The sequence below is a fragment of the Miscanthus floridulus genome, chromosome 19 (assembly GCF_019320115.1).
Source record: "Miscanthus floridulus cultivar M001 chromosome 19, ASM1932011v1, whole genome shotgun sequence".
NCBI classification, from domain to species: Eukaryota; Viridiplantae; Streptophyta; class Magnoliopsida; order Poales; family Poaceae; genus Miscanthus; species Miscanthus floridulus.
Window position 1 is genome coordinate 113,480,374 of NC_089598.1, and position 144,179 is coordinate 113,624,552.

Sequence of the window (144,179 nt, forward strand, 5' to 3'; positions counted from 1 at the left end):
TAATTAATTCGTCATTAGCACATGTTTACTGTAGCACCACGTTATAAAATCCTTGGCACAGGGAAAGTATAGAGCTGAAAACAAACACTATACTGGCTTTATTTCTTTCTGCCAGGGCCCAGCGGCCAGGCCCCTATGAAAGTAATAAAATACTGCTAAAAACACGAGGATACGGCCGAGACTGTCGCCCAGGCCGCGGTCACGTGAAGGCCCATTGGCTCCCCATGGGCTATGGGGCCCACAGTCAGAGACCAATACCAAAGCAACACCGGTAATGCTTTGCTACTACTACCTCTCTCATCCATTCGGGTACCCACTGATATCAGGACCCACAAAATTTAGAGGCCCCACATGTCAGTGTAACCGTCGCCTGCCCTTTCCGCCCATCGTCTTCCCCAGTAAAGACGGGACGGTCCCGATACCCGACGGATATTTGATCCATCAGTGAACGAGGATGGAATCATATTTTTACCTGTGGATATCTAAATGGACAAGAATTCATTTTCGATGGGTATAACGGGTACGGAAACGTTCCCTATTTACCCGTCTCCGTTATCCGTTGGAAAACTCGACTATTTGAGCTGTCATGCGAGTATTAGGCCCAAAAAAGCTCAACATATGTATTTTGGTCCAAATCTGAACAATCATATATAGTTTATGTGCTCTAGGAACCCTAGTTCAATTTTTCCTCACCATTTCCGTCAGCAACACAAGCACGTCTGTCTCACAAGCGCTCGTGCCCCTCGCTTCCTCAATTCGGTCTCTCTGCCACCTTTGCTCGTCCTCCTCGCAACCTCGCTCCTTCCCCTCGGCATCTCCGAGACTCCGATACTTATATCAGGACGAAGAAGAAACGTCTCCTATTGTAAAGCTGCGACCTCAAATGTCCTTGTTTATCGAGTATGTAGTACCCGTCGGGTATCTGTTACCCGACCAATATCCAACAGATATAGAAATGATTAAAAATCTATATCCACGACAATTAACGAGAACGGAAACCAAATGAATTCTCCGTAGCCGGAGAAGGTTCCGACGATAGGCCGACGGGTACATTCCGTTGCCATCCTTATTCCCCAGCCGGCCGTTCCAATCCGTTCCCCCCGGTTATTCTATTCACTCCCACTCCTCGCGCTCCCACCCGCACCGCACCTCCCGCTGCCGCCAGACCAACACCGCACTCCACCGCCACAGTCCCCGTCCCCCGGTCGCTGTCGTTCGTCAGCGGCGCCTTCGCGTCCCCAGCACGGTACCCTAGCATCAGCGCACAGCCCTCGCTACAAGGCACCGCGGCCATGGCGCCCCCACCGGCATCGCTCTCCGCGCCCAACGCCCTCTCCCTGCTCGCGCCCGCTACCGCGACCGCTAGAGTCTCCTCCGGGAGGTGGAACAGACTCTCCGTCTCCGTCTCCGTCGCGGCCCGGCCCGTGACCCGGGTGGTGTCTGTCGCTCTCGCGCCCGCGGCGGCGGCGGTGACGGCGCAGAGGAGGCTGGTCGCGGCGGCGGCGGCGACGGAGATGGCGCCCGCGGCGAGTGGGGAGGAAGGGAGCAAGCCGTTCGTGGAGGAGATGCGGGCGGTCGCGATGAAGCTCCACACCAAGGACCAGGCCCGCGAGGGGGAGAAGGAGCCCGAGGCGCCTCCCGTTGCCAAGTGGGAGCCCTCCGTCGAGGGCTACCTCCGATTCCTCGTCGACAGCAAGCTCGTCTTCCAGACGCTCGAAGACATCGTCGAACGCGCCGCCGTCCCGTGGTGTGAGTGATCCGCTTTACTTTCCCTTCCCTGTTTGTCTTGATTGGTGGAAAAAGGTGCGGCTCTTACGCGATCCCTGGAAGTGGATGGCGCCTGTTGTGCTTCGCGTGCCTCTATTGAACCGGTGAAATTTGATTGGTTCGTTGCCAGAAAAAATACTCCTTGTCTACTTTGTTTTTTTTGTAAGAAAAAATAAGAATACAATAGCCCATTGATTAATAATAAATCGATTTTCTATGCATGAAAAGTAAAAAATAATGATGGTAAAATTTCCAGAGTAATTTCGCTATGACTTTTATTTATTTTTTATTAAACTGAAGGTTCAATGTCTGTTGGGGACTTGGGGTAGCAGTGTCTGGGTAGCTTCACGAGGGGATGCACCTGTACTGTTTTGGGTGGTTTTATTTCTCTTTTCGGCTATGAATTTGAGTGTTGGAAAAAGAGTTTGGCCCAACCATCGATGTAATAGAAAGTCGCAAAAATAAAAACATCCATGTAATAGGTAGAGAATGACTTTTAAGCACATGGATGGTTGCATATTCTTGCAAGGAAGAAGTTAGCTTTGCTTGAACTCAACTAATAATGACTTGTTGTTTTCTCCCTTCTGTGAAGATTAAGTTGCTTTGTATTAGATCAAGAACTGTTTAATAAGTATAGAGAGCTTTACTTGAAGTTAGAAACTATTTCCTCCAAGCACAAATAAGTCCATCTAGGTTTGTCCTAAGTCAAACTTGTTTAACTTTGACCGTTAGTATCTTAAATTGTACATAGATCGACTATGCGAGATTAATATATTATGGAAGTGTTTCCCAAAATGAATGTTATAATATCAATCTTGTGTTTTCAATCTATATAAGATTTGAAATATTGATGGTTGAAATATTGATGGCCAAAGTTGAAGAAGATTGACTTAGGACAAACCTAATGGACTTATATTAGTATGGTGAGTGCTATTTCATTTGAATTCCAGTGTGCTATTTTGTATATGTAAACTGGACATAAAAATCTCTATCTTTGTGACATTGTTATTTATTGCTGAACTTGTTCCTCTTTCTGGTTCATCTAATTTGGTCAATGTATGGATCAACTTGCTCAAAAGAATAATAGTCTGATCTATCCTTTATTTCTGTTTGGTGGTTTTCTGTATCGTTGTAATATTTATATCTAGATAGGTACCTCCTCTCTGTTGCATTAACAAAACAACCGCAACTGTTAGACGTTAATTTAAAGGCCTTCCTACTTTGTTATGATATATGAAGTCAAAGTTCTAATCACCACTTGAATTTGAAATATTTTGTGTTACAAGGGTATAATCTGCAAAAACCATTACCCCAAGCGCTTGCAAAAAAGGTTGTTTTGTTGTATTAATTGTTTTGGAGTTCAGTTTGTGATATGGTTGCATATTGTTGCACCACGGCCATAGCAGGTCCCAAGCCCTGGTAAAGGAGGAGGGTTGTGATAGGCGTGGCGAGCCAACGTTAAATCTAGCCATTCTAATGGAGATGAAACCCAAAAGATTCACGTGCCTGAACCTTGATGGCTTCTGCTGGGTTTCAACTCTAGCCTACCCCAACTTGTTTGGGACTTAAAGGCTTTGTTGTTGTTGTTGTTGTACTGTTGTACCACGGCCTCCAATATGAACTCATTTAAAGGATTAATGTGATTAAACACTCATGTAGGAAAAATGGTTGTAGTCTGTGGTGTACTTATAGTTGCATTTGCCCTCTTAACATGGTTTATCTGTAAGTAAAGCATAAGAGATAATGGTAGTGTCATACGAGTATTCTATTCCAATTTCTCACTGCCCCGGCAACCTTGCTCTTGTTAGATCTAGAAACTAGAATGGCTGATGTTTCTTTATACCTATTGGTAGTTTGGTACACATATTACCATATGCTGTTGTGTTTGCATGTGTTCTTGGGTTAGCTCTTCATTATAGATTGGCTTGTAAGACACAGCAATCTCTTTTTATTGATTTGTGTGCGTTGTTAGAAAACAAAAATGTTTACCAAAGAAACACATGAAAGGGTGCAATCAAATGATATGAACCTTTAACTGCTGCTAATATTGTTTCTCTGTGGACAAGTCAATTGACTTCGACAAATGAAAGGGCTCACAAACTTCCATACTTTTTGTGCAAATGTAATCTCATACTCCATTCTAAATAATAAGATGTTTTGGCTTTTCTAGATACGTAGCTTTTGCTATGCAGTTAGATATACACTATGTCTTAGATATATAGTAAAAACAAATGTATCAAGAAAAGCCGGAACGTCGTATAATTTGGAACGGAGGGTGTAGTAGTTAATGGGCAATTGCTTCGTCAAGATTTGCAAAGATGCTCCTTGTTGACATTCTAGTGGTGTGTGTTTCAGACGCAGAGTTCCGGAATACTGGGCTGGAGAGATCAGAGGCACTCAAAAAGGATCTGGAATGGTTCAGGCAACAGGGCCACACAATTCCAGAACCATCGGACCCTGGCACCACATACTCTTCTCTACTGGAAGAGCTGTCTGAGAAGGACCCCCAGGCATTTATCTGCCATTTCTATAACGTGTACTTTGCTCATACTGCTGGAGGCCGAATGATTGGCAAAAAGGTGAACCGCTCCACCCCCTCTTCTGAGAAAATGACAAATACTGAGTATATGACATCATGTCAAAACATTATTTTGGCATACATAATTTACACCGCATTGACGTATTCAGGATATTTTGTGTGTCTGATGTCATCAATCAAATCCCAAAGCATGCTTATGCATTTTCTATTGAACATGATTCCTCGCGTTCTTTTTTCTTTGTCAATAGTACAGTGCAATTCCGGTTAGGAATATGACTCCGTGTTTTTTTTTCCATTGCTGATGTGGGCAGATTAGAAGTCTGAAACTACTTGTTCCTCCGTTATCTTGTAGTATCATTTAACAGAGTATCATGTGCTCCTGGTATCTTAGGTTTCTGAGAAGATTCTGAACAAGAAAGAGCTGGAGTTCTACAAGTGGGAGGGCAATCTCTCCCAGCTGCTGCAGAACGTCCGCAACAAGCTTAACGAAGTTGCTTCAGTAAGTCCCTGGAGGCCTGGACTGCCTCTTTTCTCCCGGCCCAGTGCGAGGACCAAAGCTTTTTAACTAAATGGCAAATTCTGTTCCATGTACTGGTTCCGCAGAGCTGGTCTCGGGAGGAGAAGGACCACTGCCTGGAGGAGACGGAGAAGTCGTTCGCCTACTCAGGAGGCCTCCTCCGCCATATATTCACCTGATCTGACAATTGTTGGCTGATCCAGTCGCAAACGCTGTAAATACATAATCCTTGACTGTTAAAACTTCATTACTGGTGAGGGGGAGCTCCTCCCCCAGGTACGATTTACCTGCAATCAAGTTACCAAGTGTTAAATAAACCTCCCATTCATCGCTGGTGTTCGGTGAATGCTGAGTGCTGCCGCGGTGCCTCTGACTGAAGGTATCTGTTTTCTGTGGTGGAATCGGATGGCACGGCACCATGGCCGTGGATACGGCGGATGGCGCTGCCACTACGCACAGCTGCCGCTGCGATGTGCGAATTGCGATGCGATATATTGTGGATGGCCCCACAAATCTGTAGGTCGTTTCAAGACAAATAGAATCGGTCGTCCCAGTACCGCCAATGCCAAGAGTTCTGCCAATCAACATGCGTAGCCGTAGTGTATGGGTGTATCCGTTTCGCAGCGTGCGTGCGTGAGTACCATGTCCCAAATAATTTCGGAATACCCCATCCATTGGATGGTACTTGATCCGTGCCGATTCATTTCATGCGCGTGCTTGCACTCTGTACTCGTGACAGCACGCCCCTGCCCGCGCGGGCTTTTCATGGGCCCATGTTGCCCAGACGTCACCCGCGCCGTGTGCAAGCGCGGGACCGCTCACGCCTCCACCCGCTTCTAACTGGATTTTACGTGCAACACTCTAATCTACAGATAACGTACGTATGAAGAGAGATGAAACATTTAAAACATACGTAAACGCTTGAAAACCATTCCAAACATACTTAACATCTAGATAAAACACATGTAATATGTATGTGAAACATATGCAACATCCAGATAGACACATTTGCAATATACGTCTAAAAAACAGATGAAACATTGGAGATAGACGCTTGCAACATGTGTACAACCATTACAACATATGTAATATCCCGATCTACTTTTGTAACATATCTCTAAAACATCTGAAACATTTAAAATATACGCTTGCAACATGCATTGTATCCCGGTACGACCCCCTACTATTGTCTGCATCGGAACGCGCATCCATAGCACGAGATGAGATCAGAGGGCTTCTGTGCCAAGACCTGACACTTCTTACGCTGGCGGCGCCTGTCGGCGTCATCGGGTGTGAGCACGCGCGCGGCGGCCTCAGGTGGCCAACTCGTGACTGAGGAAGCAGTCCCCACGCATGGATGCAGCGGCGAAGGGAGGTCCCGTGGAGAGGAAGGATGGCGCCAGGAAGGCGTCCGAGCACGGCGCAGCGGTCGTTGTGAACCACACCGGAATCCGCGACGGTGCAGGCGAGTTGAGGTCACGTCTCTAGGGTGGAGGTCACGTCTGGACGAGTGGACTTTTTTTATAAATTTTTAGAGTGGAGTTGTTGAGGGCAAGAACACCCTAGGTAGAGCATTTCCAAAATAATTTTTGAGGTATATGCATCGTAGGCCCTTGAACTTGTCGCGTAGTGCCACTTAGGCCCACAAAGTCTCAAATCGTACTTCTGGCACCCTAATGTTGTTTAAGTATGCCACTTAGGTCCATAACTCATCAGATCAAGGTTTTTGCCGACGTGGCGTCCACAGAGCACACGTGAGCTGCGGGCGTGCAAATAAGCAGAGAGGCCCCCAGTTCTTTTCTGCACGCAGCTCGGGCAGCCATCCGCGCCGGCGCAGCCGCACGCCGAGACCAGCTGCAGGGCCGAGACCAGCAGCTCGCCGAAGAGGCGCTCCACCTACGCCGCCAGGCCGATGCCGCCGGGGTGCTTGTCGTACAGCAGCAGGACCCCGGGCGCCCTGTCACCACCATCACCTGGAGCTCCACTCCCGCACGCGGCGGTGACGGCGCACCGTGCCCCGAGGTCGGAGGCGGCGCACATCATGCGCAGCGGCAGGACGCTGAGCAGCGCGTGCGACGCCGCATGCACGCCGCCATCGAACCCCAGCCTGGGCGATGATGATGATGATGCTGTTTCATCACCGGTAGTTCCATCGCCATGGCCGTCGTCTTGGAGGATGTTGATCTCGGTGACGTCATGAACTCTGGTGTAGTACTTGAGACCAGCTGCTGCTCGGCAGTATGCCGTCCTTGTCGACAGATCCAGCTGCTCGACCAAGTAGCTGACGCCCTGGTGCATGTACATGGCGCCTTTGTGCACCAGGAAGAAAGCCTTGCTCTCCTCGATCTCCTCCAGCACCCGGTAGCCCTGCTTGTCCACCACCTTGTACCTATCATGCTCGATCGCTCGTATGCTCACCGCACGGGCATGGTTCCTGTTAGGCCCGATGTACTTCCACACGCCTGACTGATCGGAACTGTTCGTGTTCGTGTTCGTCAGGTGACCCTGATCTCTTAGGGTCACCATGGCACCATCCATGCCGGGACCAAAGTCCCTAGCATCGTGCTTCGGGTACAGCGACTTCTAGAAAGCGGCGCAGGCGAGGTGCTGCCCTAGGACCTTGCAGTTGCGAGAGTCGACGTGGCAGTGCTCCACCGGCTTGCCGAACAGCTTGTGCGGGAAGCTCATGAAGTACTGGTCCAGCGCGTCGTCGAGGCCGACATAGATGGCGATGGACGGCTTCGACCTCCGCCCGGAATGCCTGCCATGTTGCCACAGGCTCGCCATGCTCTCGGGGAACCCGAGGTGCAGCGCTGCGTCGATGCCGCCGACGTCGATCCCGAGCTCGAGAGCGTTCGTCGCCGTCATGCCGCGGAGCGTCCCGCCGAAGAGGCCGGCCTCGATCCTCCTCCGGTCCTCGGCGACGTACTCGCCGCGGTACACGTAGATGGTGTCCACGAGCTCCGCCGAGGTCTCCTCGAGGATCTCGCGTGCGCGCGCCAGCACGGCCTCGCAGAGCTTCCTTGTCTTGCAGAAGGCGATGCATCGGAGCCCGTGCTGGACCATCTCGTCGAAGAGGTGGGAGACCTCCTGCGCTGCGCTCGGGGCACCTCCCTTGCCTTGACACCGATGGGTTCCACAGGAGGAAGTGCTTGGGCCCGCAAGGGCTGCCGTCGTTCTGCACGAGCTCGATGTCGTCAGCATCCAGGCCAGCAAGCTCCGTGACGTGCTCCCGGGGGTTCGCCAGTGTCGCCATGCAGGATATGAAGGTCGGGTGGCTCCCGTAGACATCCGCACACACGCGCTTTAGCCGCCGGAGGATGAGCACAGTGTGGCAGCCGAAGGCGCCCCTGTAGGAGTGAGCCTCATCGATGACGACGTACTCGAGGTTGGCGAGCTTGGCGTCTAGGAGGAGCTTGGAGGTGAAGGGGATGAGGGAGACGAACTCGCCCCGGGCGAGTGAGAGGTTGGCGAGCTTGACGTCCAGGAGGAGCTTGCCGCCGAGGAGGAAGAGGTGGAAGGCCGGGGCAGCCTACGCGGGCGGGAAGCAGACACGCAGCGCTGCCTTGAGGTCCCGCACGGAGGCCGTGGCGGGCAGGCACACAGACGTAGCGCGCCCGTCGAGCGCGCGCACGGGGAGGACCACCGAGCATTGCTGCACCGCCATTACTGACGCCTACGTATGTCTGACGACGAATCGAGAGGGAAATGGAGGATATGAAAAGAACTGGGGGGCCTCTCTGCTTATTTGCACGTCCCAAACTAGGCTCACGCGTAGCTCACATGCGCTCTGTGGACGCCACGTCGGCAAAAACCTTGATATGATGAGTTATGGACCTAAGTGGCATACTTAAACAACATTAAGGTGCTAAAAGTATGATTTGAAAGTTTGTAGACCTAAGTAGCACCACGCGACAAGTTCAAGGACCTAAGATGCATATACCTCATAATTTTTTTCGGCCTGCTCGGAAGAGCTAGCTGAAGCAGCGCTGCGGGCTGCGGCTGTTGCTGCTGCACTCCCCTCTTAGGGTGTATTTAGTTCCTCCCAAATTCCCAACTTTGACACTATGCAAAAAGAAAATTCCCCATCACATCAAATTTGCGGTACAGTATAGTGTAGCTACAGCCTTCCTGGCGGCGCCGATTCTACCGAACTAAACAAGGGCTTACACGTACTACTGTTCAATTAGTAGTATTGAAAAACGGAATCGGACTTGCGTACTTTGTCTTGTTCCATGCTAAGGTTCAGAAACCTCCAGATATATCACGTTAGTTTGGCTCTTGCTATCGTCCCGGTGGCCTTATTTGTTTACTATTTAATCCTTTTTCGAAGAAAATTTATATTAGATTCCTTGAGAGACTTAAACTCATCTTTAGACCCTGGGGTTGGCGCCATGAGTCCTGACGTCGAGGTAACACGTCTCGGCGCCACAAATCTTGACGTCGAGGTGCCTGGCCGAGATTTGGCGCTGACGTGACCGGTACCTCGGCGTCATAATACATGGCGCCGAGCTCAGCGCCAAGATCTGTGGCACTGAGCATGGACGTCTACAGGACGATGGGACGTGACGAGTACGGCCGCTGCTGTACACTGCCTCGCTGTTGTGCTGTGCACTGGCTCGCTGCTGTGATATGCAATGGCTCACTGTAGTACTAGCTACTAAAAGCCACTGTAGACACAACCACACATGCATGCATACACCCACGCAGCTAGTTAGCACTAGCAGCGCCACTACTGCGATTAGTCGACTGTTGTCCACTGCTGCTGCAATCGTGCGCCTCCCATTCTCTCTCTGTCGGTCAAGCGTGGCCAGGCGAAAAGCAAAGCTGGCCAATATGCGGTCGACAGCACACACCCTGCGGCCCCCGACGCATGCACGCGCTCCTGTCCTGCGCGGCTCTCCCTCTCTCGCAGAGTGCAAGCCACTATTTCTCACAAAGTCAAAGGAGCAGCAGCATGCAAGCGGGCCCACGGCTATTCCAGGCGCTCTCTCACAAGAAGAAAACGGAGCAGGCAGCACCTCCCAACCGCTCGTGGTACATAAGAAAATTCAAAAATTTCAAGACTGATTTGTTTTTTTACGAAAAAGATAATTCACTTTTTTTTACTCCCTGCCGGTGCCTACACCTACACGTCTCCTTTTTTTCTTGTTTGGGCCTACCCAGCCCGGAGCTGACAGCACGACGCAGCTTTGCGATTAATGATGTTTTCTTCGTCCCAAGCGGCCTGGGCACTGTAGCAAGAGGCCATGCTGTGCACTTTTTTAGGCACTGTAGTATATGTGCTCCTTTATATAAATTCGATCAAACATTAGAAAAATAGCTTAAATCAACTATAGAAATTAATTTATTTAGGGACAGAAGGAATATTATAAATTTGTGCATAGATTTAGATACATACTCCTACTCGTACAACTACTTAAAACTGCTTATCTTTGCACGGTTTATCTCTATTCATTTTGCTAACACAAGAACCATAAAAACAATATGTACTCTCCATTCAGCTATATTCTCTCCGTACTGAAATGCAAGGCCTACAGGTATTTTAAAATTCAAAATTTATTTTCTTTGACTAACAATTAGAACGCACTACTCCAATGCCAATGCAAACGCCTAGCAGCTGCTAAACGGCAATGTGAAGCAACATGGCATCCTTTCAACAATCAATGCTTAATTAGAATAGTTTATTTTGTAAGTAAGCAGAGCAAGCAGTAGCTAAATATGGAGGTTATCTCTTCTCTGCACTGCACCTGTGAGTGCTCTGCTCTCTGGTCCCAGCAGAGCAAGCAGTACCCTGCTCTCACCTCATCACATTTTCCTCCTGCTATGTCTGTCTAGCTTTTGTCCACTCCTCTAGGAGGACTAGAAGAGTACAGTACCCTTCTGTGATGAGTTGAGCTGCTGCTGCTTGGAGGAGCGTGCAACGTGCGGCCTTATGTGTGTGCGCGACGACCGGACGATGGATAGATGATGGGACGGGACGGCGGCAGAGCGAGAAGCTAGCGCTATCAGACTGAGAGGCGCAGCAGAGAGATTGTGGGGCCCACTTGGCCGCACGATTTGAAGCCGGTACCTCGGCGTCAAGATCGGTGGCGCCGAGCTCAGCGTCACGTGTTTTGGCGCTGAGATACCGGCCACGTAGGATTTTCTCCTGTGCACGGCTAGGTACCTCGGCACCAAGATCTGTGGCGCCGAGACATGTTACCTCGGCGCCAGGACTCATGGCGTCGACCCTTAGAGTCCAAAGATGAGTTTAAGTTTGTCAGAGGGTAAAATATAAATTTTATTAAAAAAAGAGTTAAATAATAAAAAATTAGGTCCCGATGGTCAGTACGTGCGTACATACCAAAATGAGGTACTGCATCAGGTACGACGTGATGACAAAACTGAGGAGAGCCGCATCTCCGCCGGAGGCCGTCCTTCGGGCCTCGGTATCTAACCTCGGTCCCGTAAGATCCGACGGGAACGGGTCGCGTCCGTGTATTTTAGGGAGAAAATTTTGTATTTGTCCTAAAAATAATGCTACTTTCTTATATGATATCGAAACTAAAAATCTTTCCTATATATCCTGAACTCGAGTTTTTCTTTCCTATTTGACACTTCCGTTAGTTTGGGTTGTTAACGGTGTCAAGTCCTTTATGAAAAGTCCATTTTACCCCTAGAGTTTTTTACTAGTTCAGGCATTTCATGGTTAATACTGCTATCTTTTATGAAACATTGCAGTTTAAGATAAAAATATTCATAAAAGATAGCAATATTAACCATGGAATGCCAGGATTAGTAAAAAACTTTAGGGGTAAAATGGACTTTTCACATAGGACTTGACACCGTTAACAACCCAAACTGACGGAAGTGTCAAATAGGAAAGAAAAATTCGAGTTCAGAACATATAGGAAAGATGTCAAATAAGAAAGGAGCATTATTTTTAGGGTCAAATAAAAAAAAAATTTCTCTATTTTAGGACCCTCAGCTCTCAGTTCGTGTCGTCCCTCCCAACTTCCGCATGTTACATATTTTCCACTTGTTCTTGGCTTCTGTCTTACCGACCAGCTAGCCACCGGCAGGCGGCGGCAGCCTTGGGTTGGTCTTCTGCCATTGTTCGTTGTTGTTGTTGCTGCTGCTGCCATCAATGGAGGTGGTGAACAGGTACGTCGCCACCCGGCACCACATCGAGGGCGCCCCGACGGAGGCCGATTTCGAGGTGAAGGAGGAGACGGCGAGGTGGGCGCCGGACTCCGGCGAGGTGCTCGTCAGGAACCTGTACCTGTCCATCGACCCGTACCAGCTCAACCGCATGAAGCGGAGCAGCGCGTCGCACCTCGCCGTCGACAGCATCCTGCCCGGCCAGGTAAGCAACCAGCTAAAGCGACGACGAGTCGTCGCCAGGTCTCCGTCCCGCTCTGCTCTCCATCAATCCGTGCGCCTGACGAGAAGAGTCTGCTTCTATTCTATCTCCGTCTCCGGCCGTGAAGAGGATCGCGGCGTACGCGGGCGGCGAGGTGGTGGCGTCGGCGTGCGAGGAGTACAAGGCGGGCGACGTGGTGGCCGGCGTGCTCGGGTGGGAGGACTACACGCTGTTCAAGCCGTCCCCGGCCGTGCTCATGTCCAAGGTCGCCGACTCCGCCGCCGCCGCCGACGACGCGGGCTTCCCCCTGTCCCACCACATCAGCGTGCTGGGCACCAGCGGCATGACCGCGTACGGCGGCCTCTTCGAGGTGGGCAAGCCCGTGAAGGGCGAGAAGGTGTTCGTGTCGGCGGCGTCGGGCTCCGTCGGCAGCCTCGTCGGCCAGTTCGCCAAGATCGCCGGCTGCTACGTCGTCGGGTGCGCCGGGACCAAAGCCAAGGTACTGCCCTCCATCTCCAGCACGCCACAAATGTTTCTGTGGTGCCCTGAGCCACGCGTGTCACTGTCAGCCAGTGTTTAGCCACACATGCAAATGGCCCACTGGCCCAAGTTTTTGAAAAGCACGAGCCACCGTTCAATTTTGAAATCAGCTGGTTATATGAAACTGGATGAATTCACAGGTTGATCTGCTAAAAGACAAGCTGGGATTCGACGATGCTTTCAACTACAAAGAGGAACCTGACCTGAAATCAGCTCTGAAGAGGTCAGTGCAGCCACTGTCCGATCGTGCTCGTCGCCATCTGAGCCATCTGCTCTGCAGGGCAGGCTGACCTGACACAGAGCATGCATTTTGTTCAGGTACTTCCCCGACGGCATCGACGTCTACTTCGAGAACGTGGGCGGCGAGATGCTGGAGGCGGCGCTGGCCAACATGAACACCTACGGCCGGGTGGCGCTCAGCGGTGTCATCGCCGAGTACACGGGCGGCGGGCGGCGCGCGGTGCCGGACCTGCTGGACGTGATCTACAAGCGCATCACCATCCGGGGCTTCTTCGCCTGGGACTTCCTGCCCAAGTTCGCCGAGTTCAACGCCATCATCGCCGACTGGATCAGGGAGGGCAAGGTCAAGGTGGTCGAGGACGTGTCCGACGGGCTCGAGAGCGTCCCGTCGGCGTTCGCCGCGCTGTTCCGCGGCCAGAACGTTGGTAAGAAGCTCGTTAAGCTGGCGTAGAAAGAACCGTCCATGGAGCATCCTGTCATGCCGGTGATTCATCAGTACCCTAGAAATTGGAGTGGCTTTGTTAATTTAACTGAAATGGAATGCAGTGGGGTGTGAAGTGAAATGCGGTGGCTTTGTTAATTTAATAACTGAAAAAAAGAGAATGAGCATAACTGGCAAGAACATAAATCTGCAACGGCATTCCAGTCAGTATATTGTTCTGGCTGCTTGCTTGCGACGTTGCCTCCAGCGGGAGCACAAAGCGGGTGGGCTCGGGCGACCCCGTCGCTGGCGGGGCAACCAAGTCCGTGTGGGCGGCCTAGATTTTGCCGCCGTTCTTCGCTGTCAGGCTAGCCTTACAACAGAATCCATAACCAACTGGTTAATTTTCCTCTGTTCTCTCGTAATCTGGTTTATGCATCACGTACTAATGCCGAAACGGATTCGATGTCCACTTCCCTTCTGCTACTTTGGAGCCGTTGTGTCTCCGTTCGTCTTTGGAGAAGGACATTCGGAATTGGACGCCTCTGATGTCGATTCGGAGTTCCGACCTGCTGGAATCGCCCCCATAAAAGGCGAGGCCGCCGGGCACGCCCTGCTCCACCAAACCAGAGCATCAGCGATCGCACCGATCAGCTAAGAAACAAACCTTCAGGCGGCACTCGACGCACCAGCAGCCATGGGACGCCGCACGTCGGAGCTGCTGGCTCTGTTGGTGATCTCGCTGTCCCTGCTGCTACTGCTGCCCTCTGCCGCGGCCGCCACGGCCACAGCGAAGGCCATCGACGCAAGCAAAGCCCAGCGTCTGGAGCTGCCCGACTCTCTGGTGGTCGGTCCAGAGAGCGTCGCGTTCGACCGGCGCGGCGCCGGGCCCTACGTCAGCGTCGCCGACGGGCGCGTCCTCCGGTGGGGCGGCAACGGCAACGGCTCCGGCTCTGGCTGGACGACGTACACGTACAGCCCGAGCTACAGGAAGAACAACTGCGCGACGCCGTCGGAGCTCCCGCCCGTGGCCACCGAGAGCTCGTGCGGGCGGCCACTGGGCCTGCGGTTCCACCGGCGTTCCGGCACGCTCTACGTCGCCGACGCGTACATGGGGCTGATGCGGGTGGGTCCGGGCGGCAGGGAGTCGACGGTGGTGGCGACGGAGGCCGACGGAGAGCCGCTGCGCTTCACCAACGGGGTGGGCGTGGACCAGCGCACCGGCGAGGTGTACTTCACCGACAGCAGCAGCACGTACCGGCGGTCGCAGCACCAGATGGTGACGGCCACGGGGGACTCCACAGGGCGCATCATGAGGTACGACCCGCGGACGGGCCAGGTGACGGTGCTCCAGTCCGGCGTGACGTACCCGAACGGCGTCGCCGTCAGCGCCGACGGGACCCACCTCGTCGTCGCGCTCACGGGCCCGTGCAAGCTGCTGAGGTACTGGCTCCCAGGGCCCAAGGCCGGCACGTCCGAGACGCTCGCTGACCTGCCGGAGTACCCGGACAACGTCAGGCCCGACGGGAAGTCAGGGTACTGGTAGCGCTGCACCGGGAGAAGAACGAGTTCCCGTTCGGCGTGAACTCGCACCTGGTCGCTGTTCGGATTGGCGCCGACGGCGAGACGCTGCAGTAGACGAAAGTGTTAGATTATCTCTTCCAATTGGTGCAACGGTTAACTAGGCTCTTCGATCCGCGTTTTATCAGGGACGTCTAATCGTTTTATGGTTGATGGGTCTTCATCGCACAACGCTGTAAAAGAAAGGTAGGGGCCGGATGAAAGAACCTGATGTCTACGAGGTGAATAGCTTATAAAAAATTTCTACAACAACACTTAGCAAACCGGTTAGACAAATATGAATCGAAACGAGTGTTGCGCTAGCATACTAAAAATACAAGCCACCTACCACAATTCTAGTTTATATAGTCTCTATCCACACATTGGCTATGTCACTACACTAAGTTAGTGTGCTCTCAAAGACTAATTAAAGAGTCAAACTGACTAAACTAACAAGCTCTTATGACTAGCTACACTGAAAAAGCTTGACAACTAGTTTATGGTAACGTAAAAAGAGAGAGCAAGATGGTTGTACCGCCGAGTCGAGGAATGAATCAATCAATCATAAGAATGAATACCAATGAAGACCAATCACCTTGGAATCAAAGGATAATACAATGATTTTTTACTGAGGTTCACTTGCTTGTCAACAAGCTAGTCCTCGTTGTGGCGATTCACTTACTTGGAGATTCACGCGCTAATTGGCATCACACACCAAACCCTTAATAGGGTGCCGCACAACCAACACAAGATGAGGATCACACAAGCCACTAGAGTACCTTTTAGCTCTCCACCGGGGAAAGGTCAAGAACCCCTCACAATCACCACGATCAGAGCCAGAGACAATCACCAACCTCCGCTCGACGATCCTCTCTACTCCAAGCCGTCTAGGTGGCGGAAACTACCAAGAGTAACAAGAGAATCCCGCAGCAAAACACGAACACCAAGTACCTCTAGATGCAAACACTCAAGCAATGTACTTGGATTCACTTCCAATTTCACAAAGATGATGAATCAATGATGGAGATAAGTGGGAGGGCTTTGGCTAAGTTTAAAATGTTGCTATATCAATGCAAATGGCCAAAAGAGAGAGTTTGAGCCGGCCATGGGGCATAACTAGAGAGCCCCCCACGAATAGAGCCATTGGCTCCTCTGTTCACTGAGAAATCAGGGCGATCGAATGCGCCGGTCGGATTGACCGGACGTAGGATCACAGCGTTCGGTCTTCAGATTTTTGCCATGTGTCCCCTGCTTCAAATATTGATCATCTGATTTCAACGGTCAATAGTGTACTTAAGTTGTGACCGGACGCACCACTGCGCCAAGACCGGACGCGCCACTGCCTAAGTCCGATCGTTTGTAGAGAGCTCCCCGAGCCTCTATTTTGCGACCGAACGTGTCCGCTCATGCACGACCGGACGTAGACCAGCCAGAGTCCGGTCGTTTCCAGAGAGGTTCCAGAACCGGTTTTTCGTGACTGGACGCGTCTGGTCACTCAATCTTTTCTCTGTGCGCACCACGTCTGTAGGACCGAACATTGAATAGTGTTCAGCCAGAGTCCGGTCATCAAAAATGAGACAACACCACTGATCCACTACTGACTGAACGTTGCTCCCCTGAGTCCGGTCACCACGTGATCAGCGTTCAATCACTGTTTTTCAGTGACTATCATCTTCTTCATTTCACCAACTTCTCCACCCTTGCTCAAATGTGCCAACCACAAAGTGTATCATCTTGTGCATATGTATTAGCATATTTTCATAAATGTTTTCAAGGGTGTTAGCACTCCACTAGATCCTAAATGCATATGCAATGAGTTAGAGAATCTAGTGGCATTTTGATAACCGTATTTCAATACGAGTTTCACGTCTCTTAATAGTATGATTATCGATCCTAAATGTGATCAAACTCACTAAGTGTCTCGATCATCAAAAAGAAAAAGCTCCTATCAAGTTTCACCTTTGCCTTAAGCTTTTTGTTTTTTTCTTACTTCTTTTCCAAGTCTAAGCACTTGATCATCACCAAGGCATCACCATTATCAAGTCATGATTTTCATTTGCTTCACCACTTAGAGTAATGCTACCTATCTCATAATCACTTTGATAAACTAGGTTAGCACTTAGGGTTTCATCAATTCACCAAAACTAAACTAAAGCTTTCAATCTCCCTCTTTTTGTTAATTGATGACAACCCTTACATAAAAATATGAATTGAAATTTAATTGAATCCATGTTGCTTGCCCAAACATATTTACCATGTGTAAAAGGATATGGACAAGTTTCATGAACCTCAAATAGTAGCAATTGCTCCCCCTACATATGTGCTAAGAGTTTGGATTGTCGCTTGCACATATGCTTAGATAGGAAATATAGGAGACACTGTCTACCAAATGATGCTAAGGTATAAGATATGGACCTCTGAAGCGTGATACCAATCAGAGTGCACCAATATACCATCCTTAGTACAATAAGTAACTAGATATACACAAGAACTAGAATACCCCATGAGATCAACATTAGAAGTAAGGATCTAGTTTTTATAATGTGAGCATGAGTCTAGTTACTTAACCTATACATGCTAGTTTTTCATTTCATTATTCAAACCTACAACTAGCATACACCACATAAGTATGGATATTGAAATTTAAAACTTGTGCCATGCAAGCAAACTTATGAAAATGCACATTTAAATGCATCCACCAAGTTTATGATCTTGCTCCCCCTACTTGTGTGCTTAAAATTTTAATTGATCCTCTTCATTTGTTATATCTCTCCCCCTATGTCAAATTCTCCCCATATCACTTATATCTTTGTTTATCTCCCCCCTTTGTTGTCTTTTCACTATCTTTGTACATTATTTCTCCTCCTTTGTCATCAATGACCACAAAGGTTAAAATATAGATAGGTTGAGATTATCAATGTTAATCAATGGGGTGAGGATCATTTTTTCAAATTTGGTTAAATCTATAATACTTACCAAAGATATTTTACTCGGTTTGATCCAAGGATAAGCTTCTTCACACCTCCAAACATAGCTTATCTTGTACCATGTTGAGTCAAACACTTGTAGCTCACTGTTGGGTTTATAAACCTGGGGTCCCTCATGGCTCGGCTTCCCAGCAAAGGCTCAGCCCAACAGGCGACGTTGCGAACGACGCGCAACTCCTAGGCCGCCCAAATACCTAAACGACAGGCCAGAAGGGCGATCCAATCTCCAACCGAAAGGCCTCACTAAGGAGGAACAACGCTCGCTTTCGACTCCGGCCCGCCTCTCCAACTAGAAGGCCTGGCCAAACACCGCTTCCGACTCCGACCTACGTCTTCGACCGGAGATACACCGAACCCCTACTTATAGCTCTTCTCCGACTGACGCAGTCGAAGCCGACTAGGACCAACCGACCAGGGACGCCCGCTCGGCAAGGACTAGGAAATGGACAAAGCAAGTAAGGCAGGGCACTCAAGTCGACTGCAATATCGAGGACCGTACCCTATACACCTGCAGGACAGTAACCGACAGGACATGTTAGAAGGGTGCCCTGCAACCTTACAGGCATGCCAGAACCTAAGCAGTGTTGTGGGCGCCAACATTTGCCCTACAGTGTTGTGGGCGCCATCAACTCCCATACCAGACAAATGCAGTAAGGCTCCCCCCACATGCCTCTGGGCATCAACAGTGTTATGGATGCCATCATTTACCATACATGGTGAATACGGTAAAGCCTCCCACATGCGTCTAACAACAACTGTGTTATGGGCACCTACCATCATCTTGTATCTGATGGCATGAGCAACAAGACTTAATAGCATACGTACTCTCTCTCTCTTGCTTGTAAGGCCATCCCCTTCATCTATAAAAGGGGATGCACTCTCTCCCAATAGGGGGATCCATCAGTTCACTCACACACAACAACAGAACCACTAGGTTCAAACCTTAAGCACACGCTCAAACACTCAGCACACGTAGGAGCTCCCGTCACTCTTGGCCCTTTAGACTAGAGTCCGACTGGACCTCTGGACCTCTTGCATCCCCATCTTACTCCCTCTCGTTTGTAACCCTACAGCAAACTTCAAGCACCTGGGCCCAGGAATAAAGTCACTGATTGACTTAAATTGGACGTAGGGCACATTGCCTGAACTAGTATAAACCTTGTGTCATTGAGTGCTAGGCCACATCCGATCACAACATACAACAAAACTGCAAATATTTATGTGTTGGTCACTTTCTGCACCGACAGTTGGCGTCGTCCGTGGGGAAGATGTTGTACGTTCACACTTTTTGGTCATCGGATGGCACACTTTTCTACCACTTTTGCCATGGCGGGCTCAAGCGATACGACTCGCTTTGGCTCACTGGAGTTTCCCGCACTCCCACCTATTGGGATGTGGGTTCCACCTATCTTCGAGCTATTCCAGGCCTTCCTCTTTAGAAGCCTAGACTTCATCGCTGACCGGCTCGGCATACTACACCTCCGCGAGGAGGCACTCGTCCTGGCGCCCATCGAAGGGGCGTCCTCCTTCGGTTTTGGGACACCCGACGACTTCAACGATGAGGCACATGCGCTTCATTTCGAGCAAACGCTCTGCTCAAACCCCGCTATGAGTAATGTACATGCTGTTATTTACTCGCTATTTACTATCTTCCATCGATTATCCAGAGGGACTGCGTTTTCCACACCGCAAACACCATACAACCGGTTCGCCTATGGCCTCGTGTCCCCCATGGACACATACGCTCGGGGGCTCTGAAGGATACTGGCGCTGCCCCCTCTCACATCCAAATTCATGGGAATGGCGAGCTATACTCCCACCACTTTCCACGAGCTCCTAGATGAGAAGGTTGAGAGTGATGGCTCCAGCATCGGTGACATGGCACCTAGCCACCATCCGTCCTAGGAGTGCGCTATGGCGAACGCTCTAGGAGAGCCGCCAGTGGTAGTGGAGTCCTTGTAGACTCACACCCCTCTAGACCCTCATGCGAGGGCCCTCGTGCTTGCACAAGAGCATGGCAAGGAGCTACAATAATGGCGGCAGAACCAACCACCACCTGCGCTGGTGCGCTCGGCACACCATGCTGCATCCCATGCGCGTAACCCGATGAGCGGCGCCCGAGGTACGATCCCCCATAGTTTGCTCAGGCTGGTCAGAACATTGCCGCCGTGGCAATGCTTCTATGCGGCCTTCCCGAGCCGAATGACTCCTAGGAATAGGTGATCCACCAGAACCTCTGAGCACTGGTGAAAACCACCGCCGCTCAATATGTGGAGAGCTCTGCATCGCGACACCGACTCATGGCCCCTCTCCCCACCAGGAGAGTGGGGATGCACTAGACGAATCACTCCATCCGCTCACCGCTACAGCCGTCGAGCATGGCACAGGAGGCCATAGCTACGCCTCAGCCTGACCTAGCGCCCGCTCCACACCGGCCGCCTATACACGAGCGACTTGGGCCGAACTAAGACGCTTGTAGTATCATTAGCAACCGGCGTTGGGCCTAGCATGATGATGACATCCATAGGGCGGCCATGAGGGTAGGCAACACAGACCCTGGCCAAACCATCACAGAGATCGGTGAAACACACCCTAGGCATGGTCACCGACCAGACGATCGGAGTCGCAACTTGGATGGCCTGGGACCACGGGCCTTTGGCCGACACATCTAGAGAGCAGCGTTCCCACAGCGCTTCCGACCGCCCACCAAAATCACCAAGTACACTGGGAAGACAAACCCTGGTATATGGCTCAAAGATTTATGGCTCGCCTATCGAGTCAGAGGGGTGGATGATGACCATTTCATCATTCAATATATTCCCATCTGTGTGGGGGAACATGTTTGGGCATGGCTTGAATTCCTCCTGCATGACAGCATCCGTGACTGGGTGGACCTCAAGAGGATCTTTGTTGGAAATTTCTAGAGGACGTATGTCAGCCCTAGTAACTCCTAGGACCTCAAGAGCGGCCAGCAGGAGCCCAGCGAGTCCCTGTGAGATTACATTCGCAGGTTCTCCCAATGATGCAACTCCCTCCCTGATGTCATCAACATGGACTTCATCAACACATTCCTCGTTGGGACAACCTGCAAGTCCCTGATCTAGAAGCTTGGCTGCCTAAAGCCCTGTACCACCCGCGACCTACTCGATGTCGCCACGAACCATGCCTCTGGTGAGGAGGCAGTCAAAGAGGTCTTCAACGGAGGTTAGGACAAAGGCAAGGCCAAGCGCGAGGATTAGGACGAGGGCCGCTCCACGCAGAGGGGTAAAAAGAACAAGGAAGATCGGCGTTGACCAGCTAGCTCCGCGTTGGTTGCCGTGGCTGATCACATGGGCAAGCAGCCCTAGCCGGGCCTCCCTGACCACTTCAACAAGCTCATGGAGAGCCCATGCACCAACCACGCCTACCCCATTAAACACCTCTACAAGAACTATGAGCTCCTCAAGCGCTTTCTACGATAGGCCGGCGGGCCAAAAGAAGGAAAAGGCAAGGAGGCAGCAGCCAAGAAAGGAGGCATGGTGGACAAGGATCCGAATGACTAAAGATCCCTATACGGCGACCAAGGTGATTCAATTGGGCGCCTACCGACTAAAGGACAACAATGGCGATGTTCTCACCAACACTTGGAACATCGAACAGTTACGCCATTTCTTCCCTTAAAAATTTAGTCTTACCATCTTTTCACTTAACATTAGCTCCTATAAAGCACCCTGGCCCTAACACTTTTCGCCTAGATCGCTCAAGGGCTCCATGGGGGTGCGATGCCACCTCTCTTTTTACTATCATATAATAAAAACATTTTCCCGAATGAAAGGGTAGTCCGTTCCTTTAATTACCTTACGTAACTTTGCTTTAAATATTCCAACCGATCGCACCCTGCCTCTACCTATGGTTACCAGCAGCTGAGCCTCATGAGACACACTTGAGCTCTTAAGGTTGCAGCTTACGGGATGAACGAGCAGGTGCGAAAAAGAAAGAATAAAAAACAAAGTTATGCTAAGGTAAAAATAAGGAACAGACGGGACAAGCTTCTCCGAACGAAGTAGTTCCATCACAAAAACAAATTTGTTGTATTCATGAATACAAAAAAACACTTTACATAGGGGGCTCCCTCATGACATTATCTTTTACATTTGCTAAAGTATTTCTACTCTAAAACTTCTACTGTGGCTCCCTGGCGGCATCGGCTATCGGTGAAGGTAGGGTCTGCTCGCTCTCTGGCTGGACGATGTTTTGGCTCGGTCGGAGGAGGGGCGATGTTCGCCCCTGACCTGGGTTCCACTCCATCTGCCAGCTGGGTGATGTCCTCCTGGCACATGCCTTCAGTCGCTTTCACACGGCGGGCATCCATCACCCACTGTGTGGAGACTTGCTCGGCCACCAACTGTGCGCATGGCAGTAAGCTCTCCCCAAGCGAGTGGATGTCCTTCACGCTCTAGCCATCGACGTACCCGCTGTAGATGATGGCAAAGTCTAGGTCTAGATGGTGCATCACCACCGAGGTCAGCACCCCCGACGTCCCGTAGAACATCCCATCGGTGATGAGGGCCCAAACCTCATCTGGTACCTCCGCCAGCTAGATGGCGGGTGCGCTGGTACTTGGCGCCGATGCGAAGACCTCCAAGATGATGAGCTGGGCAACATTGCATATCTAGTCAAGTTCCCCCTTGAGAGCACGTCACTCTTCAAGGGATGTGGTCAGCGCCTTCGCATTCTAGCCAATTGTCACCTTGGCCATCTCTAGGTCCCGCTTCAACGACTCCACCTTTCTGCCCAGCTCTGGAAGAAGGACGACAAGCTTAGAAGCAGGCTAAAGGAAAAAACAAAGACACCAAAAGAAAAAAGGGTACATACTAAGGTGGGTGTTCTAAAGGATGGAGAATCGCTCCTCCTACTGAGTCACCTGCTCGTGCAACTGGGAGTTCAACTCCTCAGTCCCAAGTGCCTGGCTCCAGAGCACGAGCACTTCCTGGTCAGCCTCCGACTGGGCCTTTTGCTCCATCTCTAGGGTCTCTAGGGTACTTTGGAGTGCCACCTCAGTCTTTGCCAAGGACTTCTGCAATGCTACCTCGGTCTCCACCTAGCAGACCTTCGCCGCCTCAAGCCCCCACTCGACGGAGGTCGCTAGCTCTGTCGTGAATAGCTCCTCCGCCAGCACCTTGGTCACCTCTGCTACTCGGTCTTGGGACTCATAGTGGGTGGACTCTAGCTCATGCTCGAGCTTGGCAACCCATGCATGCTCCATCCAGAGGAAACAAGACTTATGGCTTGACATCTCCTTTAGACCCTGCAAAAACAAGAAGCAAGCGTGCTGAGGCAACCGATAAAAGACCAAGAGTCAAGGACGAGCGTAGAAAAAATCACCTCTATGACATGGGGTAGGTCGACTGTGATCACCTGCTAGATGGACTTGACCCATTCCAGGGCCTGCTCTAGCTTCACCCTGGTTTGGGCGAGATCGGACTCCATCGCAAGTCCTCTTCCCCCAAGCACATCCTAGAGCTGACACTCCTACTCATCTCGAAGGATGAACCAAACCTTCCTCAGGTCCTTAGGGTAGGGCCACACCTGGTCGATGGCCCCCAGTTCGCTAGATGGCCTAGCTAACAACCGAACCACCACCAGCTCCTATGACAATGCCGGTGGCTCCACCTTGTCACATACTTTGTCATCGGAGGGGATCTCCACCACCTCGATTTCACAGGCCACTGGTAGATGTTCTGGCTCTGGCCTAGCCACACCTCCCCCTAGCACCTCTAGCTTTGACCGGGAGGGTGAGCCATGCGGCCCTCTGCTGGCGAGGCAGGGAGCCCGGTCTCCCTCTATTCTTCCACCGTAGCTAGAGTAGGAGGGGCCATAAGGGTCACCTCTGACGTGGCCTCCGCCATCATCATCGGGATTGCCGCCAACACCATCGCTACTGCTACCACCATACTGGCGACCGACCCAAGGGGCACCACCCCTAGAAGAGAAGGACCCACCACTTCTGCCATGCTCTCCCTGCCACTCGTCATGGCGTGGTGCAAGGTGGGCCTCCACTCCTCCCATACAGAAGTTGGGGCGACGCTCGGTCCCGTCAGCATCTGGCCGCTGTAGAAAAGAACAGGTCAGTTGCACTCCCAAAAACTCAAAAACAAGTGCATACCGTGATAGAAGCGGCAAGGCTCTAAAACCTCGACCCACCGGCAACAGGCCCACTAGACAAGGACCACTCCTGATCCATGACCCATGCCCCCTCACTTCGACCGAGGGAGGAGTCGACCCGACTGGCTCCCGCTTGGCCCGTGCGTCGCCACGTCTGTCGGCTCGAGGCACGCTGGTCGAAGCAGCTTGCGAGACGTCCCCTAGTTGCGGGTCTCACGCTGATGCCGGCCCCAAAGATGTGTGGGTGCGAGCCAGCTCCTTCGACCGTTGGGCCACCAACACCTCCGAAGTGCGTGGTGACCGCATCCGCTTTGCCTCCAATTCGCCAACGGCGTATGAGCTCGTGGCGCGCTTCCTCAGCATAGGAACATCGTCGCGCCTCTCCACCTCCCGCTCACCACCGGCAGACGCGGCCACAGGCTTGCGACGCTCCACCAAGGTCGCAACGACCTCCTAGCCCCTCTTGTCCTCGGAGAAGATCACGTCATCACCCATCTCCGTGGGATCCTCCGACTCATGCTCTGACTCGACGTCGCTCCTATTTTTCTCAGCCCGCACACGGTGGGCGATCTCCATCTCCTTCTCATGCTTCCATCGAGCCTTCTCGGCTTTCTTCTTCTTTCTCTCAATCGTTGCCTCCTTTAGGGTGGCCTGCCAGGCCACGCCCTCTGGCCCCTTTAGAAGATGTGACCGGGACTTGTAAACTTTGAGCCCCTATGAAACAGACGACTTGAAGTCAAGATACAGGAGAGCAAAAGAGGAAAAGAACACGAAAGTAAAGAGAGGGGAGCATACCAGATTGGACTGCTTTGCCGCATTGAGAGCTCTAGGCTTTCCATCAAGGGTCTCTTTAGGCCTTAGCTACAGCACCCAATCAAGATGACTCCAGACCTTGTCATCCGCCAACTCCTTCGGCGATGCCCGGTCAGGGTCCATTGGGCCGTTGTACATCCACATTGGCCACATCCTCTCCACCAGTGGAGCAACCCAACGGCGGAAGAAGGTGTGGAACACCCACACCCCATTAAGGCCATGCCGCACTAGCTTCTGGAGCTCCATCCTAATGATCTCTAGCTTCTTCTGCCGACTAGTGGGGCCCAACAACTAGCTCTCCTGCCTCTCTGGCCTCCTACCGATAAAAAGCTAGAACGATGCCTCCACTGGGTTCCTAATATAGAACCATTCCCTGTGCCACCCCCGATTAGAATTGCAGGGGCTATACATGAGGTATGAGCCCGACGCGCTTGGTTTCTTCTGCAGCGCGAAGCCCACCACCGGCATGACCCTAAGCGAGTTCCCCTCCAACAATGCTCACCTAGAGAACATTTGTTGGAAGAAATCCACGTGCGGCTCCATCCTGAGGAAGGCCTTGCACATGGTGATAAATCCGACGATGTGCAGCACCCCAGTCGGATTGAGGTGCTACAGCTCTAGGCCCCATTCATTGAGGAGACTGCATAGGAACCAGTACGTAGGCTATCCTAACCTATGCTCATGGAAGGCAAGGAAGGAGACAACCTTGCTGTCCCAAGGTCGTAGGAAATCCTCCCCATAGGAGCCCTCTAGTGCGCCACCTCCTTCGGTGGTAGAACCCCCTTCTCGGCAAAGGCGTCTAGCACTGACTCCCTCACAATGGATGACCTCCAGCTAGACATTTTGCTCTAGATTCGCAAATGGATCTATGAGTTTTCTCCTCTCCCTAGCTCTCCCCTTTTCTCTCCTAGGAACCGCCGTAGCACTCAGATGCTCTTGGCGAGAAGAAGAGGCGGCAGATGAGGAATAGGTGAAGGAATAGGGTGAAAGCCCTCTCTCTTCCCCTATTTAAAGAAGAAACAGAGCAGTTGAGGAAAGGTGAAAGGATTGGGGCAAAAAACACCTCTCCCTTCCCCATTCAATGCGGATGGAATATGATAGGACGTGGCCTGAACCAATGGGATGCACCCTGCCTGATGGAACGATGCCTGGTCAGATAGAACATGGCCTGGGTATGGCCCACCACTATCGCACGTTGGGTGAGAGAAACAAGGTGCAACTATGCGCGGGTGGCCCTCTGCCTTCCCTAGTGGGACTTGGAAGGGCCCAACTACAGAATCTACGCCTAGGGGAGACCAATAGGCTTCCTGAGTTGATCGGACGGCTTAGGTGAATGCTGCGAGATAGGTAAGGAGCAAAGGGACACCCCATGTGGGCCATGCTGACTCCATCATGAACGACGAGCGCAGATCCCGGTCGGACATTTCTGATTGGAGCTCCTCAAACCTCGTCACTCGAGTCATAAAGGTAACATTGCCGACCCCACTCTTTTTTTATATGATCATTCATTCATCTGCTATCATTCATACATTCGTGCAATACATTCATGCATTCATCTATGCACGCATTCATTCATTCCATACATCCAGAGCATTGCATATGCAGTTAAATGCATCCCAATGCTATGTGTTGTGTCATGAAGCGGTAGTTGCCTCATTCAACATGAGCAATGACTGACCGGGGTTTGAAGGCCTTCCCACAAAGGGCTCAAGGCCACCTCATGTCAAACAGAGCTAGGGGAGAAAGCACAGATGAGCCCCGAGCGGCCCTCGCCTAGTCTGCCCTAAAGCAACTAGGGTCATCTCAACCTTCTCATTTGATCCTAACCTCTAGCCATGCCAACAAAATCTCCATCGAGGGGAGGCCAGCGGGCCACTTGGGTCGGTCTCTGGAATGACATAGGCATCTATTGGGTTGTGCGTTAAGGAGCAGTGGAGTGCCACATAAGGGCTATGCTGACACCATCATGAACAACGGACCTAGAATTCACTCAAACGTGCCTATTAGCGAGCTCACCGAGCGCGTCACTCGAGCCATCAAGGCAAGCGACGTTAGCTCAGCCCCTCCGGTTGTGAGAAATCGTGGATGGGGTCACACACAAAACTGAACCCACCCCTACCAAGCCCAATAGGGCTCAGCGGCTTAAGACACCCAATGCCTTGGCTGCGCCTAGGTCCGTGACTTCGACTTGCCTGATCCCTTAGTGTGCTCGACACCTAGATCCATGACTTGACTCGCCCGATCCCTCGCCACGCTCAACACCTAGATCTGTGACTTCGACTCGCCCAATCCATCCGTGCACCCGACATCTGGATCCATGACTCTGATTTGCCCAATCCCTTGGCTGCACGCCTAGGTCTATGAGTCTGTCTCACCCAATCCCTTGACTATCCATCGGCTACGCCCAACGCTTCAGCTATGCTTGGGTCCACAACCCTGACTCGTCTGATCCCACGGTGCGCCCGATGCTTGATCCATGACTCTGACTCGCTAGATCCCACAGCGCACCCGATGCCTAGATCCGTGAGTCCATCTCATCTGATCCCTTGGTGCGCCCGATGCCTTGGTTAGCGACTCTGATTTGCCCAAACCCTCGGCACGCTCGATGCCTAGATCCATGACTCCAACTCACTCGATACCTTGGCATGCCTGACGCCTGGATCCGTGACTCCAACTTGCTTGATCCCTCGATGTGCCCAATGCCTAGATCCATGACTCTGATTCACTCGATCCCTCGGCTGCACGCCTAGGTCCATGAGTTCATCTTGCCCAATCCCTCTACTATCCATCGGCTACACCAATGCCTCGGCTACGCCTAGGTTTGTGACTCTGACTCGCCCGATCCTATGGCATGCCCGATGCTTGATCCGCAACTCCTACTCGCCCGATCCCATGGCACACCCGACGCCTAGATCCATGAGTCTATCTCATCTGATCCCTTGGCGCACTCGATGCCTTGGTTAGCAACTTCGACTCACCCGATCCCTAGATCCATGACTCAGATTCGCCTAAACCCTCGGCACGCCCGATGCCTCGGTAGACAAAACCCCATCTCACCTAGTCCCTCGGCCATGACCAAACGCCTAGGACCATGCTCCTAGAAATGATGGGTCAGGAACTAGAAAAGGGAGGCTATGCCCGCCAAAGTGCACACACTCACGCCTGCTGCAAAACCGCTTAGGCGATTCTGCCTGAATCACCTGGGGGCTTGGGGGCTATACCTGTAGGTGTGCTCGCGTGCACCCACTAACAAAACAAAAAATCCTCCCGCTAGCAACATGAAAAAACCCCCAGATGATTCAACCCAAATCACCCGGGAGCTACACCCACCTTCAAGACAAACCCCCCAGACGATTCTCCCCGAATCACCTAGGGGCTCGAGGGCTCCTGTCGGGTTCATAAACCTAGGGTCCCTCATGGACCGGCTTCCCAGCAAAGGCTTAGCCCAGCAGGCGATGTTACGAATGAGGCACAACTCCTGGGCCGGCCCAAATACCAAAATGATAGTACAGAAGGGCGATCCAATCTCCAATTGGAAGGCCTCGCTATGGAGGAACATTGCTCGCTTATGACTCTGGCCCACCTCTCTGACCGGAAGGCCTGGCCAAACACCGATTCTGACTCTGACCCATGTCTCTGACCGGGGATGCACCCCCATTTTATTCCCTCTTGTTTGTAACCCCACAGCAAACTTTGAGCACCTGGGCTCAGGAATAGAGTCACCAACCGACTCAAACTAGACATAGGGCATGTTGCCTGAACCAGTATAAACCCTGTGTCATTGAGTGCTAGGCCACATCCAATCACAACGTACAACAAAACTGGAAATATTTATATGTTGGTCACTTTCTGTACCAACACTCATTTTCTAGATCAAACACTAGGTTTACATGCCCACAAACATGTCATATGCTACCACTTGACCAATTTAAGCATAGAAGCAATAGTGGTACCTATCTCATAATCAAGTCATGATCTTCATTTGCTTTTTTTCCAAGTCCAAGCACTTGATCATCACCAAGGCATCACCATCATCAAGTCATGATCTTCATTTGCTTCACCACTTGGAGTAGTGCTACCTATCTCATAATCACTTTCATAAACTAGGTTAGCACTTAGGTTTCATCAATTCACCAAAACCAAACTAGAGCTTTCAATCTCCCCCTTTTTGTTAATTGATGACAACCCTTACATAAAGATATGAATTAAAATTTAATTGAATCCATGTTGCTTTCCCAAACATATTTACCATGTGTAAAAGGATATGGACAAGTTTCATGAACCTCAAATAGTAGCAATTGCTCCACCTACATATGTGCTAAGAGTTTGGATTGTCGCTTGCACATATGCTTAGATAAGAAATATAGGAGACAGTGTCTACCAAATGATGCTAAGGTATAAGACATGGACCTCTGAAGTGTGATACCATTCGGAGTGCACCAATATACCATCCTTAGCACAATGAGTAACTAGACATACACAAGAACTAGAATACCTCATGAGATCAACATTAGAAGCAATGGTCTAGTTTTCATAATGTGAGCATGAGTCTAGTTACTTAACCTATGCATGCTAGTTTTTCATTTCATCATTCCAACCTACAACTAGCATACACCACACAAGCATGGATATTAAAATTTAAAACTTGTGCCAGGCAAGCAAACATATGAAATGCACATTCAAATGCATCCACCATGTTTATGAGCTTGCTCCCCCCTACTTGTGTGCTCAAAATTTTAATTGATCTCCTTCCTTTGTCATATCTCTCCCCCTATGTCAAATTCTCCCCCTATCACTTATATCTTTGTTTCTCTCCCCCCTTTGTTGTCTTTTCACTATCTTTGTACAATATTTCTCCCCCTTTGTCAGTAATGACCACAAAGGTTAAAATGTAGATAGGTTGAGATTATCAATGTCAATCATTGGGGTGAGGATCATTTCCTCAAATTTGGTTCAATCTATAATACTTGTTAAAGATATTTAACTCGGTTTGATCCAAGGACAAGCTTCTCCACACCTACAAATATGGGTTATCTTGTACCATGTTGAGTTAAACAGTTGTAGCTCATTTTCTAGATCAAACACTAGGTTTACAAGACCACAAACATGTCATATGCTACCACTAGACCAATTTAAGCACAGAAGCAATAGTGGTACCATACAAACATCAAAATAATTTGATTTTCATGAATGAGTCTATCAAAATAGTTTGAAAGATGTCTAGATGCACTAAACATGTCCTTTGCAAGGATCTATGCCATGCCAATCAACTTTTACCTTAGATTGCTCAAAGGAGAGGCATGTCATATGAGTGGGGGTGCATCAACACATATTTAAGAAATTCAATATGTTCAACTCATTCCTTAGCTTGCAAAATCTTTTCTCGTCTAATGGCTTGGTGAATATATCAGCAAGTTGATCTTCGGTGCCCATACTCTCAATGCAAATGTCCCCTTTTTGTTGGTGGTCTCTTATGAAATGATGGCGGACATCAATGTGCTTTGTTTTTGCATGTTGAACTGGATTGTTGGTTAACTTGATTGCACTTATTGTCACACAGCAATGGCACTTTCTTGAATTTGATTCCAAAGTCATTCAAGGTGGACTTCATCTAAAGTATGTGTGCACAACAACTACCGGCGGATATGTATTTGGCTTCGGCGGTTGATAATGCAACACTATTTTGATTCTTTGATGACCATGAAACAAGTGATCTTCCCAACAATTGACATGTGCTTGAGGTGCTCTTCCTTTCAACCTTGCATCCTGCATAATCTGAGTTGGAGTAACCAACTAGCTCAAACTTTGCTCCTTTAGGATACCATAAACCAACATTTTGTGTATGGTTCAAGTACCTCAATATTCTCTTTGTGGCCTTCAAATGACTTTCTTTTGGTAAGGCTTGAAATCTTGCATACATGCATACACTAAACATGACATCCGGCCTTGATGAGGTCACATAGAGTATGCTTCCAATCATAGACCGATATAATTTTTGATCCACCATATTGCCACTTGCATCACTATCCAAGTTGCCATTTGTTCCCATTGGTGTACTAATGGCTTTGCTATCACTCATGCCAATCTTCTTGATCATGTCCTTGATATACTTGCCTTGACTCATAAATGTAGCATTCTTCAATTGCTTAATTTGAAGACCAAGGAAGTAACTTAACTCTCCAATCATGGACATCTCAAACTCATTAGCCATCATCTTTCCAAATTCTTCACAATAGTCTTGATCGGTTGATCCAAATATGATGTCATCAACATAGATTTACAACATGAATAAATCTTTTCTAATCTTCTTGATGAAAAGAGTGGTGTCAACCTTGCCCATCATGAACCCTTTAGAGAGTAGAAAGTCCCTCAATCTCTCATATCATGCTCTAGGTGCTTGCTTTAAGCCATACAATACGTTCTCAACTTGTACACTTGGTCGGGGTTCTTGTCATCTTCAAAACCAGGAGGTTGCTCAATATATACTTCTTAATTGATGCAACCATTGAGAAATGCACTCTTGACATCCATTTGATAGAGTTTGATGATGTTGTGGGCACAAGCATAGGCTAGCAAGATTCTAATTGCTTCCAATCTAGCAACCGGGGCATATGTTTCTCCAAAGTGAAGACCTTCAACTTGTGTATATCCTTGTGCTACCAATCTTGCTTTATTCCTTACTACTATCCCATCTTGATCTTGCTTGTTTCTAAAGGCCCATTTGATTTCAATCACATTGTGTCCCTTTGGTCTCTCTACTAATTCCCATACTTGATTTCTTGTGAAGTTATTCAATTCTTCATGCATAGCATTTACCCAATCAACATACTTCAATGCTTCATTTATCTTATTTGGTTCAATGGATGACACAAATGAGAAATGCTCACAAAATGAAGCCAATCTTGATCTAGTTTGCACACCTCTTGAAATATCACCAATGATAGTGTCCAATAGATGATTCTTTGCAATATTGGTTGGTTGAAGTATTGAAACTTGATTTCTTGCACTTGCTTGATCATTGGGTTGAGATGATGCACTAGCCACTTGATCTTGTTCATAATCATGAGAACCACTTGTACTAGCTTGATTTGTATCATCTTGCACATTTGAGTTAGAGAGCACTTGCACTTGATCATATTCATCATCATTCACTTGCCTAGGCCTCAATTCACCAACATCCATGTTCTTCATGGCATTTGAAAGTTGAATGCCTCTAACATCTTCCATGTTCTTATTCTCTTCTTGTGTACCCTTGGTTTCATCAAATTCAACATCATGAACTTCCTCAAGAGTATCACTATCCAAATTTCAAACTCTATATGCTTTGCTTGTAGTGGAATAACCAAATAGAAATCCTTCATCCCATTTCTTGTCAAACTTGCCCAATCTAGTGCCTTTCTTCAAGATATAGCATTTGCAACCAAAGACCTAAAAATATGCAATGTTAGGCTTTCTACCATTTAAGAGCTCATATGGTGTCTTCTCTTTTAATGGGTGACAATAGAGGCCATTACTACAATAGCAAGCCGTATTGATAATTTCAGCCCAAAAAGATTGACTCAAATTGTACTCACTAAGCATAGACCTTGCCATATCAATGAGTGTTCTATTCTTTCTCTCAACAAGGCTATTAGATTGTGGAGTGTACTTGGTCGAGAATTGATGTCTAATTCTAAATTCATCATACAACTCATCAATTCTAGTGTTTTTAAACTCACTACCATTGTTACTTCTAACTCTCTTGATGGTTGTTTTAAATTCATTATGAAAGCCCTTGACAAATGATTTAAATGTTGCAAATACATCACTTTTGTCCACTAGAAAGAATACCCAAGTGTATCTAGTATAATCACCCACTATCACAAAGCCATATTTGTTTCCACCGATGCTAGTGTATTGCGTTGGCCCAAACAAATCCATGTGCAATAACTCAAATGCTTTACTAGTGCTCATCATGCTTTTCTTAGGATGGGTGTTTCCAACTTGTTTTCTGGCTTGACAAGAGGTACAAAGCTTATCCTTCTCAAACACAATATCTTTCAAGCCTCTAACCAAGTCATGCTTAACCAATCTATTCAATTGTTTCATTCCAACATGACCAAGCCTTCTATGCCATAACCAACCCATGCTAGACTTAGTGAACAAACATGTAGATAATTTAGCTTCACTAGCATTGAAATCAACCAAGTATAGATTCTCATATCTAAAGCCTTTGAAGATCAAGTTAGAGCCATCTACACTTATGATCTCTACATCATCTACCCCAAATATGCATTTGAATCCGAGATCACACAATTGAGCCATGGATAGCAAATTGAAGTTCAAGCTCTCTATAAGTAACATATTGGAATTGCTTATGTCATTGGATATTGCAATCTTACCAAGTCCTTTGACCTTGCCTTTACCATTATAACCAAATGTGATACTATCATAACCATCATTGCCATTGGTGTTGATTGAGTTGAACATTCTTGCATCACCGATCATATGTTGAGTGCACCCACTATCAAGAACCCAATGCCTTCCTCTATCTTTGTAATTGACCTACAAAAGAAGATCAATTCTTTTTAGGTACCCAAACTTGCTTGGGTCCTTGAAGGTTAGTGACCAAGCTCTTTGGCACCCAAATGGCTTTCTTCTTTGAGCCCATCCATGGTATACCAATGAACTTAGCTTTCACACCATTTGTACCCTTAGTAAGCACATAGAAATAATTAATCTTAATTGATGATACATTAGCATTTTTGCTCTTGTTCTTGCATTCATGCTCTTTATGACCAACTTGCTTGCAACTAGTGCAAAACCGACCATTGTTCTTCACAAAACTAGTTTTGTGAGGAACAAAGGCCGCCTTACCTTTCTTGGGGGTATAGCCCAGTCCCTCTTTGTAGAAAGAAGCTCTTTGGCTACCCAAGCACATAAGCAAGCGGTTCTCACCACCATAGGCCTTAGCCAAGATGTGAGTGAGCTTATTTACCTCCTTCTTGAGGGTCTCATTCTCAACCATTAGTGAGGCATCACAAGTGAAACCATCACTACTAGATGAGGTGGAAGCAAAAGTGCTACAAGAAGGGTTAGTGGGAGCAACAATGATAGTCTTATGAAATGATTCATCAATTATATCACAAGTTAAGCCTACATCACATGTCTTAATATGCTTCTTCTTATTTTGCTCATCAAGCAAAGAGAAATGAGCTTTTTTAAGCTTCTTGTGAGCCTTGCCAAGTTTCTTATGGGCTTCCTCTAGCCTCTCATGAGATGCATTGAGCTCATCAAAGACTTACTTAAGGGCTTTTATTTCCTTATGCAAACTTTTGCATTCCCTTCTCTTAATGCCAAAGTGTTCTTTAGCATCATCTAGCATGTCAAGTAGTTCATCCTTAGTTGGTTCATCATCATCACTATCACTTTCATTTTTATTTTTATTATCATGTTCCTCATCACTTCCATCATCACAAGTTTGTACCTTAGTGGCCTTAGCCATGAAGCATGATGGAGTGTCGAAGAGAGAAGGCTTCTCATTGATAGCAATACTTGCAAGTGCCTTCTTCTTGGTGGTCTTGTCATCATCACTATCATCATCATCATCATCACTTGAGGAAGCATCACTATCCCAAGTGACCACTTATGAACCACCCTTCTTCTTCTTCTTGAAGGTCATCTTGTCCTTCTTCTCTTTCTTTTCCTTCTTGTCCTTCTTCTTGTTCTTCTTGTCATCATCTTTGTCACTATTGTATGGGCATTGAGCAACAAGATGATCCTTGCTTCCATAATTGAAGCACCTTCTTGACTCTTCCTTGTTCTTAGATGAAGACTTCTTTCTTCTAGTATGGTAGCCCTTCTTCATCATGAACTTGCCAAATCTCTTGACAAACAAAGCCATCTTCTCATCATCCATCTCATCAAAGCTCAAGTCTTCATCTTCACTTAATGATTCTTGCTTTGCCTTGCCCTTAGATGATGTGGCCTTGAATGCCATACTCTTCTTTTTGTCATTCTTCTTGTTGTAACACCCTAAAATTTGCTCATTTTGAAATAGAGATAAATCGATTTAATTGTTAATTTTTGTGCTCATGAGAATATAGGAAAATCATAATTTTCATTAAGTTAAAATTTATTATAAGGTTTAGAAACATGTTGGTGCAAACATGCTACTGCATATTTATTTTTATGATGCTTGGGTTTATCAAATTTTAAAAGAATTTGAATTGAAATTGAAATTGGGTTTGAAAATGTGTTTAAGAAAATAGAAAAAAAATTATTTATTCCTTTCCTTCCCTTGGGCCGGTCTAGCAACCACGAGTCCGCGCCGTCCTTCTCTCCGTGGCCCAGCAATGCGCCATCCTCTCTCCGCTAGGTCTCGCTGATCGGTGGGCCCCACATGTCAGCGTTATATTCAACAACCTTGAATCGTACCCGTGTCGGACTCTACCGTCGACTCCACGCCGCTCACGCCTCCTCCCTTGCCTTGCGCCCCAAGCTGCTCCTAGCCATAATTACCGGGTGCCCACGGCTGTACCTTCGGTTCAACCATCAACACATCTTCATGACCGGCACTGCTCACGCCTAGTGTTGATTAGGGGAGTACTCATCTACACCGTCGATACCCATCCAGTCCGAGCTGCCATCGTCCGTCTCCATGGTCGTCTATGAGTACTTCAGTCGTTTGCGCCATGCCCCATCACCTGTTTTTTGTCCGTGTTCTGCTGCTTATCTAAAGTGTCTCCTATCCTTTGCCTTTTGTGCCATGTTCCACTTTGCATGCTAGGCAGCAAGCTACCTCGTTCGAGCTGGTCTCATAGATCTGCAAGTCAAGATTCAGTAAGCCAGCATGTTACGACAAATCCGATCATCTGGCGCCATGTTCCTCTATGCCAGCGTGGAGTAATAATCAGAATCCACCAAGAACCACAACCGTGAGTGCATGATCTCTTCCTTTCTAATCAATTCACTGTTCCTTATTAGAAGAAAGTATCCATCACCTCTGTTATGTCTACAGCTTTAATCCTGCTGTTGTAGCTCTATTTCTACCCATTTTAGGTTGTGTTAGAATCACGATAACATAGTATGTGTGATAGTGTGGACGTTTAATATGTCGCATATTTTATTTAAATTTAAATATTAACTTGATTAAGGTTCATGTGTAACTAGCTTTCTAAATTAATTAAAAGCAATGTAGGGTTTTCACGTTGGCCTTTTGTAAATGAATATTAAATAGATTAATAAACTTAAATATGTTCTTATTATAATTTGTTTAGCTTAAACATGATCATATAAAACAGGTTTTTAGTTATTTATAGTTTTGGCATTAGATTTATTTAGGCTATAACTTTGTCGTTTCAACTCCGATTTGACCCATTCAACTTGCGTTAGGTTCATAATTTTATAATCTACATGTTCATACTACTGTTAGATATGTTTTCAACTTTTAAAACTTGAGGTTAGATTTAAGCTATTATTTTATTAAAGAAAATCTTGTTTAAATTATATCTTCTATGTTTTAACTCCGTTTTAGTCCATTCAAGTTACGCTAGATTCATAGCGACGAGATCTATGCATTAGTAACCATGGTTACCATGTCACTATTTCTAGAATTTCATGGTTTAAATTCTAATTTGAATAATAATTATGCAACTGGGTTTTATAAATAAAATATGATTTGTTTTACTTTAGTATTATAATTCAAACTTAAATTTGACTTAAATTATATTATCTATAAAATATCTTATATATGTTTTTATATAATTAAAACACATGAAGCTAATAGTTTTATGAGTAGATCTCTCGGTAGTTATATCTTTTCAACCGTAGCTCCAATTAGAGTACTTCTTGCGACTGTGTGATCGTAGCGATGCGTAGAATCGTGTTTCAAACTCTTTTACTTATTTTTCTATGATTGGTGTACTATTCTAATTTAGATCTATTGTTTGCTTCATGTATGGTTGTATGGATGCTTGTGTGGTGCTTTATGATTTCATCCAGTCGGTGAGATATACGTGGTGATCAAGAAGAAGAAGAAGAAGAAGAACGTTGAAGATTAAAGCTTACCGAAGGATCGGTGTTTTAAGGCAAGTATAGCATGGGATCTTTCTTGTTACCTATTCACCTTTAATCATTTAATTCATACTGCATGTGTCTACCTTGGCTACCATTAAGGATTTCCTAGTACTTTGTTACCTTGTACCTTAATTCCTAAGGGTTATTGCATTGTGTAGTATGATGCTAGTGCTCAACTAAAGCCATGATCTTGTAACTTGACTAATGGAATATGCAATAAACATTAAAAGATGCTTTTTAGCAACATGGAACAAGAGGACTAGAGCATTAGGCTATTTTATAGTGCTCTAGATTTCTCTTCCTAAGGACTTATCTGTAAGTGATCATCTGGGACTTATAGTACAACTGTAAGGGCTATATGGCTCTGGCTTTAGATCAGTATGAGGACCTTTTCTAGCTTGTTAGTGGTTACCTTTATGGTGCAAGAGGGGTGTATTTTCGGTTGGATATAGTGCAGCCTCTGTCTGTTAGTGTATAGGCTGCGCGTTATTGTGCTAGTTGGAAGGGGAACTCTACATTCGCAGGCCACAGAAACCGAGCGGCCCTAACTTGTTAGACAAACCTTTGAAAGGCTTCATAGTGGGTCAAGAGGCTGATCACCTTGGGTGAAAAGGTAAATCATGACTCAAAGTGAAAGTGTACAACCTCTATAGAGTGTAAAACTAGTATGTCAGCCAAGCTCACGATCACGAGCGGCCTTGGAATATTTATGGAATAGATGATGAACATAGATGATATTGATGATGAAAATGCTCACTAATGGTTGTTGTTTATGCTATTCATTATTCATGTTTACCTGATCATGTGTTTATGGGCTTGTGATAAACTTGTTGCCACCCAATTGCTAAAAGATGACTCATTAAAAGTTAATCGCAGTTAAACCAATGTCAGCCTTTTGAGCCTCATGAACCCCATGTTATATTTATTGAGTACGACATGTACTTACGCTTGCTTTACTTTTCAAATATTTGGATAAAAATCCCGGATGGGTATCAGATTGCTAGAGTTTGGAGGAATTAGGCTTGTGATCAACCGGTCAGTTGTTCCTGTGGAACTGGAGTCTTCACCTAAAGATCAGAGTTGTCTTTTTATTGTTTGCTATCTAAGGTTATGTTCTCTATATTAAGTTCGTTATATATTGAGCATTGTCTATTGATATTACCCTTATTTGTAGCTATATGTGAGATTTGACTTCCTAGGCTCACATATGGTGTGTATCTGGTTTTGTTCTTAAAACCAGGTGCTACAAAGTGGTATCAGAGCAATGCTGGCTATAAGATGCAAGCCTAGTAGAAACTGGTCATTCTAAGGTTTAGAAGTTGCTACAAAAACCCTTGTTCTATAAATCTTGACATTTTCTTCTCTACTGTATATCTATCCTTGATGTTTATCTCCTCCTTGGTGCTTATTTTGAAGTGCTTGTTCTTATCTTCACCCCTTGATTTGATATGCTTTTAGAACTGTCCCTCATCCCCTTCTTGCGTAATCTAAAGATGAGTCTTAGGATTGTTACCCTTAGTCCAAAAAGGACGATAGTATCGTAAGTTGAGTCAATGATTGTGTTGTGCATCTTTATTGCTTTCTTGAATTGTCATTATGTTTATGCTTAAACTGGATCTTTGTAATGATTGCAATGATCTTGTTGGGTGTTCCCATAATTTCATTTAGTTTATAGGCCCAAGGTATAAGGACTAGTGCAATAAATAGTTGGGTTATGGTTTTCTTCTGTTTCCTCTATCCTGTCTTTTAAGAGCAGTATGCACTCTTCGGCTTATAACTCTAATTTTGGATGATCATAAATCATGAGAAAATTCTGGACAATAGTAGACTTCAATATCTTTCTTTGAGCAAAAGGATCACCTTGATAGCTATTTTGGTTATGGAGATACGAAAATCACAAGGCAATGCATCTGTGTTGTTTAGAACCTGAAATAGTTTCCCTTGTGCACTATTTTCTACTACCTAAACTATAGAATTTGGAAAAGTGTTCTATAAATAAGTTGTGGAGAATTTTATAAGATTTCCAAAGGTATAAGCTACAACTTCATTGGATTAACATAATGAGAGTTACAGTTGTTTTACTGCACTGCTATTTTTCTGCTCGTGAGGAATTTCAGATTTCTTGTCCTTGACCATATACAAGAGTACCATCGGGATGTCAGAATGACTTCATACTAGTTATTTCATCTAAAATAATGTGCAAGATATGCTTGGTGTCATCTAGTTTATCTTTTCTTAAGGGGGGTAGCCAAGTTGAAGAATTTACAAGATGAAGTATCCTACGTTCTAGTTTGCACAGCGGAAGCGTGGTGGTACCCAAGGATGTGAGAGAAACTTAGAGTTTTAATGAGGTTTGATTAAAGGTTCAACGAAGGTTTATCCAAGATCATCAAGATTTTGGTAGAGCTACTGGAGAAGTTTTTAAGTTAGTTTGGATCAAGAGACCTCAGCTAAGTGTCTAAAGGAGTCCAAGAAAAGGTTGAAGTAAAACCTATGTATTAGCTTTGTTAGATTAGGACAAGAGCTTCATATCTACAATGATGCACCTTGTCAAGTTGTGGAATGTGCTCTTATACAAGGAGAAAAGTAGTAGCTTGTTCATTAAGTTAACTAAGGAAGCATGAGTTGGACTACCTAACATGTTATCTAGAGTTATCTATTGTGAAGCATGGAAGTAATATCTTCTTGGAAGAAAAAAAAGACATAAAGGAGGGTCACAAGAATATACATGACATCTTCAATCAAGTTGGTCTTGAGCTTGTGATATCCTCGTTGGAACGATATTGATTATGACTTGGAAAAGTGCTATCACCTAGAGAAGAAGAAGTCATAGCTGATGCCCTTAGCAACGGAGAATCATGCTAAGAAGGTTTAGGTGACACCAAGGACTTAGAATTGTATTCCAAGTTTGAGCAACTTGACTGGAATCATTAATGTTTTAAAGGTTGGTAGTAGAATTTCCTTCTGACCAAGGGATTCGTCAGGCTCCGTTGGAAGGTAAATATCTGAAGAAAGATAATTGATATTATGGACTAAAAAGGAAAGGTGGCCTAGTGATTGGAGTTACCAGAGTATTGTTGGAGTATCTATCAAAATCTTGGAATCAGTTTGGTAAGTTACTTGGAGTAAGGTCAACAGGTATGCAAAGTAAAGTGGGGTCCTTAACAAAAAGACGGAGCTACACAAGGAAGTAAAGAAGAATCCAAAGACAGAGTGTTCCCATCTCCTAGTTGACATCTTCTGAATCTCGTGGACGAGATTCATCTTAAGGGGGGTAGAATTGTAACACCCTAAAATTTGCTCCTTTTGAAATAGAGATAAATTGATTTAATTATTAATTTTTGTGCTCAAGAGAATATAGGAAAATCATAATTTTCATTAAGTTAAAATTTATTATAAGGTTTAGAAACATGTTGGTGCATACATGCTGCTGCATATTTATTTTTATGATGCTTGGGTTTATCAAATTTTAAAAGAATTTGAATTTAAATTGAAATTGGGTTTGAAAATGTGTTTAAGAAAATAGAAAAAAATTATGTATTCCTTTCCTTCCCTTGGGCCGGTCCAACAACCTTGAGTCTACGTTGTCCTTCTCTTCACGACACAGCAATGCACCGTCCTCTCTCCACTTGGTCTCGTTGACCGGTGGGCCCTACATGTCAGTGTTATATTTAACAACCTTGAATCATACCTGTGTCAGACTCCGCCATCAAGTCTATGGCACTCACGCCTCCTCCCTTGCCTTGCACCCCAAGCTACTCCTGGCCATAAATACTAGGTGCCCGCGGCCATACCTCCGGTCCAACCATCAACACATCTTCATGACCGGTACTGCTGACGCGTAGTGTTGATTAGGGGAGTACTCATCTACACCATAAATGCCCATCCAGTCCGAGCTGCCATTGTCTGTCTCCATGGTCATCGGTGAGTACTTCAGTCATTTGCGCCATGCCCCATCACCTGTTATCTGTCTATGTTCTGCTGCTAATCTGAAGCATCTCCTATCCTTTGCCTTTTGTGCCATGTTCCACTTCGCATGCTATCCAGCAAGCTACCTTGTTCGAGCTGGTCTAGCAAATCTGCAAGTCAAGATTTAGTAAGCCAGCATGTACCTTGATTTCTATGGGTTATTGCATTGGGTAGTATGATGCTAGTGCTCAACTAAAGCCATGATCTTGTAACTTGACTAATGGAATATGCAATAAACATTAAAAGATGCTTTTTAGCAACACGGAACAAGTGGGCTAGAGCATTGGGCTATTTTATTGTGCTCTAGATTCCTCTCCCTAAGGACTTATCTGTAAGTGATCATCCGGGACTTATAGTACAACTATGAGGGCTATATGGCTCTGGCTTTAGCTCAGTATGAGGACCTTTTCTAGCTTGTTAGTGGTTACCTTTATGGCACAAGAGGGGTGTGTTCTAGGTTGGGTATAGTGTGTCCTCTGTCCATCAGTGTATAGGTTGCGCGTTATTGTGCCTGTTGGCAGGGGAGCTCTATATTCGTAGGCCATATAAACCTAGAGGCCCTAATTTGTTAGACGAACCTTTGAAAGGCTTCATAGTGAACTCTACCAACCTTCCTTGGTAGTGGGTCAAGAGGCTGATCACCTTGGGTGAAAGGGTAAATCACGACTCACACTGAAAGTGTACAACCTCTGTAGAGTATAAAACTAGTATATCAGCCATGCTCACGGTCACGAGCGGACTTGGAACATTTATGGAATAGATGATGAACACAGATGATATTGATGATGAAAATGCTCACTAATGGTTACTGTTTATGCTATTCATTATTCATGTTTACCTGATCATGTGTTTATGGGCTTGTGACAAACTTGTTGCCACCCAATTGCTAAAAGATGACTCATTAAAAGCTAATCGCGGTTAAACCAGTGTCAGCCTTTTGAGCCTCATGAACCCTATGTTATATTTGTTGAGTACGACATGTACTTATGCTTGCTTTACTTTTCAAATATTTGGATAAAAATCCTAGATGGGTACCAGATTGCTAGAGTTTGGAGGAATTAGGCTTGTGATCAACCAATCAGTTGTCCCTGTGGAACTAGAATCTTCACCCAAAGATCAAAGTTGTCTTTCCACTGTTTGCTATCTAAGGTTATGTTCTCTATATTAAGTACATTATATATGGAGCATTGTCTATTGATATTACCCTTATTTATAGCTATATGTGAATTTGACTTCCTGGGCTCACATATGGTGTGTATCTGGTTTTGTTCTTAAAATTGGGTGCTATACTTGTCATCTTTCTTCTCCCTCTTTTCTTCCTTCTCATCATCATCTCTATAAGCATCATCGGTCATGATATCTCCCAAGATTTGGTTTGGTGTCATTGTGTCCAAACCGGTCCTCACAAGCAATGTGACCAACATGCCAAATCTTGCGGGTAAGCATTTTAAGAACTTATGAGAGAAGTCCTTGTCCTCCACCTTCTCACCAAGTGCTTTGAGATCATTGACAAGCACTTCCATCCGATGGAACATGTCTGACACACTCTCATCTTCCTTCATCTTGAAGCTAGCAAATTTCTCCTTGAGAATGTATGCCTTTGCACCCTTCATTGCCTTGGTGCCCTCGAATGATTCTTCCAACTTCTTCTAAGCCTCATGAGCCATCTCAATGTTCTTGATTTGCTCAAATGTTCTCTCATTAATTGCATCATGAATGGCACTTAGAGCAATATCATTATTTTGGAGAAACACTTCTTCGGCCACGGTGGGATTCTCTAGATCGGCAATCTCAATTTTGGTTTCTATCACCTTCCACACCCTTCTATTGATTGACTTGATATGTGTGGTCATCTTTGACTTCCAATATGGATAATTTATGCCATCAAATTAGGGTGGCTTCTTGGTATTATTGATTTGAGCCATTTTTACACTGAAGGTTGTTAAACCTCAAATCACGGTGACCACAACTCCAATACCACTTGGAAGATCCTAATGGCTAGAGGGGGGGTGAATAGCCTATAAAAAATTTCTACAACACTTAGCATACCAGTTAGACAAATATGAGGCGAAGCGGGTGTTGCCCTAGCCTACTAAAAACGCAAGACACCTACCACAATTCTAGTTTATATAGTCTCTATCCACACAATGGCTATGTCACTACACTAAGTTAGTGTTCTCTCAAAGGCTAACTAAAGAGTCACACTAACCAAACTAACAAGCTCTCATGACTAGCTACACTAAAAAGCTCGATAACTAGTTTGTGGTAATGTAAACAGAGAGAGCAAGATGGTTATACCGTTGAGTCAAGGAATGAACCAATCAATCATAAGAATGAATACCAATGAAGACCAATCACCTTAGAATCAAATGACGACACAATGATTTTTTACCGAGGTTCACTTGCTTGCCGGCAAGCTAGTCCTTGTTGTGGCGATTCACTCACTTGAAGGTTCACATGCTAATTGGCATCATACACCAAACCCTTTATAGGGTGCCACACAACCAACACAAGATGAGGATCACACAAGCCATGAGTAATTTACTAGAGTACCTGTGGGCTCTTCTCCAGGGAAAGGTCAAGAACCCATCACAATCACCATGATCAGAGTCGGAGACAATCACCAACCTTTGCTCAATGATCCTCGCTGCTCCAATCCATCTAGGTGGTGGCAACCACCAAGAGTAACAAGAGAATCTTGCAATGAAACATGAACACCAAGTGCCTTTAGATGCAAACACTCAAGCAATGCACTTGGATTCACTCCCAATCTCACAAAGATGATGAATCAATGATGGAGATGAGTGGGAGGGCTTTGGCTAAGCTCATAAGGTTGTTATATCAATGCAAATGGCTAAGAAAGAGAGCTTGAGCCAGCCATGGGCCTTAAATAGAGAGCCCCCATGAATAGAGTCGTTGGCTCCTCTATTCATTGAGAAATCAGGGCGACCAAACGCGCCGGTCAGATTGACCGAACACAGGATCCCAACATCTAGTCCTCAGATTTTTGCCACATGTCCCTTGCTTCAAATGTTGATCACCCGATTTCAATGGTCAATAGTGCACTTAAGTTGTGACCGGACGCACCACTACGCTAAGACCGGACGCGCCACCGCCTGAGTTTGGTCGTTTCTAGAGAGCTCCCTGAGCCTCTATTTTGTGACCGGATGTGTCCGCTCCTGCACGACCGAACGCAAACCAGCCAGAGTCCGGTCGTTTCCAGAGAGGTTCTAGAACCAGTTTTTTTGCGACTGGATGCATCCGATCATGCCTGACTGGACTCACCCAACGTCCGGTCACTCAACCTTTTCTCTATGCGCCGCCATGTTAGCAGGACCAAACATTGAATAGTGTTCAACTAGAGTCTGGTCATCAAAAACGAGACAGCACCACTGATCCACTACTTACCGAACGCTGCTCCTCCCGAGTCTGGTCACCACGTGACCAGCGTTTGGTCACTATTTTTCATTGACTGTCATCTCCTTCATTTCACCAACTTCTCCACCCTTGCTTAAATGTGCCAACCACCAAGTGTACCACCTTGTGCACATGTGTTAGCATATTTTCACAAATGTTTTCAAGGGTGTTAGCACTCCACTAGATCCTAAATGCATATGCAATGAGTTAGAGAATCTAGTGGCACTTTGATTACCGCATTTCAATACGAGTTTCACCCTTCTTAATAGTACGGCTATCAATCCTAAATGTGATCACACTCACTAAGTGTCTCGATCACCAAAAAGAAAAACTCCTATCAAGTTTCACCTTTGCCTTGAGTTTTTTGTTTTTCTCTTACTTCTTTTCCAAGTCCAAGCACTTGATCATCACCATGGCATCACCATCATCAAGTTATGATCTTCATTTGCTTCACCACTTGGAGTAGTGCTACCTATCTCATAATCACATTGATAAACTACGTTAGCACTTAGGGTTTTATCAATTCACCAAAACCAAACTAGAGCTTTCAATCTCCCCCTTTTTGTTAATTGATGACAACCCTTACATAAAGATATGAATTGAAATTTAATTGAATCCATGTTGCTTTCCCAAACATATTTACCATGTGTAAAAGGATATGGACAAGTTTCATGAACCACAAATAGTAGCAATTGCTCCCCCTACATATGTGCTAAGAGTTTGGATTGTCTCTTGCACATATGCTTAGATAAGAAATATAGGAGACAATGTCTACCAAATGATGCTAAGGTATAAGACATGGACCTCTGAAGCGTGATACCAATCGGAGTGCACCAATACACCATCCTTAGCACAATGAGTAACTAGACATACACAAGAACTAGAATACCCCATGAGATCAACATTAGAAGCAATGGTCTAGTTTTCATAATATGAGCATGAGTCTAGTTACTTAACCTATGCATGCTAGTTTTTCATTTCATCATTCCAACCTACAACTAGCATACACCACACAAGCATGGATATTGAAATTTAAAACTTGTGCCAGGCAAACAAACATATGAAATGCACATTCAAATGCATCCACCAAGTTTATGAACTTGCTCCCCCCTACTTGTGTGCTCAAAATTTTAATTGATCTCCTTCCTTTGTCATATCTCTCCCCCTATGTCAAATTCTCCCCCTATCACTTATATCTTTGTTTCTCTCCCCCCTTTGTTGTCTTTTCACTATCTTTGTATACTATTTCTCCCCCTTTGTCATCAAAGACCACAAAGGTTAAAATGTAGATAGGTTGAGATTATCAATGTCAATCAATGGGGTGAGGATCATTTCCTCAAATTTGGTTCAATCTATAATACTTGTCAAAGATATTTAACTCAGTTTGATCTAAGGACAAGCTTCTTCACACCTCCAAATATGGGTTATCTTGTACCATGTTGAGTTAAACACTTGTAGCTCATTTTCTAGATCAAACACTAGGTTTACAAGCCCACAAACATGTCATATGCTACCACTAGACCAATTTAAGCACAGAAGCAATAGTGGTACCATACAAACATCAAAATAATTTGATTTTCATGAATGAGTCTATCAAAATAATTTGAAAGATGTCTAGATGCACTAAACATGTCCTTTGCAAGGATCTATGCTATGCTAATCATCTTTTACCTTGGATTGCTCAAAGGAGAGGCATGTCATATGAGTGGGGGTGCATCAACACATATTTAAGAAATCCAATATGTTCAACTCAATCCTTAGCTTGCAAAACCTTTTCTCGTCTAATGGCTTGGTGAATATATCGGCAAGTTGATCTTCGGTGCCCACACTCTCAATGCAAATGTCCCCTTTTTATTGGTGGTCTCTTATGAAATGATGGCGGATATCAATGTGCTTTGTTTTTGCATGTTGAACTAGATTGTTGGTTAACTTGATTGCACTCATTGTCACACAGCAATGGCACTTTCTTGAATTTGATTCCAAAGTCATTCAAGGTGGACTTCATCTAAAGTATGTGTGCACAACAACTACCGGTGGATATGTATTTGGCTTCGGCGGTTGATAATGCAATACTATTTTGATTCTTTGATGACCATGAAACAAGTGATCTTCCCAACAATTGACATGTGCTTGAGGTGCTCTTCCTTTCAACCTTGCATCCTGCATAATCTGAGTCGGAGTAACCAACTAGCTCAAACTTTGCTCCTTTAGGATACCACAAACCAACATTTTGTGTATGGTTCAAGTACCTCAATATTCTCTTTGTGGCCTTCAAATGACTTTCTCTTGGTATGGCTTGAAATCTTGCATACATGCATACACTAAACATGACATCCGGCCTTGATGAGGTCACATAGAGTATGCTTCCAATCATAGACCGATATAATTTTTGATCCACCATATTGCCACTTGCATCACTATCCAAGTTGCCATTTGTTCCCATTGGTGTACTAATGGCTTTGCTATCACTCATGCCAATCTTCTTGATCATGTCCTTGATATACTTGCCTTGACTCATAAATGTAGCATTCTTCAATTGCTTAATTTGAAGACCAAGGAAGTAACTTAACTCTCCAATCATAGACATCTCAAACTCATTAGCCATCATCTTTCCAAATTCTTCACAATAGTCTTGATCGGTTGATCCAAATATGATGTCATCAACATAGATTTACAACACGAATAAATCTTTTCTAATCTTCTTGATGAAAAGAGTGGTGTCAACCTTGCCCATCATGAACCCTTTAGAGAGTAGAAAGTCCCTCAATCTCTCATATCATGCTCTAGGTGCTTGCTTTAAGCCATACAATACGTTCTCAACTTGTACACTTGGTCGGGGTTCTTGTCATCTTCAAAACCAGGAGGTTGCTCAACATATACTTCTTAATTGATGCAACCATTGAGAAATGCACTCTTGACATCCATTTGATAGAGTTTGATGATGTTGTGGGCACAAGCATAGGCTAGCAAGATTCTAATTGCTTCCAATCTAGCAACCGGGGCATATGTTTCTCCAAAGTGAAGACCTTCAACTTGTGTATATCCTTGTGCTACCAATCTTGCTTTATTCCTTACTACTATCCCATCTTGATCTTGCTTGTTTCTAAAGGCCCATTTGATTTCAATCACATTGTGTCCCTTTGGTCTCTCTACTAATTCCCATACTTGATTTCTTGTGAAGTTATTCAATTCTTCATGCATAGCATTTACCCAATCAACATACTTCAATGCTTCATTTATCTTATTTGGTTCAATGGATGACACAAATGAGAAATGCTTACAAAATGAAGTCAATCTTGATCTAGTTTGCACACCTCTTGAAATATCACCAATGATAGTGTCCAATAGATGATTCTTTGCAATATTGGTTGGTTGAAGTATTGAAACTTGATTTCTTGCACTTGCTTGATCATTGGGTTGAGATGATGCACTAGCCACTTGATCTTGTTCATAATCATGAGAACCACTTGTACTAGCTTGATTTGTATCATCTTGCACATTTGAGTTAGAGAGCACTTGCACTTGATCATATTCATCATCATTCACTTGCCTAGGCCTCAATTCACCAACATCTATGTTCTTCATGGCATTTGAAAGTTGAATGCCTCTAACATCTTACACGTTCTTATTCTCTTCTTGTGAACCCTTGGTTTCATCAAATTCAACATCATGAACTTCCTCAAGAGTACCACTATCGAAATTCCAAACTCTATATGCTTTGCTTATAGTGGAATAACCAAGTAGAAATCCTTCATCACATTTTTTGTTAAACTTGCCTAATCTAGTGCCTTTCTTCAAGATATAGCATTTGCAACCAAAGACCTGAAAATATGCAATGTTAGGCTTTCTACCATTCAAGAGTTCATATGGTGTCTTCTCTTTCAATGGTGACAATAGAGGCGGTTGCTACAATAGCAAGCCATGTTGATAGCTTTGGCCCAAAAAGATTGACTCACATTGTACTCACTAAGCATAGACCTTGCCACATCAATGAGTGTTCTATTCTTCCTCTCAACAAGGCCATTAGATTATGGAGTGTACTTAGTCGAGAATTGATGTCTAATTCTAAATTCATCACACAACTCATCAATTCTAGTGTTCTTGAACTCACTACCATTGTCACTTCTAACTCTCTTGATGGTTGTTTCAAATTCATTGTAAATGCCCTTGACAAATGATTTAAATGTTGCAAACACATCACTTTTGTCCACAAGAAAGAATACCCAAGTGTATCTAGTATAATCATCCACTGTCACAAAGCCATATTTATTTCCACTGATGCTAGTGTATTGTGTTGGCCCAAACAAATTCATGTGCAATAACTCAAATGCTTTACTAGTGCTCATCATGCTTTTCTTAGGATGGGTGTTTTCAACTTGTTTACCGGCTTGACAAGAGCTACAAAGCTTATCCTTCTTAAACACAACATCTTTCAAGCCTCTAACCAAGTCATGCTTAACCAATCTATTCATTTATTTCATTCCAACATGACCAAGCCATACTAGGAAGATGAACAGTAACCCAAATCCTAACCCTAACCCTATCCCTAGATCGGACCAGCTCTGAGAAGAATAGAAGAAAATCCAATACAGAGAGAAGAAGGCAAAAGGGGAAGGGCTTAGGAGGTGTCTTGAGGCTTCCCTCACCGGCCACCACTCACCGGAGTACTCCAGGAAGGGCTCCACGCCACACTAGGGCACCACCGCTAGGCCACTCGATGGCAGCATGCTCACCCGCTGGGGAGCGCGCGCGCCGATGAGGTGGCCGACGATGGTGCCATCATCCTCCGCTTCGGGCTCTCACCGGTGGCCGCTGCGCTCGTTCTCTTATGGGGCTAACAGAGAGAGAAGGGGAGAGCAAATGGCTACGATTCGGGGGTGAGCGGCACCGTCGCGCCGTTTTGTTCTGCCAAAACACGGGCTCAGCCGTTGATCTCCATCGAACGGGGCAGAAGCAGCGGGCCAGAGGCTGGCCTAGGTGGGTGCGAGCGGGAGGGTGGCTTTGCTAGCCTAGGCCCATGTTGCGGCCTAGGAAGGCGCAGTGCGCATGCAAGCATGGTGGGCCGGGCTGAAAGCAGTCTGGGAAAAGAAACAGTAAAGAATTGAGTCAATTTTTTCCTTTTCTTTTTCTAGTAAAATGGTTAATTCCTAGAAAATGATTAATGACTCAAGAAAATTAGCAAAGAGAATTTTTCCTATGGGTAAAATTCACACAATTAAGTTAATGTTTCTGCTACAATGTTAAAGTTTATTATCTTTTAATTAAATTTGAACCAATGTGAGAATTTAATTTGAAGAGCAGTTGAATTTTATTCAGTAAATTATAATATTGTTATTTTTCTGACCAACGTTGATAATAGCAATATTATAATGTTTATTCATAAGTTTTCCATGCATTAATTCTATTTCTGCCCAACGGTGATGTAGAATTAGTGTATAAGAATGTTGTATGTTTTAATTTTGACCAATGTTAAATTAAAGCATGGAATTATGATGTCATATTTTCTCACTATCTCTAACGGTGTTTTTTTAGGACTCAACTCAATGGCCTTTATCTCGCACATACCACCTCTTGAAGGGAGCAACTATAGGGTATGGTGAGAGAAGTATGAACTAGCACTTGTGCTGTCTGAAAATGACCTAGCGCTTACCTCCTCGAGTCCGACTGAGCTAGTGGACTCGGTGAGGGGAGATAATGAGACTGATGTTGATTTCACTGCTCAACAGTGAGATCATGCAGAAGTGCAGATGAAGTAAGATCTCAAACGTAAGAAATGGGACATTTCAAACCACAAGTGCTTGATAGTGGCTAAGTCCACAATTTTAGATGCAATAAGAGGGTCTATTCCAGATTGTGACACCACCATAGAGTATCTTAAGAAGGTGGTGAGTCAGTTCATTGGCTCTTCAATGGCTTATGCTAGTACTTTGATCAAGAAATTGTTCAATGAGAAATATACTGGTGGTGATATCAGAGAGCACATACTGAAGATGAGCAACACAACTTCAAAGCTAAAGCCAATGGATTTGGGGCTTAAGGATGAGTTCTTATTCATTTGGTTTTTGCTTCCTTGCCAAAGGAATATGAAACCTTTGTTGTTAATTACAACATGTAGCCCGATAAGTGGGATATAGAGAAGCTCAACGCAATATGTGTTCTAGAAGAGGAGAGGCTGAAATCCTTATAGGGTGACTCTTCTAACCTTGTGAAGGATAACAAAAAGAACTTCAACAAGAATGCCAAACCTCATGGGAAAGCCCCTTAGAATGACCACCATCAGAAGAACAACAATGCTCAAGTTGAAAAGGATCAGTGTAAATGGTGCAAGAAGCATGGACATTACCAGAGGCACTGTCTAGACTTCTTAAAGAGCCTTCTTAAGAGAGGTGAGGATTTCATTACATTCATAGATGAATCCTTGTATTTAAGTTATGCAAAATCTACTTGGTAGATTAATTCAGGTATAACTGTTCATGTTGCAAATTCATTATAGAGATTCCGTACGAGGAGAACCCTACAAAGAGGAGAAAGAAGGATTAAAGTAGTTGGAGTTGAAGCTAAAGTTGAAGTCATTGGAGATCTCTCTCTAGAATTAGATGATGGATTTAGACTTCAGCTTTTAGATATTCTTTATGTACCCTCTTTGCATAGAAACTTGATAAGTGTCTTACGACTTGACAATGATGGTTATGATTGTCATTTTGGTAATAGCAAATGTCGGTTTGTGTATAATAATAAGTGTGTTGGTCTTGCCTTTTGACAAGACAAGCTTTATTTATTATCACTTTCTAAGAATGTGAATGTTGTGGGCACTAAGAACGAGAATGTTTCCTCGTCTATGAATGCAATAAATAAGCAGAAGAGAGTGCATGATGTATGTTCAAAATTATGGCACTGTCGTTTAGGCCATATTTTGAGGGGAAGAATAGAGCGATTAATTAAAAAATCAATTCTTTCGCCTTTAGAATTTTTAGATTTAGAACAATGCATAGATTGCATAAAAGGAAAGTACGTTAAGAAAATAAAGAAAGATGCCAAACGAAGCGTAGGAATTTTAGAAATAGTTTACACAGACATCTGTGGTCCTTTTCCTATGAAGAGTGTGGATGGTTATGATTCATTTATAACATTCATAGATGATTATTCTCGTTTTGGCTATATTTATCCAATTAAGGAAAGATCGGAAGCATTGAATAAATTTAAAATATTTAAGACTGAAGTAGAAAATCAGCACAACTTAAAGATTAAGGTAGTAAGATCTGATCGTGAGGTAGAGTACTACGGTCGACACACCCCATATGGCCAAGTTCCTAGACCTTTTTCAAGGTTCTTACAGGAAAATGGCATAGTTGTCTAGTATTCTACATCGGGTGAGCCTCAGCAGAATGGAGTAGTTGAAAGGCACAACATACCTTAATGGATATGGTGAGAAGCATGATAAGTTACTCTACCCTACCGATAAGTTTATGGATGGAGGCATTAAAACCCGCCATTCATATTCTTAATCGAGTGCCAAGCTAGTCGGTGCCCAAAACACCATATGAGTTGTGGGCAAGAAAGGAACCCTCACTTAACTATTTATGTGTGTGGGGTTGTTCAGCTGAGGCAAAAGTTTTTAACCCAAACATAGGGAAGCTAGACTCCAAGACAGTCAGTTGCCATTTCATTGGCTATCTAGAAAAATCAAAAGGTTATCGCTTCTATTGTCCTCACAGACAAACAAAGTTTGTAGAAACAATGAGGATGATATGATCAGGGGGAGCATGGCAGCATGAGAAATTAGTTTTGAAAAGAAGCAGGTATACATGCCCACTCCTATGGTTTAGGAGCCATTCTTCATGCTACATGTTGTTACTGTACCAACAGTGCAAGACACTGTAGTAACAACACCTATTGTTAGTTCTCCCATGGCAACAATGAATGAACATGAGGAACCTGTCCTTTAGGATCCCCTAGAATCTATTGTCACACATGAGGGAGAGCAACAACAGCCTCATATAGAATAAGCGTCATCTAACGAGGCCCCTAGAAGGTCTCAAAGAGTCAGGAGATCAACCATTTATGATGACTACGAAGTTTATGAATGTGAGGAATTTCAAATGGAGGGTGATCCCACCTCATTTGAAGAAGCCATGAGAAACGCTCACTCATTCAAGTGGCTTGAGGCCATGGAAGATGAAATGAAATCAATGAAAACCAACGGTGTTTGGGACTTAGAAACAATTCCTAAAGAAGCCAAGATAGTAGGTTGTAAATGGGTCTACAAAACCAAACATGACTCCAAAGGGAATATAGAAAGATTCAAAGCGCGACTTGTGGTGAAAGGCTTCACGCAAAGAGAAGGTATCGATTATAATGAGACATTTTCTCTAGACTCATGTAAAGATTCTTTTAGAATCATAATGGCTCTTGTAGCACATTATGATTTAGAATTACATCAGATGGATGTAAAGATGACGTTCCTAAATGGGGATCTAGAGGAAAATGTTTACATGGCACAACCGAAAGGTTTTGTTGTGGAAGGAAAAGAACATGTGGGATGCCACCTGAAGAAATCCATTTACGGATTAAAACAAGCTTCAAGACAGTGGTATTTGAAGTTTGATAGTACAATAAGAAATTTTGGGTTTCAAGAAAATATAGATGACAATTGCGTTTATGCAAAGTTCAAGAATGGGAAATATATTTTCCTAGTCATGTATGTGGATGACATCTTGCTCGCTAGCAGTGATGTTAATCTACTACTAGAAACAAAGAAGTTCTTATCCTTGAAGTTTGATATGAAAGATCTTGGTGAAGTTTTGTTCGTCCAAGGAATAGAAATTCACCGAGATAGAGAAAAGGGGGCTTTAGGATTATTACAAAAGGCATACTTAGAAAAAGTTCTAAAGAAATACAGTATGCAAAATTATAAGTCTTCACCTACTCCCATAGTCAAGGGCGATAGATATAGAGAATTTCTATGTCTCAGGAACTAATATGAGATCGATCAAATGAAAGTGGTTCCATATAGTTCAGCTATCGGAAGTTTATAGTATGCTCAAGTGTGTACTCACCCTAACTTAGCTTTTGTTACCAGGTTACTTGGAAGATATCAAAGTAATCCAAGAATCGAACACTGAAAATTAGTAAAGAAAGTTTTGCGTTACCTGCAAGGTACGAAGGGTCTCATGCTAATGTACTATTTACACCAGACTTTGGAAGAAGGATTGCAGGAACTAAAAAGCTCCCAAGATCATATCATTAAGGAATCGATTGCATAAAGGTCGGTATCAGCTAATTTGAATGCAGCACTAAAATTGGCTCTCTTCAGATAGCGCCAGCATATTACTATGATAGCTACAATCGGCGCTAGGAAAAACATGTTGGACTCTACAAAAAGGAAAAGATTAGGGTCCAAGTTATCTTAAATTAGGAATGTTTTCTCTTAGGCCAAAAATTATAATGAGTCATGCTTAAATAGGATTCGTGTTTAGGCCCCGAGTATAAATATTGGACCCCAGTTATTGTAAAGACACACAATCAATCAAATACAAGTTACTTACTTTTTTGGCTCTGGCCACCCCTTAGGAGTAGGAGTAGAGTAGATCTCAGCGAGTTCTTCAGTGAGCAGGGCTGCATTGGTCCGGCCGACCTCCAGCTTGTCTGTAAGTACCGTCATGGCTTACACTTTTGTTCGTATGGCTGCATCGATCAGGCTGACCTCCACTATGACTCTAGTATAAGTTAGTTATTGACTCTTGTCTAGTTCAAGTATGGCTACATCGATCCGGTCAACTTCCACTCCTCGAACTAGATTAAGGTCAAGTTATCGGGTCTATCTAAGGGTGGCGTCCTTCGGATAGATTCATTAAGTTACAAATATTGCTTATTGCTTTCATTATTTATTTAATTACAGCAATATCACTTTGCCCGATTGGGATTGATCTAGATTGGCTTTATATCCTGTTTAACTCATCATTTATTAATCTAAACTAATCTAATCTGCACCATAAACGATGAATTATGTTTTATCAGCTGATTTGTGTCAATCTTGATCGTGCATAGTGTGCGATTAAGGCATGCTGGGTCCTGAATAGATCTATCGGCTAACGAAAACCGTTCCATGGCCCGTTATCATGGCCTGTGTGATTCTATCTCACACCCCACTATTAGCACCATAGAGCGGGGATCGTTATTTGGTAGATCTGTTCCTGATAGGGCACGACTTTAATTGTGCGTTATGCCTGAATCGGCTGTTTTAGCCGATATCGAGTGTTTTCACATATACAGTTCACGCCACGAGACCGTTGAAGTAAGGGTAGATTGAAAGATATGTTAGCTCCATGATCTTATTATTGTATTATGGCCTGCATGATTCTGCCTCATGCCCCACTGATATTAATAATAAGTTAGGGTCCTCGAATTTATTGTTGTTTCTATGGCCTACATGATTCTACCTCATGCCCCACTGGTCATAGTGATAGATGAGATCTAATATGTCCATTAGATTTATCTCTATTAAACGGATAAATGATGATGAGCTATTTCAAAATCTTTTATATAAAAAGGGATTCGGTTATTTACAGTCATTGGCTTAGCATAAATTGATTAGTGTTGACATCCTACTGCCATTGACTAATATTCGTCTAAACAATGATATTCATCCTGAATGATAACCGATTTTTCTTCTACAATTCCATGAGCTTTAACTGATGTATTCTTATGAATATGCTAGAATCGGCTATTTAGTCGATCTCCTTCCACATCGGCTCTCAGAGCGACATATTCAGAACTGTCTGGGCACAGATCAGCATGTTCCACCTTAAATTACTGATAAACTTTCTCTCCTTATCAATTGTAGGGTCAAATTAACTGGGACGTCTCGAGAGGAGTACATAGGATCGATCATCCCTACATTGAAGCCAAGCGGATCTCTAGCTCCATTGAGCAGACCCTTCTGGCTTGCTCGTGTGCCTAGGAAAGAGATGAATTTTTGTGCCGACACACGTTCTAGCACGCCTGGTGGGACACCAAAATCGTCATGGTGGCTTACAACAACAACGACATCCTTATGGTACCTTATGAAGACCTACCTAATGAAGATAAAGATGTCATCAGCAAAGCTATAGAAGAATTTTAGAATAAGTGTTTATTGTTCTACACCAAAACATGTGATAATATAATTGTTCAGAAATATCCACTACCAAGAGTTCTATTGCATGGGTAGACAGATGCAGATGAGATTAAAGACAGGTGTTTCTTCACAGAAGCTATAAACAAATCTGTTCATGATGCCATATCAAACTATAATGAAATCTTCTTGAACACATTCCACAACACCATGAAAGAGGTGTTTCATGGGTTTCTAGTTGATCAGGTTGGATCGGCTTATTACAACATTCTACATCCGTTGACTCAAGAGACTAATCAAACTAGTACTAGCCATCAAGAAGCAGCATTAGCTGGTAATGATGATGTCCAGGTAGTTCAGAGCTCATTTGAGTGAGTTCAAGGCGCTACTACAAATAAGATACAATATAATCCTGGATCGTTAGTACAGCATGTGCAACAGCCAACGAGGCAAGGTCAGAACTAGATGATTAATTTTGGCACATCAGGCCACATACCGTTGTTGGCTCAAAAAAATAGCACCATTAATTCAAAGGATCCGTAGAGATATAGATCCTAATGTCTATAACCAAAGACTTCAAGTAGCAAACTAGTAGAGGATCCAACAGATAGAGATTCCACAAGGATGTCATTATGGCATATATTACAATACCATTCACATGATTTTGAATCTAGGGTACCAAGGTACCCAGAATTTTGATCCACAAATGGGTCAGCAGGTGCAGAGAAATCCAAATTTAAATGCTGATGAGTTGTTGCTGAGAGTGACCAAGATGATGAAGAATTAGTTCGGTCTGAAGCCAAAAGGGCTGACCTTCTTGTACAAACGCCCATATCCAGAATGGTATAATTTGGTCGCTCTTCCTTCAAATTACAGGCTCCCAGAGTTTACCAAGTTTACTAGCTAAGATAGCACAAGCACAATAGAACATGTCGGTCGATATCTTACACAATTGGGCGAGGCATCCGTTGAAGAGGCCCATCGAGTTTGTTTCTTCTCCCTATCACTATTAGGGCCAGCCTTCACTTGGTTTTCATCACTACCAGACAACTCCATTGCCAATTGGGCTGACCTAGAAAAGAAATTTCATACATATTTTATATTGGGACTAGAGAAAAGAAGATTACCGATTTGACAGCTATAAGGCAGAAAACTAATGAATCGGCACTAACTTTCTTCAGAGGTTTTGAGAGACTAGAAATTTGTGCTTCTCATTAAACTTGGCTGATGATTAGCTAGCTGCTTTGGTCATTCAAGGAATGCTGTCAACATAGAGAGAAAAGCTGCTAGGATAAGAGTTTGACAACTTGGGTCAATTGGCTCAACAAGTGGCAGCACTCAATAGCCAATTCTAGAGTATACATAGAGATACATGATTCCCAAAAAGTACCACAATGGTTGAAGCTTATAACCCATATTCAATCGATGATAGCTATGAAGACGATGAAGAAGAAGAGGTTGTCATAGCTGAATGGAATTGGGGCAAAAAGACAGTAATAGTGCTAAATCCTTGGGGAAGAGGAGACAAGGAGAGCTATGACTTTGACGTCACAAAATCAGACAAGGTCTTTGATTTCTTGCTTGAGAAGGAACAGATCAAGTTGCCCGATAATCATGTTATGTTGCCCCCTGATCAGTTGAAAAATAAGAAGTTCTGCAAGTTTTACAATGCTACATCTCATTCTACTAATGAATATAGAGTTTTTTGGCAACATATACAGAGGGTTATTCAGCATGGAATGCTCAAATTTGATACGTCTTGGAAGATAAAAGTTGATGATAATCTTTTCCTAGGAGATCAAAACATGGTTGATGCTACGCTGCTCAAAGGAAAGACTAAGGTCCTAACATCAACCAAATCCAGAGAAATTGGAACAGTCGATCCCGAGATGCAAATATCAGCTGACAAATACAGAGAAATTAAAAGACGTCGCGACAAGCAAAAGAGCCGATATGAACATGGAGAAATATCAAAAGATGGGGCGACAAAGCTGTAGGTTACATCTCGAATTTTGTTGAACAAATGGCAGCGGCAGAAGGAAAAGGATTATCAGCATTGGTGAGAACAGCAAGAATATCAGCATCAACAGAAAAAAGGAGAGGTATGAAAGAAAGCAAGTTGAATCATATTGGAATTGTCCTTTTTAGACATTGCTGGAACGAAGGTTTGAAATTGCCTACTAGAAATAACTGTCTAGGGTGCAGTGAATAATATTGGGAGTTTAGGAAATCTCAAGCCAACCACCGGTTTATCCATACTCAAGATGCGTATCATCGTAATAACATGGATCGGCGCTTAAAAATAAAAGTGTTCATGATCGGCTTGGAAAATGAGTTGTTGATCAAAACTGGGCTGATTATGAAGAAGAAAGTAATAAAGAAGGATGTGTTTGGTAGGAAGGCCAATGGTGTCCAAGAGGTCTGACAAGAAGTCAGAAATGAAGGGTGCAATGCCTAAAAAATAGAGAGTTGGAACATGCTCAAGCATCTGGTAGACCTCAAGTATGGCGTGCTAAGCAAACAGCCGATAGGAGGCAACCATCGACTAGTATTCAAATGGCTTTTCTGTTGCCATCAAAGTTCAGAGCTCCAGCAGACCAAGAAGTTTACTTAGATTTTGATGAATCAGAGTATGAGGAGAAAGTTGCCAAGTTAACAATTATACAATAGGCAATATTTGATAAACTAGTCAAGCATCGACACTTAAAGGCTTTATATGTAAAAGGTTTTGTTGATGGGAAGCCAATGAACAAGATGTTGGCGGACGGTGGTGCTTCTGTCAATCTCATGCCTTACACCACTTTTTGTAAACTTGGCAAGGGACCAGGAGATCTAATTGAGACCAACGTGATGCTTAAGGACTTTGGGGGTAATGCGTTTAAGACCTGGGGGGGCAATGAACATTGAACTAACAATCGGGTGTAAGACTCTGCTCACCACGTTCTTCGTCATCGATGGAAAAGGGTCATACAGTTTACTCCTTGGTCATCACTGGATTTATGCAAACTGTTGTGTGCCATCGACCATGCATCTGTGTTTGATTCAATGGCACAGAGATGATGTCGAGGTGGTTCTCGCTGATGGGTCCGTAAGTATAGCAACAGTCGATCCGACGTATTGGGAGCTAGAAGACTTTGAGTATTTTTCTAGCAAATTATGGGAAGGAGGCTTCATTAAGGTCAGTAATGAAGGCCAATAGCCGGTCTAAGCAATCGGCTTTGAGAGTTTGTTTTAGTGGATAGTCGTAGCTTCACGTTGGCCATTGGATTTAGGAAGAATAAGCATTGGTCCTAGAAATAGGCTTTGGCCAACGTATGTGAGCGCTAAGTCAAATCATGAGTGAAATTCAGAGTTGACAGATCTATTGAAGGAAGTTTTGTTTCACTTAATAAGAAGCCTGGTCTAGACCGATCAATTGTTAAACATCAGTTGCCAATCAAACCTGGATATCGACCGTTTAAACAAGCTCTAAGGAGATTCAACCCAAACGTGCTTGATGATAGCAAAAAGGAGACTGAAAGGTTATTGGAAGCAAAGTTTATCCGATCGTGCTGATATGCAGAGTGGATATCGAATGTTGTCCCTGTGTATGAGAAGAATGGAAAATTAAGAGTTTGCATCGATTTTAGAGATCTGAACAAGGCCACACCCATGGATGGTTATCTGATGCCGATGGCTGATATGTTGGTAGATGCAGCAGTCGAGCACAAGGTTATTAGCTTCATGGACGGCAATGCAGGATATAACCAAATTTTCATGGCTGAGGAAGACATAGCAAAGACCGCTTTCAGGTGCCCTGGTGCAATTGGTTTATTTGAGTGGGTTGTGATGACCTTTGGTCTAAAGAATGCTGGTGCAACTTAGCAGAGGGCAATGAATTATATTTTTCATAAATTGATCGGTAGGATTGTTGAAATCTACATTGATGATGTGATGATAAAATACAAGGGGTACAAGGAACATCTAGCTAATTTGCGGGAGACTCTAGAATGCACAAGAAAACATGGTCTAAAGATGAATCCTAATAAGTGTGTCTTTGGAGTATCAGCTGGACAATTCTTGGGTTTCATGGTCCACGATAGAGGAATCAAAGTTGGTCAAAAAAGCATAAAAGCAATTGATGAAGCAGTACCCCTGACTACTAAAATAGAGTTACAGTCTCTGCTTGGTAAGATTAATTTTATCAGAAGATTCATTTCAAATTTGTCGGAAAGAGTTCTGTCATTTTCTCCCTTGTTGAAGTTGAAAAATAATCAAGAATTTAAGTGGGGTGACATACAACAAAAGGCATTTGAGGAGATAAGAGAATATATAAAATGTCCACATGTGCTAGTCCCTCCTCAATAAGGTAAGCCTTTTAAGTTGTACATATTAGCTGATGACAAAATAATTGGATTGGCCTTGATGCAAGAGTTTAAAGGAAAAGAGCGAGTCATTTTCTATCTGAGTAGAAGACTCCTAGATCTAGAGATAAGATATTCTCCCACCAAAAAATTATGCTTGTGCTTATATTTCTCTTGCACTAAGTTATGACACTACTTATTATCAGCTGAATGTACGGTTGTTTCCAAGGCTGATGTGATTAAACACATGTTATCAATGCCAATACTAAATGGGAGAGTGGGAAAGTGGATTCTCGCGTTATCAGAATTTGACTTGAAGTACGAATCGGCTAAAGCAGTCAAAGGACAAGTAATGGCTGATTTTGTCACCCAGCATCATAAGCCAAGCATTGGTTATATAGAGCTAGTACCTTAGACGTTATTCTTTGATGGATCATCATGCAAGCAAGGTGGTGGTATTGGTATTGTCATTATTTTGCCTCGGGGGCAAGTTTTGAGTTTGCTCTTCCAACTGAACCAATGATTATCAACAACCAAGCGGAATATGAGGCTATTCTTAAAGACTTTAGCTTCTTCATGAAGTAAAAGCCGAAGCAATTGAAATATTTAGATATTCACAGTTAATTATTAATCAATTGATCGGCCTATATGAGTGCAAATAAGATACTTTGAGAGGATACTATGATGAGTGCCAAAAACTGCTCGAGGAATTTCTTCATGTCTCTTTTCAATATATTCCAAGAGCACAGAATCAAGAGGCTAATCGTTTAGCTCAAAGTATGTCAGGTTATCGAGTGTTTCAAGAAGTCTTGAGTAGTGAAACCTCGAATGATGATTGGAGAGTTGAAATAGCCGATTACCTTAGGAATCCATCACAGAAAGTTGCTAGAAAGCTAAGATATAAATCGACTAAGTATGTGTTACTGGATGATTAGCTATATTACAAAATAGTCGATGGGGTGTTGCTCAAATGCTTAAATCAAGAGGAAGCTAAGGTGTTGATGGGTGAAGTGCATGAAGGGATATGTGGGGCTCATCAATCGGCTTATAAGATAAAATGGGTTATTCACAGAACTGGATATTTTTGGCCAACAATATTGGAAGACTATTTTGAATATTATAAGGGGTGCCAGGACTGCCAACATTTTGGTAATGTCCAGAAATTGCCAGCATCAGCCATGAATCCGATAATCAAACCATGGTCATTTCAAGGTTGGGGAATTAATTTAATTGGCCAAATTTTTCAGCCCTCAAGTAAAGGACATAAGTTCATATTGGTAGCAACGGATTACTTCACTAAGTGGGTTGAGGTAATTCCTTTGAAGACGGTAACCTCAAAGAATATGGTTGATTTTATCAAAGAGCATATTGTGTATCGTTTTAGGATTCCTCAAACTATCGCTATCGATCAAGGGACAATGTTCACATAAGAAGAGTTCAGAGATTTTTCTGCCAGCATAGGAATCAAGCTACTAAATTCTTCTCCTTACTATGCTTAGGCTAATGGCCAGGCAAAGGCATCCAATCATATTATAATTAAGTTGATCAAGAAAAAGATTGAGGAGCATCCAAGGAAGTGGCATTCAACGCTTAATGAGGCACTATGGGCACATAGAATGGCCTATCATGGATCAATTAAAATGTCACCCTATGAACTTGTGTATGGCCATAATACGGTCCTTCCTTGGGAAGTTCAGGCTGGATCAAGGTGTGTTATATTGCAAAATGATTTGTCAGCCGAAGTCTACAAGAATCTTATGATAGACGACTTAGAGGACTTGAGTTGCCATCGGCTGTGCGCTCTTGAGAATATCAAAGCTAATAAACTATGGGTTGCAAAATATTACAATAAAAAGGTCAAGAGCAAGCAATTTTTTGAAGGAGACTTGGTCTGGAAAGTGAAATTACCGATCAGGTCAAGAGACAGCAAGTACAGCAAATGGTCACCTAATTGGGAAGGACCTTATCGGATTAAGCGTTGTGCGCCTGGCAATGCTTATATTTTGGAAATGCTAAGAGGAGAGGAAGAATTTGGCAGAGCAATCAATGGGAAATATCTAAAGAAATATTATCCTAGCGTTTGGATCAATACTTGATAACTGATTTGTTCGGTCATCAGATCTAATGGCCGATACCAGAAGGGTATCGCCTCTAGTACAAAAAATAAACCTAAAAGGGTAGAAGCCGGTACGATATGTATCGCCTATAAGAGCAAAGCAAACACGGATAGATTGATGCATGGAATATGAAGTACGAAGCAAAAGAAAAATCTTTTAAAACAAAGGAATTGTTTGTCGATACTGTCTATTACAAGTTATAGTCTGGAAAACACTTTGTTTATTATATCATTGGCCTAGGAAGTAAGGGCTATAGAATTGGCGACGCCGAAGAAATCCTCGACCAGGCGCTCATGATCACCAGGGTGTGCCGCGGTTGGAAAACCATGGGAAAGAAACCAAAGCTTGTGGCCAGAATGGGCTTGCACAGCAGCCAACGCCATGGCAACACCATGATGAACGCCATGCATAGCGACCTCTCTAACACGGTTTGGGATGTCGTGCAGGCGAACCACCAGGACGGTGCCTTTGGCGTTGACGAATCCCGTCACGTACTCTATAGCCGATCGGAGGCTTTCCAGCTAAGCTGACAAGTCTAAAAAGATTCAAAGGAAAGATGATCAGGATCTTGAAGATAAAATTGAGAGGAGACAAAAGTTATGATAGACATCTCACCCGCGATTCTAGCCTCGGCCTTGGCCAACCTATCCTCCACCGAATCGTCCTCGGGATGCGATCAGCATCGGACCATGGTCAGAGCCGATTCTACGAGGGAGAGACAATCGATGAGATTCTGGCTATGCCTATCGATGGAGGCGAGCAGGTCGTCATTGTCGATCCGCCTCCTTGAATGCAGGGGAGCTACGCGGCGAGCTATTGATGAAGAGAACCCCTAAGGCTGAAAGGAGTTGGCCCTATGCCCTGAGGCAATGAGGTGATCACGAGTTGCACCCTCCTAGTGATGAAGGCACTAGCGTAACGACGCACCTCCATTGAGGACCCCCTCAGCAGACCTCTTGCTATTCTCCATGATCTCACACCTATGGGAAAGCAGAAATCACATTAAAGACACAAAAGGTTTGAGACAAAGCAGGTTGTTTTTCGATCCACAGTCGTGGCCCATATATATAGCCTGGTGAGGTGAGAAGATAGATTTCACCGGGGTTATGGAATTAAAGTCAAATACGCAAATAGATCGACACTCCGAAAATTCAGGGGACAGATAACGAAGAGATAACAAATTCAGACTTATTGCTTCCTGTGATCATAAAATATCATGGGATGGATATGAAAGGTTTACATTGACCAACGATCAACCCACCAGGGCTTCTTTGGATTGAAGGGAGTCCGGATCCCCATAAGGCCAAAGGTCATCATAAACCGAGTCACATCGGCCCGTTGAAAAATTATGCTAGGAGAAGGGGAAAAGCCGCCTGCTTAACAGATGCCCAGCTGATTTCTTGGTGACTAGGAAACTGTGGGAAAGAAGTATGTGGCTTTCCCGATGGGCATTTGATGGAGCGAACAAGGGAAAGGTGTCCACACATTTTAGCCCTTGCAAACACTAGAACAGCTCTGCGAGCATGGAGAGAAGACTCAGGTGATATCACAAGAATTCTTCTAACCGCAGTAGCAGATCCTCTTGCTCGACAAGGTGCTAAGATGAGCAACACAATCACCCTATGTACAAGCATTCTTCTAACCACTCATGATCCTCATAGCAAGGAATTAGACCATGGAGGGTCCGGTGGAGTCAGAGGCACTCAAGGAAGCAGATAGAAGAGAAACATAGTTGAATTATTAAATTGCTCTCGCCAGAGTCAGATAGACGTTTTATAGTCAGCCTAGAAAGATGGATCCAAGCGCCCGTGAAGCAATGATGCTCTCGTAAAAGTTTTAAAGCATGGGCTTATAAGCTGACATAGACGGTGATAAACAGTAGACCCCAGATCAAGATTCTCTACCCGTGACTGCAGGACCTATCGGGGGTACAGACGTGATAATTTTGGAATAAAATTACTTTAATCCCAAAATTGGGGGCATGTGTTTACACCAGAATTTAGAAGAAGGATTGTAGGAACTCAAAAACTCCCAAGATCATATCATCAAGGAATCGATTGCATAAAGGTCAGTGTCAGCTGATTCGAATGCAGCATTGAAATTGACTCTCTTCAGATAGCGCCAGCAGATAACTATGATAGCTACAATCAGCGCTAGGAAAAACATGTTGGACTCTACAAAAAGGAAAAGATTAGGGTCCAAGTTATCTTAAATTAGGAATATTTTCTCTTAGGCCAAAAATTATAATGAGTCATGCTTAAATAGGATTCGTGTTTAGGCCCCGGGTATAAATATTAGACCCCAGCTATTGTAAAGATACACAATCAATCAAATATAAGTTACTTTTTTGGCTCCGGCCACCCCTTAGGTGTAGGAGTAGAGTAGATCTCAGCGAGTTCTTCAACGAGTAGGGCTGCATCAGTTCGATCGACCTCCGGCTTGTCTATAAGCACCATCATGGCTTATACTTCTGTTCATACGGCTGCATCGATCCGGTCGACCTCCACTATGACTCTGGTATAAGTTAGTTATTGACTCTTGTCTAGTTCAAGTACGGCTACATCGATCCGATCGACCTTCACTGCTCGAACTAGATTAAGGTCAAGTTATCGGCTCTATCTAAGGGTGGCGTCCTTTGGATAGATTCATTAAGTTACAGATATTGCTTATTGCTTTCATTATTTATTTAATTACAGCAATATCACTTTGCCTGATTGGGATTGATCTAGATCGGCTTTATATCCTATTTAACCCATCGTTTATTAATCTAAACTGATCTAATCTGCACCTTAAACGATAAGTTATGTTTTATCGGCCGATTTGTATCAATCTTGATCATGCATAGTGTGCGATTAAGGCATGCTGGGTCCTGAATAGATCTATCTACTAATGAAAACCGTTCCATGGCCTGTTATCATGGCCTGTGTGATTCTGTCTCACACCCCACTGTTAGCACCGTAGAGCGGGGATTGTTATTTGGTAGATCTGTTCCTGATAGGGCACGACTTTAATTGTGTGCTATGCCTGAATCGGTTGTTTTAGCCGATATCGAGTGTTTTCACATATACAGTTCACGCCACGAGACCGTTGAAGTAAGGGTAGGTTGAAAGATATGTTAGCCCCATGATCTTATTATTGTATTATGGCCTACATGATTCTGCCTCATGCCCCACTGATATTAGTAATAAGTTAGGGTCGTCGAATTTATTGTTGTTTCTACGGCCTACATGATTCTGTCTCATGCCCCACTGGTCATAGTGATAGATGAGATCTAATATGTCTATTAGATTTATCTCTATTAAACGGTTAAATGATGATGAGCTGTTTTAAAATCTTTTATATAAAAAGGGATTTGGTTACTTGTAGTCATTGGCTTAGCATAAACCGATTAGTGTTGACATCCTATCATCGTTGACTAATATTCGTCTAAATAATAATATTCATCCTGAATGATAACCAATTTTTCTTTCACAATTCCATGAGTTTTAACTAATTTATTCTTATGAATGTGCTGGAATCGGCTATTTAGTCGATCTCCTTCCACATTGGCTCTCAGAGCCACATATTCGGAACTGTCTGGGCACAAACCGACATGTTCCATCTTAAATTACTAATAAACTTTCCCTCCTTGTCAATTATAGGGTCAAATTGACTGGCACGTCTCGGGAGGCGTACGCAGGATCGATCATCCCTGTGTTGAAGCCAGACGGATCTCCAGCTCCATCGAGCAGACTCTTCCGGCTTGCTTGTGTGCCTCGGCACGAGACGAATTTTCGTGCCTGACACGTACACAAGATCTGATTCCCTGCACATAGAGGGGTATACAGATTCTGATTATGCGGGAGATGACAGAAAATCCACGTCAGGATACATATTCACTCTCGCAGGAGGAGCTATATCGTGGAAAAGCTCAAAGCAAACCGTCACTACATCGTCCACAATGTATACCGAGTTTGTAGCATATTATGAGGCCATAGGGCAGGTGAATTGGCTGAAGAAATTCATGCCCGGATTGAAAGTGGTAGAGACATACATAAACCACTCAAGTTATACTGCGATAATAATCCAGCAGTATGTTATGCTCACAACAATAAGTCAAGTGGTGCTGTCAAACACATTGACATAAAGTATTATGTTGTAAGACAAAGTCCGAGATCATATAATTAGTCTTGAGTATATAAGAACAGAAAATATGCTTGTGGATCCACTTACAAAAGGCTTACCACCCAGCGCGTTCAGAGAACACTTAGCCGACATGGGTTTAAGGGAAAGCTTATGATTCCTAAACAATAAGGGCCTAGTTGAGAATTTGTTTCAAAACAGAGAGGTGCATTGTAGCTGTTTAATCTAATGGCAACTGACCATGATGATGAGGCACGCTCTATGCACTGATCCGTGATGGAATGGGAACAAGATAAAGTAAGTAAGTTAAGTTTAAGTCATAAGATGAGATCAAGGGGGGATGTTAGATTGATCTCTTTCAATTGGCTCAACGACCAATTGGGCCCTTGGATCCGTGCCCTGATCGGGGGCGTCCAACCGCTCCATGGTTGGTGAGCCTCCATCGCACAGCGTCATAAAAGAGAGGTGAGGGCTGGGGCACAAGGCACGAGATTCACCTGAGCCGCCAGACGCTGGGTGGTAAGCTTTCCCTACAGTCCCTAAACCCTAGCCGATCTAGAGAGGGGGCGTTGCCAGCGACGGGAAGCTCCGCCGCCTCTGCACCGCCGCCACCGTGATAGCGTCTTCACCGCCAGGCTTCACCGCGCCACCAACAAGCGACTCCATGGCCAGCTCGTCTTCTACGAAGGCGGCCGATGATTTACACCTCCGCAACCCCTCTCTTTCTCACTCTATCTCTAAATCCCGTACTAGTTCATGTTCTAGGACTTGCTATTTATCCTAAATATTATTATACATGCTAGATCTATGGCTAGATGATCACGTAAAACTCTATCAGAAAGGCCCCAGGAACGTCAGGCCCACTGAACTGGTGGAAAGAAAAGGCGGCAAAATATATATGGGGTCTGTAGAGCTGTTGTATGTTGGCATTCTTAGCCCTTAGATTAGAGGTACCTAGCTTATTACTGAGATATATTCAATATTCTGGATGTATTAGACATGGTTGTATTCGAATTTGGTGTTGGCATTTTTGTAAACATGGTAGTTCTGTTATAAAATTTTAAGTGAATATAATGCTCTTGTTCATGAATTAACCAACCGATGTTCATGCTGCTCGCTTCAATGCTTGCAGCCTTGCACACACCGATGTTCCTTTGTATGTCTCTCTCTCTCCACTCATGTGCTGTATCCAAATGTTCCACTAGGAACTTTACTATATTTACAGGTGACATGAGAAAACTCACTTCAAACGATCCAGACTCCAAACAGCAATGCAAATACAGATATTCAAATTGCAACAGCATTTCTAACTCTCTCTCAACCGAAACTGTACAGCAGAGCCGCACGGGCGTACCAGATGCAGGTAAGAAAACAGGACGAGCATTTTGCTATATATACTCATCAAAGGATGTACCCAGTGCAGAGCTCCAGCTCTGTGCGGGGTCTGGAGAAGGGTGTTAGTGGCAAGCCTTACCCTCGCCTGTGCAATGCGAGGTGACCGCGACGAAGAGGAAAAGAAATAAATGAATACATGTGTGCAATCAAATGTATCAGTTTGCCCAGAAATATCCACTAGTCAATACAACGAAGTCTCACACGCTACCAGTTGGTTATACCAGGGTGCCATGGCTTCCAAACAAAGAATGGACTACCTTGCACAACCCGCAGCACAGAGATGTCAAAAATTCCAACATTATTGATGGTTGGGGGCTGATATAATCATCTAACATAACCTAATGAGCTACTAGTTCTGTATAATCTCCGCCTGCTACATCCGTGGTCTCCTGCTGTACGGTAACTCAACTCAAGCGGTTGTCTATAAGAGCACCTATCCACGCGTACATGATGCTATGTGCTGCTGCTTCAGCTAGTAGGCATTCCTAGCAAATGGCCCAATGCCCTCAAATTTGGCCGTGTAACTGCCCCAGAATCGTCTTACTGGGAGTTTCACAAGCAATGCTTGTCATCAAAACCTTCTTGTGTGAGCAAGCCTGTGACAAGTTTCTTTAATCTGTCCACACCAGGCCCTGGGCGGAGATCTTGCACACGCTCAACAGTGAAGGGTTTCCCTTTCTCAGTTGTATTCAGTACATCTGTCCATCCACCAGGCACAAATCCATCAGGTTGGCGGCCCAATAGTTCCTGGTCAATCTTGTCCAGCACAGGATCTTCCCTTCCAAACTTCCTTGCAAAGGGTGCATTACTGTTAACCATACCATCAAAGTCAGCAAGTGTGAGATAATGAGGATGTTGCTTTGGTGGGTTGTCCCAAGAAATGAAATGTAGATCATGGTTAACTGTGGTGTTGCGGAACTCCGGGACATTGCAGATGACTGTGTGGAAGTAACCCTCTGGTGAAGAAAGAAAATTGGCGTAATACATCAAGACTGTCCTTGGGAGATTGTCCCATCCCCATATGCAGTATTCAATAAACTGATGGGTAAGCATCATCCATGCCGAGCCTGAAAATTGTGCAATGCAAGCATTCATATTCCACAGGTGCAAAGTGAGGAAACATATATAGCGTGAACAAAATTGGGCAGGAAATGTCAATTAATATACTAAATTGCCAAGGACCAGAAAATATCACTAAAAGCATAGCGTCAAAGACTATAACATGATATTTTCATGAATAGAAAGTAGCACACAGATCAACACTAATGGCTTCTGCGACCAAGCATAAATTAATGCCAACACTCTGTAAAATATTTCATGTTAATTCATTTATTTTGTATTCAATAAACTGTGAAATCAGAGGGGATGGAAATAATAACTTTAGATGATGAAAACAAGGAAAGCTAGGATGTCACTTTCACCATTCACAAGCTGGTGCTTGCCAGGTGGTAAATGGAAGTGCTATCTCAAAGCATCCAATCTGATGTGCCTTCCGCATGATGCTTACCCTCACTAAAGTTATGTTGATACACAGCAATAACCTAAACTATTGCTGTATCTTTTGTTCTCTCATAACTTTTTAAGGATCCATACCTACTTCCCAAATCAGTGACCCAGAAATCATGATATTTAGCATCTCTTGGAGTATTGAAGTCCCATATATGTCTTAATAATATTAAAAGGAAAAATGCAGAAAAAACATTTGAATATTTTTAGACAACTTGTATCTGCAAATACATAAGCGATCTGATATCGATTGCTGGGTGGGCCATATCTGAGCAACCAATTGAGCCATATTTGAATCAAAGTTAAATCCATTTTCTTTATTCAGATACAGAAACTTTTCAAGGTACCATACCAAGAAAAACAAGAAGACTAATTGGCTTCAATATTAATAATAGCCTATGTTCTTGCCTTCTTGGTTTCTTTAAGCAAAATTGGTGTTTCAACAAATTTGAGACCAAATCGATATGTCCTTGGACAGCTAAAATGAAGCTATCTAGTGCTATCTGAACTGCTACTCTGCTAGTCAGCTGCAATTTTTTTCCTGCTTGGAGATATGTTAATGGGAGTGTTTTATGATTTTCTAGATGATTTCTTTCTAGCAAATCATCTGATGCTAAATTGCTAACAAGCCATTCTGGTAGTGGCGTAGTGCAGAGATAGTCCATACAAAAGAATATTGATTGCCCACAAATTAGTAGGTAATAGGCACACACTAGCAATTCAAGACCATATTCCTAAATCAAGATTGGTCCATCAAAACAATCAAACTTCTCACACCTGGCATTAATTCCCAACAGGCAGATTGATCAAATACAGGTAACACTATCTCCTGACGGAAGAACTGACATCATGGTTCATGCTCAACCAAACTTAGTCTTAACACAGAGGTGAGGAAAGAAAAATGAAGTGTTTGCTTTCTGGTATCAAGCATTGACAACAGTGGCAAAGAAAGGCTGTTAGTTGCAGAGTCCAGGAAAAACAGACATGTAAATAGCAACCAACACTGCAAGTAATTAGTATGTGAAATACAGTGAAGAATGATATATGTTGATGTATTTACCAGTGAAGAGCTTGAACGCAGTTGGGACACTCCTTTTCTCTGTTATCCAGAAAACGTCAGACTTCTGCAGGCTGTATAGCCCAGGGTCGATGATCACTGGCTTCGCCCTCTGGTACCTACAGAGACACATATTTAGCAGCTGCAGAACTCGTGGGAACAGATAACAGAACTTTCAGACAGACTGTAAACTTACTCCTTCCATCCGATGTCACTGGTATGCTCAATGAAGTTAAGCTGCCTGGGCAACTCGGAGAGCACATGCAACAGATCTGCCAATAGATAGACAAATCAGACAAACAAAGAGACATGTTGATCACAACAAAAATGTTTGCACCATGAACAAGTAGAGGAATCCATAATAATAGTAGTAAATCGAAAGGGAAGAAGCAAAACAAGATTGCAATCAAGAGAGAGGAGAGAGAGAGAGAGGCGACTCAGTGAGACGCTCTATTTAAAGAAAGAAATACGCCCCAAGATTGACTTCCCCCTGATACCACCTAGAAGCGGCAAAAGTAATCAAATCTTACCAAATTCCCAGACCAATTGGGAAAAAACATGTCATAAACTAATCTGACCCCATTCCCCAATTGGCAGCTCCAAGCCCGCGTATAAAATCGCATGTTTGGCAAACACTTGCGGCCAGGCACTGTAGGCCAAGTTTCAAATCCCCAGCCAGACACTGTATCCTCCAGTGAGTGACCCAAACTTGGAAATGATTTCGCCCAAATCGGCACGCAAAGATCGCGCCTTTGGAAGCACCAAAAGATTCCGATCAAAGGTCACGTCTTCCCGCGACGGATAGATCCAATCACGGAACTGGGGGTGCTGAAAGAGGCAGATCGCATCTGCGCTTACCGTCCTGGGTGACGAGCGGATAGTCGGAGGCGGAGAGGTTGATGAACCAGTCCCAATCACCGCCCTCGCGCAGCAGGATGGCAGCCGCGTGCAGCGTGTTCGCCACCATGGTCGGGCCACGGTAGGTGACCAGGTTGGCCCGTGTGACGACCTTGACGTTGCGGAACCTGGCGTAGACGGGGTCCGCGCGGATGGCAGAGGCGAGCTCGGCGCGCTCGGCGGCGGGGGCCTCGAGGTCGAGGTGCACGACGTATGTGTTTGCCGGGTGGTAGAGCGCCCTGAGCGTCCGGCGCAGCGCGGCTCCGTCCCCCGCGGAGCCGGAGATGAGGTAGGCGATCCTGGGCACGGCGCCCCGCGCCGGGAGCTCCTCGGCCCGCATCTGCTGGCGGAGCTTGGCCTCGACGAAGAGAGGCTCGGCGGAGGCCGCGGAGGGGAGCGGCGAGAAGGCGAGGAGCAGCGCGCGGGAGGAGGAGAAGAAGAGCGACGCGGAGATGAGGAGCGACGAGAGCAGGACCGAGGCCAGCAGCGGCGCCGCCCACCGCCGGTGACCGTAGATGTGCGCCGCCGCCCCGGCCGCGCCGGAGCCCGGCGACGGCGGCTTCGCCTCTAGCATCCCCCTGTGCTCCCCCTACCTTTCCTCCTCCGGCGGGGCAGCGGTGGACACCGGATCGCGCCGCGAGGGCAGCTTAATTGCTCGCACGCGATGTGGCGTGGCGTGGTGAGGTTACCGCGGGCGCTGCGGAGGTGGAGGTGGGAGGGGGAAGGGGAAGGGGAAGGGGAGGTGGGCACGGGCACGGGCAGGGGCAGGGGCAGGGGCAGGGGCAGGAGAGTGCGCTGCTGGGTGCGGTGGGCGGGTGGGCTAACCTTTGCGTTGGTGCGCCGCTGCCTGCCGGTCGCGTCGGGTTGGGGTTGGCCTGCCTCCAGTCAGTCGTGGCCTCGTCTCTTGCGTGCCACGGATGGAGATGGAGATGGAGATGGAGATGGAGAATGGAGACGGACCCAAAAGCATCAGGTGGAACCAATATTGATAAGCATCTGCCGCCACCTGGAGTGGAATATCATGCTCAAGAGCAACCGGACGAATTGTGCATTTTTGCCTCAAAAGGTTTGGATGTAGTGGAGCTCAGCCTGCCTTGACAAATGGTGGTCTCCACTTTACTCCAGCCTCCCTTATACAAAATTGTTCCTAGAATCTTGTGACATTTGCAATAGCGTATGCAGGATTCTCTAATCCTTTGAGAATGCTTGCCATATGTGGTGCCTGCTGCATCGACTATCTGGCTAAGTATACGCTAATGTTCTTTCAGTGCGGTAATTGATTTATAAAACGAAAAGAAAAACCACATGTAATGTAACGAGCACACTATAGACGGCAACGCAACTGTGCCGGAAGGGGATTTAATTTCTTTCACCGGTCCTGATTTTAAATGTCTTCTAACACAAACAATTTTTAAGAAATTTTGTCGCCCTGACGAGCAACGAGCCCATCTATATCTATATCTCTTATAAAAAATTAAAAATAATCCTCACCATAAGTCTATTCCAGCATACTAGCTATCCACATCATCCTTCACTAACTATGCATGTTATCTTCCACTAATAGCTAACTTTCAACCTCTAATTGCAAGCTATGCACATATGTTATCTCCACTCATTTTTATTCTAAATTGTCCGTAATCCCGCAGCAACGCGTGGGATATCTTCTAGATCTGATATTTTTGTTGCCCCTACATAGACATGCAAGCAACGGTGATATACATTATAAAAATAACATCCCAGCTTATATATCTTTCTTTGTCCAATCCAAACGAAAGGAATGTTGATTCAAATTGCGTTAGGTGTGTAAGTACCAGGTTACATAAGAGTGGTATTATACAAAAGAAATACTGATTAAAAAAGGGAGTAGAAACGACTCTATCTATATCTCTTATAAAAATAATCTTTACTGTAAGCCTATCTCAACGTGTAAGTCATCTACATATATCATCTCCCACTAATTATTGACGTAATCTTCCACTAACCATGTGCATCATCTTCCACTAAAAGTCATGTTACCGTACTAACTTTCAACCTCTTAATGCAAGCTATCCACGCCATCTCTAGTAAAGGCAATTACTATCTCCAATATATTAGAAATATAAATATAGAATGCATCCATATATTGTTATTTGTTTTGCTATCTTATCATCGTCTTATAATTCGATCTAATTGTAACAGTTTTTTATTGGATTATTTCATTGCCTCATTCACTTTTGATAAGAATGGATGTAGGACGAACACGTAGGTTTATTTACTTCATACATGCAACGATTTACTTTTTAAAAAGGTCTCATAACAACTGGCTAACACTTTCCTTTTTAATCTTTTTTCTCAGGTCCTGTAAGTACGTACTAGCTATGAGCATCCTTTGATTCCTTGTCAATCTTTTCTCAGGTTCTGTTTTCTCATTGTGCATGTGCGGCGGCGGGACACAACCGGGCAGCACTTTTCCTTGATCTTCGAGAAGCAGGGATTGTAAGCTCGCTCGGTCGCTTTGGTCCCCTTCGTTTCGCTGAAAAAAAAAAGCTGAAACACTGTTTCGGTTGATTTGTTGTGAGAGTAAAATACTTTTTCAGCTAAAAAAAGATAATCTGAAAAGTACGGATTATAAGATAAATGAACATGATGTTTTTTCCGCTACGTATTATACGTAGATGGCTTGCATTGCACGCCGTCGTAGCATATACCCCACCACCGCGATCGGAGCATCCATTCCAAGCCCATGTTTAGTTCACCCAAAATCCCAACTTTCACACTATGCAAAAAGAAGATTCTCTGTCACATCAAACTTGCGGTACATGCATGGAGTACTAAATGTTGACGAAATCAAAAACTAATTGCACAGTTTGGTTGTACTTTGTGAGACGAACGTTTTGAACCTAATTAGTCAACGATTGGATAATTATTACCAAATACAAACAAAATGCTACGGTAGAAAATCTTACACTATGCAAATTTGGCCACTCCAAAGTTTGGCCAACTAAACGACCACAAGCAGCAGCAAACGCTTCTGGCACAGCGCATCCGGGAGCGAGGCGTGGACCACCCGCCGCTACGCAAAGGCTATGGTAATTGTCCACGCGCGTGTACGGATTTACGCAGCGAACGGCAGGGCGCCACGTCGGCTCCCTCTCCACGTGCCACGACATGCATCCTGTTTCCAATTCCGTCGGAGTGTTTCGCCACGTCAAGTACTCGTACTGCTTTGGCCGCGACTGCGTGCTTGATCTGGTGGTGTTCAGTTTGTCGCAGGCTAGACTAGACTGAGACGTGGCCGCGCTGACCCCACGGACACGGCGGCGGCCGGCGACTCATCATGGTCCTGGTACGTACTCCTACCGGTACTTTTCCTCTTCGTTCACTGATAAATCATAGCCGAAAGTATTATTGATGAATTTGTTGAGAAAAAAAAATACTGTTCGTTGACTGAAAAAATACGACTTATAAACCAAGCAAATATGACAATGTCTGTTTTCAGTACGGTGCGGCGACTCCATGATTGAGAGCTTGTATACGTACGTACAGCGAATTCAAATTTCAAAACTGGGTCAGACCACGGTACCGTATCGTATCGCTATCGCCAACAGATCCCAACCAGGTTACGCTATAGACTAGTACACGGTTTGACGTCAAGTTCTCACGGGACTCAAGTGTGCTCGCCTGCTCGGCCTCATCTCACCGTCCTGGCGTCCTCTGATCCTCTCCTCCCTGGAGCGATGACTAATATTTTTCTCTCATAATAAAATAGTTTCAACTAGTTTATCAACCAGCTTTAATATCAGTCGAAGAGGCCCTTGGTATGATCGATCGCCAATAATGCAGCGCCACCACACACTCGCCCACCTTTGAGTCAGTTTGACCTATCGTTTGGTGGTGGTAAACTCGTGTAATGCACGGCAAGGACCTGTACGGTGGCCCAATTCAGCGGAGCTGCCGTTGCTTGCACATGGGTTGCTTCTCGTTGCCATAGATCGACCACCCGCCGGGCGGTGCATTTCTTTTTTAGACAAAATATTTCGGGGCCTATGAGTAAGCGAAATGAAAGGACAGGTGCATTTCCTTTGGCCTCTGCCTAAGGCCTCGTTTAGTTCCGCCGAATTGGCGCCGGCAGGAACACTGTAGCGGTGCTGTAGCTACAGTGCCGTTTTGTTTTTATTTGGTAATAATTGTCCAATTGTTGACTAATTAGGTTCAAAACGTTCGTCTCGCAAAGTACAACCAAACTGTGCAATTAGTTTTTGATTTCGTCAACATTTAGTACTCCATGCATGTACCGCAAGTTTGATGTGACGGGGAATCTTCTTTTTGCATAGTGTCGAATTCTGAAAATTGGGGGAACTAAACACCCCCTAAGCATGAATGAATGAACCCCTCTGAAACACCACGCCTGCTTTTTTTTTTTAAAAAAAAGAAAGCTAAAACCATGTTTGGGGGTGTAGTGGTGTACTCCTATCCTACCAGGAAATAAAAAGCGCCTCGCTCTCGCTGGCTGGCAGGTTATTCGTACCGCTGAAATGGTCGTTGGTTGATTTGTTGGGAAAGAAAAATATTATTCGTTGGCTATATGTATTCTGAGCCTCGTACAATTGTACCCCTGGTTCTACCCTTCAACGGGTGCATTGACGAGCTTCCCCTTCACCAACTGGCAAGCAATCCGCGGGCTCGAAAGTTTTGGCGAGCCACAGATCCCAACCGATCTACACCAGGCTTGCTAAAATATTAGACAATTTTAGCAACAATTTAATCTAGAAAAAAACATTAAATAAAATAATCATGTTGGTGACATCATATGTGCGTCTGTGTGTGTTAAACGTGACAAGCACGTAGATGATACTCAAACTAAGGATTGATAGTCAAGACGTTACAAGATTTGTTCCAGAAACGTACCCAGCGGCAGAGCCGGATGCACTCGACGACATAGTGCCTATCGGTGTAGTCGTTCCGCTCGTTGCAGTGCAGACAGAAAAGCAGAGCCAATCAGCAGAGGACCTTCAACGTGCACCGACACCGGGAAGAAGAGGACGTAGACGTAGCGAGTAGTCGTGCCACCAGTGACACTCCCCAAAAACGTGATTGCTGTAACACCCTGGTGTTATTCTTGCCTAATTGCACTTGCATTTCATATTCATGAGCATCATTCATCAATTCATGAGCATATGTCACTTGAAACATGGGAAACATGACTTTGAAACAAATGTATCATTTCAAGTGTTTTCATCATTTCAGTACCTTTAGTGCTTGATTATTGTATGACCAATGTGTGATATAGCTAAATCTATTGTTAAACATCTTAGCTATGCTTAGAAAGTCATTAGGAACAATGTTCAAGTTGATCATTTTGCCCAATTAAGATTTCAAATCATGGTTTGACTTGTTTTGACCCTAGGACTTTTTGGTTTGACTGTTTAAAAAGTACCACTTGGAATGTTTGCATGTCAGAGCAACCTAAAACAAAGTTGTAGCAAATTACATAAGGAACAAAAGTTATTTTGTGACCAAGTCATGAAAATGTGCACAACATGCTCAAAATGGTCCCACAAGTCAGAATTTGGGTTGATTTCAACACTTAGAAATTTCTAAGTGTAAGTTTCAGTTTTCAGTTTCTTGAACCCGACTTTGACATGATTTTACTCTCTGTCCTTTGCGAATTAGGTCTTGATCATTTAAGATGAATTACAGATGGTACTTAGAGCTACAACTCTTGTGTAGATGGTATGAGCTAATACTTCACGGTTTAGTAGAAAGAACGTTGTCAAATGGCGTCGTCAGGCTCTGATCGCGGGTCTGATGATCGTCTTCGTCAGGCCGAGTGGCCGACCGCCGTCAGGCCCAGTGCGCCAAGTGGAGTCCGTACGCCGTCGCAGCCCCCGCAGGTCAGACCGTCGCTGCCACGACATCGCCACACGCCCCGCAGCTGGCTTATTTGGTTCGCCCGCGCTCCTTCGCATCGTCAGTCCCCTCCGAGCCGAGCTCGCGCTTCCGCCATTGCCGCAGGGAGAGTCGCCGCTGCTCAGCTCGCTCGCCTCTGTGTCGTTGCCGCCTCCAGTTAGCGCTCAGCTCCGTCTTCACCTCCCCTAGCTACTCCATCTCACCGTCGAGCCGGATAACCCAAGGTAGTGGCCTAATTGAGTTCCCGCCGCCACCGCAACTCGCCGGAGTTGGAGCTCACCGTGGCTAGCACGGCACAGCTTCTCTCTGCCTTCCCTACCTCTTGTTTTGTCTTCTCCGTCGCGCGCTATTGCTCGAGTGATGGTGTCACCGTCCTCGCCGGCTCCGTCTGGCCGGAACGCGGCCGCGCACCGCCGTGCGCCATGGCCGAGCCGCCGCGCTCCGTGGCTGGAGTGCTTAGGGGTCAGTAGGGAGCAAGGTTAGGGTACCAATCGACGCGGTTCTTCACGTAGGTCACGTTGGTGCCGTCGGTTTCGCCGGGGAGATCACCGTCGGCGAGCTCGATCATCGCCGCGCCGACGTGTGCCGTCTCCCCTGTTTTGTGTCATTGACACGGGGGTCCCGCGTGTCAGCCGCCGAGCCGAAGAGAGCCAGGCTTGGGCTGCGTCGTGTCGTGGGCCGTCGGGTCCCTTCGGGCCGGCCCAGCAACACTTAAGCGAATTGTTTTCCATTTATTATTTGTTATTTGAAATCAAGAATGGTTTGAAAAATGTTTGGATGATCAAACTTGTTCCAAATTTGTTGAAACAAAATTTGCTAGGTTCCTTATCACCAGATCTACTTGGGAAAAATTATGCATGTCATTTTTGAGATACTTTTCTGTAGAACTTTATTTAATCATGAATATTGCTGATAACTTGAAAAATATGTAGAAAAATATATAGGCTTCAGAAAAATATGATTTCAAGTTTGTTAATCTTCTTGTGTCATGTACTCCTTAGGAAAAATATATTTCATGCATGTGCTGTGGAAAAATTTTGAGGTGTAGTTCAAGCTCCTTTTATAACTGATTTTTGTTATTTTTGCTAGAGAGCAAACTTTGTATAAAACATGCATGTGGTAATTTTTGTACAGTCACTATATGCTATTAAGAACTTAGGAAAAATACTAATTCTGTTGTTTGACACTTTTCATAGTACAAAGTAATTTCATGCTCATTTTTATGCTATAGCTTGTCATTTTTGTGTAGGATGGTTTACTTATCCAAATGCCATGAAATTTTTATGGTAGTCTGTTTAGGGTAGTAGTATGCTACTGCAATTTTCTCAGATTTTTAGGAGCATCAGAAACATAGGTTGCTATTCAAACCTATTATTAACTAGGGTTTAAGCCAGTGTCGCTTTAAGTGTGATTAAGAAAGTCGTAAAGCTTTGGTGTATCTTTGAAGCATTTCATAAGATAGGTTAACTTAACATATTAGTAGTAGAAGAGAATGCAGTAGATGACATGTGCTTGTAGTATAGTTCTTCGATGATGTTGACTACCTTGCATTTCAACATATCCATTGCATTCATCTCCTTCGATGCACCGTTTGCATAATCACTTACACGCATTGCATCATACAGGATCGCAAACCGAGAACCCAGTCGTCATACCTGAGGAGCCCGAGGAGCAGCTCGAGGTGCAGCAGCAGGAAGTGCCAGAAGCCGACGAGGAGGACGTTGAGGAACTTCCGGAGTGCCCCGATCACCGTCCGAGCTCCTTCGAGAGAGGCAAGCCCCGGAGCATTTTTCTCCCGGTTTGCAATTAATTAATTAAATGCTTTACTTTAATTGATGCATTACGTTCAGGAGTTGTTTGCAACCGTTGCTGCATTATACCTTGTTTACCTTTGTTATACTATATCCTTGTTACCCTGGTATCCGCAGTCGAGTCAATGCTTAGCTGGCTTAGACCGGTAGAAGTCGGGTGATTTCCTGTCACCTGCGAGCTATAGGTGGTTACCTGGATCTGCTTGGATGACTATGAAGTCATAGTATAACTAAGTGTTAAATGAAGTTGAGACCGGACGGAGACTTGCAGAGTTTTGAACTGTAGTGTTTCCGTCTGTGTCGATTAAGGACCGACCGTTGTTGGGCCTCGAGTCATGTTGAACGCATGCCTTACATTTAGCTGGCCGGATAAAGTACCTTCCGACCGCGAAGCTGGGAGATTTTTCGGGCCGAGTAGATTGCCCGCAACGCACTGTACCGGAGCAGGTGTGGTAGGACACGGGGGCGGGATGATAAGACCAAAGTGCAGTCGGTCGGCCCTCGGGTACATGTGGTTCCTGGCAAACTCGAGATTCCTGGAAAGTTGACTCGGTGATCAATATCTCACTTTAGCGGGTGAGTGAGGTTTGTGTAAGGAATAAATCACCAGCTGGTTAGGAATCGATTCGAATCGCCATCGCTCCTGGATAGTGAGCACTTGACTTGAGTTACTTCATCGTAGTAAATGCTATGGAACACTTGGACAGTTATAGTGAATATGACAGTATGGAAGTTGTTTAATGATCATTGGTTATCATTCTCTGCTTAATCACATGTTTACTCTAGCATAGGTGCAAACCTAGTTGACAGGTTAATAATAATTAACTTGGCAATAATGCTTTTAGACAGGTTTTTGAATTGCTAAAAATGCTTCTTTTTGCAAATGAGTCAGCTACCCTACTATAAAGCCCTTCATAATCCTTGGTGTCATTATTTTCGGTTATGTCGGGTAAGTCTGGCTGAGTACATTCTCGTACTCAGGGTTTTATTCCCACTTGTTGCAGATGGGCAGATGTACTATGGCTACTGTATCAACTGCCTGTATCCTGCGATGGGTGATGCTTAGGACCATGGGCATGGTCATTCCTTACGTCTCATCTGATGCTTTTGTTGGAGATGATCATTCGCTGGCACTATATTTGAACTCCGTGTGAGTGTGTGTGGTTTTAAGCAAATGACTTCCGCTACTTTTTATTCGAACTTGTTTTGTAATAACTATGTTTAAACTCTGATGTATCTGTTATGCAAACTTTTATGTAATATGTGATTGGTGACCGCTAAACTTAGTACGATCATGGCTGGGACATGAGTTGGTTTGAAATCCTTCGTGATTTCACGGACTACCGGGTTATACGGGCTTAAGTTTGCTAAAGCGTCTGCGCTGGCGGATGATTTTCTTACTTAATTTCGTATAATTGGTCGGTTCTGTCACAATTGCCACCCTTCACCCGAGCAGGTGAACACGAAGACGGCAGGTGTTCCGGAGGCCCTACTCTCCCAGTTCCAGTGCGCGCAGGAACCGGGACGGGAAGAACCAAAGAGCAGCTGATATATGTGGTGGAAGCCCAGAGGAACGACTTACGGAGGAGCTCGGCATATATGCTCGCGGTGGAAAAGGAAAGGGGCTCAGGAGGAGATCAGGAGATGGAGAAGGTGCGCGGACGCAGAAGAATGGAGATGGCGGTAACAGGCAAAAACTCCCGCAATGAGGCCGTCTCCAACATAAAAGGGAGTAACTTCAGAAAAACTCTCGGCCGTCTCCAACACAAAAGAGAGTAACTCCCGTAATTATATGGATTGAGTGGCAAAACCACTCTCGTCCCATCCGCTCGCCCCCTACCACGCCCATGCCCACGCCCGCCCGGCGGCGGTGACGGCGCGTGTGGCACACCCACGTCATTTTCTCAGCTTCTCAATATAGATAGACAATGTCCAACCATATAAACCGAGTCAGCGTCTTGTCAAAATCATGTACGGTATTAAACCATATATCACGCATTATTACGACCTATAGAGTTTATTTGATTTATTAAATACTATATGGGCCAAGCCCATAATATATCCAACAAGGCTCTTGGACCTCACCTCCCGAACCCTAGCCCCAGAGTTGGAATTGGGGATGAACCACAGTTGCCCTCAGGAATCCTAAATCTCCTCTCCCTCCAATGAGTCCCGGGTTTTGGGTTTGAGGGAGACCATGCCCGAAACCGCGACCACCATTGATGCGGTTCCGCCACCTGCTCCTTCCGTAGCGCGCCACGTCTCTCCCTTTCGGAAAACGAGACTGCCAACCGAGCCATGGTGGGAGACGACTCGCTTGGCCACGTGGAGGAGTCCCGCGCTCCCTGATAGGCGAGTCAGGGAGCCTTGTCACCGGCGGCGAGGGGTTGCCGCCCCTTTTCGCCATGGAGGTCCTCACGTGTTCTCTCATCCCCGCCTCCCCACCTGTGTGATTAATGTCCTCTCTCTTCTCATCTAATCTAACCGCTCATCCTCACTCCGCCATAATCTAACGTCTTCGTTTTAATTTCAACGCATGTTTGTAGGTTGATGGACGACCGGAGCTTCCGTCTTGTAATTTTGGGCATTGACGTGTACTCCTATCCTATCTCGTACCTGGGAAATAAAACAGACTATTTGACGCAAGGAATGACGTACTCCGCCCACGCATACGTAGCTTGTTCGGGAGGCCGTAAACGATCATGGATTATTTACTGCTGGCTAGTTTGGTGTGAGAGAAAAACACTGTTCCTGGCTGGAAATTTACGATCGTTTACGAGCAAGCGAACAGGCTGACGATCGCATCCATCTATGTATGTATGTATTCTGAGCTTCGTACAATCGTACTCGTACCCCGGGCCCTGCCCTTCAACGAATGCATGCACGTGTCGGCAAAAGATCGGGCCAGATCCCCCGCATGTGCGTGCATAACTGCGTCGGCCGGCCATGGTTGTCCCGTCGATCAGATCATCCTTCCCGGAATTGCCGTGCACCGCCGGCCGCCCGGGCGTCGGTGCTCCTGCTCCCTCATTGCAGCCTGCAGGGCCTTTGGGCAGCGCGCACGACCACAATCCACAAACCGACGAAGACACACGCCGCGCGCCTCAACTCATGCTGCTGCTGTGTGTGTCCGGTATACACATACGGCCGTTCAGTCACAGTGGGGCGCCACACATACGGAACTTGACGCGGTCCTCCGTCTCCGTGTCGTTCTCCGTGTGCGGAAAAACCCGTACCCTCCGTTCCGTGGCAAGTCAGAAACACATGGCACCTCACGACGACGATACCGACGAGACACGTAGACTTTGAAAGTTCGACACGCCCCAAAAAAAATAAAAGCTTTCTAGTCTCATGAAATTTTAGAGGAAATCTATTTCGCCTTACCTCAATTATCACCTAGTCTGTTTTGCTTCTTAAACTTCAAAACCAGATATCTTATACCTTTATAAGCTCTCAAAATCATTCAAATTAACTCTCTGTCCTAGTTTGGAGTGGTTTTGAAAACAATTTTTTGTCTTTTTCTAAAAATAAAAAAATGGGTAAAAACTTGATATGGGGTTTTAAACCATGAAAAATTCCTCTTAGATTTTAAAAACTAGAAACCAATTCCAGAGACAGATTAAGATAGGTAAATACAAATATAACATCATGAAAACATCTATAGGAACTTTAAAAAATAGGTTTAGATCTTTGAAAATGAGAAAAATATCCAAAAAATTCTAGAATATCCTCAAAAGATTATAATCGAGGTATAAATAACTGTACATGTACAAAGTATGAGATGCAACCAATATGAATGCAATATGCATTAATGTTCAATGTGTTCATGCTATGCATCCATAATGGTTACGTATTATGCTTTTTGTGGAATTTTTTTAAACGCTGTTTACATAACAAGTAGAATGTTTTGAGACTTTTCTATGTTTCTATGGATTTTTTCCATTCTCTTAGAGCTAAATCCATTTTAAAATCATCTAGAGATTTTTTTCATGAGTTCTAATGTATTCCATTTGAAACTTTCAAATTCCAATGTATCTCTACAATTCTTCTAGGATTTTTAAAATCTTAGAGACATTTTTTTATGGTTTTATAAAACTTATGAAGTATTTACCCATTTTTTAACTTAAAAAGATAAACCTGCCTTCAAACCAGGATAGAGAGGTAATTTGGATGGTTTTGAGAGTTTAGAAGGTATAAGATGTCTGGTTTTAAAGTTCGTAAGAAAACCAGACTACAAAGATAGTTTACGAAGCTAGAAGGAAATGGACCTTTTCCCGAAATTCCAGCAAAACAATCGTCCTTCTCCGAACGGGCCTTACCCTAAATCCAGGTTTTGAAACGAGAGGCCCATGTACCGACGGCCCACAGCTGCACACGCGGTCTCGAACCAGCGTCCAACGGTCCAACCCAGCCAGAGCAGGGCGGACCAGTAGACGCGAATCCATCCGGTTGGCCGTCACGCTCATCCACGCACCCTAAAAAAATCCGCTGTGAATGCCCGAACTGCCCTCAAGTTGGTCCGCCATAACCCCCTGGTCCCCTGCGAACCAACCCTAAGATTGGGTTTTCCCCTCCGCCTCCCTCCCCCCTCACAAAAGGGCGGCAGCACCAGCACCCCTCGAGTTCGGAGCGCAGCGCAGGGCGGGGGGAGGAACAAGCCGCCGCCGGCCGCCCTCCTCCGGCTCACCACCAGCCTGCCTTCGCTCCGCGCCGCGCCGCCACGGGGAGGAGCGGCGTCCAATTCGGGATTCACAAGCGGCTTCAGCCACGAGGTATCTTTCGCTTCGTCTCCTCGACGCGCCGGCGCCGTACGGTGCTTTATCGGGTGGGGCAAAAGGGCTTGGTGATCTTGCTTAGGATGGGTCCGTTTGGTCCGGGCTGAGGTCGGCGGAGCGGGGAGGCCCAGGTTCACTGCATCTGCCCGCCCCCCCCCCCCCCCCCCCCCCCCCCCCCCCCCCCCCCGTGCTCGTTGTATTAAGTGGTGATGTCCGATTGGTCCGTCAAAATAGCAGCTCTTGGGCCACCTTTGTCTGCGATTTCCTAGTGGAGTGGATAGGTGGTATTCTTCATTCTTAGTGGCGAGCTCTCCTTATTTTGAACCAATGGGGTTAAACTTTTGGAATTGGTGGCTGAGAATATACCCCTTGCTGTGGCCGTCAGTGCAGCGCTGCTGAAAGCCTGAGCCCCCCCGCTGTGTGTCCTGCAGGTTGAGCCAAAGCTATTTTCTAAGAAAATGGCGGCGACGATGGTGGCGATGACTGCGAGGAGCAAGAACAGCGTATTATCCGTGGAGAAGAAGCAGGGCTGGTCTATTCAGCTCCCGGAGCGCCGGTTCCCTTGGGATTCACATGAAGACAAGGGCTTCTCTCTAAGCGTGCAAGGCTCTGGGCCTGCTCACGGCAGCCTGTTTGCTAGCGTGGGTCTTAAAGTGTCGACGGGTGTGCCAGCAGTGGCGCCCGGTCCGGGTGACAAGGATATTAAGATTCCGTTTGCTGATCATTGCATGAAGTACGTGTCCGAGGCGGTTGGGTACAAGGTTATTAGCACTAAGGCTGAGCCAGTGGAGGAGGAGGTGGTGGATGCTAAGGCAAAGAAGGCAGCCAAGAAACGTGGGCTGAAGCTGAAGATTAAGATTGGGAACCCACATTTGAGGAGGCTGGTTAGTGGAGCTTTTGCGGGTGCTGTTTCCAGGACTTGTGTGGCACCACTGGAGACAATCAGGACTCACTTGATGGTTGGGAGCAACGGTGACTCCATGATAGAGGTGTTCCAGTCAATCATGAACACTGAGGGGTGGACTGGGCTTTTCCGTGGGAATCTTGTCAATGTTATCCGGGTTGCGCCAAGCAAAGCAATTGAGGTAAACTACTTCCTTTTTTTATTTGATTTGATAATACCATTTAGATGTCCTGGAGGTCAGGTCCTGTTGCTTAAAATTCTATCATGTGATGTCACTGTTGTCAGTTTTTGTATCAGTGATGCTAACTGATGCTTGTACAAATCATGGTGTTTTTTACACTTAAGTGGGGTTGGTAATTATGGATAAATGATTAGGAAAAGATTAATTATATTTGATACTGTTGTACTGCCAATTCCATTTTGCTGATGGCCTAGCAGTACAAACAATTCCATGTTGAAATAAGATTTTACCAATATACGGAGACATTCTTCAAATCCATCTGAAGTTAAATTTCTGTAACAGCACCCTGGCTGCTATTAGTATAGTATATGTGATTTGCAAACACATTCTTCAAAGGAGTTAGTGTTCGCTTCATGCTTTTCTTCATCTAGTTGCTCTTGATCTTTTAGTTGCTTATTACATTCTTGATATGATCTGTATCCTCTACAAGAAAATATATGGTATCATATTGCTATCCTTGGTTTTGATAACATTTTACCACTTCAAGCTATGGACCTTGTTGTTTGTGGTTATTCAGCTTTGTCTAGATCAATGTTCAAAAAGGCGCTAGGAGGTATCTAGGTGCTGACCGGTACTAGATCCTAAGCGTGCCTAGGCGTCGTCTAGGAGTTTTCTAGGCGTTCTACACATATACATATATTACATTAAATAAAAGAAAAAAAACAGGGGACTGTGGACTGAAAGTTAGACAGAAAAGCCCCAAAAAAGCCCAGCCCACCTTTCCCTCCCAGGTGCACGCCAACCCAGCCCACCCTTCCCTCCCTGGTGCACGCGTCCACCTTATCTTCTCGACTCACGGACTCTGCTTTCCGCCCGCCTCCTCCCTGCCGTCTCCGCCGCCGCTAGCTTCCTCCCGGCTGCCGTCTCCGCCGCTGCGAGGCTGCGCCTGCCGTCTCCGACGCTGTGCGGCCGTGCCTGCTGTCTCTGCCTGCAAGCAGCCCGCCATCCATGCCTCCTCCCCCGCCGTCCCAGCTGTTCACACCTCCTCCTCCGGCGCCCCTGCTGTTCCCACCTCCTCCCTCGCCGCTCAGCATCCATACCTTCGTGGATCTGCTTGTAGGAACACCGGGGACGGCATGTCCGGCCGCCACGGCCGACGGGCGCCACCTAGGTACCGCCTACCCCCCTAGGGTCCACGGTACCCCGTCACCTAGCGCATAGGCGTGCCTAGGTGGCCGTGGAATCATGCCTTTTTGAATACTGGTCTAGATTGGTAGTTTATGAATCGTATCAACTGAGTTGCAACCACTTACCTTATATTTTGAATATTATATAGATTTTTTCTGATATTTTGAGCTTGCTATCTGGTCATGTGCAGAATAGGCATGTTTGACACTCTATAGGCGGCAAACATGTATAATATGCTACTATATAATTTTGTTTCTAAACATGTGAGAGGCCTCAAAATGAATTTGTTAATTAGCAGTGTGCTTCTTGGATATTTTTTATGGCCTGCACTGCAAGAGAAATTTATTTAGATATGGACTCTCAAAATGGTAGTATATGTTAGCCTTTATTATGACTTTGCTTGTGGTATTCCATGTCCATTTTTTTCTGCTTATGAATCTAAGATATCCAGAGACCTTGGTTTTTGCAACAAGTGATCAAGCATCACCTATACTGTTGTACGAACATGCCTTTATATAGCTGACCTCTTTGTTCAAATGCAGCTGTTTGCTTTTGATACTGCCAAGAAATTCTTGACTCCAAAGGCTGATGAGTCCCCAAAGACCTTCCTACCTCCATCACTTGTTGCTGGAGCACTTGCTGGAGTCAGCTCAACCCTGTGCATGTATCCATTGGAATTGATTAAGACCAGATTGACGATAGAGGTGCACAGAGCTCTTAACCGCTTGAATAACTGATGTTTCTCTGTGCACCTCAGCTCACTCCTTGTTTCTGCAGAAAGATGTCTATGACAACTTCCTCCATGCTTTCGTCAAGATTTTGCGAGAGGAAGGTCCATCAGAGCTCTACCGTGGTCTGACACCAAGTCTGATAGGAGTGGTGCCATATGCTGCGACCAATTACTATGCCTATGACACCCTAAAGAAGCTCTATAGGAAGACGTTCAAGCAGGAGGAGATCAGCAACATCGCAACTCTCCTAATTGGTTCAGCAGCTGGTGCTATCTCCAGCACTGCCACCTTCCCTCTCGAGGTGGCCCGCAAGCAAATGCAGGTAGGAGCAGTTGGCGGGAGGCAGATCTACAAGAATGTGTTCCATGCGCTCTACTGCATAATGGAGAAGGAAGGGATCGGCGGCCTGTACAAGGGGCTCGGACCGAGCTGCATCAAGCTGATGCCTGCAGCGGGCATCTCGTTCATGTGCTACGAGGCCTGTAAGAAGATCCTGGTCGAAGACAATGAGGATAGTGAGTGAAGCTGAAGCATGTATGCCCCTGAGGAATGGGTATGTCTGATGTGGAAGGCTGGAAGGTGGGGGTACTATACCCTAGTCGTATCAACTGATGAAAATGTAGATCTAAGATATTCGAGCGCCTGTTAGATCAAGTTTTGGCTCAGTTTTGTGTTGAAATCCATAAAGAATATTCTTACTTGGTGCTGCATGTTGCGGGGGCAATTTTGTCATGTGGCCATGTCTCAATGTCGCAAGGCTCGTAACTTTTGCTGTCGCTACTCTAAGGGCCTCTTTGACATGGCTTATGTCGGCTTTGGCTTCATCTATTTTGCGTAAATTGAGGTACTGTAGCGTGAAGCCGTTTTGTAAGCCGGGGTTAAAATGAACTAGAAGCCGGGAAAAGCTAGTTTTTCTGGTTTTATTGGCTTTGGCTTCACCAGTGAAGCCGTTTTGGATGAACCGTGCCAAAGGGGGCTTAATTTTGTAACATGTTCCCTCAATCTTGAAATAAGTGACAAAAGCATTTAAATTTTGCGCAGAAGTAGGCTCGTTTAATTTCCTCAACGACATTTCCCCTCTTACACATAGGTCCTGTTTAGGCCTCGTTTGGAACATAGAAAACCGAAAACATATAGGTCCCGTTTAGGTCCTTTGGAACACAGAAGCAAAATCATAGGAATCTATCCCTAATACTAAAGCGACAAAATTTTAGCCTAAATTTTCGTCTAGACTAATTTTTGTCTGGCCTTTCCATAACAATTTTTGCTAACTCTCATCGATTCGGTTTCAACCACCATGGATGACCAGATTGAACCAAATCGAACACAAATTTCTTAACGTACATGGACTTTGCCACACGAGAGTCGAGTCCTGCGCGACCAGAAGTTTCGATCCCAATAGAAAAAACACAATCGAATCTCCTACAACTAAAAAGAACAAAGCGTTGATATTTTTTGTTGTGACATTTATTTTTGGTTCATCCGTCTGCCCACGCCTGCGATCCCGCACCCGTCGCTCCCTCGGTCTGCCTTCCCCTGCGATCCCCTGCCGCTCGCCGCGCGAACGCGTCCACGCCGCAAAAGGAAAGACCAATCCGCACGATCACCGCGAGTCCACGCCGCACAAAAGGAAACCACTCATATGCCTCGATCTCGTGATTCCTCCGCCCGCCTCCCCATGGTCGCCCACCCGCAGCTGGCCGCGCCGCCGCCGCACCCGCCCGCAGCTCGCCGCGCAGCCCGCGCCCGCCCGAAGCTGGCCATGACGCCGGCCGCGCCCACCCGCAGGTTGCCGCGCCGACGGTGCCTGCGCCCGCCCGCAGGTGCTCGTGACAGATCTGCGGACCGCCCGCCGTCGCCGCAGTGTCTTCCTCTACCCGCCCTCGATTCGCCTAGCGAGGCCACCTCCGTTGTCAGCGCCAGCACCGACGCCGGGTCGGCACGCTTCGCGTCGGCTTCAGCCCGCTCCGTCATCGCCGCGTTTTTGTCTCCCCGCCCTCGATTCGCCTGCTTCTTCTTAGGCTCGGACACCATGGCAACCTCGCCCGTGTCTCCTGCTCCCCCGCTTCGTGTTGGCTCCAATCGTGCCCTGAAGGAGCAATTGGGGCCTGGTTCGTGCGTTCTTGGGAGCATCGAAGTTTTCAGGTACGTTCTTGAGTGATTCCTGTTTGGTTGTGATTTGGCCTTTGGGAGATCGAATCCTGCCGTTCTTGGGGATCTTGGGGGAGGATTTAGGGTACTAGAGTCTGAAGCTAAGAAATTGTATGCCATCCTAGAGTAGGGGTGGAATCGTTCAGCAGATGTTGGGGCCAAATTCTCTTTCTGGGTTGCTTAGAGTGGCAACGATCTTGCAGAGACTTTTGTAGGTGCTTGTTCTTGTGATTTTTTAATCGATTTCTATTCAATTTGATGTCATGCTTTCATTTAACCGTCAAATGTCAGGGCCACTCTATGTTTTTTTGAGATAGTATAAACCAATGTAGTTTATTTATATCATCGGCCGATTACATGCATTGCTGCTTTTAAGTAGACTAACTATTAAATGCAATGCTTTTTCTTGCTACTAACTACTAATTAGGTAGCTTACCTAGATCTCTTGAGCCTTCCTGATGCAGAGTAGATTCACAGCAGTACCAAATTGTCATTTGGAGTGCCTGAAAACCCTTCATGGCTTCATGTAAGCAGTACCAAATTGTCATTTGGAGTGCCTGGCGTATCACGAAGCCTTCAGCTTTTCTTAAGCAAGCAAATTTACTTTCAGGCTTTTCAGCGTACTGTATTGGAATTACAGAAACAACTATGAGCCTGAACTGAAACTTCCTGCTAGTAACCTATATTGCAGGAACAAGAACACCCCCCCTTTTTTTTTCCTTCGATCACATGTTCCAAACATCAGACAATATGGGCAGTGTCGTTAGTTCACTACCATTGTTAGATAAATCAAAATGCCTAATAAAAGTATATTTTTAGTGACCATTTTCAGTGAACAGATTTCTCCCTGCACTTTTGTATTGACATTGCTTCTCTGAGTTTTTGTGAATGGCTAGATTCTACCATTAGCAAGTAACTTATGTGCCTTATACTTTCATTCATACATATGTTTCACAGGATGATATTGTTCAGATTGAATGCAAGCCCATATACTTTGTGATTCAAAAAGAGCGACCTTTTTGTCCTCTTTAGGACTCCAAGGCTGACTCCCCCCCTGATGTTCTCTTCTATCCTTCTCTGAGTTCAGTACAGATGTACAGCCTTGTAGTTGTTTCCCTTTCATTTTAAAATCTCTGTACAGTTTATTTTTTAATATATAAATCTCTACAGTGGGGGCTTCGCCTGCTATATAAATTCTTTAGTCAAGCTTTAGATGATTGAGATATTTAGTCAAGGTTCTGTGCGTGCTTGGCTGTTTGTCATTTTATTTCTTTTTCCCTTGGCTGAATGCATCAGTAACTCTGGAGTTTTTGTTTGATGCCAGAGATAGAGTAGAACACATGTGTTGGTCCTGAATTGGCATGAAACTCATGTGGGTGTGGTCTGATGGTCTCTACGTTTTTTTGAAGGAACAGGCAATTGTGGGTTATTTCAATGGAAAATAGGGGCTCTCCTACACCATTGATTAACTACAAAGATACATGTGATGCCTCTCAGAATGCCTTTTGGTTTTACTTTATAAGAGTGGCTACAAAGAATTTTAGAGTTTTTTTTTATCTGTGCCACAAGCTTCAAAGTTCATATATATGTCATTGTGGTCAAGTGTTTAAAAAATTTTCTTGCAGAAATATGGCTGCAGGGTGCAGCCTAATGGTTAAGGTGATTCTCCTTTCCTGTCATAGTCTCCCTGATAACTCCGAATTTGCTTCAAGAACGAGTGAAAAAAAACTTTCACATTATTTTGATAGGAATATGTGTTCATGTTTGACACAGTAGACATGCTTTGAACCTTGGAACCTTCATGCAAGCTCTGAAAAACTACACAAGCAAACTCAGAATCAGTTTCATTTCTTTGCAGAGAAACAAGAAGTTAAGAATGAGAAGAAACGAAGAAGCTGATTGAGACCTCAGGTATCTCAAGTATCTCTGAATCTATTTTCTCTAGAATCAGTTTCATATGTGTTATCTGTGACACTTGGTTGTGCTGATTATTCTGTGGTCGATGGCATTGAAATGGTCAGACTTTTGATTTATTCGATGGTTCGATACATCACCACTGCTGCAACTACCTCTCATAGCTGCTTGTGTGTCGATTTCTCCTCAACTTGTGCGTTCGCTTGCTTGTGTGTATCCATTTCAGTTGATAGACTTAATATGCTATAGGACAATTCATTCCATTGAACAACACGATTTATTCAATTTGATGATGCTCGTACTGTATATAGTGGCTTTGCTGCCAGGAAGAGTAAAAATTTCAAGACAACTTTGAAACACAGGAGTCTCATAATAATAGAATAGAAAAAATGTAGGATTCAAGTCACATGAAAAGTCACGTGAAACTTATAATTAATTTGCAATGGAAAAGCAATCATACGTATTGGTCGTTGTGCCCACGCCTTTGTCATGGCCTTGCAGTACATATAGAAGTTATATTTACCAATTTACAAGGATGCATTCGTGTATATAATAGTAGTGTGGATCGGTTTGTTACAAGGTCATACAAAAAATGATATGATTTTACCTGGGGCCAGGCTACTGAACTTTTGGACCACTGAAATTGTTGCATCCTTTTATCTCTTTGAATGTAATTCATGCACCTCTTGGAGCAGGTTCTGAAATTTCAATGCCCTGTTTGGACTGGATTTCTGGTGCTGCACAACTCCAATAATTAGGAAATAAAAAAATTAAATGCCCTGGCATCATGCCTTTACATATGTGCATTGCAGAGAGATTATTTGCTTAGTATGGAGGAGGCTATACAAAACTACTAGCTGTGTTATAGCATCGGCAATGCAAGGATAATATTTGGTTGCACTTTCAGACTAACTGCACTATACTTTGTAATGAAAAATTCGACCCCTATGCGTACATGTGCACACCCATGTTCTTTACTGAATTTGCGCCTGCGGTTCTGTGTGCTTTGCTCCGAATGTTCCTAGCCCTTCTGTTCTTCATCCTCCCCACCTTGGTGGCATTTTGGATAGGCATTGCAGATGGGATCAGGATAGGTGATGATGAGACAATTAGATTTATGTTTTGTTAGCACTACCACAGTACTGAAAATTGTAACCTGTAAACACTGTTTACTTCATTACTTCCTTTAGGCTTAATATTCTAATCCTTAACTGATTGACAAACTTGATAAGTAGACTTTCTTAGGTATTTATTTTTAAGGAATTCTCAGGAACACATGGTCCCATTTGATGATTTTGGCACCCCTTATGGGTTGTTAGAAACTTGTGGAAGTTTGCGGAATCTAAATCGTCACTTAGCTTTTAGAGCTGCAACTTGGTTCCATATATTTCGATAATGATCTTTGGGCTGCTACCTTACTGAAGTGATCATGAACAAGATGATAATTTTGAACGAAAACTTATTATTATATACCAATGAAAATTATTGAATTTGGTCACAACTATTTGTTTGTTACCTAAACTTGCCTCAGTGTTATATACATTGTTGAACATACATTATATTAGTTTACATACACTGTTTAGATTTAGCATCCAGTACTCTTCAGCAGTGAGTACTGTATGTGTGCCTATCTGTATATCCCATGCTTTAATACTGCTTTTGCAATAATGAACCTGCCCCTATGATAGCACAATATAATTTTTCCGTGCAATACTGCTTTTGCAATAATGAATAATTAGCCTATTTTTAGTTAATGTGTATTCCAATTGCGTTTTCAGAAAAGAACATTGTTGTTAATCTGTGACCTACTCATTGTTGTTGAAAGTCAGTTTGAGGCCATATACTGATAATGAGGCAATGGATTGTAAGATGGAGTAGTAATGGTGTTTATTTCTTTTTTTCATCTTTTGAAGCGATTCTCCGCTAACTAGATGCCATGCATGACAAGTGTCTCCTGTATCGGATTCCAGCCGTGATAATAGCAGTTAATCAGATTGAGTGCATATATTTATGAATGATGATATTGTGTTCATTTTTTTAGGTCAATAGGTCCTACTGCTCTGCTATAAATCTGCTCTTCAGGTGTTCTCTCTTCCAGTTGATTAGATTCTCAAATGACTCAGTGCGTTTGGTAAATTCAAGGTTTGCGAGATCCTTCATTTTGACCCCTCCACTCTTGCTTGACTACACTGTCTATCCCTTCTCCTATATACAACACCGAGTTCTGAAATCTAGATTGCATTGAAATTTTGCTTCCTCTTGTAACTACTTGTGTTCTAGAAAGGGTGAGTAGCTTTGTTGTAATTTCAAGATCTGTGACTTCTTAAGTATGATGGTCTCATTATAGTATGCTAGAATTATAGTGATGTACGGACTTTAAAATGTGTTGACTTACTGTGTCGATTTTTATCAGTTTTTATATCTTGCCAATTTGGGGAAATTAAACTCCTTTTTTTATAGAATAACATTGAACTCCTTGCGGTTCAGACTGACTGATGTCTGCTTTACACCGAGGCAAAGCTGCCTGGTGTGAGCATTGAAATGATATATAGCTATATAAAAATACATCATAATTAGGGTTTGATTAAATCAGCTAAATAATTATCGCTATTTTTGTTTGGTTATTGAATTGAATAGAACACATCTAAATGATTTTATTATTAGTGCTTAGAAAACTAAACTGATAGTATATAATACTTTTTAAAAACAAAGTAGAACAAAGACAATACAAATTTATATAGCTATATATCATTTCAGTTCTGAATTAATGACATCCATGTTTCATATACCTTAATTATTTTAAAAAATTAATATGTATGTCTTTTAGGTCTCGATGGATAGTTCAGATGTAAAGGTTTGGAAGGAAAATGGAGACCCCTTAGAAGATATTGTACAAACCAAAAATTTCAGTAAGCCTATGGATGATTCTAGATGGTTGCAAGAAAGCATGAATACAGAAGTTACCCATGAAGCTCTACCAGTTGACCAGGGCTATAACACAGCACATGATGAAAAGGCCCTATCAACTTCTGAGGTAGATCCGACGGGAGAAAAAGGACTTTCGAACATCATAATCATACAAAATAAACCCAAAAAATCTATGTCTTCACCGGTTGCCCCAGAAGGTATTGATATTTTCTCTTTGATGGATTAACCTAGAAAAACTGCTAACTTTTGTTGTATACTTTAATTTAATTCTCTTTTTTTAGATTATGTTTGTATTGAATATGTCAAAAAATCCATCTTTACCTGGGAATGAGGAGCTTGTGCTCATAGATGATGTTCTGGTGTCGAGAAACCACATGGAATGTCTTTTTCAGCCATATGAATACTTGTCTGACGAGGTAACAGATGCAAGTCATAATACTCAATCAAACATTGCCAACTTCAATGCTCTTTCTATCTAATGGCGAAATGTATGCAAGTCATAGATGCTTATATTAAACTGCTGAAGGCCCAGGAGGGTTTGAAAAATCAGGCCAAGAGGTATGGTCTATCTTGAAAATCCGTGCTTAGTTGTAATCATGAAGCGGGATGGAGAAAAGGATGAGACCATTGAAGCCAATTACCCTAACCGTGGCACTTCACAGCATCCTGGTTTAGTTCAAAGGGTGCTAGCTTACTTGAAGCATGACATGGTAGCAATTTTTTTAAACGATCTATTGGTCTTTCATTATCAAATTTTTATGCCTAGCAAAATGTTTATTGTTTGATTTGATAGGTGTTCCTTCTAATAAATGTTACAAATACACATTGGTACCTTACTGTTATAAACGCCGTCAAACGTGAGGTTCAGGTGCTAGACTCTTTGGGCGAGATGTTTGGACGTGTTGACCTCAATAAAATTATGGATATTTTCTAACACAGCTATTTGTACATATTTTATATTTTAAAAATGCTGATTGATTCGTTCTTCTATGAACAAATAGTGAGGTGGATTGCAGAAACATATATATTTCATATTGGAGAAGACAGGCCCGAAAGAGCACAAATGGCTAGATGTTGAGGTAGATACCTGACCGGTTAGGGAGATTTTTCGCGGCAAATTATTACAAACAGATGGGTACATCAAAAATAATGGCATGTCATATAAGTTGAATTTTATGTGTCTTTGCCTTTTTGATCTAATGTGAGCCTGAACCTCTATTAATGTTGTATGTAGTTTTCATGCGGTTTATTCTTAATAAACTTTATGGAGTATTGGACTAGGAACGATTTGTCAGATGAGTTCAATCAGGTAAACTATGCGTCTTATCACAAGTTATGAGTGTGCACTAGCTGTGGGTTTTTAATTATTAATTAATTGGGTTCATACTATCGTGCAGGATGATATAAAAGAATTTAGATTGAAGCTTGCGGCGATCTTGCTATCGTTAGAGTTAAACAAACGAAAGGGTGCTCCATATCTTGATAGGGATGAAAATATTGGAAGCCCAAGCGACTGTGCCATAATAGAGAATCCAAAGATGGTTGATCAAGTGTCCACGAAAAAGAGAAAACATTATGAGGAGGCTGAATGCTTAGTGGTTCAAAGGGGCACCCCTCAACACATACAAACTCAGAATAAATCCCCACAAGTCCATGTCAACCAAGACCCTGATGAATTTTGGGCATTTGAGGCCATGAAAGACATGCCAATGAACAAGAAAGAGATGACTGAGTTACTGTGTGATTATGTCATGGCAATTCAGGATGAAGCGATGTTGAAGTAAGCTATATGCTTATTTTAATTACTTTATTTACTAATAATACTGTGCCATCTTATATGACGAAAACCATCATCTATGTCTAATGCTTTGCAGGAAGCCTTGGGTTAAAGGTTTTCATCCCTCCATGATTGCCCTAAGTGTCAAGGACCTATAAGAGCTGTTAATAAACAATCGAGACATCTCTGAGAACTGTTTCAACTTAGGTGTCCATTTTCAGGCAGCTCGAGAGTACAATACAATGAAAAAATACAATAGTATTACAAAGCATCACATGGACCTGAGATTCTGTGTAAGCATATTTTTAAAATTCTTATCGTGATATATTATATTATCTTATTTGTTGTTCTCCTAATTATATAAAGTAGGCCAAGTTATACTAATCCTGACTCTCGATATCTTTCTCTTTTAGAAAATGTGTGCTTTAACAAAAATGCCAGAATACCGTAAAAAATACACTAAGAAAGAAATGGCTGCTACGATTGGTGTATGTGAGGATATGGAATACAGCTTAGCACAATGTAGATATGTAAGTCGCTTGCTCCTACTTTTATTACTTGTTTCCTATATACTATTCTAAATGCTACCATGTTTACAGTTTCTTTTGCCATGGCTGCATGTTCGAAAGTATATGCTTTATGTTTTCGATCAAAAGGAGAAGATGCTTATCATGATTGATCCTAGACCTATTGAAGACTGGTGTAAAGACACACCGGCGCTGATGTATGCTAGGTACACTCTTGGATTTACCTTGCAGTACATGGACGCAGTGAATGTATATATTCCTGGATGAAATGAGGATGTCTTCAAATAGAAATTTAGACGTGAAGGAAACATTGCAGAGGACATAGATGGGTAACTAACGTAGAGTTACTATAGCTTGCAATAATAATACCTACGATTTAACTATTTCTATATATCGCTGATCGTGAATCTTGCCACAGACACTTAAGTGGATATCTTATTCTACAGTATATGTCTGCGTGGAATAGACTAAAAGCCACATATATTTATACGGTGAGTATAACACTTTGTTTTAAGTTTTTGTGAAAGATTTTTTAAGAGACGTAATATTACCCATGCGACAGGCACTAATATTGACGTATATACTCGAGCCTGTGTACAGGATGGTATGGACATATGACAAAACTTATTCGTGAATTTATTGGCCCACGAAAGAAATGGATATCGGAGATTTCTTCCTGCCGATATAAAACATTATCTTAGGCGCATCACGGAAAGGTCTATAAAGTAGAGTTTGTAAGCCTGTGACGTCGCCCTCTCTGTGACTGTTAATTTCACAAACTTTGCTTTTTGGATTAACTGTAACTTTAACGTTGGTATTTATTTTTATAGTATTGTTATTTTATTGTATGATCCATGTGTTTTTAGTACAAAAGTTTAGTTATCCCGTAGCAACGCACGAGCACACTACCTAGTCAAATCTTAAGAGAGACGTCAACGACATACAAGAGAAGTTGGTGCCCATCGCCAGTGCTCGATCCAAACACCTAATAAGAAAGGATCATGTGCAGCACATAAAAGGAAGGAGAATCGAGCAATTGTAAACCTAAGATTGAAATTCCCAAAAATATTTCTCAATCCGAAGCCTGTAAACCTAAGATTGAAATTCCCAAAAATATTTCTCAATCCGAAGCCTAACACAAATCAGTACAACGATTTGGTGCATGTAGATATATGCAAACGAATCGACGTAGTTTGGCTCATCGCGCATGTAGATCTGGCCATCCCTGACCGAATCGGCGCTGCTTGGCTTGTCGACCTCTTAGTCGGCGTTGCCTTCCTTGACGACTTGGCTGAGTGAAAGGTTGTAATGGTTAGGGGGTGAATAGCCTATTAAAAATTTTATAACAACACTAAGGCAAGTGATTAGTAAATAAGATGGCAAAGCTGAAAGTGCAATCAAGCCTTAATTGTGGGTTTTGGTGATAATGACCATGCAATTAGAGAACTAATGAGATTTATCGAGATGGTAAGCAGGGAATTTATATTCGAGGATGCTACATGAAATGGAGGAACCCCCAATTATATATGTAGATGGCTTCAAACTCAAATGAGGTTTAAATTCTTTTATATATTGAATTTGAGTATAGAAAAAGCCGTACTATAAAGGGGGACACAATGCTTAAGCTAATTTGTGCTACCAAGTGCTCAAACAACCACAAGCATCCTCAGATTCACAGCCAAGACAGTCTACACTACACTATTACCCTTGCTGTCTTTGCGGGGTGCGAGCTCCAACTCGCCCAACCCCTTTGGGTGCGAGCTCCGACTCGCCTGACCCCTTGGGTGCGGCCTTCGTCTTGCCTGACCCCTTGATCGCGGGCTTTGACTCGTCCGACCCTAAGGTCAAGGGCTCTATCTCGCCTGACCCCTTGGTCGTGGGCTTCGACTTGCCCGACCCCAAGGTCGAGGGCTCTATCTCGCCCGACCCCAAGGTCATGGGATCCGGCTCGCCTGACCCCAAGGTCACGGGATCTAACTCGCCTGATCCCCAAGGTCGCGGGATTCGGCTCGCCCGACCCCTTGGTCGCGGGCTCCGTCTTGCCCGACCCCTTGGTCGCGGGCGCCTTGCCCGACCTCAAGGCCGTGGGCTCCGTCTCACCCGATCCCTTAGGTGCAGTGACCGTTGGGGGCTAGGAGGTATATATACGTTTCTCTTTTCTCGTCAATGGCTATCTGTGATTTAAAGTGACCGTTGGGGGCTGGGGGTATATATACCTTTTCCCTTCCTTTCCAACGGTAATGAACCTGCTCTCTTCTTCCTCACTTCAGCACGCCCAAAACAGAGCAGGAGCTCTCTCTCTCTCACTCCATTGTTGACCTCAAGCCCTCAAGCAAATCAATTGATTTCCCCATCAATCCTTGAGGAAAAAGGGTCCAAACTTGATTAGAGAGCAACTTCATTGATTCCCAAATTCTAAAGTGCATTTGGTTCATGTTTTAGCCAGCGGTTGTGTTTGTTACTCTTAGAGCTTGGCTTCTAGCTGGCTAGAGCATCGCTCGTGGAGCTTACCAACTTGTGTGGCAGCCCCGAGAGGTTTGTACCCATCTTTTGAAGCTAGTAAACTCACCCCTCATCTCAAGAGTTAAGTCTCTTGAGTCGAGAATGAGGAAGGGCTAGAAAGCTTTAAGCCTTAGTGGCTAACCTCAACAACATGGAGGTAGGCAAGCCTTGGTGGCGAGCCAAACCACGAGATAAATTATTGTGTCACTTGTGCTTGATTTACATTACTTGCATGACATATTGTTGTTGAGGTGATTTCTAGGATTGAGGCCGATCTACTTGTGTGTGGTGTTCCCACCACCTTCAGCTGTCGGTCTGTGATCTACTATCCTGTAGGAAGCTAAGAAATTTATCTGATCTAAATTTCGTTGGGTAGATTTTGAACTATGAACTAATCTCTCCTGCATGTGCGGCAGTGCTGCGCTCACAGAGCGGCAGTGCCGCGGGTGAATTTGACTTTGGTTTGAGTTGAATTTTTACAGGCCTATTCACCCCCCTCTAGGCGTACCAGAGATCCTACAGAAGCGAATTTTGCGCTAGCATTGCACTTGCGCTAGCACTACACTAAGAGCTACACTAACTAGTTTCAATTACCACAAGCTCTACACAAGTAAAGGCACAATGTAATATAAGTGAGTGGTAGAGAGGTATACCACCGTGGTAAGTGATCAATCAATGAGTACCAATGAATACCAAGGAAATAATCAAGACACAATGATTTTTTCCTCCGAGGTTCACTTGCTTGCCGGCAAGCTAGTCCCTGTTGTGGCGATTCACTCACTTGGAGGTTCACGTGCTAATTGGCATCACACGCCAAACCCGCAACCGGGTGCCGTACAACCAACACAAGATGAGGATCATACAAGCCACGAGCAATTCACTAGAGTACCTTTTGGCTCTTCACCAGGGAAATATTAAGAACCCCTCACAGTCACCGCGATCAGAGCCGGAGACAAGCACCTTTCTCCGCTCGATGATCCTCGTTGCTTCAAGCCGTCTAGGTGGCGGCAACCACCAAGAGTAACAAGTGAATCCCACAGTGAAACACGAACACCAAGCGCCTCTACATACAATCACTCAAGCAATGCACTTGGATTCACTCCTAATTTCACAAAGATGATGAATCAATGATGGAGATGAGTGGGAGGGCTTTGACTAAGCTCACAAGATTGCTATGTCAATGCAAATGGACAAGAGAGAGAGAGCTAGAGCCGGCCAAACGCCTTATATAGGCGTCCCCTTAAAATAGAGGCGTTAGCTCTCTGCTATCAGCTTCCACGATACGACCGGATGCGCTGGTCGGTTTGATCGGACGCACCACCTCAGAGCCCGGTCGCTGATCCGCTACCACGTGTCACCGCGATTCAATGAGCACCGCACGATCCCAACGGTCAACTTGATCACTCGCGCGGTTAAGTTAAGACCGGACGCACTATGGAGATGACCGGATGCACCCTCGCTTGGAGTCTGGTCACTTTCAGTAAGCATCCAGAGAGGCAAAATCATGACCGGACACGTCAGGTCATGCATGACCGGACGCGTCAGGTCACGCATGATCGGATGCGTTGTTGAGTCCGGTCACCACTGCCTCACTCTGATGCTTGCGTCAGCGTACGTCGCAGCCTGACCGGACGCAGGCCCTGCGCGTCCGGTCACTTTCACTGTTTAGCGTCCGGTCAAAGGACCGAGGACGGCCTTCACTGTGCACCACTGACCGGACGCGGCTGCTGAGTCCGGTCACTGCTAGAACAACATCCGATCACCTCGAGATAGCCCCTTCTCAACTCCAACTTTGCCACCAATGATCAAATGTGCCAACCACCAAGTGTATCACCTTGTGCATTGTGTTAGCATATTTTCACAAATATTTTCAAGGGTGTTAGCACTCACTAGAATCTAAATGCATATGCAATGAGTTAGTGCATCTAGTTGCACTTTGACAACTGCATTTCGATACGAGTTTCACCCCTCTTAATAGTACGGTTATCGATCCTAAATGTGATCACACTCGCTAAGTGTCTCGATCACTAAACCAAAAAGCTCATATCAAGTTTCACCTTTGCCTTGAGCTTTTTGTTTTTCTCTTTCTTTTTTCCTAAGCCGAGCACTTGATCATCACTATGGTCACACCATCATCGTGATCTTCACCGTTTGCTCAATTACTTGAAATGCGCTACCTATCTAATGATCACTTTAATAAACTAAATTAGCATTTAGGGTTTCATCAATTCACTAGAACTAAAGCTTTCACCGAGGCTCTCACCACCATAACTCCATGCTCACCTTGGCACTCGCCCGTGCCGATGCGCCCTGCTCGCGCTCAAGCGGGCCGTGCCAGGATAGAGGAGCACGGCGCTGACAGCGGCGAGCGAGATTGTGTGGGCATGGGACTCGGGTGGTGGTGGCGGGAGCAAGGGATTAGGGACGGAGTCGCAAAGAGCAGGGCGTTAGGGTTCGATGATTTTATATGTCGATCGTGGGATGGTGGCCTGATAGGCCGTGGCCCGTGGGTGGTGCCGCGATGGGCCATTTGCGGTGGCTATTGGACTTGTGTGGGGTTCGTTCTTTTTTTTGTTTCTCCGTTCCTTTTCCCGCTCGCATGGCAATCCCTTCGTGACTTTTTTATTTTTTTCTTTCGGATGAAGTGTTTCCATTTATTTAGTCTTATAAACATTAAAAACAAAAATAAGTACTCCCTCCGTTCCTTAATATAAGCCATATAGATTTCTAAAGAAAATTCCAAAATATAGGTATGTTTCAGCTCCCAAGCCAATTAGTTTGGAAACTTTCCCACCGTACATAGCACATACCCCAACCAATCCCTTAAATTTAGGAAGCAATCTGATTGGGAGAGAGAAAATGACCTGATTTTCCTTTTTTTTTCTCGGTCTCACATCCTTCTCCAAGCTGTGCGTTAATATTGGTGCTAAAAACTATATGGCTTATATTAAGGAACGGAGGGAGTAATAAATAAAATATATCATGGATCTTTGAAACCTTGATCTTGCCTAATACGATATATCATGGATATTTCTACCACTAAATTGTTGAAGTAGTTTTCAATAGAAATTGAACTTATTATTATTAGAAGGGCAGCTAATGGCCTAATAACTAATTAAACCATGAACTCAAATCTTGATTAGTTTGTTATTCAATCTAATTAAAATAAATGCATCTCCAAGATATCCGCATATACCAGTGTAACCCTCAACAAGGCTTGCCATGTGAAAAAGTCTCGGTTATAATTATCAAAGGAAAAAAATAATTCTTTCACGACGATAACTGACCCCTTGCCGACTTAAATAGGTATTAGAACCACATATTTTTATGGATCCTCAAAATAAGTCATGAAACTTGATATCTAACTCTACCAACATATGGATAGTATAAAAACTAAAGTTATGATGTATTTATGAGTGAATATTTCTATCAGTTACAACAAAAGGAAAAATCTATCAATGTTGTATTTTAATTCGATGCAGAATTATGGATATCAAGGTCATTGTAAAATAAATTATAGCTTTTAAGTTTTATAGAAATGATAAAAATATATAGATATATAACGCTCTCGCCCTTATTTCCCATTTGGGCCTGTTCACTTGTGATTGCTGCAACAGACGCTCCGGCTCCAGCAACCACTCTCAACAACAGTAACACCTATATAATTAGAGCCATTGCATCCACTGCCACTGTGCAGCAAGCTGAAGCGAACAGGTAGAACGTTTGATAGATTTTTTTTCGTTATAATGCACGGACATATTTGCTAGTATAATAAAAAAAGAAAATACATGAATTACACATGAATTTGAAAGGAATGATAAAAACATAGGAATACAAAAAATTGCAGGAATTACACATGAATTTGAAAGGAATGATCATTTGGGGACCGATTTTTACTAAGATATTTGAGCAGATACTAAATTTTCTGTAGTTTTCCTTCAAAACAACATTCAAAGAAAAAATTCCTACACTATTCCTAAGTTCAGTTCATGTGAACCAAAGACATGAAAAAAATGCTCTCTAAATCTAGAATCCACCGCAAAAGGCAACAAATAGTTTCTTCCGGGTCCTAAATCTAGAATCCACCGCAAAAGATAAAAAAATAGTTTCTTTCAGCTCCTCCATACGTGCACATGGGCCTCCACTGGGACTGCGGCTTCCTACTTAGAAAATGCGCTCTCTAGATCTAGAATCCACCGCAGGAGAAAAAAAGTAGCTTCTTTTGGCTCATCCATACGTGCACGTGAGCCCTTCGCTAGAGCTCTGGCCTATCCCACTCGGGAAACACACTGTTTGGATCTGGAAATAGAATCCGGAAGAAAAGATAGCTTCTTCTAGCTCCTCCTCCCAAAATGCCTCTCCATGCCCACCCTCCATGCAGATGCGCGCGGGGTAAGCGGCGATCGACTCCGACTCCAACGGCATGGGGGCAAAAGCATCAAAGGCGAAGGTGTGATGGAGGCCGGGGAGGCCGCGGTGGCATGTGGACTGAGTCAGCGACACATGCGATGGTATGTTGAGCGGATAAGCGCAACTCCAGAGGGCCCCCTACTTGAGCCCTCAAGACTAAATTTGAGAACTTAAGATAAAAAAAAGTCCGGAGGACCCTACCAGAGCTCTAAAATTTGAGGGCTAATTTAGAAGTAAGGGGAGGCACACCCAGATATGAAAAATCCTCCATAAAAAAACTAAATAATTATTTCATGAATTTTCCACCCTAGAAAAAGTGGTCCCGAGGAGGCCCTCAAATCCCCCTTCGGACCCTCATTCCTAGGGGCTCTTGAGGGAGCCCTCTAATGGACGGTTTCTGTTGTTGTGGTCTCACGTGTCATTTCATAACCACTCCTCGTGCTGCTCCCCGACGGCTGGCGGTGCTGCCTCCTAGGCTCCCAAGCGCCCCTCTCCGGCGAGGCCTCTTGCGGTCCTCCCCGACGCCTCTCCCTAGCCACATGGCCTCCTCCTCCTGCCCTCTAGTCAATGGGGAAGAAGGCAAGAAAGAGAAGGTAAGAAAGAGGATGGCAAGCGAGTGTCTTCTGTCATTCTCTACTAGAATTGTTTTGAGCCGTGGGCCACTAAGAGTGCAAAAAAAAAACCTCCTAAAAAAGTAAGGGGGGGGGGGGGGGGGGGGGGGGGGCACAAAAAAAGGGCCCTGTTTAGACGGCTACCACTGAAGTTATACCCTAAGAAAGAGATAAGAAAATAAAAGAGGACATAAAAACAAAGAAAGGAGAGAAAAAAGGATCAAACAAAGAAAATATTAGATTTCATCCGTTTTATCCATTTTTTTTATTAAACAACCAGAACCTGACGTTTTTCAACCGGAGCAAAAAAACAAAAAACACTCACCACCTTCTGGAGTAGCCAAGCCCTACCAAACACGTCGTAACTCCACTTTTTTTTTTTCCCTACACAAAGTTCGTGGAGTTGGAGTTGAATGGAGTGGAGCAGAATAGTCCGAGACATGCCCATAATTACTCAACAAAACACTAGTGAAAACGAATCTTATTATAAAGATATAAGTTACCATGGAAACAAATAAGATGAGCACAGCTCTTGATTACTACTTTTTTCGGGCCCTGTTCGCTTGGCTTATAAGCCGTAATCAGCCAACAGTACTTTTAGCCATGGCTTATCAGCCAAGCAAACATGGCAAGTTTGCCAAGAGATTAAAACCCACAACCTAGCAGCATTGTACTAATACAACATCAAAATTTAAGATAGACGTTTAGCTCTGTTCCTCTGCCTCAGCAGCTTCCCTCTCTGCATCAGCTGCCGCCATCAGCTCATCAAATTTATCTGTCTTGCCCAGCACTATTTCGATCTGGCCACAGTAACAGTATTAGCATAAAAAAAAACAATCCACTAGTAACTCTTCAGCAATGCTACTTCATTTCTTAGAAGGGAAGAGATGTTCACCTTGGCTTTCTGAATTGGGCGGGCCTTTGAATCATCCTTGACATCAATTGTGGATGTCATGATCTCTGGAAACCAATTCTCATTAGATGAAGAAGCAAAGATGAGTCACAATGACAGAAGTATATAGGCTACAAATCCTTACTCTTTTCAACAGCGAGCCCATTATTTTTCAGAATTTCAGCAACAGTAACCACAGTGGCAATGGCTGGAATGATAAGGAAGTTCATCAGCATACCAACATGTTGTAATTAAGAAAGTACAGTATGGACAGGCACAACAGATATTACCACAGCGAAGAGGACAATTGCAAAATATAATTACGAATACAAAGTGAAAAGTGGAGTCATGGACATTATGTCATCATGTTTGTATGTATGTAAATTTGACCAAAGAAATATCCTAAAACAGGTACCATAACAGAAAAGCAATAAAACATAACAGAAAAGTAATAGAAAGGACACGATAAATCACGCTAAAAGTTAACCTTGGGCACTTGAACTTAACCACAATAATACGTCATCACAGATCCACAAAACCTATAGCCAATAACTAGACATCGCATAACAGAATTAACATGTGTTGACCTTTCAGAGTGAACTTTCACAAGGATCACCACATCCTTGAGGTAGGACAGTTCACACGAATGCCAACACAAGACACTGTGAAAAATCGCTAAGACTTCAGTCAAAACTCAAAATATGAGTAACCAGGGACAGTTGTAGTCAAAACTCGACATACAAACGTTTCTGACTTCTGAGATACAGGTACATAAAAGCTTACAACAACACAACAGTAGAACGTGTAGAATACTAGTAAAAATAGCATTCCGAAGGGCAAAAGAGTTTTACCCATGCCAAGGGCCGAGAGCTCCACCTCCTGGTGCTGCTGCATGTAGCTCTGCAATCATCGCCGAAAAAAAAGGTATCGAGTTATCGCCAAACGAAAAAACATGACAAAACTAAACAGTACATATTCTTTCAAGAGAAAAGAGATGAAATCAGATAGTTTTTTGGAAAAAATCCATTTTTGGCCCTCCAACTATGGCTGCAGTTTTGTTCTAGCCCTCTAACTCGAAAACCAGACACGCGCAGTCCCTTAACTCTCAAAACCAGTTAAAATTGGCCCTCGCGCCCATTCGACCGCGGTTTACGCACAGTAAACTCGCCACGACCCCGCCTGTCAGGCCTTTCCCTCTCACCGCCAGGTTGGGACCACCTGTCATCCCCCTCCCTCTCTTCGCGGGCCCCGCCTGTCAGGCCTTTCCCGAACCTCCCGCCCTGTACGGCTGCGCGCTCGTGCATGCGGGTGCGTGCGCCGGGGAGTGGCGCAGGGGCGCCCGTGGCCTACCTCGGCAGTGCCCGGAGATGGGGGTCGCCGAAGCTTCCGGCAACGGCGCAAGCGGCGTCGCCATGGGCGGGATTGGGGAGAGCTCAGCGGCTCACCACGAGCTGCGCGGGGTCTGTGGCCGACGCCATAACCAGTTAACCACCGAGGAAGAGGCAGTGTGGGTCGACGGAGGAGTAGCGGCGCGCGTTCGCTGCAGACGTAGGGCCAGCATTTGCGAGTGGCAACGGCGAGTGGCGCTCACCTTCCTCACCGCTGGCTTGGTCCCCACTCGCTCACTCATCTACGCCGCCTCATCACAGAGCCGCAAACAGCACAGCCGCGTTGCGTGTGCCCGGGGCCAGCCTGCTCCGGGCTCCCTCCGGCCGAGAAGAGGCCAGCCTCGGGGATGCTGAGGCCAAGCACAGCTCGCCGGCCCTCAACACGAGCGTCGCGCGAGCCATGCTTCTCACGGGCAGGGCAGCCACCGACGTGGACAGCCGGCCATGGGTCACCTCCGGCCGAGCTACGGTCACCCCTGATTGCGCCTGGGCCGGTCGCGCCCACGCCAGGGAGCAGCCGCACTGGGGCCATGTCGCAGCCGCGCCGGTGGCCGACGGTACCTCGCGCTACCATGACTGGGGGCCTGGGCCACCGCATTGCCGCCCTGCAGCCAGTCACCCCGCCGACGACGACCCGGACCCGGCACTCCGTTCGGCACCAGCTCGGCCGAGCTCCCCTACGACGCGACTTGTGCTTCCTTGTCTCCATCCTCCTTCCCTTTCTGTGCCAAGCCAGCAGCACAGCCGAGCAACTCACCGCCGCAGCCATTGCCGCGGACGGTCACCACCGCACCTCCACCGGTTCTCCGACCAAACAGATCACACGGTGAGCATCCCCATCCCTCCACGACTCTCTCCGGTTCCATGCCCAGCTCGCCGAGCAGGCTGCAGCGCACGCTCGGCACCCCTTCCCTCCCAGAGCGCACGCACAGCGAAGCAAGCAGCAGCCGGCCGTGCTCTGCTTTGCTCTTGTTAGCTTGATGATGTCACTCTAACGTCATGCACAATTTATGGCCACAGGCGAGCTCTGCTCGGTCAAACAGAGAAGGATGCGGCGGCGCCCCTGAGCTCTCCCCAATCCCGCCCATGGCGACGCCGCTTGCGCCGCTGCCGGAAGCTCCGGCGACCCCGTCTCCGGGCACTGCCGAGGCAGGCCATGGGCGCCCTGCGCCACTCCCCGGTGCACGCACCCGCACGCGCGCAGCCGTACAGGGCGGGAGGTTGGGGGAAGGCATGACAGGCGGGGCCCGCAAAGAGAGGGAGGGGATGACAGGTGGTCCCAACCTGGCGGTGAGAGGGAAAGGCCTGACAGGCGGAGTCGTGGCGGGTTTACGGTGCATAAACATCAGTCGAATGGGCGCGAAGGCCAATTTTAACTAGTTTTGAGAGTTAAGGATTTGCGCGTATCTAATTTTCGAGTTAGAGGGCCAGTACAAAACTGCAGCTGGAGGGCAAAAAAAAAAAAAGGACTTTTTCCTAGTTTTTTCCCCTCTAGGGTTTAGTGACCAAAGCCCATCCTGGATCCGTGCACTAATTCTAGGAAACTTATAAAAAATTGATGATGAAAAAAGAGGATGCAAAACCGCATCCGCGCTGTTGGCTCAATAACTGGCAATAATAACCCCCCAAACAATCAAGGAGAAAAAAAGAAAAAAAAACGAGAAAAGGGGGAAAACCCTCACCTTGGCGAGGTTGACGTAGAAAAATAGCGGCTTCTTGGTGTTGGAGACCTGAATCCTGTTCTTCTTGTGCGGCTCCGTAATCGCCAGATTGTTAACTCCCTCCGTCACCTCCTCCATCTCCGCAACCACAGAAACCCTAACCCTAACTCGGCAAGAAGACGCCGCCGCAAAAAAACACGCCGCCGCCTGGAGGCTACAGTACAAGGCGCGGCACAAAAATCGCACGGGCAGCACAGACGAAAGCTACAGCGATTCGGCGGCGAGACGGGTAGCCCTATCCCGGGCGGCTGGGTTATAACTTATAAGGGAGGAGGAAGGGGACTGGAGTCCGGTTCGACTCGAGTGCGGAAGCCCGGCGCGGCCGCGGTTGCCGTTTGTCCCTTGGGGGTGACGGGGGACGCACGGGCTCGCGTTCAGGCCGGTTCGGCCTGGATGGGCCTAGGGCTTTGCTTGGCCCATGAGGTGTTTTCTTTTTCGTGTCTTTTTTAATTAAATAAATGGCCTTGCTAAAAAAAAGGCCGATCCTTTTTTTTTTTTGGTAAAAAGTGAACTCTTTGGCCGATCCATCAGTTTTTTATGGATGGATGGAGTAGTTAAAAAAGATGTGGAAGTCAAGTTGGTTTTCAGAAGGAAGAAAGAGGCAATGAGAAGCAACTAGAAATAAATCCAGACATGCCACCATGACGAGGAACGAGATAATAAGAGAAATCCAAATGATTTGAGTGGCATTGTCCCCAACCATTCTCAATCCTAAACATAGGAGAAATGAAAAGAAATCTAAGAAGTAAAAAAATCAATGTAATGGTTAAATAATGAAGAATTTTCCTAAACAATCAAAAATATTTTTTAGATAATGTTCTTCTGAATGTAGAATCTAGTACTCTAGTTTATGAAACATTCATATAGACATTTTTGAATATATGTGTGAAACATTCTATCATCGGTAATTGGCAAGTGTTATATCAATTTTCTTCTATGACAAATATGGTTTCAAACACGTAGTTATCCCATCTCACGCACTACCACCAACATAAGTGATAAGTGTGACTATCCCTTGAACATTCTAACAAATAAGTGTAGCTGGGGAGTTTAATAACAGGATCATAAGGAAGAAAGAGAAAAGTAGGGAAATCCAAACAATTTGAGCAATAATGCACCCAACCATTTGCATCCGTAAGTAGGGATGAATGAAAAAAATACCAGCAAAGTGAAAATCAATGTGTCTGAAACATTTGAGCAAAACCGTTTTTGAATGTAGTGTCTACTGTGCAAAACATACACATATAACGTATTCCTACAGGTAATGACCCTAGACCAGCCGGTGGGAAACAATGAATGCGGGTTCTATGTGATATGGGCAATGCTTCGCTATCTCGGCGTAAAATCAGAGACTGTAGATGCTTTGGTGTGTATAATCCCCATTTCATTTATATCTGTTAATTCAACAAAATGATCTACTTATTTCTATAACATTTCTGCCTTTCAAAATAGGGTTTTTTGAATGACAGCGCAAAAAATTTAAACACAATAGGCTGTTAGAAATGGAGGTCATAGCACTGTGATCGGAGCTAACAACCTTCATCATATCGGAGTGCTTGAAAAAAAGAACATTCTCCATTGCACAGTCCATGAAGTACAAGGCGCAGTGTAGGTCAAAGCGGCTCGCTAGACTATTGTAATTTCTTTTTTATTTTAAGGGGTTGAGAGCTTTATAAGTACATTTGAACTGTAACAGTAACATTTGTAATATTTAATGTTGATGGACCTATCGTCTACGTAGGGTTTAATGTTGATGGACCTAAAACAACAACATTTGTAATGTCGTCTATGTGATGTCCTGATCTAGGGTAGGGTTTAGGGTTTAGGGTTCAGTATCAAATATAAAGTGAAACCCGATTCCACTAAAAAAATAAAATAGATTATAAAACAGTAAAATATGAAAAAGCGATCACTGTCGGTTAGCACAAAACTGGCAGTGATGGTAAAGAGGGCACTGCCGGTTCATGGCACGAGCCGACAGTGTTGGTTGAGCCATCACTATCGGCTTGAAATCCAAACCGGCAGGGTTGCTGAAGACAACACTGTCGGTTTGAACCACCAGCCAGCAGTGATGGCTCAACAAACACAGTCGGCTTGAGCCATGAACTGACAGTGATGGTTTGCTCAACACTGCCGGCTTGGGACACAAGCAGACAGTGTAGGCTTGCTCAACACTGCTGGCTTGAGCCAAGAACCGACACTGTTGAAGTAACCATCACTGTTAGTTAGTTCTACAAACCGACAGTGTTGTTCAACTGGACACTACTGGGTGGAGCTAAGAACTGACACTATTTCTTGTAGATCAGTGTCAGTTCTTGGGAACCGACAGTGATGTCAACCCCCCATCACTGTCGGTATGCCACTGTCGGTTCAAAATTCAGCAGTGAAGGGGGTTTTTGAACTGATAGTGATGTCCTGATCTAGGGTAGTATATGGTCGTTAAAAGCTACGTCGATAGTAAAATGAACGACCACATGATATTTCTCATCGTTAACTTTTCAACGGTCAAACAATATGTGGTCGTTGATACTAGACTTGTAACAACCACATTTCTAACAACAACGACCACATTTTCCATCGTTAATTTTTTACACCATCTATCATGAGGCAGATGAGAATGATGAGGCAGTGGGAGAGTGTATGAGGATTAAGATCAAGTTGGATATCCGTGAACCACAGATGCGGGGTGTGACCCTGGATGTTGGGAAGGAGGATGAGAAAGGCCTCTAGTGCCCTCTAGAGTATGAATATCTTCCAGACTTTGCTATACGAGTGGCTTGATAGGACACACGGGTCATGTGTGTGAGGTGAAGTTAGCAAAAGGGGAGAGCCAACAGTTTATCAAGAAATTTTGATTTATCCCAGAGAATAGGAAGTTTAGTGAGGAGCTAGGTGGAAGGTTTGGAGGATCATAGTTGGGCTTGCCATTGAGGCTGCAGACGGGGAGCAGAGGGAGTGGTGGTAGCTCTAGAAGGTGGGCTAGCGGTAGTAGGCGCAACATTGATGGTCCGTCCTGGAGGAAGAAGGGATGGAAGATCATGGAAAGGGAGTGAGTTGGGGAGAGGACCAGGATGGAGGTTACTAGTCCTCTGAAGGACACATCCTTGCAAAGAAGATCAGGGGAAGTGAAGAAAGCCCTTTCTTTTGAGGACGGCAGCCACAAAAATCAAACAAGGGTTTCAAATCAGATGGCGGTGGAACGAGCTATGGGGGGTGGATAGGTGGCAATATCCCACGATGTTAATGCGCATAGTGCCATGCACGTCGATCGCTGAGAGGGTCAAGGGGTAAGAATGGTCAAGAGGAGGTGGGGGAAGAAATCGAGCTTTCGTTCATTCAAAAGGCTTCCACAATCTGCAAACAAATCATCAGGAGCAAGGGAAGGGAAGGTAGCGGACTAAAGAAAGAGAGTCATTAAGGAGGAGTTTGAGATGGAGGTAGAGGAGCTACATCAAGTAAAGAAAAGTAGGAGGGAGAAAATAGTGCTTGCATAACCCCATTCTGAAGCTAGACTGGCGGATCAGTCATGCAAGGCGTAATGAAGCCAATGGCGTGGAACTGCCAGGGCCTTGACAACTCCTTAGTAGTGTGTGGGCTTCTACGATGTCAAAAGTCCATTTAGGTAGACATTCTATTTCTGTCTGAAACAAGAATGGAAGAGAGAAATATGGTGAGCATTAGGTTTTCTCTAGGCCTATCAAATATGGCGGTGGTAATAGGGGATGAAAAAGAAGGGAACTATTGTGTTATGGAGGAAGGGGGTAATTGTGATTTTGAGGAACTACTCGATAAATCACATTGATGTGGATGTGGTGGAAGATGATGGGTTCTCTTGACGGTTCACATGCATCTATGGAGAACCAAAAATGGAGTTAAAGCGTCGCACATGTGTTGGTGTTTCAAACCGCCGACTAGTAAATTTGTGTTTGTGCGTCTAGCCCAGATGGTGTGCTTGGAGGGCACAAGGGTTTATACTGGTTTGGGCAGAATATCCCTACGTCTAGTTTGAGGTTGCTTGTGTTACCGGCACTTGTTTGTAGTAGGGGTTATAAACGGACGAGAGAGGGAGAAAGTCCCAAGTCTCTGATGAAAGAATTGAATGAAGTTGAGTCTACTTGAGCTCATTCAGCCCTTGTTGCATTGTTGCCTGCCCTTCGCGGGGCGTCCTGCTTCCCCATTTATAGATGAAGGGGAAGGCGCAGGTTACACGAGAAAAAGAGAGAGAGAGAAAAGCAAAAAGGAAGAAGGCCTCCGGGGTCACAGCACCCATCATCGCCTTTATGTGGGTCCCACCAGTCCTATAGATGATGATAGGGATGGCTCCACGTCATGACCCTATTCATCACTGGCGCTATACGCGGGCATCGTCAGCCAGTCATGGTGCTCCATTCCATCCCAGCGGGCGGCATGGTTAGCAGACACTCCTGTTGGAAGTTGTACGGGGATTAAGTAGCACAGCACCGGCATGCCCAACACGGTTGGCGATGTGAGTCCTTAGGTATGGCCCGTCGCGGCTATGGGACATGTCAAGACGCGCCTACTCTTTTTCCGGTATTAGAAGTTTGACCCTAGGTTTGTACTCTTAGACCCGTAGTGGTTGGAGGAGGTACGGACCCCCGTTGTGTGAGGCAGAATCCCCCTTTGAGGGGTCTCCTAGTTGGAAGAACCTCAATGTAGAGAAGTGGTGCAAGCAGCATGGGAGAATGGTGGAGGGATGGCAGGAGTTAAGACGTTTGACGCCATGAAAGGGATTGCAACCGGCTTGCAGGATTGGAGAACTAACATGCTACAAGACTTGTAGAAGAGGCTGAAAAAAAAGCGAAGGGGGAGCTAGAGTAGTATGGGAGGAAGGGTATTTCACAGGACACGGTGGAGAGGGAGGCTATCCTTCGCTTTAAAGTGGATAGGTTAGATGAGCAAATTGATATTTTTTGGAAGCAAAGAGCTCATGTGAACTGGCTAGCGAAGGGAGACAGAAATACTTTGTTCTTTCACCAATGCTATAAGGAGAGGAGGAGGGTGAATAGGATAGGTAATCTGAAGGAGGATGGGGGTGGTTGGAGAGTGAAGTAGAGAAGCATGATTTTATTACTAACTATTTTAAGCAACTTTCACGTCTAATGGTCTAAATGACACACAACAACTCCTCAATGCTAGTTGTGGCGCGAGGGTAACAAGAGAGATGAATGAAGCGCTGATCGCTGAGTTCAAAGAAGAGGAGTTTGTTGCTGCTCTCAACTCTATCGGTGACTTAAAGGCCCTAGAGGAACAGATGGGATGCCGGCCATTTTTTATAGGAGATTTTGGGATGCCTTCAACTTAGCGATGTTAGCTAAGCAAGGGTAGGGCACCATTCAGAAACCTTACTCTCTATGTGCTAGAGTCCTGAAAGCGAAGTATTTTCCAAATTTAAGCTGCCTTGCTTCCTGTCCAAAGGATGGAATCTCACATACTTGGAGAAGTATTTTGAAAGGCATTGCTACACTAAAAGAGGGAATAATCTGGAGAACTGGAGACTGGGATGGTATGGCTCCCAAAAAATCATACACACCAGCCGATCACCCCAAAGGGCAGTAATCTTCTACGCCAAGTTTAAGAACTCGTTGATACAAGTATTGGAGATTAGGACATTCAGCTTGTTCGTGACACATTGTTGGAGGAGGATGCGCGGATTATCCTGGCTATACCTCTCACTTCTGCTTGGGAGAATTCTTTGGCATGGCACTATGATCCACGAGATATGTATGTTCTCCGTCAGAAGTGCCTACAAAGTTTGTCGCCGGGGGATCATAAACAAGCAGAGTTGCAACGCGGGCACATCCAGTTCGATGAACCAGCTAGAAGATGGAGATTCCTAATAAGATAAAACATTTTTTTGTGGAGAGTAGCAGTCATCCCCTGAGGCATGGAGGTCAAGAGTTGTTGTGTAGTGTGCAACGAGGATGTGGAGGATGGGGTCCATTTCTATTTCAAATGTCCTACAACAAAGCAATTTTGGGCCGAGCTAGGAGTGGCAGAATACCGAGAACGGTTGGCAATTTGCACGTGAAGCGATCTGTTTTATCCTAGGCCTGAGGTAGGATATCCAATGCAAAATGGCCATTGGCATGTTGTCGTGGTGGGCAGTGGTGGATCCAGAAAAAATATATAGGGGGGCTAGACTGAAGAGAGCAAGACCAACTTATAACTCAATTATGTCCCATACATAACTAACATATAGCAGTTTTAAGCATTTTATAACACGATAAATTTGATAAACAATTGAAAGTGCATCATATTTCACAAGAAGTAAAAAAATACAATTGAAAACGACAAACGGGGAAAGGAGAAAGGCCCATGTCCCACTTGGCCTATTGACGTTACTGCCTTACTGGGCCTATTTGGGTGGGGGAATAAAGAGATGGAGAAACACCCGATGCGTCGTCTTCAACCTCCGTTGACCTCTCAGGTGTTTCAGGTCTCCAGCCCTTCCTTTCCTTCCTCCATTGCCAGTCCACTGTCCAAAAATTCTTTGGGGGCTGAGGGGGGGCTCCCTAGGCATGGCCATGGTAGGGGGGGCTTGAGCCCCCTAGCCCCGATGGTAGATCCGCCACTAGTGGTGGGCTGAGAGAAACAACATCTATCAGAGAAGAGGGGAAGAAAAGACCAGTTTCTATCATTGCTAGATCGGTGGAATGTATGCTGCGGAGGTTACCGATCTAATGAAAAAGGAACCTAGGATGGGGTCAGGGAAGTGCAAGTGTGGCCTAAGCAAGGTTTTCATTATTGGAAATAAAAATTTATCGGAGGTCATGGATAAATAGGATAAACATGATATATCAGATCAAATTAAAAAAAAACAATTTGTTTTGAAAAATAAGCCAGATCTTGGTTATATCATAAAGATCAATTGGATGACACTGTTATTAGAAATATTAGACCAAATTCAAATAGTGTTGCATCCTTCTCTTGGGATGACTTTGACTTCTTGCATTCAAATGACACTGTTAGTACCTCTGATGGGCGCACATAAGGTGGTGTCGATGGTGGTGCCATTGGAGAAGCCGTTATCCCCGTGGTCGGACTCTAGAGCGTGTCAGCCTCTCTGAGGCTGAGGAGCAGCCACATGAAACCAGCTGCCCATCATCTGCGCACAGCACAGTAACTGAAGCAGACATGTGACATGAGGTTGATGAGCCTGGTGATGACTGTCGACATGAGCGACGCGGTGCCACCGAAGCCCAGCGTCTTGAATAGCACCGGTGCATAGAACATGATCACGTTGATGCCCATCAGCTGCTGGAATGGCAGGGTCACCATCGCCATCACCAGCTGGGGACGGTACCACCACCACCAGATGTCTCCCCGCGAGTGAGCCACCGCCCTAGATGACTCGCCGGCCACCACCAGGTCATCGTACTCGGCGGCCATGTTGTCGGTGCCATGCACCTGCCGCAGCATCCGCTTTGCCTCCTTGGGCCGGCCGCGCTCCAGGAGCAACAGGGAGCAGACGGTGATGATGGCGGCCGTGACAGCCGCTAGCCCGAGGCTGAGTCACCAACCCCACCCACGGGCGATCCTCGCCATGCCGTAGTTGATGAGGTTAGTGAGGAGGATCCGCAGCGTGATCATGAGCTGGAACCCATTGTTGAGAATGCCACGCATCCGCCCAGGCACCATCTCCGATAGGTACATTGGCACGCTCTGGTTGGTGAACCCGACACGGACGTCGACCAGCACGTGGCCTAGGATCAGCATCACCACGTCCACTGCCGCGCCATTGAGTGCGCACCCCTCTAGGAAAGTGATCCCGCCGGTGAACATGGACCACTTGCTGCTAGAGGCGCCGGTGATGGACGCCGCAAAGAGCGGCGCCACGAGCGCCACCACGTAGAGCGATGATGTGAACAATGTTAGCTGGCTATCGAACTTGTAGTATTGTTTGCCACTGTCCGTCGACTCTGCCTACTCCTGGTACACCGATGGGAAGAAGCGGCTTAGGAAGGGGTCCATGGACGTGACGCTGCTAGAGATGCCGATGTCGTAGCCAAAGATGAGCCCACCCATGCACGCCATGAACATGAATAGGGTCAACCCTATTGGCCCCCTGGATCTCTGGCATGGGTGAGCCGACCACTCCCCAGTGTTGCCAGAGATCCAGGGGGCCAACAAGTGGTATCAGAGCCATACAAGCGCCGTTGTCGGACTAACCGCTGGCGATGATGGATGGTTTGGAGATGGGTGATAGCAGCGGCATTAGTGTGGTTGTCCAGCCATGATAGGAGGTCATTGTGCGCATGGTGCGGGATGTCAGCGGCACCAGTTGGTCGATGCTGACTCGCAACAACTATGGCGAGTGGGCGGTGACCATGAAAGTCAAGCTTAGAGCCCGACGGCTCTAGAATGCTGTTGATAAGGGCACCGACAATGAAGAAGATGACATGTTAGCATTGGAGGCTATCCTCGCTGTTGTGCCAGCAGAGTACAGGGAGCCATTGGGGGTGAAGAGCTCTGCTAAAGAGGTGTGGGAGGCCATTACAGCGATGCGCGTCGGTTCCAACCATGCAAAGAAGGCGATGGCCCAGCTGCTGAAGCAGGAGTATGCCAACCTCAAGTTCTAGGATGGTGAGGTGGTGGAGGATTTCTCCCTCCACCTACAGACGTTCATCAGCAAGCTGAGGAGCCACGGCATCACCATCGACAAAAAAGAGGCGGTCTCCAAGTACCTCCACTCCGTGCTGGTGAAGTACATCTAGATTGCTCTCTCCATAGAGACGATGCTGGACCTGTCCACCCTCACCATTGAGGATGTGATAGGCTATCTATAGGCGATGGATGAGCGCATGGAGCAGGCCACAATGTTGAAGGATAGCGGCAAGCTACTGCTAACAGAGGAGGAGTGGGCTGCCCAAAGGAACTCTGAGGAAGCCTCCTCCAGCCACGGTGGCGATGGCAAGCGCCATGGCAAGGCTTCTTCAGAGAAGAAGAAGAAGAAGGTCGACCCCAATGCCTGCCGGTGCTATAGGAAGATGGGCCATTGGGCAAAGGAGTGCCCAAATTGCAACCAGGAGAAGAAGGCTAAGGCTCATCTGGCGCATGCTGATGATGATGATGATGAGGCCACTCTCCTAATGGCAACATTTTGTGCACTACACAACATTGAGGCCAAGGAGAAGGGAGAGGTGATGGTGGTAAAAGGGCCTGGGAAGGCTCTGAAAGCTGTCTACCTCGACGACATGCACGCCCAAGTCCACCTCGGACGTGTGGGCGACGAGCGGGAGTAGCGATGGTACCTGGACTCTAGCGCTAGCAACCACATGACGGGCTCCAAGGCAGCCTTCTTTGAGCTCAACGATGACATGACTGGTATAGTGAAGTTTGATGATGGCTCAAGGGTGGTGATCTAAGGGCGTGGCACCATCATTTTCAGGTGCCATAATGGTGAGCACCACGTGCTAATGGATGTATATTACATCCCATAGCTGTGTTCAAGCATCATCAGCATTGGCCAGCTAGATGAGCGCGGGAGTGAGGTACTGATCAAGGATGGCGTCCTCAGGATCAGGGACCAAGAGCAGTGCCTTATTGCCAAGGTGAAGAGGTCATGGAACCAGCTATTCCTGCTCGATTTGAAGGTGGAACAATCAGTGTGCCTGGTAGCATGGCACACCAAGGAGCCATGGCTGTGGCATGCCTAATTCGGCCATCTCAGCTTCGACGCCCTTGGTTGGTTGGAAAAGATGGTCCGAGGGCTACCCCACATCAAGTATAGAGGCAAGCTACGTGACAGCTACCTAGCTAGAAAGTAGAGGAGGCTGCCGTTCCCAAAGACGGCCAAGTATCGTGCGGTGGATGCTCTTGAGCTCATCCACGGCGATCTCTGTGGGCCAATCACGCCAGCCACAAATGGTGGTCGGCGGTACTTCCTCCTGCTCATGGATGATTGTAGTTGCTATATGTGGTTGCAACTTCTGATGAGCAAGGACAAGGCAGAGGGGGCGATCAAGAAGTTCAAGGCCCACGTGGAGGCGGAGAGCAGCAAGAAGCTGTGCGTGCTAAGGACTGATCGTGGCGGCAAATTCACTTCGGTGGAGTTTGTTGTGTACTGCACGGATCAGGGTGTGGTGCTACACCACACCACACCGTACTCGTCGCAGCAGAATGGCATGGTGGAGCGGTGGAACCAGACGGTGGTCGGCATGGCTTGATCCATGATGAAGGCAAAGGGCATGTCAGCAAGGTTCTAGGGTGAAGCGGTGACCATGGTGGTGTTCATCCTCAACCACGCACCCACCAAGGCCCTAAAGGGCAAGACATCGTTCGAAGCATGGTATGGGCACAAGCCGAGCATGTCCTTCCTCTGGACATTTGGCTGCATCGGCCATGTCAGGAAGACAAAGCCAGTCCTTACTAAGCTAGAGGATAGGAGCACACCGATGGTGTTCCTAGGCTATACGAAAGGTACCAAGGCATACCGGCTCTACGACCCATGCGGAGGCAAGGTGGTTATCTCGCGTGATGTCATGTTTGAATAGTCTAGGCATGGGGGAAGTTGGCAGCTTCATCAGCACCTTCGTCGTCGAGCACTTGGTCATCCACGGTGGTGGAGACGTTGGAGAAGAGTTGCAGACCACTCTAGCAATAGAGCCAAGCACTCCTAGGGCAGTGCCAAGGACTCCAGGAGGGGTGCCGAGCACTCTAGGAGTGGAGCCAAGCAGTCCTACATGTGGTGCCGACACTCCAGGATAGGTGCCGAACACCCCCGTAGTGGAGCAGAAATGTCTTGTAGTGGTGCCGACCACTCGAAGACTCATGCTGAGCACTCCTGTAGTGGTGTCGACCACTCTAGGAGTGTTGACGAGTGGTCCAGGAGTAGTGCCAAGCACTGCAGCCGGGGTGCTGAGCACTCTAGGTGTTGTGCCGACCACTCCGGCAGAACAGGGAACTCCATCAACGCCGATCGAGTTTGCCTCACCTCCAAGCGACATCGCTGAGTTCATTGATGCCTTCCACGATGGTGAGGAGGTGCGGTTCCATAGGTTGGATGACATTGTCGGTGGCACAGGGCCCTTAGGCCTGGTAGGTCAGCTGCTCAATGACCTAGAGCTACTTCTTGTCAGTGTAGAGGAACCACTCACATTCGCGCTGGCCGAGCACAATGCAAATTGGCGACGGGCGATGCTGGAGGAGATGAAGGCGATCGAGGAAAATGAGACTTGGGAGCTCGTCAATCCACCTCTAGGATGCCATCCGATCGGCCTAAAGTGGGTGTATAAGGTCAAGCGGGACGTGCACGGTGCCATTGTTAAGCAAGGCGCACCTCGTTGCCCAAGGCTTTGTCCAATGTGAGGGCATCGACTTCGAGGAAGTCTTTGCATCGGTAGTGCGCATGGAGTCTGTCCGACTGCTACTAGCTTTGGCAGTAGCAAAGGACTGGCGTGTCCATCACCTAGACGTAAAATTGGCTTTCCTCAATGGTGAGCTGGCGGAGACGATCTTCGTCAAACAACCTTTGGGTTTTGTCGTCAAAGGAGCGGAGCGCAGGGTGCTCCGACTATGTAAGGCGCTCTATGGGCTGCGGCAAGCCCCGCGAGCATGGAACACCAAGCTTGACTCCACACTGGGCAAGCTTGGGTTCACATGGTGCGCAACCGAGCACGCACTCTACATGCAGCGATGGGGGAAGGAGGAGCTCATCGTTGATGTGTATGTGGATGACATGATCATCACCAGCATGCATGCGGAGGACATCGACAGCTTCAAGCGTGAGATGCTGGCTCATTTTTGAATGAGCGATCTTGGCGCGCTCTCCTACTACCTTGGCATCAAGGTGAGACAGGGGAAGGAGGCACTCACGCTTGGTCAGAGCGTGTACGCCTCAAAGCTTTTGGAGCGGAGCAGTATGGCTGAGTGCAAGCCGTGCGTGACTCTGATGCAGGAGCGACTAAAGCTGACGAAGGCTAGTACCACGGCGAAGGTAGATGCAACACTCTACTGGAGCATCATTGGCAGTCTACGCTACCTAGTCCACACAAGGCCGGACAATGCGTTCATCGTGGGCTACATCAATTGCTTCATGGAGGATCCCCGAGAGGATCACTGGGCTATGGTGAAGCGGTTGCTACACTACGTCAAGGGGACGGTGAATCAGGAGATCGTCTTCCCCAAGATCGGCGAAAGTAAGCTACAACTCACTATGTTCAGCGATGCAGACATGGCAGGGGACATCGACGGATGGTGGAGCACCTTTGGCATGCTTGTCTTCCTTGGGTTGGCTCTAATTTCATGGATGTCGTTGAAACAGAAGGTGGTGGCGCTGTCCACATGCAAGGTAGTGTATGTGGCGGCGGCCATAGCGGCGTGCCAAGCTGTATGGCTGCACCGGCTGCTAGGCGAGCTGACTAGTGTGGAAGCTCACTCACCAGCACTGATGGTGGACAACCAGCGCGCCATCGCCCTTGTGAAGAATCCGCTTCTCCATGATCGGAGCAAGCACAACGACGTGAAGTTCCACTTCCTCCGGGACTGTGTCAATGGAGGGTAGTTCGTCATCGAGTTTGTCGAAACTGGTCGGCAACTCACGGACGTCATCACCAAGCCGCTCGGTTGTCTTCGACTCATGGAGCTTAAGAAGATGATCGGTATGGAGGGGGGTTATAGGGTTAGCAGCAGGATTAGGGGAAGAATTGTTATGTAATCCGCTGCTCCCTTGTGTGAACGCGTGGCAAGGGAGGCGACGCCAAAAAGGGCTCCCTGCTGTGGCACTGTAGCACTGCAGGGGTAGGCGCCGAATGGCTCTCCTACCACACTATAGCTACAGCAGGGGCAGGTGCCAAAGTCAGCCCTGCTATCACATCTAGTCACTGTAGCAGCATGGTAGCCTGACATGTCTGTGTATTAGGATTAGATGGGTAGAGTTGTATATATAGTTTGCCACTGCAACTCAGTAAAGATAGCGAGTTTAGTTTTACCATCTCCTCTGAAGAGCTCCAGCCAACACTGGTGCTTGTGCTGTGTGTGTGCGCTCTACTCTCCCTTTCTTCTTCTACCTCTATTCATAGTGTGTGCTCGGCAACAATAGTGTATGGTCGTCAACACTGGTGAGTGATTGGCTCATCCGTGCCGGAGATCTAGGGGGCCAACAAGCCCACTGGGGTAGTCCAGCCGCTTGCTGGCCGACGCACTCGGGGCCACTTGAAAGGTCCTAATGGCTAGAGGGGGGGGGGGTGAATAGCCTAATAAAATTTCTACAATAACACTTAACAAAATAGTTAGACAATTATGAGGTGAAGCAAGTGTTGCGCTAGCCTACTCAAAATGCAAGCCACCTACCACAATTCTAGTTTAGATAGTGTTGATTCACATAAGAGCTATGACACTACCCTATGTTAGTGTGCTCTCAAAGGCTAACTAAAGAGCCACACCAACCAAGCAAGCAAGCTCTCACAACTAGCTACACTAAAGAGCTTGTCAACTAGTTTACGGTAAAGTAAAGAGAGTGATCAAGAAGGATATACCGCCGTGTAGATGAATGAACCAATCAATCATAAGGATGAATAACAATGAAGACCAATCACCTCGGAATCAATGATGAACACAATGATTTTTTTACCGAGGTTCACTTGCTTGCCGGCAAGCTAGCCCTCGTTGTGGCGATACACTCACTTGGAGGTTCAAGCGCTAATTGGCTTCACACGCCAAACCCTCAATAGGGTGCCACACAACCAACACAAGATGAGGATTATACAAGCCACGAGCAAGCCACTAGAGTACCTTTTGGCTCTCCACCGGGGAAAGGTCAAGAACCCCTCACAATCACCACGATCAGAGCCAGAGACAATCACCACCCTCTGCTCAACGATCCTCGCTGCTCCAAGCCGTCTAGGTGGCGGCAACCACCAAGAGTAACAAGCGAAATCCGCAACGAAACACGAACACCAAGTGCCTCTAGATGCAAACACTCAAGCAATGTACTTGGATTCAGTCCCAATCTCACAAAGATGATGAATCAATGATGGAGATGAGTGGGAGGGCTTTGGCTAAGCTCACAAGGTTGCTATGTCAATGAAAATGGCCAAAGGTACTAAGCTACAGCCGGCCATGGGGCTTAAATAGAAGCCCCCACGAAATAGAGCCGTTATGCCCCTTCACTAGGCATAACACGGGCTGACCGGACGCTCCGGTCCAACTGACCGTACACTGCTCTTTAGCATCCAGTTGCCTGATGGCGGCCATGTGTCTCCTACGTTCAACAGTGAACGTTTGATCTCAACGGTCGAAAGGTTGACCGGACGCTCCGACAGAGCTGACCGGACGCTGGACCCTCAGCGTCCGGTCGTTTACAGTAAGGGTCCAAATCGTGTTTTTGCCGACCGGACACGTCCGGTCATGCTTGACCGGACACAGACCAGCGTCTAGTGCTTAACCCTAGTCATTGTGCCATCTGACAGCATGACCGGACGTAGCCCTACAGCGTCCGGTCGCTGAGCGACCCAGCGTCCGGTCAGTTGACCGACGCCAGCATCTTTGCGACCAACTCCATTTCACTTCTAACTTCTCCATCCTTGCTCAAATGTGCCAACCACCAAGTGTATCACCTTGTGCACATGTGTTAGCATATTTTCACAAACTTTTTCAAGGGTGTTAGCACTCCACTAGATCCTAAATGCATATGCAATGAGTTAGAGCATCTAGTGGCACTTTGATAACCGCATTCCAATACGAGTTTCACCCCTCTTAATAGTACGGCTATCAAACCTAAATATGATCACATTCTCTAAGTGTCATGATCACCAAAATAAAATAGCTCCTATGGTTTATACCATTGCCTTGAGCTTTTTGTTTTTCTCTTTCTTCTTTCCAAGTCCAAGCACTTGATCATCATCATGGTATCATTATCATTTGCTTCACCACTTGGAATGTGCTACCTATCTCATGATCACTTGATAAACTAGGTTAGCACTTAGGGTTTCATCAATTTACCAAAACCAAACTAGAGCTTTCAATCTCTCCCTGTTTGGTAATTGATAACAACCCTTTCACAAAAATATGAATTGAAATCCAATTGAATTCATGTTGCTTGCCCAAGCATATTTACCATGTATAAAAGGATATGGACAAGTTTCATGAACCCCAAATGGTAGCAATTGCTCCCCCTACATATGTGCTAAGAGTTTGGATTGTAGCTTGCACATATGCTGAGATAGGAAATATAGGAGTCAATGTCTACCAAATGATGCTAAGGTATAAAAGATGGACCTTTGAAGCGTGATACCAATCGGAGTGCACCAATATACCATCCTTAGCACCATGGTTAACTCAATACCACTTGGAAACAATACTTGGAAATGAAAGTTATCTAGATATCCTATAGATGCTAGTTTTCATTTCATCATTCAAACCGACAACTAGCATACATCACACAAGCATGAATATTGAATTTTAAAACTTGTGCCATGCAAGCAAACATATGAAATGCACATTCAAATGCACCATACAAGTTCATGAGCTTGCTCCCCCTACTTGTGTGCTCAAAATTTTAGTTGATCCCTTTCCTTTGTCATATCTCTCCCTTTATGATATTTCTCCCCCATTTTCACTGTTTTTACTACTATCTTTGTTTCTCTCCCCCTTTGTCATCAATGACCACAAAGGTTCTAAATATAGATAGTATTACTTGTAGGGTCGAGATTATCAATGTCAATCAATGGGGTGAGGATCATTTTCCCAAATTTGGTCCAATCTAGATTATTTGCCAAAGATATTTAACTCGGTTTGATCCAAGGGCAAGCTTCTTCACACCTCCAAATAATGGTTATCTTGTACCATGTTGAGTTAAACACTTAGAGCTCATTTTCTAGATCAAACTCTAGGTTTACAAGCCCATAAACATGTCATATGCTATCACTAGATCAAATCAAGCATAGAAGCAATAGTGATATCATATAAACATCAAAATCATTTGATTTTTATGAATGAGCCTAATAAAATAGAACCACTTGAAAGGTCCTAATAAAATTGAAAATGTGACTAGATGCACTAAACATGTCCTTAGCAAGGATGTATGCCATGCTAATCAACTTTTACCTTGGATTGCTCGAAGGAGAGGCATGTCATATGAGTGGATGTGCATCAACACATATTTGAGAAATCCAATATGTTCAACTCATTTCTTAGCTTGCAAAACCTTTTCTCATCCAATGGCTTGGTGAATATATCGGCAAGCTGATCTTCGGTGCCTATACTCTCAATGCAAATGTCCCCTTTTTGTTGGTGATCTCTTATGAAATGATGGCGAACATCAATGTGCTTTGTTCTTGCATGTTGAACCGGATTGTTGGTTAACTTGATTGCACTCTCATTGTCACATAGCAATGGCACTTTCTTGAACTTGATTCCAAATAAGTCACATAAAGTGGCCTTCATCCAAAGTATTTGTGCACAACTACCGGCGGATATGTATTCGGCTTCGGCGGTTGATAATGTAACACTATTTTGCTTCTTTGATGACCATGAAACAAGTGATCTTCCCAACAATTGACATGTGCCCGAGGTGCTCTTCCTTTTAACCTTGCATCCTGCATAATCCGAGTCGGAATAACCAACTAGCTTGAACTTTGCTCCTTTGGGATACCACAAACCAACATTTGGTGTATGCTTTAAGTACCTTAATATTCTCTTTGTAGCCTTCAAATGACTTTCTCTTGGTGAGGCTTGAAATCTTGCACACATGCATACACTAAACATGACATCTGGCCTTGATGCGGTCACATAGAGTAGGCTTCCAATCATAGACCGATATAATTTTTGATCCACCATATTTCCACTTGCATCACTATCCAAGTTGCCATTGGTTCCCATTGGTGTGCTAATGACTTTGCTATCAATCATGCCAAACTTCTTGATCATGTCCTTGATATACTTGCCTTGACTTACAAATGTACCATTCTTCAATTGCTTGATTTGAAGACCAAGGAAGTAACTTAACTCTCTAATCATGGACATCTCAAACTCATTAGCCATCATCTTTCTAAATTCATCACAAAAGTCTTGATTGGTTGATCCAAATATGATGTCATCTACATAGATTTGCAATACAAATAGATCTTTTCCAATCTTCTTGATGAAAAGAGTGGTGTCGACCTTGCCCATTGTGAACCCTTTAGAGAGTAGGAAATCCCTCAATCTCTCATACCATGCTGTAGGTGCTTGCTTCAAGCCATACAATGCCTTCTTCAACTTGTACACATGGTTGGGCTTCTTGTCATCTTCAAAACCGGGAGGTTGCTCAACATATACTTCTTCATTGATGTAACCATTGAGAAATGCACTCTTAACATCCATTTGATAGAGCTTGATGTTGTAGGCACAAGCATAGGCTAGCAAGATTCTAATTGCTTCCAATCTAGCAACCAGGGCATATGTTTCTCTAAAGTCAAGACCTTCAACTTGTTTATAGCCTTGTGCTACCAATCTTGCTTTGTTCCTTACAACTGTCCCATCTTGATCTTGCTTGTTTCTAAAGACCCATTTGGTTCTAATCACATTGTGTCCTTTTGGTCTCTCTACTAATTCCCATACTTGATTCCTTGTGAAGTTATTCAATTCTTCATGCATAGCATTCACCCAATTAACATCCTTCAATGCTTCATCTATCTTCTTTGGTTCAATAGATGACACAAATGAGAAGTGTTCACAAAATGATGCCAATCTTAATCTTGTTTGTACACCTCTTGAAATATCACCAATGATAGTGTCCAATGGATGATCTCTTGTAATATTGGTTGGTTGGAGTATTGGAACTTGATTGCTTGCACTTGCTTGATCATTAGGTTGAGATGATGTACTAGCCACTTGATCTTGTTCATTGTCATGAGATCCACTTGTACTAACTTGATTTGTATCATCTTGCACATTTGAGTTAGAGAGCACTTGCACTTGATCATCTTCATCATCATTCACTTGCCTAGGCCTCAATTCACCAACATCCATGTTCTTCATGGCATTTGAAAGTTGAATGCCTCTAACATCTTTCAAGTTCTCATTCTCTTCTTGTGAACCCTTGGTTTCATCAAATTCAACATCATGAACTTCCTCAAGAGTACCACTATCCAAATTCCAAACTCTATATGCTTTGCTTGTAGTGAAATAACCAAGTAGGAATCCTTCATCACATTTCTTGTCAAACTTGCCTAATCTTGTGCCTTTCTTCAAGATATAGCATTTGCAACCAAAGACCCGAAAATATGCATTGTTGGGCTTTCTACCATTCAAGAGCTCATATGGTGTCTTTTCTTTCAATCGGTGACAATAGAGGCGGTTGCTACAATAGCAAGCTGTGTTGATAGCTTTGGCCCAAAAAGATTGACTCACATTGTACTCACTAAGCATAGACCTTGCCATATCAATGAGTGTTCTATTCTTCCTCTCAACAAGACCATTTGATTGAGGTGTATACTTGGCCGAGAATTGATGTCTAATTCCAAATTCATCACACAACTCATCAATTCTAGTATTCTTGAACTCACTACCATTGTCACTTCTAACTCTCTTGATGGTTGTTTCAAATTCATTGTGAATGCCTTTGACAAATGATTTGAATGTTGCAAATACATCACTTTTGTCCACTAGAAAGAATACCCATTGTATCTAGTGTAGTCATCCACTATCACAAAACCATATTTGTTTCCACCGATACTAGTGTATTGTGTTGGCCCAAACAAATCCATGTGCAATAACTCAAATGCTTTGCTAGTGCTCATCATGCTTTTCTTAGGATGGGTGTTTCCAACTTGTTTGCCGGCTTGACAAGAGCTACAAAGCTTATCCTTTTCAAACACAACATCTTTCAAGCCTTTAACTAAGTCATGCTTAATCAATCTATTCAATTGTTTCATTCCAACATGACCAAGACTTCTATGCCATAACCAACCCATGCTAGACTTAGTGAACAAGCATGTAGATAATCTAGCTTCACTAGCATTGAAATCAACCAAGTATAGATTGTCATATCTAAAGCCTTTGAAGATCAAGTTAGAGCCATCTACACTTATGATCTCTACATCATCTACTCCAAATATGCATTTGAATCCAAGATCACACAATTGAGCCACAGATAGCAAGTTGAAGTTCAAGCTCTCTACTAGCAACACATTGGATATGCTCATGTCATTGGATATTGCAATCTTACCAAGCCCTTTGACCTTGCATTTACCATTGTCACCAAATGTGATACTATCATAACCATCATTGCCATTGGTGTTGATTGAGTTGAATATTCTTGCATTACCGGTCATGTGTTGAGTGCACCCACTATCAAGAACCCAATGCCTTCCTCCGGCTTTGTAATTTACCTACAAAAGAAGATCAATTCTTTTTAGGTACCCAAACTTGCTTGGGTCCTTGAAGGTTAGTCACTAGGCTCTTTGGTACCCAAATGGCTTTCTTCTTTGAGCCCATCCATGGTTTACCAATAAACTTAGCCTTTACACCATTTGTACCCTTAGTAAGCATATAGCATGAATCAAGCTTAATGGAGGATACATTAGCATTTTTGCTTTTGTTTTTACATTCTTGCTCTTTGTGACCCACTTGCTTACAACTAGTGCAAAACCGACCATCGTTCTTCACAAAACTAGTCTTGTGAGGAGCAAAGGCCGCCTTACCTTTCTTGGGGGTATAGCCCAATCCCTCTTTATAGAGAGAAGCTCTTTGGCTACCCAAGTACATAAGCAAGCGGTCCTCACCACCATAAGCCTTAGCTAAGGTGTGAGTGAGCTTAGTGACCTCCTTCTTGAGGTTCTCATTCTCAACCACTAGTGAGGCATCATAAGTGAAACCATCACTACTAGATGAGGTAGAAGTGGAAGTGCTACAAGAAGGGTTAGTAGGAGCAACAATGATAGGCATAGATAATGATTCATCAATTATATCACAAGTTAAACCTACATTGCAAGTTTCAACATGCTTCTTTTTATTTTGCTCTTTAAGTGAAGAAGAATGAGCTTTTTCAAGCTTTTTGTGAGCTTTGCCAGGCTTCTCATGGGCTTCCTCTAGCTTCTCATGAGTTGCTTTGAGCTCATCAAGGGCTTGCTTAAGGGCTTTTACTTTCTTATTCAAGCTCTTGCATTCTCTTCTCTTAATGTCAAAGTGTTCTTTAGCATCTTCTAGCATGTCAAATAATTCATCCTTAGTAGGTTCATCAACATCACTATCACTATCATTTTCATTTTCATGTTCATTGTCATCAACATGTTCTTCATCACTTTCATCATCACAAGATGGTACCTTAGTGGCCTTAGCCACGAAGCATGATGAAGATTCGAAGAGAGAAGGCTTCTCATTAATAGCAATGCTTGCAAGAACCTTCTTCTTGGTGGTCTTGTTATCATCACTATCATCATCATCATCACTCGAGGAAGCATCACTATCCCAAGTGACTACATATGAACCACCCTTCTTCTTCTTGAGTGCCATCTTGTCCTTCTTCTCTTTCTTTTCCTTCTTGTCCTTCTTCTTGTTCTTTTTGTTGTCATCATCAATGTCGCTATTGTATGGGCATTGAGCAAAAAGATGATCTTTGCTTCCACACTTGAAGCACCTTCTTGACTCTTCTTTGTTCTTGAATGAAGATTTCTTTCTTCTTGCATGGTAGCCCTTCTTCACCATGAACTTGACAAATCTCTTGACAAAGAGAGCCATCTTCTCATCATCATCATCATCCCAAGATTCATCTTCTTCACTTGATGTTTCTTGCTTTGCTTTGCCCTTGGATGATGTGGCTTTGAATGCCACGCTCTTCTTCTTCTCATCCTTCTTCTCATCTTTCTTCTCCTTCTTTTCTTCCTTCTCATCATCATCTCTATATGTATCATCGATCATTATATCTCCCAATACTTGGTTTGGTGTCATGGTGTCCAAACCGCTTCTCACTAGAATGGTGACCAATGTACCAAATCTTGAGGGTAAGCATCTCAAGAACTTGTGGGAAAAGTCCTTATCCTTCACTTCTTCTCCAAGTGCTTTGAGATCATTGATAAGCACTTGAAGCCTATGGAACATCTCCGGCACACTCTCATCATCCTTCATCTTGAAGCTTACAAACTTTTCTTTGAGAATGTAAGCCTTTGCACCCTTCATGGCTTGAGTGCCCTCAAATGACTCTTCCAACTTCTTCCATGCCTCATGAGCCATCTCAATATTTTTGAATTGCTCAAATGTTCTTTCATCTATTGCATCATGAATAGCACTTATAGCAATGTCATTGTTTTGGAGAAGTACTTCTTCAGCCACGGTGGGATTCTCCGGATCTTCAATCTCAATTTTTGTTTCTACCACCTTCCAAACCTTCCTATTGATTGACTTGATATAAGTTGTCATCTTTGCCTTCCAATAGGGATAGTTGGAGCCATCAAATTGGGGTAGCTTCTTGGTGTTGTTGATTTGAGCCATTTTAACACCGAAGGCTGTTAAGCCTCAAATAACGGTGACCTTGGCTCCGATACCACTTGAAAGGTCCTAATGGATAGAGGGGGGTGAATAGCCTAATAAAATTTCTACAACAACACTTAACAAAATAGTTAGACAATTATGAGGCGAAGCAAGTGTTGCGCTAGCCTACTCAAAATGCAAGCCACCTACCACAATTCTAGTTTAGATAGTGTTGATTCACACAAGAGCTATGACACTACCCTATGTTAGTGTGCTCTCAAAGGCTAACTAAAGAGCTACACCAACCAAGCAAGCAAGCTCTCACAACTAGCTACACTAAAGAGCTTGTCAACTAGTTTGCGGTAAAGTAAAGAGAGTGATCAAGAAGGATATACCGCCATGTAGATGAATGAACCAATCAATCACAAGGATGAATAACAATGAAGACCAATCACCTCGGAATCAATGATGAACACAATGATTTTTTACCGAGGTTCACTTGCTTTCCGGCAAGCTAGTCCTCGTTGTGGCGATACACTCACTTGGAGGTTCATGCGCTAATTGGCTTCATATGCCAAACCCTCAATAGGGTGCCGCACAACCAACACAAGATGAGGATCATACAAGCCACGAGCAATCCACTAGAGTATCTTTTGGCTCTCCACCGGGAAAAGGTCAAGAACCCCTCACAATCACCACGATCAGAGCCAGAGACAATCACCACCCTCCGCTCAACGATCCTCACTGCTCTAAGCCGTCTAGGTGGCGGCAATCACCAAGAGTAACAAGCGAAATCCGTAGCGAAACACGAACACTAAGTGCCTCTAGATGCAAACACTCAAGCAATGCACTTGGATTCAGTCCCAATCTCACAAAGATGATGAATCAATGATGGAGATGAGTGGGAGGGCTTTAGCTAAGCTCACAAGGTTGCTATGTCAATGAAAATGGCCAAAGGTACTGAGCTCCAGCCGACCATGGGGCTTAAATAGAAGCCCCCACGAAATAGAGCCGTTATGCCCCTTCACTGGGCATAACACGGGCTGACCGGACGCTCCGGTCCAACTGACCGGACGCTGCTCTTCAGCGTCCAGTCACCTGATGATGGCCACGTGTCTCCTGCGTTCAACAGTGAACGTTTGATCTCAATGGTCGAAAGGTTGACCGGACGCTCCGACAGAGTTGACCGGACGCTGGACCCTCAGCGTCCGGTCATTTACAGTAAGGGTCCAAATCGTGTTTTTGCCGACCGGACACGTCCGGTCATGCTTGACCGGACACAGACCAGCGTCCGGTGCTTAACCCTAGTCACTGTGCCATCCGACAGCACGACCGGACGCAGCCCTGCAGCGTCTGGTCGCTGAGCGACCCAGCGTCCGGTCAGTTGACCGACGTCAGCATCTTTGCGACCAACTCCATTTCACTTCTAACTTCTCCACCCTTGCTCAAATGTGCCAACCACCAAGTGTATCACCTTGTGCACATGTGTTAGCATATTTTCACAAACTTTTTCAAGGGTGTTAGCACTCCACTAGATCCTAAATGCATATGCAATGAGTTAGAGCATCTAGTGGCACTTTGATAACCGCATTCCAATACGAGTTTCACCCCTCTTAATAGTACGGCTATCAAACCTAAATGTGATCACACTCTAAGTGTCATGATCACCAAAACAAAATAGCTTCTATGGTTTATACCATTGCCTTGAGCTTTTTGTTTTTCTCTTTCTTCTTTCCAAGTCCAAGCACTTGATCATCATCATGGTATCATCATCATTTGCTTCACCACTTGAAATGTGCTACCTATCTCATGATCACTTGATAAACTAGGTTAGCACTTAGGGTTTCATCAATTTATCAAAACCAAACTAGAGCTTTCACCACTGCCGCGCCGCCCACCATTGCTACCACTCACACGCGCAACACAAGCACTCACAGGGGAGGGAAAGATCGAATGACTTCGGATGGAAGCAAGGAGCAACACGGTGAGGGCATCCGCGTCCACAGGCCCGGCTGTCAGCCTAGGCGGCAGGAGCGACGGCAAGGGCCCAACAAAAAGGTTCCCGATTTCTTAACTAATTAGTTCTTCCCAATTTATTAGCGACATAATTTTCGTTCTCAAATAATTGCTTCATTATTATGAGATTAGCCATCCATCCATGCACGCCATAAAAGAGACGTCTCTTTTTTATTCTTTTGTTACCTTAAAATCCTTTTTCTCTCATTTGGATGTGTTATCGTTCCTTGCCTGCATTGCTGCTTACTCCCCTCTCAGAAGTCCTCTTCTAAGCGCTACTGTTGCTACCCGAAATTATTGCTTCAGCTAATGGTGGTTTACTGAAAGGAGTGGCTGCATATAAAGTCGAGCTGTGCCTTCTTTAACCTATTTTCTGATTAATCTGGCCTTCTACTAATGTATGCCGCTTGACCTGATACGTATTGGCCTGTCATACAAGGATTGCAGCTATATGATTCATCGGTTTGATTTCACAGTATTGGTTATAGGTTGTACCACATCCAAAAGATAGAGAAAGGCTACCTATCTTGCAGGGATGTCGATCCTGTAAGTTTAGGTTCAATATTTTCTACACTTAACCCATACTTCTAGATTATGATGCTCAAATCACATTAAACTGGAGAGGACACACGATTTCAGAGAGACGGGACCATCAAAATGAAGTGTATAGGAGTATAGGTTTTAGGTGCCCCGGGGTAAAATCCCATGTTATTATTCAGTTTCTTCTGTTATAAATTGCTCCCAATCGCAGAGGGGCTACAACTTTCGGTGTTGATGCAAGAAACCTTTCCTTAGATGAGAGAGTAGAGGTGTGAGGGGACTGGGGAGTGGATAGAGAGCTCGCTGCACTATAGCTCTCTCATAGACTGCACTCATGGTGTGGAGCCCATAGGCTGCTGCTCAAGCTGGAGCGCGATCGACGTCTGCTACGCCTATCGCCGACCAGTGCTACCCGGCCGTCCAATCAGAGGGGTGGCGTAGCATGTGCCATCGGTGCGTATGTGATGTGTTTGTGTGCAATTAACATCTACTTTTACTTTTGTGCCTCCCTCCAAAACATGCAACTATGAATTACATGTCATAAAAAGGAGTTCACGGTTTAACAAGTTTTTAGTAAATAGTATTTATATTTATGACTCTAAATCAATTTATTATGAAAATATATTTCATAATTAATCTAGTGAAATTTATTTAATATCGTAAATATTGATATTTTTTATATATAATTGATTAAACTTAAAATACTAAAATATGATACTGTGCTTAAATTGTATGTTTTCGTGGACGGAGGGGGCAGTACTTATGAGTAGTATATTTTGGATTTTTATGTTATTCCTCAATATAGATAGCACTGGACTTTGAGAAAAGATAATTATATTAAATTTCTTTAATTCCTACTAGGACAAATAGGTCAGTCTCAGTGGAGAGTTTTATGTTGTTGTTTTCAAGACTGCCACGTCATGTAGAATAATATAAAACATGGATTAAACACCCACTCTAATGGAGAGTTTCATTCTATAGTCTTTCGGAGGTGCTCATAGGGGTAGGGTTTGCATGTGTGTTCATAGTGGTGAGTGTGCGCGCGTGTTAAGCATTTGTGTCTGTACTTGTGTAATTCGCAAAAAAAAGAGTTTCATCCCCGTGATACTCACTTTTTCTCTCTTCTTAAAAACCTCGCCACATCATCAAAAACGCTTATGTGGTAGTTCATTAAATGCAAATAAAATTCTGATGAAACTCCCACTGAGACTGGCCTCCATGGGAGTTTCACGAGAATTTCATCTCCATTAAATAGGTTGCCACGTAATCATTTTTATGACATTGCAATGTATTTAAGAAGAGAGATGAAATGAGTTTCATCTCTTGACACGATTACCAACTCACGAGTCATGAAATTAAATGACTATGAAACTATAAAATAAAATTTTTCATTGAGAGTCGGTGCTTCATTAAAGTTTTTTTTTTTTTTGACAGGACAGTCTTAGTCCACTGAGACTGACCTTGTATATATACAAAACAGTCGGAAAGATTTCTTTGTAGAATCCTGGCTAATCGACAAAGCCCCAAGACTGGCACGGAGCCCCCACACCGTGCATGGGTATTAAGAGGTTGCTGAAAAGATTGCAAATAATAGTAATAAAAAATGCACAAAGAAACTACACTTGATTAAAAAAAATGTTCGGAACCTGTCTGAAATTTTATTCATGCCCAATCATGCAGTAGTAGTACGGTATATTTTCTTTTCATTTTTAACCAGATGCTACCGGTTAATAAACTTCTTGTTTTTCTACAATGCAATCAGGGACTTCTTGTGTTACCATTGCAAAGAAAGATGCTACCACAGAACTAAGGTCATGTCACGCCATCCATGCATGCAAAGTAGCAGGTCATGCATGTACTCCTGGCATCTGATACAAAGAGTAACCATGGTCCGAAGGGCATCACGTCATCCATGCAAAGTAGCATGCCATGCACGAATGTGGTAACAAGAGCATCTAGCCGACTCCCCTCAGTCCGTGAAAGAATGCAGCTATGGATCACATATATATCAAGCTAGTTTAACTTTGGTAGAGTTTATAGTGAATACTATTAACATTTATATCTCTAATTAAATTTATTATAAAAATATAATTCATAATCATTTTAGTGATATTTATTTTGTGTTATAAATATTAGTATATTTTTCTATAATTTTGATCAAACTTCAAATCATTTGATTTCTTAAAAAAGCGAAAATTATTTTAGAGCGGGGCTAATATACAGCCGGCTACGGCCGTAAGAATCTTTGCAGCCCACACATATATTAGTTAATACTTCACTATTAATACATGGCTCATTTGCGTCCCTCACAAAGTTTCTAGATTCTTGTGACTAAGGCGGATGTAAACTTACAATCCGCTTCGCATCTATCTCCTCTTCTCTTTCTTCCACCTCAACATTCAGTGTGCTTACAGCCAATCATTATACTTGCTCTCATGGACGTAGGGAATATAGCACATGTTGTGTGTGCCCTAGTGCACAAAATTAGATATTTACATAAAAAACGAACCTCACATGTAGGATAAAGATGGGATCCACCGTGGCTAGGGATGAATATGGGAGGTACTATATAGATTTTTCTATCGAAGATACTATATATTAATATACCAAGCTATACATAGATCTCCGGTTATAGGTCTCAAATATTTGATTATGGACGACGAAGTCTTATAATAACCAACATAAATCCTCAACTTCTTTTGTCTTCCCCTTTTCGATTTCCTAGTGGTCCATTAGGAATTGTTGCTTCTTATTAATATAAGCTGGAATCTTCCGGGCGTTTCAAAAAACCAACTTTCGCTGAGGTCCCACATATGTACATTAGGATGGTGATATCTTCCGGATGTTTCAAAAAGAAAACTCAATTTTTGATGAGGTCCCACATACACTAGTACAGAAACAGGCTCTACTCTCGGTTGGAAAACCCCTTCAGTCCCGGTTTCCCAACCGGGAGCACGAATTCGGGACTAAAGGGCCCCTCCTTTAGTCCCGGTTAGTCCCGGTTGGTAATACCAACTGGGACTAAAGAGACCTCCCGGCTTGGCCACGTGGGCCGGCCCTTTAGTCCTGGTTGGTATTACCGACCGGGACTAAAGGTTTTCTTTATTTTTCTTTATTTTTTGTTTCTATTTTCAATTGATGATTCGTTTTGGTTTTTGAATAGGTTTTCGAATACGCATTCTACGCTGCTAATAATATACGTATTCTACACGCTTATAATGTTCGAACATTTTATACAAACTAAAGTATGAAACTAACGTATATATTACATGCATATACATATATTTTACGTTATTTTATGTACATATAATATGTATATATATATATATATTACAAATAAAGTTTGTATTGTATATTCTATCATATCATTGGGATAACAAATTCACTTCATCTGGTTTGGCTTCCTTGTTTCGTTCACGTCATTGTAGAACTCGTCGGCAGGGTTTAAGACATGGTCATTAAGAAATCCTGCTATGGTCTCTTGAATTGCTTTCAGTTGGTCACGTCGTATGACATTTTCCTTGAACCATAGAGTCTTCAATAAAAGTTAAAGAAAAAGTATTAATATATATATATATATATATATATATATATATATATATATATATATATATATATGTGTGTGTGTGTGTGTGTGTGTGTGTGTTGGTCACGTGATTACTTATATATGAGCAATAAAAGAAATTGTGAATATATAAATATATTTATATAGCGTACTTTGAGGGTCTCTTCAGGAGTTCTTTTTGCGTACGCCATGATGAACTCGCAAACATAGTATCTGCAGTAGTTGTTCCTATGTTCTTGCCTCATAACCCACTTTTACGAGAAAAAAGATCCGGTGAGTTGAAAGCATGCATGGTGTTAATTGAATTATATATATATATGTAGCTAGTACTTACTTTGTGTGCGATTACATCTAGAGGCGCTTTGCAATGTTTCATGTGATGTTCCTCAATGAAACTTTTCCAAACACTGCGCCCAATAAAATAAAAAATCAATTTGGCCTTTAATAATTGTTGTAGTTAAGAGATTGGGGTATATATAGTTGCTAGAGAGACTAAATTACCCTTGGATAATATCTATCATGTCTTGGTACTCTGTTTGCTCTTTTCTTATCGAGTCTAAGATGCTCAACCGACTATTGGCCATATCGATGACCATCAATATCCAGTGATTGTTGCATATGTTTTTATACACAAATATGATCGACATTAACTAGAGTCAACATATATATATGGGAGATAGCTTAGCTACTAAGCAAATATATATGGGAGATAGCTTAGCTACTAAGCAAATAATTGAACAAATGTCCATATGATCGACATTAATTATTTAACACTCACTTGAAGTTGTAGGGGAAGAGTATGTCCTTGTTTTGTTGGTTCACTAAGAACCTCATGAGATTTTTCTCGAGTTCAGCTTTCCATTGAGGCGGGGGGATTAGGGTGTTTGAATATGACATTTGGATCAACGAAACCAACATCATTATCCTTTCTCTTTCTGAGTTCTGTCATCTCATATCTGCATATATAAAAATAGTGTGAGGATATATAATTTATATATATATACATGTAGCTTTATATATATATACTTTAATAGTAGAAAATAATCACACTTACAGACAATAGCAGCTAATGAGACTTTTGTTGAGAGAGCCCAGGTGGCATAGTTGGTGTAATTCTAAAAACTCGACATATATAACGTCATCGCCATGGAAATAATGTTGGTTTCTAACTCTGACAGAAACAAAGTTCTCTCTCCGTTCACACGCCGCCATGTACCACTTGTTTAGTAGGTACATTTGCGTACCCAGTTCACCTAAGGCCTCAGGGTTGTATAGACTCTTTCTATGTTCAAATTTCTTACTAGGATCCACTTTCAGAGCAGATGGTCCTTCAGTGAGCACTTGGGCAAGGTCCAAACCGGTATCCTCGTAAAACCGAGCCAGATCCTCAAAATCAACGTCCAGTACGTCTAAGTTTGAACCATATTCATTACGAATGACAAGAGGGGGGACTGATTGTTGTGCTTGTTGTCCGAGTTGTGCAACACCTTTCCCTGCTCTAGTCTTTTTCTACGCCACCTCAAATGACTTGGTGAGAGAGCGGTCGTGGTCCGATTTTGGCAGGGTCTTTTGAGATTCCCGCTTTTTCTAGTCTACCTTCTTTCTTAGAAGATCTGGAGGTAGGTAGAAGTACGGTTTCTCCGGGTTCTCCCTCGCTTCTCGTTGCTTTCTTACTTTTTCAAAGAAACTGCTCACATCTTTTTGTACTGCAACATTTAATTCCTTTTCACTTTTCTCGTAAGCCAGTTTTTGGGGAATAACTGGATTAGAGGAGGCTTTCTTCTTTGCTGGCTGGTGGGCTAATGGTTTTGTTTGCGGGGCGGACCTCTTAGGAGCTAGCTGCTTTTTGGTCATGAAGGGAGGCGAGGTAGCCGTTGGAGACCTCCTTGGAGGCGTTGGAGACCTCCTTGGAGGTGGCGGCGGTGGCGGTGTTGCATAATCATTGCCTGGAGCACTATGATGATTTGGAGATTGAATAATTGGACTTAGGTTGGCGGAGGCCCTGTTGTGTGAGTACAAAAAAGAATAATTAGGTATAAGAAATTATTATTATTAATCATGCATGTCAATAGAAAATTAGTGAAAAAATTGTTTCGTTCACTTTTGTCTGCACCTATTGTCTAGCAGTTGAGGAAGCGGCGGTGGACTAGAGACCCCAGTATAATGATGTAGCACTTGCGCCATAGTATGAATATCTTCTCTGCTTTTCCTAGAGTCTTCTCCCCATCACCTCTTGGAATGTCAAGAGCCAGATCACTAAAACCTTTGTTAACTCTATCCACTAAGACGCTAACATATCTAGATGGTATTATTGCCCCCATGTATTCTTAGTGTCTTGGTAGGATCTATAGGAGAAAAAACACCGAGAGCCACCTGATTGTGGCATTCCCTTTTGAAATATGTAGCTCACATGATGTAAACGGTGCAGTGATGTCATCCACGGGGAAATGTAGCATTGCTTCATCTTGATTTGGCAACTCCATGGAAGCGCAGCTGCTTTTCAACTGATCAGTGGGGCTAATATTAATGTTGATTCCTGGATCTAATGCCTGCCTTTGGGCACTCATTGCTATTTGCACTTGCTTTATGATTTCGTCCTGCATTCTAGCTTGCATGTCTTTTTCGCGCTCCTGTGCTTGAAGCAACGCCTCCCGTGACTCACGAACATATTCCTCCAACCTGCTGATCCACGTTGCTTCCTCATCCTTTCTTCTCTGTCGACTTCTGTAGGTATCTCTGTCGTTAGGGAAACCATGCTCCCAAGAAATGTTCTGTCCTAAACCTCTCATTTGGCCACTGTGTTCAGTAGTCCCGATGGCATACGTCAGTTCATCCTTCTCTCTTTGGGCATGAACGCACCAATAGCTTTAGCTAGTAGTGCATAAGAAAATCTGTGTTGCTCTTTCGAGTTTTGGGCCATGAACCAGCTTCTCGGTCTCTAGGTCCAGTCTTCCCCCATGAGCGAAAAACCAATTCTTCGCGCGTTTGGGCCAATTGAGTGATTCTGGTGTGATACCCTTGGCAAGAATGTCCGCTTCCATTTTTCCCACTTGGGAATGGCAGTCGCGTAGCCACCTGATCCCATGCCATGGTGGTATACCTTATGTCGGGCATTCTCTTGGTTCCTTCTCACTCGTTCCTCACCCTCTTCCGATGTCTTATACTGTATAAAATCATTCCAGTAGGGCCTCAACTTCATGAGCGGGCCACTAGTATCAAAATTGGGCGTTAGGTTCTTCTTGACGTATTTCGTGTATAGGGATTTCTTTCAAGTCTGGAATTGTGTGGCCATCTTCTTCATAGCCCACTTTCAAACTAGCTCCTTCAATTCATCATCGTTGATATGATCATAATCATCCGCTTGCAACGTGAAATGTTGAAGGATATCATCCCAAATTAAATTCTTGTCAAGATCAGAGACAAAACTAACATGAGGCTCGTTGATCTTTTGCTTCCATTCACTGGCACTGATCAGAAGTCTGTTCCTTACAAGGCACCCATAGTGTTGCACGAATTTCCTTGCATGTGGACCAAGTTGTTCGCATGTCTCAATATTGAATTCCGATATTATGTAGCACCCCTCTAATGGTTTTTTTGGGCCTCGAATATTTTTACTTTTCGTCATTGTGGTCGTCGATCCAAAGGGCTACATTTAAAAATAAATAAATAAATATCATGTGTACACATAATAGATGATAGATATTCAAATATATATATATAATATTCAAATATATATAAATATATATACCTCACCAGTATTTTCTTGCACAATATATTCTTGGTTATCTTCAAGAGCCAGGTATTGACTCCTGTCATCTATATCCTGCTAGTCACCATCGATAAATTGAGTGCCAGTGTTGATAATATCCATTATTTCTTCATCCATGTTGTCTCTCGGGGCAGCCATCTAGCTTTTACACCACTAGATATATCTATAAAAAATAAAAACTATGTCTATAAAATAGACTCCTGCAAGACGTGCCACCTCAAGGATAGTAACATTTGTAGATGATATTTGTAGGTCTGAAGTTATCAAATATCCATCAAATTATAACTCAAAAACATGTTTAAATAAATATCCATCCGTACTAGTTGACCTTGCTTATGTGATCATCTCGGCGAGCATTTCTCCACCGGATGGCACTATACTTGGCCACGGAAGAGCTCCAATTCTATGAGGAAGGGAACATGGTCTTCCACGACCGTTGCCGCTCTCCCTAGTAGAATCAAAGCTCCTCCTTGACGTCCGTTACCGCTCGGTAGAGAACATGCTAGCCGAGATGAACACGGTCCGCAAGTTCAACTAGTATGGATTTTCTAACTATTTTCTAAGTATTTAATTTCATGGAAAAATTAATTATAAAAAAAATAAAAGGCATGATTTCTAAGTATTTCATTTCATGGAAAAATTAATTCTAAGTGACCTGCTCGACATCAGCGAGCTCGTGAGCGTTTCATGGAAAATTAATTCTAAGTGACTTGCTCGACAAAATTGAGAAAAAAACACACGCTCTCAAGACCTTGCTTACGTGACCATCTCGGCAAGTATTTCTCCACTAGACGGCACCGTACTTTGCCACGGAAGAGCTCTGATTCTACGAGGAAGAGAACACGGTCTTCCACGACCGTTGCTGCTCTCGCTCGTAGAATCAAAGCTCCTCCTTGACGTCCGTTACCGCTCGGCAGAGAACATGCTAGCCGAGATGAACACGGTCCGCAAGGTGGGCTGCAGTTTGGCTTCTCGCTAGTTTCAATCTCCATTTGTTTTTTATATATTTCTTTCTATAAAATGTTAAAGTCTTGTTAATTGCACAGTAAATTAAATACAAGGCATAAAATTGTTTTAAAAGAATATGAATTTAGTTTTGCTTTATTGCACACAGGAAAATTGTGTGACCTAAAGTTTTTTGTTTTTTCTTATAAGTATTGAAACATAATGTCATTAATATTTACTATTTTGTTAATGCAAAAATGTAGTGCTTAATTTAAATCATTAAAACTTTTGTTTTCAATTGGAAATTTGTTTTCACATCATTTTAAAGTAAATCTTTTCATTTTTTTCATCACTCATTGTCCAAAAGTGACATGGAAATCCCACCATCAAACACAAATTTAATCTAAACATAGAAAAAAGGAAACATCTAATAAACATCTCTGAATTCACAATTATTACATAATACCTCTAATACACACTATTAAACATCACTATATATATCAAGCGGACACGGTAGTGAACTTCTTCTTAACGTATATCCCTTGGTTATGATCGCGTCGTAACCATGTAGTGTCCTCATCATTTAGCTGGATGCTTGGGTCTTTGTTCACTGTGAAGGGTGGAATTCGGTCATCCTTTTCATAATCTTCTGATATGTCTGACTTGTCTTCAATTTCGACAATGTTTCTTTTCTCTAACAGAACTATGTGACGCTTTGGCTCATTGATTGGGTCGTTGTTGTTTTTCCCTCTCTTCGGTTTTGTAGACATATCCTTGACATAGAACACCTGATTCACATCCTTGGTAAGGATGAACGGTTCATCTTTGTACCCAATATTATTGTGGTCCACAATTGTCATTCCATACTAGTTGTCGACTGCTACCCCACCTCCAGTCGCCTTTACCCATTGGCACTTGAACAAAGGTACCTTAAAAGTAGGTGTATAGTTTAGTTCCCATATCTCCTCTATGCGGCCATAATATGTTTGCTTATTTTCATTAGGGTTGGTGGCATCTATGCGGATATCACTATTTTTGTTGGTGCTCCTTTTATCTTGGGCCACTATATAAAATGTATTCCCATTTATCTCATACCTTTTGTATGTGAGGATATGTCATGATGGCTGCCTAGCCAACAAATACAGTTGCTCATCAATACTCTCATCACCCTGACATTCTTTTCGTAACCAGTCGCTGAAAGTTTCCATGTGCTAACGCATAATCCAAGCTTCAAACTTCCCTGGAAACTCAGATCGAAGCAACTCTTTATGTGTCTCGATATACGGATCCACCAAGAAGGAGTTTTGCAGAACTATGTAGTGCGCTTTATTAAAATAATTGTCCTACGTACCAATATATGTTTTCTTCCCTAGTGTCCCCTTTCCACTTAGTCTCCCCTCGTGTCGCGATTCAGGAACACCAATTGGGTCAAGGTCGGGAATAAAGTCAACGCAAAACTCAATGACCTCCTCTGTTCCATAGCCCTTGGCGATGCTTCCTTCTAGCCAAGCACGGTTGTGAACATATTTCTTTAGGACTCCCATGAACCTCTCAAAGGGGAACATGTTGTGCAGGAACACAAGACCGAGAATGCTAATCTCCTTGACCAGGTGAACTAGGAGGTGTGTCATGATATTAAAGAAGGAAGGTGGGAACACCAACTCAAAGCTGACAAGACATTGAACCACATCATTCTATAGTTTAGCTAGATCCATTGGATCGATTGCCTTCTGAGAAATTGCATTAAGGAATGCACATAGCTTCACGGTGGCTAGACGTACATTTGGAGGTAGAATTCCTCTTAATGCAACTGAAAGCAATTGCGTCATGAAAACGTGACAGTCATGGGACTTTAAGTTTAGGAATTTCTTCTCTGGCATATTTATTATAGCCTTTATATTCGAGGAGAATCCAGATGGTACCTTGATGCTTGCTAGGCATTCAAACATGCTTTTCTTCTCTTCTTTGCTAAGAGTGTAGCTGGTAGGACTTAAGTAATGGCGTCCATCATCTGTCTTCTCTGGATGCAGGTTGTCTCGTTCTTTCAAACACCGCAGGTCCTATCGTGCTTCAAGTATGTCCCTAGGCTTCCCATACACACTCATGAAGCCTAGCAGGTTCACACAAAGATTCTTCATTAGGTGCATCATGTCGATCGCGCTACAGACCTCTAGGACTTGCCAATAGGGTAGCTCCTAAAATATGGACTTCTTCTTCCACATGGGTGCGTGACTGTCGGCGTCGTTCGGAATAGGTTCGCTACCATGTGCCTTTCCAAATACTACTTTCACATCCTTGACCATATTGAGTACATCTTCACCAGTTCAGTTGCCCGGCTTGGTCTGGTGGTCTGCCTTACCTTTAAAATGCTTGCTTTTCTTTCTTAGGGGGTGATTCGTAGGAAGAAATCGACGATGGCCAAGGTACACGACCTTTCGACATTTTTTCAACAATATACCTTTAATGTCATCAAAACAGTGCGTGCATGCATTATATCCCTTATTTGATTGTCCTAAAAGATTACTTAGAGCAGGCCAATCATTGATTGTTACGAACAACAATGCTCGCAGGTCAAAGTGCTCTTGTTTGTGCTCATCCCACACACGTACACCTGGTCTGTTTCACAAAAGTAGAAGTTCTTCAACTAGTGGCCTCAGGTACACATCGATGTCGTTGCCAGGTTGCCTTGGGCCTTAGATGAGCACTAGCATCATAATAAACTTACGCTTTATACATAACCAGGGAGGAAGGTTGTAGATATATAGAGTAACAGGCCAAGTGCTATGACTACTGCTCTACTCCCCGAAAGGATTTATACCATCCATACTTAAAGCAAACCTTAAGTTTCTTACGTCATTTGCAAACTCCAGGAATTCTCTATCGATTGCTCTCCACTGGGACCCATCAGCAGGGTGTCTCAACAAATTATCTACCTTACGGTCTTCTTTGTGCCATCGCAACAACTTTGCATGGTCTTTGTTTCTAAATAGACATTTCAAGTGTGGTATTATAGGAGCATACCACATAATCTTGGCAGAGATTTTTTTCGTGGGACGTTCGCCCTAAACATCACCAGGGTGATCTTGCCTAATCTTATACCGTGATGCATGACATACCGGGCATGCATCTAACTTCTCGTACTCCTCGCCACGGTAGAGGATGCAGTCATTAGGACATGCATGTATCTTCTGGATTTCTAATCCCAAAGGGCAGACTACCTATTTTGCTTCGTACATAGTGGCAGGCAATTCGTTATCCTTCGAAAGCATCTTCTTTTGGATTTTTAGTAACTCCCCAAATCCCTTGTCAGATACACCATTCTTTGCCTTCCATTGCAGCAATTCCAGTGTGGTACCCAACTTTTTCTGCCCCGCATCACAAGTTGGGTATAGCAATTTCTTGTGATCCTCTAGCATGCGCTCGAACTTGATCTTCTCCTTTTCACTTTCGCATTCTCTTTGTTCGTCACGAATGGACTGACCAAGATCATCAGCGGGCTCATCTTCTGCCCTTACCTCTTCTTCAGCTTCCCCCATTGTAGTATCATTGAAGGCACCATATTCAGCAATAATATCATCATCGTCCTATTTTTCTTCTTCACCTTCTTCCATTACAACCCTGATTTTTCCGTGCTTTGTCCAACAAATATAGTTTGGTATGAAACCTGACTTCAACAAGTGTGAATGAAGACTCCTTGAGCTAGAATATTCCTTCAAATTCTTACATATGGCACATGGGCAGCACATGAAATCATCGCGTTTGTTTGCCTCGGCCACACATAAGAAAGAATGCACGCCCTCAATGAACTCTTGGGAGCGGCGATCAGCATTGTACATCCAATGCCGGCTCATCTACATTACATGACATACATACCATATTAAAACCTAGAGCATAATTAGTTAATTATACTACATGCATGCCACCACACAAGGTATTAATTTATGAAAGTCTCGCTATAATATAGATAATCCCAACTACCACTAAAAAACTAAAGTTAAAATGCACTTCAGCAGCATAAGAATTTCGCGACCAATCCCAACTAAAACAGACAGATCATGTATTTGTTCAACATCTATGAGCTTCTTCCGCGGGATCACTGCCTCATCAGCCGCCATAGCCGCCTGTGCAAGAGAGTTCTGCATGTGTTCAACGTACTCTTCCTCCTAGTATCAGCCTGAACATCCAGTGCCATCCCACTGAAATTAAAACAAAAAATTAGAACTCTAATCACAATCATCATGAAAATAAGTATAAATTAACCATAATCATCAAATGTGATAAAATAACTTACATTGCGATCCGAAGACTTGTAGAAATCACGATCTTGTTGGGACACTCCTTCCTCACCCGGTACTCCATCACGATCTTCTCCTCACACTTGCCGCATGCAATGAGAGGGAGGTCCAGCCTCAGTCGCTTTGGAACCCGATGAGAGGCTGAGGACCCGGAAACGGTTGTCATCTACTCTTTATACTCATTTTTAATATAATATAAATTTCTCATTTTATAAACAAATAAAATTAAAAAAACTCTAAAATTCTCTATATCTCTAAACCATGAAGTGTGCTATGCATGCTAGAAATGAAAGCTGAATACTAGTTTTGAATAACTACTTTAACCTTCCTTCATCCAAATATGCAAACTTTAAAGTGATTTTGAGCTTAAATGGCTTATAAATAAAAAAAAATCCACCATAAAAAACCACATATATCTAGTCCACAAAATGAGATATGCTACTGATGAAATATGAGAGTATAAAGTTGGTAACCT

The 144,179-nt window shown here is 44.5% G+C and overlaps 6 protein-coding genes and 4 pseudogenes across 6 annotated transcripts; 6 read left to right on the plus strand and 4 right to left on the minus strand.

The window, feature by feature from the left end:
• Positions 1–1,094: 1,094 nt before the first annotated feature.
• Positions 1,095–5,156, plus strand: LOC136528943 (heme oxygenase 1, chloroplastic-like). The gene is made up of 4 exons (XM_066521952.1): positions 1,095–1,749; positions 4,123–4,346; positions 4,698–4,805; positions 4,910–5,156. The coding sequence occupies exons 1-4, from the start codon at positions 1,293–1,295 to the stop codon at positions 5,000–5,002; spliced, it is 882 nt and encodes a 293-aa protein (XP_066378049.1). The 5' UTR covers positions 1,095–1,292; the 3' UTR covers positions 5,003–5,156.
• A 1,350-nt stretch (positions 5,157–6,506) lies between these two features.
• On the minus strand, positions 6,507–8,490 carry LOC136526645 (uncharacterized; annotated as a pseudogene).
• Positions 8,491–11,800: 3,310 nt separating this feature from the next.
• On the plus strand, positions 11,801–13,841 carry LOC136528094 (NADP-dependent alkenal double bond reductase P2-like). The gene is made up of 4 exons (XM_066520995.1): positions 11,801–12,171; positions 12,296–12,667; positions 12,849–12,931; positions 13,027–13,841. Exons 1-4 carry the CDS (start codon positions 11,953–11,955, stop codon positions 13,397–13,399), a joined length of 1,047 nt encoding a protein of 348 aa, XP_066377092.1. The 5' UTR covers positions 11,801–11,952; the 3' UTR covers positions 13,400–13,841.
• Positions 13,833–67,101, plus strand: LOC136528095 (protein STRICTOSIDINE SYNTHASE-LIKE 3-like; annotated as a pseudogene).
• A 420-nt stretch (positions 67,102–67,521) lies between these two features.
• LOC136527282 (beta-glucuronosyltransferase GlcAT14A-like) lies at positions 67,522–71,628 on the minus strand. Its single transcript, XM_066519948.1, has 4 exons — positions 70,828–71,628; positions 70,166–70,241; positions 69,973–70,088; positions 67,522–68,473 (listed from the first exon to the last, which is right to left on the minus strand). Exons 1-4 carry the CDS (start codon positions 71,438–71,440, stop codon positions 67,959–67,961), a joined length of 1,320 nt encoding a protein of 439 aa, XP_066376045.1. The 5' UTR covers positions 71,441–71,628; the 3' UTR covers positions 67,522–67,958.
• Positions 71,629–83,126: 11,498 nt separating this feature from the next.
• Positions 83,127–87,167, plus strand: LOC136527175 (adenine nucleotide transporter BT1, chloroplastic/mitochondrial-like). The gene is made up of 4 exons (XM_066519794.1): positions 83,127–83,338; positions 83,773–84,426; positions 86,157–86,318; positions 86,392–87,167. Exons 2-4 carry the CDS (start codon positions 83,800–83,802, stop codon positions 86,866–86,868), a joined length of 1,266 nt encoding a protein of 421 aa, XP_066375891.1. The 5' UTR covers positions 83,127–83,338; positions 83,773–83,799; the 3' UTR covers positions 86,869–87,167.
• Positions 87,168–93,357: 6,190 nt separating this feature from the next.
• LOC136527062 (uncharacterized) lies at positions 93,358–95,930 on the plus strand (annotated as a pseudogene).
• Positions 95,931–103,631: 7,701 nt separating this feature from the next.
• LOC136528690 (uncharacterized protein At2g34160-like) lies at positions 103,632–107,478 on the minus strand. Its single transcript, XM_066521663.1, has 5 exons — positions 107,128–107,478; positions 104,909–104,957; positions 104,203–104,265; positions 104,061–104,125; positions 103,632–103,965 (listed from the first exon to the last, which is right to left on the minus strand). Exons 1-5 carry the CDS (start codon positions 107,242–107,244, stop codon positions 103,870–103,872), a joined length of 390 nt encoding a protein of 129 aa, XP_066377760.1. The 5' UTR covers positions 107,245–107,478; the 3' UTR covers positions 103,632–103,869.
• A 6,810-nt stretch (positions 107,479–114,288) lies between these two features.
• Positions 114,289–115,212, minus strand: LOC136526646 (sugar transport protein MST6-like; annotated as a pseudogene).
• Positions 115,213–118,933: 3,721 nt separating this feature from the next.
• LOC136526648 (secreted RxLR effector protein 161-like) lies at positions 118,934–119,689 on the plus strand. Its single transcript, XM_066519246.1, has one exon. The coding sequence runs from the start codon at positions 118,934–118,936 to the stop codon at positions 119,687–119,689; it is 756 nt and encodes a 251-aa protein (XP_066375343.1).
• Positions 119,690–144,179: the final 24,490 nt, after the last annotated feature.

What these genes read in the sequence shown, in the direction of transcription:
- LOC136528943 (XM_066521952.1), top strand. Translation starts at nt 1,293, where the DNA reads ATGGCGCCCCCACCGGCATCGCTCTCCGCGCCCAACGCCCTCTCCCTG. An exon ending in ACGCGCCGCCGTCCCGTGGT is followed by an intron (nt 1,750 to 4,122) that starts GTGAGTGATCCG and finishes TGTGTGTTTCAG; the next exon opens with ACGCAGAGTTCCGGAATACT. An exon ending in GCCGAATGATTGGCAAAAAG is followed by an intron (nt 4,347 to 4,697) that starts GTGAACCGCTCC and finishes CTGGTATCTTAG; the next exon opens with GTTTCTGAGAAGATTCTGAA.
- LOC136528094 (XM_066520995.1), top strand. Translation starts at nt 11,953, where the DNA reads ATGGAGGTGGTGAACAGGTACGTCGCCACCCGGCACCACATCGAGGGC. An exon ending in ACAGCATCCTGCCCGGCCAG is followed by an intron (nt 12,172 to 12,295) that starts GTAAGCAACCAG and finishes CCGGCCGTGAAG; the next exon opens with AGGATCGCGGCGTACGCGGG. An exon ending in GCGCCGGGACCAAAGCCAAG is followed by an intron (nt 12,668 to 12,848) that starts GTACTGCCCTCC and finishes ATGAATTCACAG; the next exon opens with GTTGATCTGCTAAAAGACAA.
- LOC136527282 (XM_066519948.1), bottom strand. Translation starts at nt 71,440, where the DNA reads ATGCTAGAGGCGAAGCCGCCGTCGCCGGGCTCCGGCGCGGCCGGGGCG. An exon ending in TCCGCTCGTCACCCAGGACG is followed by an intron (nt 70,242 to 70,827) that starts GTAAGCGCAGAT and finishes ATCTATTGGCAG; the next exon opens with ATCTGTTGCATGTGCTCTCC. An exon ending in AGTGACATCGGATGGAAGGA is followed by an intron (nt 70,089 to 70,165) that starts GTAAGTTTACAG and finishes GTGTCTCTGTAG; the next exon opens with GTACCAGAGGGCGAAGCCAG.
- LOC136527175 (XM_066519794.1), top strand. Translation starts at nt 83,800, where the DNA reads ATGGCGGCGACGATGGTGGCGATGACTGCGAGGAGCAAGAACAGCGTA. An exon ending in CGCCAAGCAAAGCAATTGAG is followed by an intron (nt 84,427 to 86,156) that starts GTAAACTACTTC and finishes GTTCAAATGCAG; the next exon opens with CTGTTTGCTTTTGATACTGC. An exon ending in AGACCAGATTGACGATAGAG is followed by an intron (nt 86,319 to 86,391) that starts GTGCACAGAGCT and finishes TTGTTTCTGCAG; the next exon opens with AAAGATGTCTATGACAACTT.
- LOC136528690 (XM_066521663.1), bottom strand. Translation starts at nt 107,244, where the DNA reads ATGGAGGAGGTGACGGAGGGAGTTAACAATCTGGCGATTACGGAGCCG. An exon ending in TCTACGTCAACCTCGCCAAG is followed by an intron (nt 104,958 to 107,127) that starts GTGAGGGTTTTC and finishes CGATGATTGCAG; the next exon opens with AGCTACATGCAGCAGCACCA. An exon ending in TGGGCTCGCTGTTGAAAAGA is followed by an intron (nt 104,126 to 104,202) that starts GTAAGGATTTGT and finishes ATTGGTTTCCAG; the next exon opens with AGATCATGACATCCACAATT.
- LOC136526648 (XM_066519246.1), top strand. Translation starts at nt 118,934, where the DNA reads ATGAGCGATCTTGGCGCGCTCTCCTACTACCTTGGCATCAAGGTGAGA.